The sequence below is a fragment of the Musca domestica genome, unplaced genomic scaffold, assembly GCF_030504385.1.
Source record: "Musca domestica strain aabys unplaced genomic scaffold, Musca_domestica.polishedcontigs.V.1.1 2, whole genome shotgun sequence".
NCBI lineage: Eukaryota > Metazoa > Arthropoda > Insecta > Diptera > Muscidae > Musca > Musca domestica.
This window is the reverse complement of record NW_026712249.1, coordinates 1,477,516-1,601,105: the sequence shown is the minus strand read 5'-3', so window position 1 is coordinate 1,601,105 and position 123,590 is coordinate 1,477,516. Positions and strand designations below refer to the sequence as shown.

Here is a 123,590-nt window from a genome sequence, read left to right as displayed (position 1 = left end):
GAATTTTTATTTCATTTTTGTCTCAACTTAAGTGGTTGTTGTTAAAACTTGATCACTTCAATATATAGCCAAAGCTGTTTCCTAATTTCTTTATCCGTACCACAATCTCAATCGAACGAATAATAATCATTATAGACATTAAGTTAGAGCATAACATATTTTTGAGGAAAATTCCATTAAATTTCAGATTATTTCATTTGTGAGTACAAGTCTCTGTCGTCAAGTAGTCATAAATCAATGTAATTAATTGCCAATGTTTTCAGATCATATCTATGGTTTCTACAGACAATCGCTTATGTACGAATTTGATAAAATTGAGAAACTATGATTTTTTTTTTTAAAAATTATTATTGTCAAACTTAGATCGAGTTCGAAGATGGGCAATATTGGTCCACTCCTTCTGGTACCTCCCACACAAAAAGTCAATATTTTCAAAAAAATATTGCACAGAACGAGAGAATGAATAATCTGATTTTGCTCTAACTTAGCAAATCCTTATATTAGCATTTGAACTAGGTCAGGTGGACAATATCGGTCCAATCCTTCTGGTACCTCCCCCACAAAGGGTCAACATTTTTTAATACCCATGAATCTCATAAAACGCGAGGTCAACATCCTATTCCATTCAGACTTGATACATCTCAATATTTCTATCAACACTAGATCTGTTATAAAGATGATAGACATCGGACCATCTTTCTGGTACCTCCTCTGCAAGGGTCAAAGTTTTGAATAAGCAAAACGATTATAAAATCTAATATAGGCATCCGATCCTCTTAATATTTCACACATCATTTTTACCAACACAAATTTTTAAATATCCTTGAAGTTCACAAAACGCGAAATTAACATCTGATTCCATTTAGACTTGGTACTTCTCAATCTTTCCATAAACACAAGATCTTTTATAAAGCTGGTAGAGATTAGAACATATCTTCTAGTACCTCCCCCACACAGGGTTCAAGATTTTGAAAAACAAAACGGTCAAAGAACGCGAAATAAGCATCCAACTCTCTTCAAATTTCACACAAACAAACATTTTTGCTAACACACCTTTCTGGTACCTTACCCGCGAAGGGTAACATTTTTCAATAATTTTATCTGGCAAAGACTTTACAACTTGCTCTATCTAAATATTTCTCTCAACCAAAAACCTGATATGAATATGGAATTTATGATTTCGCATAAAATTGGATATAAATGTTCGATTGTCTTGTAGTTTTGCCCAAACCCATATTTTAATCTGTATGGCCCAATTCACACGAGAGTAATTTTTAGTCCATACACAAATTTTATTTCCAAAACACACGAGACTAATGAAACTGTCTTCAATTGAAGCTGGGTGAAATTTTAGTCGAACCAAAAACGATTCTCCTCACCGAAGACGCCTACAAGCTTGCTTGGGCCCATTAGATGAAGTATGAAAATGAAATACTTCGGACGATTATATCTGGTACCTCATGCACGTTTTAACATTTTCTAAAAATTATCACATATCTCATATAAAATAAAGGAGTATAGTCTGAACCTGGCACGTTGCAATATTTATTTACATATTTAGGTCCGATACGAGATTGCCTATATTGATCCATTCCTTCGGAACCTACTTTATAGAGGGTCAACAATTTGAATAATCATACAGAAGTCAAAACTGAAAAAGTATTAAATATTGTATAGAAGTAAGACGGTCTTATTTGTGTACCTTTGGTATTGGATAGCTAACAGATCTAGAATTTTGTTTGATTGAGAGTTTTTTTTTTTTGGAAAATAGTACCCTAGCAATAGTGAATCAACATACCCCATAAACACGATTTTTGAAGAAAATTTTTGAAGAAAAAAAATTACAGGGTTGTCCATATTCGACGGACCCATCTGGCAACGCCATAACATTTGACAGATATGTCACATCGCTTAATGACATACCGCGTTTGAAGCGTCAGTCCAAGCAGACTTTTACCATGAACCAATACACGCCACGCGAAATGGTTGAAATTTACATTCAACAGAAGAAGTCAATTGTGAAAACTCAACGTGCTTTTAAAACATTAAAAAATGTGAGAAGTGCGCCTTCTAAGAACACCATTAAGCGTTTATACGAAAAATTTTCGACTGGTAAGGCTCTTTCTAATCCGAAGAGGCCATGTAAAAGTCGACCAAGGCGATCGGCCGAGAATATCGCTGCCGTACGAGCCAGTGTTTAGAGGTCCCCCAGAACATCCCAAAAACGCCGTTCTCAGCAGTTGGGCATGGCTCGGTCCACTTTACAACGGATTATTCGCATTGTTTTGCATTTGTTCCCGTACAAAATTCAATTGACGCAAAGAATGTTGCCTGCGGACAAGCCTCGTCGATTGGAATGGGCCCAAAGAGTCATGGGTCCGTCAAATATGGGCAACCCTGTAAACTGAAAAATTGTTATAAAGGGTCGTACAAAGTTTTGAAAATACCACGGCCTTCCTGCATTAAAATGACTTTTTTATTTACTTTCGTTGGCTGCAAACCCGTTTCGACTCCCAAAAGTACGCTCTATACTAATCCACTAAACTTTGAGTTACTAATCCAATATCGTTGTTTCAGCTTGACACAGTTCGGATAGCATTCACTCACATTTTTCTTTTAACTCAAATTCAATTTTCATTCTTTAGAATTCTAGCCACAACAAGAACACAATTTAGCACGATTATTTTTTAAGACGACTCCTCTCGTACGAGAAAAGCACCTTCTTCAATCTTAAAACTTTTTACGAATATATTTTGATAATGGCAATGGTGTATATTTGTTTAAAGTTCGATCACTTGGTGATTGTGGTTATTTTGACAAATTCGTTTCATGAAATGTATTTAATTATTATTTATTTTTAGTGACATTAAGTTCTAATTGTTCTCCGCAGAACAGACGTGAATTGCCGTTGATGAAACACACATTATTTCAACATTCCCTAAAAAATTCCCTCGTTGTGCACTCGATTCTAGCACTCCGCTTTCAATATTTCATATGGATTTGTCCGCTTTTGCCATCTGACGATGATGATGTTGATGAGGTTGTTCAAAATAATTACGTTTTATAATTATCGTGTTTTGATTTTGCAACAACAACAATAACCACAACAAACAGTAGCACGCTTTGTTTTAACTTCATATAATTAAATGTATTGTTGTTGTATTGTTTTTTTTTTTTTTTTTCATTTCGAATGCGTCATAGTATTAAGAGAGCAGAACTGAACATTTGTCCGATAGAATTAGAACCACGCGTTTACTTTCTTCTCTTGTTCTTCTTCGTCGTCGATTTTGGCCACACTCACCAAATTTGTGTGTGTGTGTGTGTTTTTTTTTTTTTGGTGTTACACACCGATTGTTAAGCGTTTCAAGGTTGTCTCCGAACCACAACAATACGCAACGGATGCAGATATACTCCCAACGGAGATGAGACATCCAATATTTAAGTCAGCCCTTCCCGTACTTTGCTCTATGCTGTCGATGCTGCTGTTTTTTCAAACACTTGTTGACATTTGGCCCACTCGACATGTCTGCGTTGTTGTACAATTTTTGCGAGCTCTCCCCGCTTTGGCACTGGACACAACATGTCGTCGTCCATATCTATATCAGCAACATGTAAATATGGGAGCACTCAAGTGTTTTTGTTTTTTTGCTGTTTCAGTTTCTTGGCCACAGATAATAAATAAGTCCACTACCGATAGTAATTTTTTTGTTTTGAATAAAATTTCAGGGCAAGGCGAATGTTAAACCAAAAAAAAAAGAAAGAAAGAAAGAACGCTCCCATGGCTGTTATCTATGGCGCAAAAAAATTCCCGGCATTTGTCAGTTTCTTACGGGACATGATTGATTGGCCATCACTCGAGGGGTTTCTCTTCGTATGTGTGTGTGTTCAAAGACAAACTTCACGGGTGTCTGATTGTGGCATTGGTTGGTGTTATGCATCATCACCATCACGACCTCCACCACCACCACCTCCTTGTGTGCGAACTTTATCAACTACCAGTAATTATTACTGGGTATTCTAATTATATTATTCATGATGGATTGAGTCAAAATCACAAGAATATATTTAGCGACATGGAAACAAACTCATGATCGGCAGGAAATGTTACGACAAAGGACAAAGAAAATTCGTTGCCTTTCGACATACTTGATTCGGTTCGAAAATTCCGACGATTTTCCGGTTTTCCTTTCTTTCGCACTAAAAATCACTGATCTTGTTCGCGTTCTCAGCTTCACTGATCGCTGTTTAAATGCAAGCTCACTAGCCGGCTATTACGGGTCAACAAAAACACAAACAACAACGACAATCACTTGTTGCCTGATTGGCCGATTGGCTATTTCTTAGTCGCAACGGTTATGACGTCGTTTTAAACTTTGAACGAAGCAAAACAAAAAAAAATGATGGAAAAAATAAGCCAAACCAAGTTCGCAGGCACACTCACTTCGCTCTCTACTCGAAATACAACCACCACGACTTGTCACTTTCGTTTACTACGACCGACTAATTGTTGTGAATTCGCGGCATAAATGAATTTTATGTTTGCCCAGTTCGAATCGAACCGAACGGAATTTGTTGATAACTAATAGTGATTATCAAAAAAAAAAAATTGTTAATTTTTTTCTCATCTTTTATTATTGTTTTTTTGCCGTTGTCGATTGTGGTGCGTTTAGACGAGCAGATTTTTGGCAAAATACCTTTTGGCATGTGACTGATGAAGACATTGAGGGAAAATTGAGTTTGTTTTTAATAGGGGTTTTCAAACGGTTTTTTTTTTTTTTTTTTGGTAAAGCCAACAAAATTAAAGGATAGCAAATATCTTCAATATAGTACTTCGATAAAATACAAATGGCGAAAAAGCGAATCTTTGGCTACAAATGCTGCAAGTAAACCAATATTATTGTACTGCTTATACATAAACTTGGTTAAGAAGCCCCTTTCGATGATGTGATCAAAGAATTATATATTCTTTATCAATCATAGGATTCTGTAACAGATTTGTTTCTAGGAAGGATGCAGAGTTTTAGCCAGAAAAAATGTAGCTGCAATCGCAGCCTGAAATCAAATTCATTTTGTTTTTTTATACCCTCCCCATATATAGTATAGAGGGTATATTAAGTTCGACATTCCGTTTGTAACTCATCGAAATAATAATTTAGACATAACGAAGTATATAAGTCTGTCCGTTGTAATCACGCTAGATTCAAAATGAATTAAGATACAAAGCTAAAATTTTGCACAGATCAGTTGTTGAAAATCCACAAAAGGAGTTCCTTCAGAGTACTTTGCCCCCTGGAAGAGTATTGTCTATATAGGTTCACGATATCGTATAGGCCCCATATGTCAGTACCTCCCAATATTCGGTATTTTAATGATTTTAGCTATATTTTTCAATGGAATTGTCTAAAAATCCATACTAGAATTTGTTTCTAAGCACTTTACCCCCTGGAGCCCACATACAACGGTACCCCCCTATATTCGATATTTTGACGATTTTAGGGATATTATTCATCGGAGTTTTTTAAAATTTCGTATTTAGAATTCGCAATGTAGTACCCATTGCGAATTCTAAAGCTATGACATTTCGTATACAGGCCCACGTCTTCGTATAGCCTCCATATAACGCTAACTCCCAATATTCGGTATTTTTATGATTTTGGCGACATTATTCAACGGAGTTGTTTTAAATTTCGTATTAAGAATTCGTAATGGGAACTACAGTATATGACAGAAAATTTTCTATGCAGGTCCAGGTCTTCATGTAAGCCCCATATTTCAGTACTTCCCTATATTCGGTATTTTGACGATATTAGGTACAATATTCACCCACATTGTTTGAAATTCCCATTTTGAAGTTCCTAATATTACTACAACCTGTGACAGATAGGTCGTACTTACTGTATTTATACTTGTTTTATTTTAGTTGCTCAAATTGTTATTCTTTAAACCAAAACTACTAAGTAACTCACTCAAATCTGCCCAGTTCATATTAAAACAAACGTATATTCTGTTGCTATTAGATCAATAAGTTCTTCCCACTGAAAAAAAAAAAATCAAAAATATTTTTTTTCTAAATTTGTTAATCTTAAAATTGTATACATATTCGAAAGTTGTGATGATTTATAAAACTAGACTTTTTGTTTGGATACCGTTTGGTTTGGATTGCATTCGATCGCAACCATTTTTGTTTGTTTTCTTTTTTTAGGTGCAATCATCCAATCATAAGCTACTATATTTTACCTAGGAAATTTGTCTTGTAAAAAGTTCTTAAAGTGATTAGCCGCCATTTTTAATTATTTTCTCTTAAGTGTGTATGCAATTTTTAATAAGCTTTTCGGGTGGAACTTAAATTTTTACTTCACTCAACAATTTTTTGGAATTTTCCATTCATTCGTATACCCACAAATTGGAGATTTCCAATCGGATAGTGTAAACTATGCCATTATATATTTGGAGAGCATTGTCGATTTTCGCCTATTTTTCACATGTGTTGCCGTCGCAGACACCCAACACGCCACGCCATAAGAACACAAGCACACGCACGCTTCTGCTTCTGAAATGTTGGGGCTGAATTTCATTATCTTTTCTTAATTATTGTCTGCTGGCATTTAAATAAAAAAACATACCTATTTGAAATTATATTCAAACATTTCACAGCGGAATGTTTTAAGGGACATCATGTCATGAAATGGTTTACTTTATTTAAATTTCGTTCTCTTTGTTTGTTTATTTGATTAACTATCACTACCTGTGTTTTTTTTTCTTTTTGTCGGTCGAATTTGTTTTTGTACAACAAGTGTTTGAATTTTAAATATTGTCTCATTGCCAATTCTGAGTCGTCACAAAATCGCCTCCAGCCAGCAGTCTCTAAGATGAAGCAACCCGACCAAAACAAAACGAAAATACCACAGACAACTTAACCAAAAAAAAAAAAAAAAAACAAAAACATGAACGTCGTGTGATCATAGAGATGTCATGAACATGTTTTAAGTAATATTAGCATGAATTTTTTTTAATAATTATTATTAAACATTTTTTTTTTTTTTCATTTTCAAACTACGCGCTGACATTCATTTCAGGCAATAAAAATACCTTCAAGTGGGGTGATAATTTTTTTGCCAAGCCAATTATGGCCTGTTATCAGCTCGCGTCTTGAAAGGAAATATACAACGTTTAAAGGTTATTTTTCGATATAAAGATATTGACCAGAAATTGATATTTGACAAGTGGTTAAACGACCACCGCTAACAACAAAGAGCGGAGTGGATAATAAAGTCCAAAGTGTAAAGTGGGTGTGTTCGCAAGCAATTTTCGACTCACGAAACAAAACGTCGTAGATAATGCAATGCGTATTTCTTGCATACGGTTTTAGGCAAGAAGTTCTTTTTCAAGTATACGCTGAATCATATCGAATAAATAACGACTGATTTGGCGACTGAGATGAGATTTGAAGAACAGGTGATTCGATTCCAATTATCGTTTCAAGAGAAGAGAAAAAGAGTCAGGTAAAATTAACTATATGGTGTCCTACACCAGAGATATTTTGTATGAAAGCAATTGAAAGATATAATGGAAGCTAAATCGAAAACTCCTGCATACTTTTTACCCAACCAAATGCCAAATATGACCATAGGAAGTGTATTGGGAACGAAGGTGATGTAATAACAATTCCTGAAATGGAAAACTTAAGCAATTGAATGATTAGTTTTCGAAATGCTTAACTGTCGGGCGGGGCCGACTATATGACACCCTACCTCACTATGCATATTTAGTAGAGCTCCCGGAACAAAAGAATTTATTTAAAGTAGATCATACCATCATTATAAACATTTGGCTTTAGAGCAGTTATAGTCTGGTTTCAGAAGGAACTAATATAAATTTGACGGAGACATTTTAATCTTTTATACCAAATAACATTGCTGTAGAGGGCATGATATCACTGCGAGAAGGATTATATCCAAAAAATATATATCGGAGTCGAGTTCCATAAAATGGAAATGTACATTCCGGAATTCACACCATTTGGGCTGATACAGGGTGAGATAAAAACTGCAACAAAGTCAAAGTCAATGTCGGAAAAAGCATCAAATTTTAAAATAAGTATAGATGTGTTCAAATTGGTCACCTTTGGCACGAATTTTGGGCGAAGCGCTTGCTTGATGTGATCGACACTTTGGTATTTTCTAGTGCCAACCTTGCTTTCCCAAATACTCCAGACACTATAGTCCAACGGATTGGTTTCCTGAGATTTTGGTGGCCATTGTGCCCTGGAAATGAAGCGAGGAATCTCATTTTGTAACCATTCTTGGGTGGTGCGTGCTCAGTGCGATGGTGCTCCTTTTGGAATGTCCAAGGTCTGCGGCCAAAATGTTTGTGTGTCCAAGGCTTTAATACATCCTCCAGAATATTTTCACGGTCGATTAATACGAGCGGAGAGCCACCATCGGCTGTTATGGGGGCCCACACCATCACCATGGCCGGCGCTTGAGTTCTGGTTGCTAACCGAAGGTGCACATTTTCAGCTGACCTCTTTGGCAAGTAAACATGATTATTTTGCTGCGATGGAACGAGACACAAAAGATTTATTCACATTGAAATGCTGGAGTGCTCTAACGATAGCCACTTGTGGTGTTCCAGCCAAATATAAAGAAATCACACTATCACGCTTGAATTCCATCACGAATAACTTTTTTTTCTTGAAAATTCTCACCAAAATGCTTTTGTACGCTTGTAAACAATATAATGATCTGTCGCCGGAATAATTTTAACAGCTGTCGGACGAGTGGCTTAGAAATGACAGCAGTCTGCATTTGGTTGCAGGTTTTTCATCTCACCCTGTAATATGGTTCGAGCAAAATGTTAGACATGTACGCCGATTCCTTCAACAATTGGAATGATTACCACAGACATATTCAAACAGCCCTTGATTTTTTTATACGCTCATATGGATTATATATTTTATCGGGATCAATAGCAAATCAGTGGTCTGTTATCGATACCCTTAGAATGTTAAGCATTTAACCGGGGAACAAACTCAAAACTTTAGGATTAGTCTATGACTTTTTTGATCGATATTTTCCATGATATTGGAATTTAATAACTTCATTTAAGATTAAAGTGGACAATGAAATTCGTAGGTACAAGCATATTTTCTAACACCAAGTCTTTACGTTCGATTAGGTAAGAGTAAGATAACACAGGGAATATATATTGCTTTATAACCATCATTAATATCCAATTATAATAAAACAACAACAACAACAACAATCATACACGCTGTGCGTGTGCCGTCCAAGTCGAAAAATTCTTTCGTTCCCAACCATAAGTACTTAAGTTTTCTTTGCTGTTGTTGTAGTTATTTCGCATGTCGGAACCGCCGAGTCCACATAAAGATAACGCACAAAAGTCAATAACATATGTTAAGAAAACATATCTGGATGAGACGGCCGATAACATTTATCGCCTCGAACAGCAATCTGTGCAAATTACGCTATTCAACTACATAGGATGTAATGTAACAACACATATGTGTCGATCATGGACAAAACCAATTAAACACAGCCGATAAGAAAACAAATATATATTTTGTTGTGGATATTTCGTAATTGGTACCCTAATCAGGAGGAAAGTCATGTTTTGCCATATTTTTAATCACGCCTCCAAAACGAAACAAACAGCAAACAGAGGAACCGGAAACGGCATAAGTCGGTTTCCCAGGCAATGGGGGTTGAGGAAAAAGATCACACACCCCCCGAGTAAAGCACACATACTGATGTGGCGGAAAGACGAAATTTAGAATCATATTTAACCCAGCAGTGCTTAGATCAAGTTACGAAAATAAATTCCTCATTCAATTGAAAATGAATAACGCCGTCCATGAACAAAGTGCATTTCTAACTTTTAAAGTGCCAAAACAATCTTGCCCCCATTAATAGATTAGGATTATTTGGCCAAAAAAAAGGCAATTCAACTTTCGGCTTGATAAGAAAACTGTTTTTTAAAACATTCATCCATTTCACATCTACTGAATAGAGTCAGTAAACTAATACGAAAACCACCTTCATTTTTCCTTTACATTTGTTGTAGCATACTTTTAGGAATATATATAGAAATATTATTTTCAATTGTTTATTTTCCGATAGATGGCGTCTGCAGAATTTGGAAAATATCTTCATCAGGTGTTGGAGAGTAAATTAATTTTGCCATTCCGTTTGCGCAACATCTTGAAATAAACATTTACAAGAAAGACCCTAGTTGAGTAAACCCTTGGTGGGTAAACAGTATTGTGAGCCCCCATACTATGATACAGATTTATTTCATGATATTAAAGGGTTTTCCATGGGACAAACAATATGCAAAATGTTGAACTGTAGCCGATATATCCAATCGTATTCAAAGTTTTTGATTTTGTGGAGGAGGTACCAGAAGGTGTGAGCCGGTATATCCAATTTCTCGACGTATATTGTAATGGTTTAAATGTTGAAATGTGCGAAATTTAAAGAAATATTTCACATTTTATGAGCGTTTAAGATATTCTAAATTTTGACCCTATGTGGGGAAGGTATTCAAAGGAGTGGTCCGATATATCCCATCTTCACATCAGATCTTGTTTTGGTGGAAATATTGAGATGTACGACGTTTGAAAATAATCAGATGCTTATTTCGCATTCTGTTAGCATTTTGGTTATTCAAAATTATGACCCTTTGACCAGAAGGAGTGGTCCGCTATACTCCATATTTAATCCCGACTTTATAATGGTTAAAATATCGGGATGTGCGAAATTTAAGGAAATTCTGATGCATAATTCGTATTTTATGAGTGTTTTAGATATTCCCAATTTGGACCCTTTGTAGGGGAGATAATAAAATAAGTAGTCCGATCTTACATCCAGTCTTGCGGTAATGCAAATATCACGATTCACAAAGTTTGCACAAAATCATATTATCCGTTCTCTTCCTATGCGGTAATTTTTTTTCTATGAAAGATAGGGGAGGTACCAGAAAGAGTGGACCGATATTGCCCATCTCCGATCTCGATCTAAGTTTAACAAAAATATTACGATGTACTAAGTTTGGACCAAATCGGATGCTCCCTTCGAGAGTTATCGTGCGCACCACCCAGCCAGACAGACAGACGGACATCGCTAAATCGACTCCAAATGTCCTGAAATGGATTTCGTCCAAAGAGACTTAGGGTCTAAAGCCATTATTTCGACTAGGAACGTTTTGGCCGTATCAAATGATACATACCCTCTATAGCCATATGGCTGAGGGTGTAAAAACGTACAACCTTCAAAGTCCTGCCTGGCATTGGACTTTCACCAAAGCAACATTCTTAATGAATATTGTTTGGCACTATTTGCTTATTTTTCTGGCGGCCACGAAACTACATTAAAATCTGTGTTAAAATAGTTAATTTCCGTTTTCAAATAGTAGACAAATGTAACATGTTGGCAGTAGTCTAAACAATTTCTAATTTCGTTCCTCTGTTTACAAATCGTGTCGATTTATTATGGCTAGTCTGAACACAGCTTACTAGACTGAGGAGATTTTATTTGAAATCCCGGAAACTATTTTCAAGTTCTTATTAACTGGCAGCATTGTTGAAAATCGATGTATTGGTAAAATTGACAGACTCACTGTTTCCAATATTCTCTTCTCTCTCAGCCATTAATAAATAAGAGAGAATAACAGAAAAAAAACTACCAAATGCAGGGAGAGAATAACAACAAAACATCCATTCATTGATGGGTATTTTTTCATAATTGTTTACGAACAATGTTGGTACGAACGATGTCAGTGCGTCTGTTTGTGGGTTTGTGTTGGCCGAATGGTTTGACGTGCACGCAGAGTCCGTCCATATGTTTGGCGGAAAATAAAATAAACGACCAGCTGGGTCTTTTCAAACAACATGCACACAACAGTAAATGTCTCTCCCAAACAGCCAGTGGAGGGCTGTGTGTGTGCGTGTGAGTGAGTGAGTGCGGGTTGTTTGGTATCTACATTTGCTCATTTGGCCATTTTCCTGACTGCATTTTCACATTTCGATACATTTATTGTCGGTTCTTATAGAACATTTTTGTTACTGCGAGTGTGTGTGTGTGTGTGTGTGTGTGTGTGTGTGTGTGTACGTGAGGATGTTAGGTTGTGTGTGTTTTCGGTAGTGGGTCTGTGTGTGTGTACGTGTACGTGAATCTATGTGTTCAAGTGTTTTAAAGTATTTTTTAGCACTCTTCTGCTTTTGTTTGGTGGTTACTTTTCAATTATTTTCAGTACAATTTTGCGCGTCGAAAGAGCTTAACAACAGGTGGTTGCTTGCCTGCTTCTTGTGGTGTTTCAATACTGTGTGTTCCTATTTTCAATTTTGTTCATGAATTAAATACATATAAAAATTTAAAAAAAAAACAACAAAATATCTTAGAGATTAGGTAAAAGTGGGCAGTATTAGGAAAGGTCCGAATATTGTTGTGCCAAGTGACCAAATTTTATAACGAAAGTACAAATTTAAGGTGCCTCCTGCAACAAGTACAAAGTATACCACAACAACAACAAAACCAAACCAGTTCTAGAAGTCAGCTGTTGGCTATTTTAGCAAACGAACCCACACACACACAGACAGACACATACTCATACGCTTACGAGGAAGGCAATCATTGACATTGATTTGTTGTCTGTCGTTGGTGCTACTAAAAATTTACTTGTGCGAAAGTGTATCCCAACACAGATAGTCGCCTGTGGACCTGGGTGAATTTGGCTGTTCCTACCAACGGGAAAAAAGAAGTTACTCTCGCGCGCTCTCCCTCTCTCTCTCTCTCTGTCTTCTGTTTACTTTCGGATGACTGCCTGGGTGTTCTCGCAGCCCCCTACTGCTGTCGCGCCGCTGCTGTTTACTAAATGTAAAGAAGTGTGAACGTGCGGATCGCCGCCATATCAGCTGGTTGTTTGCCTGGTTTGCTGAACTCACTCCGTCTGCAGTCTTGTTTGGAACCGTGACCATCGCGCACAATTTCACACTGGCACACGAAACGGGTTATAAACGAAATTTAAAGAACTGAAACAACAGACTGTGATGTAAAGAAGAACAAGTAAGAAAAGCAAACGTATAGCAGAATGTGCGAAAACGAGAACAAGTAATTTTCCAAATTGAAATAAGTGATAACAAAAAAAAAAAAAACAAGAATTTCAATTCCAAAAACCAAATGGCTGTTGAAACATTCATATGTAGGTAGGCCTATTTGAGAATTGAGACCTACAAATAAATTTGAAGCTATCAAAAAAAAGCAAAAAGCTCTACAAAGGAATCCTTTTGAAAAGCAACAAAGTGACATCATCGATCGATAGTTGCAGAAATTGCTCGCAAAAGCGTCGAAGTCTCAAAGCCAACGATGTCCAAATATGCAGTGCGGAAGTGACACACGTCTATCTCAACACCCAAATTCACAAAAGTAGAGTTAGCAAGAAAATCGAAAATCGATCGTTGTACAACTGTCTCCCAAACCGGAACACCGCCCGTAATCCCCACCACCGTTCGTCTGTCTCCGATTGTTACAAAATCCAAACAAATCCAATGAAAATGTAAATAAATGAAACACAACAAAAACATAAAATAAATACAAATACAAATGCCTACAAAAATAATGTGTATACCAAGCAGAACCAAGTGAAATTGTGTAAACGGCAATAGAACGTCGAACGACGACAACAAAAACAAAAGAAACAACACCGAGGAACAAAAGCCGATACTTTTTTCGATTTATTTTCAAAACAATTCTAATATCAGTTCAAGTGCGTGAGTGCGTCTGTGAATCGCGGCGTTGGTAGTGATAGTTCAATAAACAAATTAAAACAGTAACATCAACAACAAAAATAATAACGCCAACAATTATCATCGTCCAACAATGAAGCCACAATCTACAACGAAGAAGGTAGCCCCCGATGGCGGCTGGGGATGGGTAGCCTGTTTTGGCGTGAGTCTGGTCAATGTAAGTAGTCCTCCAACTAAGCCTCTTTGTGTTTGTTGCTAATCCAAGCGTCAACAACAAAGAACACCAACAGACGCTTTGTTTCATTTTATTGTCATTCATCTGCTACCGGTTCTGTCTCACGTAGTTGTTGTTACAGTAGTGAGCAGCAGCAGCTATGTTCTTCTTATCACATAACATATGCCTATGCATGTACCTGTCCATCCCGGGGTGGCGTAGTAGAACAAGGGATGTCTTCCACTTCCAGTTGTTAGGAAAGGGTGTAATTTCGTTTGAAGCCATCATGGTAATCACGCTCATAAAACGTGATTTTCAAAATCGAATGGAAAAATTCCATTTTGTGTTTTGCTTTGTTCTTTTATCCAAATTCATTTCAGTCTTTTGCTTCGTGTGTCCGTTGTATGAAGAAGCCCAAGAACCCAACACCATTTGTATCCGTCATACCATATGCACCCAGCGAAACATTTCGGGTGACACAGTCAAACATGGTTGTGTATTTGAACATCAATTTTCAGCGGTTGTTTGTTGGGTAGGTCAAACATTATGTACCAGTTTGTACTGTATTTGAAAGGAGAGACTTTTTTTCAAATATTTCGTAAAAAGTCTCTATGTGCCAACAGAAAATATTTATGTCTTCCCGCTGTTAGTTGGAATGTTCGCTGGGTTTGTTGATTGTGTGTGTGTGTGTGTGTGTGTGTGTGTGTGTGTGTGTGTACGAATGGAATATGCAATTAAATATCAAAGAGATCATGAAATCCCCACACAGAGGATGCACACACACACGAATACAACAATTGAAGAAATGTGCAACGTTCTGTCCTCAATTTCCTACACATTGTTGTTGCCAAAATGTATAAAAGAAACCAAGAGTAAAAATATGACTTCAGCTTTTGTTTCAACAAAGAATGCAAAACTGGAAATCACAAAATGTGTGCTCACGCAATCATATTTACACTTCCATACAAATCCTTTCAAGGACATTTGATAAACACGTTTTGCAATGCATGCCATGGAGCTCTTTCCAACGATTTAGCCGCTCTATGTCTTCCACTAATTGCCGAAACATTTACTACCTGCCTAACTTTGTGTGAAATTCTTATAGGCATTCGTCATTAGCGTTTAAATATTTAAATCCAAATTAGAGGCTAATGGAAAATAAATTGTAAATAGGAATTTTGCCCTACCTGGTATTCAATCTATTGTCATACAATTATAGAGAAAATACTCGATTCTAATCGGCCTTTTAAAGCGGCACCGACCGATTTTAAGTATTTTGAAAGTCCTTACCTCATTTTCTAACCGGAATAACCGGAATGTTTAATTATTTGTATTGGGCATGCCCTTATTTTTTTGTTTTTAATGAAGCATACTCCTCATGAGAGGCGAACGCACAATACATTTAAATAGTTAATTCCTTTCCAAATTAACCAGGTTAACCCGAAAAAATCTCTAAATTGTCGTGCTATAAGAATATACAGGGTAAGATAAAAACTGCAACAAAGTCAAACCCCATAATTTTTAATTTTTTTTTAAATTTTTTAAATGAAAGCAAAAAATGTAGAAAATAACATCAAATTTTACAATAGTTTTAGATTTGTTCGAATTCGTCACCTTTGGCACGAATTATGGCCTTCAAACGGCCAATGAAACCCTCACACGCTGCCCAAATACTGCTCTGCGGTATATTGGCCCTTCCTGGGCGAGGCGCTTGTTTGTGGTGATCGACATTTTGGTATTTTTTGGTGCCAACCTTGCTTTCAAATATACTCCAGACATTATAGTCCAACGAATTGGTATCCGGAGACTTCGGTGGCCATTGTGCGGGGTGGCTGAGTTCTGTTGGAATATTCAAGGTCTGCGGTCAAAATATTTGCGTTCAATACACCCTCCAGAATATTTTCGCGATAACATTCGGCATTTATTCTGATGCCACGGTCGATTAATACGAGCGGACAGCACCCATCGGCTATTATGGCGGCCCACACCATCACCATGGCCGGCGCTTGTTCTGGTGGCCAACAGAAGGTGCACATTTTCAGCAGACCTCTTTGGCAAGTAAACAGGATCATTTTGTTTGTTTACAAACTGCTGGACTACGAATGTTTTCTCATCGGAGAGAGCCAAAGCAACTCTTTAGCTCTTTTGAGTCTATTTTCTTTCTGTTGCGGTGTAAGTTCTTGCACTTTTTGGAATTTCAATGTCTTTACCCCGAACAAATTTCTCAATATTTGCCGAATGGAATATTGCGATATGTTCAGCTCACGAGCCATTTTTCGGCCACTGTGACGCGGGTTTCGATCAAGTCGCTTCTTTACTTTTCTAACCATTTCTGCTGATGTTGCTGTTTTCTCCTATCCACTTCCTTGACGTCGGGCTACGTATCACGGTAACGAGACACAAAAGATTTATTCACATTTAAATGCTGGAGTGCTCTAACGATAGCCACTTGTGGTTTTCCACCCAAATATAAAGAGATCACACTATCAAGCTTGAATTCCATCACCAATAACTTTTTTTCTGGAAAGTCCTCACCAAAATGCTCTTGTACGCTTGTAAACAATATAATAAGCTGTCACTGGAATAATTTTAACAGCTGTCGGGCGAGTGGCCTAGAAATGACAGCAGTTGGTTGCGGTTTTTTCATCTCACCCTGTATAGCAAAATATTTACAATCTCATATATCAATGAGGGGGTGTTAGTTAGACCGGTTATAACTCAAGAACGGCTGGACGGATTTAGACATTTTTCGTAAATTCGGAATGGGTCCGAAATGGGTAGAGTCAGAATTAAAGCCTACTGTTGTTTAAGATGTATATTTAGGGGTTCAAATGGACCAAATATTAAAACTTTCCTGATTTTGCAGTGGCTTTACAGGTCTCAATTAAAAACCAATCAATTCGGAATTTTACATGAGGTTAGGGTTTAGGACAGCGCAGAAGTGTAACATTTTGAGCGACCCTCGAACTATACTTAGCGGGTAAAATGGACCACAATATTGTGTGAAATTGTTTTGGATACCTATCAGCGCGACATAGAGTGTAAATATAAGGAAAATATGGCATTATTTCAAATAATAGACTATAAAGTGTTTTTGGACCTTAGGATGTTGTCTATTATATTATAGTGTTGTAGGGTATCACGTGGTCGGCCTCCACCAATATAGCCTTTGCTTACTTGTTTTAATCTTTACTCAATCGATTAGACAATAAATTAAATTCTTCCAATGGTGAATGACATAAAAAGATCGCTCTGTCAGACATAACTCCTTCGTGATTGCAAGCTTTAAATAAAAAAATTACCGAATGTGAGGTTGAAATTCATTTTAAGTACACGGCCCAGGTTCGCGTGTATTAATTCGGACGTTGGCGCCATACTTGGATTTTACAAATTTCGTTACCAGGTCCTAGGAAAAGATTTTGTGATAGAACGAGTATTTGCAATTTATTTCATCAGGTTGGTCTCCATGTATTGGTTATCTGTATTGCCATGAAAGTAATAATATTTTAATACCCAGTGTGGCAATTCAAATAGAATAAGCACTTATTTTAAATAAAATGTCAGTTCGACTGTAATTCTTCTTTAAACATAGGCAATGTTGACAGTTCTTCGTTTAACTATCTAATAAAAATATTAAAAAATATTGTTTTCAAAGAATGTGAATGAAAGTTTTCAATTAATTCCAATTCTTTATTGATCCACTTATAATGGCTTAATGTTCGGATTGAAATAATTTTCGGAAACATTCGCTTTATTTTATTCATATTGATTATTTTTTCAACACGTTTTTAATGGGTAAACATGATTTCATCATCGGTGTATGAATACAATCCATGATCACACTTAAAAAACGTGAGAATCAACCGATGAGGCAGCTGAACCGGTCTTTTAGGACAGCATGCTGGTGACTGTTACCCAGAACAAAAAAAAAAACAAAATTTCGAACGAAATTAAAAAAAAACCAGTAAAGAAAGTCCTAAAGTCGGGCGGGGCCGATTTTATGATACCCTACACCACTTTGCTAATTTAGTTGAGCTCCACTTAATAATTAAAAGTTTTTATGGGAGAATTCAATCATACACGCTATGATTATAATTATAATTTAAAGTTCAAAGGACTAAACATGCCGAAGCATTTGTATCTTTTAAATTCGGACTTGTATTGACCATTTGGTGCACAATTAATTTGAAATCGGATAAAAATATATATGGAAACTATATCCAAATCTGAACCGATCTTGATAAAATTTGGCAAAGATATTTCTGAGCTGTATTTGATATATTTCCCTGAATATCGTTGTTACGGAGTGCATATTACGGCTGTGGGTAACAAATATAACAAATCGGATGAACAGTATATATATGGGAGCTATAACTATATCTGAACCGATCTTCATCAAATTTGACATACTACCTTCTAGACTAAATTCGGTCGTATGTGCCAAATTCCATCCCATTTGGACAAATATTAGACGTTTGGTGCACAATAAATGGTAAATCGGACGAAGTTATATATGGGAGCTATATCCAAATCTGAACCGATCTCGATAAAATTTTGCAAATGTATTTCTGAGCTACATTTGATATATTTCCCCAAATATTGTTGTTACAGAGTGCATATTACGGCTGCGGAGGACAAAAATAACAAATCGGATGAACAATATATATGGGAGCTATAGCTATATCTGAACCGATTTCGATAAAATTTGGCATACTTATTTTCAGGCCTAATTTGGGAGTATATGCAAAATTCCATACAATTCGGGCTGATATTACACGTTTGGTGCACAATAAAAGGCAAATCGGGCGAAGATATATATGGGAGCTATATCTAAATTTTTACCGATTATCTCCAATTTCAATAGGGTTCGTCCTTGGGCCAAACAAATGATTTGTGCAAAATTTCATCTGGATAGGGCAATAAATGCGAACTGTACTTTGTTTACAAAAATACATGGACAGACGGACAGACGGACGGACATGCATAAATCGACTCAGAATGTGATTCTATGCAGATCATCAAAAGGAACTGTGGGTCTATCTCGTTTCCTTTTGCCTGTTACAAACAAATGCACAAAGACATAATACCCTGACCACCTAGTGGTGTAGGGTATAATATATGCAAGTGGAGAAATCTAACAATAACAATTAGCCCGAATGGATAGGAAGAACCCACTGGTTTTGTTCAAAATTATACGCAAATAAATATAAGGGTATGTAGAAAAAAAGTTATTTCGGTCTTACGACTTTTAAAAACGCCAAGATATCTAACTTTGAAAATATTAAAAGCCACATGGATGTAGTGTGTCAATATCATCCTCACAATGCAAAATTTAGTAATTCTTATTCAACACAAACAATACTAAATCTTGAGTATTCAAATTCATAATTTTGAGAAAATTTCCGATTTCTTACAGAAGTTGGTGTCACGTCCAACGTTTCACCAAAAGAACAGGTTAACCACCACAACGACTATCTGTGCAAATAAGTTAAAATCGGATGTTTTTGCCGCTCTTCGAAATGAATTTTGTCAGAAATCGACAATGGTACTACTTCAAAATAGGTTTCTAACAAATGCTTTATCTCTGAATGGAATATGTCGTTCAGAATACTTTTATGCACAAATCAGATTGTACGTAAATTCAATGTCAGTTCACTGAAGTGACTAGCTAATTCTGATACAATTGCTGATAGCCTGACATTTGTCAGCGTATTTTTTCTTTTTTCTGGGGATATTTTGATTATCTTTTTGAGCTAAAATAAAACATTTTATTGGGGTTTTTTGTACTGAAGGTCTGCACTCTTAGCAACCTGCGACAGTCGAAACCGATTAATTGACTCGTCGCAATAACCCAAATAGATTATTTGGGTTGTTAACAGAAAAAAAAGCCATAATAAACAGTAAAATATTGTTTTTAAATAAATTGTTTTATCTTTTTTTTTATTTTTAATACTTAACTGTTTTTACAAGAAACCCCACTGGTGATTAATTTTTAATTGGTGATACCGTATTTTCCATTGCGGGCACTGAACTTATTTGTGTATTCTCTGAATTGATATGCAATGCAGCACTGCCAGTGAATCCATTTAAGAGTCATTCCAAAGCTACACTTGGTAACAAAACTTGGGCAATGCAATGTTGACGATCTTAACGGTTAAGAGATGTTAGGATCATTTGATTGTTTTCTTAAAATTCAAAATAATTCGAGTACAATCCATCAATTAGCTTTTCATATTGTATGGAAATGTAAAATCAACGTCGCATCGTGTAAATTTGTTTCATTTTTCATTTCTGTTCTCCTTTTCATTTTTAAATTTCGTTCAAAATTCGCTTAAGTAAATGCTGACATTGAAATAACTGAGACCAAGTGAACAAAACAAAAAAAAAAAAAAATGAAATAAGAACAACAACCAACCGAAATTTTCAAACATAAATTGCGTCGTAAAATGAACCAAATTTGGATTCGATCGAAACGACCAACCCCACGAGAAAATTCATCTGTGGACAGAATTGCGGCCACAGTACATCCGAAACAATCCATTGCCAAAATTTGGTAACTGCGGCGAATGGCAAGTCTGCTGGCATTCATGACAGTCTGTCCGCCCGCCAACTGCATCCCAAGTAAATCAGTTTTTTTTTTTGTTTTATTCGTTGTTTTGCTTTGAAATGACTAACAGACATTGGTTGTTGCTTTCTTTGGATCTGCTTACACTTTGTTCAACCGAAACTCGTTGTTGTTTTCCAGGTATATGACAAAGCTTTCATATAACAGTGGGCGAAATAAATTACAAACTACTCAATTTCCAGAAAGCATCAAAACCATGTGTGAACCTTTTGTGGATATGACACCTTGCAATGCCAACAATAAAATTGCACTTTTAGTATATGCCCGAAGTGAAAACCTCACTCAAACGGCGACAATCTGCAATAGTCAAAAATACATTTCAGGGGTAACGGGGGTTGAAAATTACCTCTACCTCGCTAGAAAAATGTTTTGTGGGTTAGGCTTTAAGTTATATTTTCCTAACTATTTTTACATGCCGCAGGCACTCAAAATTGTGTACTTTAGTTTCCTTGTGGTGGTAACAACTCTTGGGTCTGTAATACAGGTGTATGCATTGGAAGCAAAACTAAAAATAAAATACTAAAAAATCTAACTTTGCTGTGAAAAAGATTTGCTAATAGAACTTAAGTCGAACTTGGAGGGTTTCTGGTGTTTAATTCGCATATTCTTAATCGTAATAAGTTCGAAGTGAATACTACTTTCCTGAGAACGACCCTTGTAAGCTATCATCCACACCAAATCACTTAACCGAACGGCGAAACGCGTTGCATAGTGGTGAGTGTGTGATAGTGTTTATCTGGCTTTCCTTTTCACTGCAAAGTTCAGATCATTAAGCTCGTCTTTTCATCTAACGAAAATTCTCAATTTCAATCCATTACAAAGTCATACGAATGCCCCCACTGTACAGCAGCGTATAGGGGGGCGTCCCTCGATAATTGTCTAGTGTAGGTAGCATTGTCTGGCGGCTGCCAGATTGTAGTGCACGTGTATTGTAGACACTGATACATATGTATTTATTTATTTACGCTCGGTCTGTCTGTTGTTATGTCTTCCTACCGACGTTCCTTATCATCCAACCCAACATTGGCTGAATTCATTTGTCTTTTTTTTTTTGTTTTCTGCCTTCTGGGGGTTTTTATGTCATTTCCATGAGACCATGTGGAACGAGGCGAAACCACTTTGCTAATATTTAACTTAGCAACATAACCAACCAATCAACCAACAACGGTCAGCAAATAAATACCACGATAATCTAATTTATGTCAATATTTTTGTTTCCTCACCTATTCCAGCTACTTAGCGAACACTGGCAGGCAGGCAGACAGGCACGCATGCAATGTACTCCAAAATACACCGAGAGAAATGTGCATGACCGCTTTCCTTTTATACCCTCCACCATTAGGTGGGGATTAGATTCGTTATATCGAACTTATAGCTCCAAGTACACGTCGGACACTCTGTTTAGTATGCGAGCTTCAAATTCCAAGTCCACTTAAGTAGTTTGACTGGTTCGTGTGGAAGTTTATTTCAATGTAGAACTTTAAAATTAGGTACAAAAGTTTGTATTGTGTGTAGGGTGGAAGGTATTGGAATGCGTAACGGATTTCGAATGTCCAATGTTTATATGAGCTTAATATTATTTTTTTTTTAGAAATTAGATATAAATAACAAAATATTCCAGCACAATAGTTTAAGATCCTAGTTAACGACATATATAGTCATACTTTCCATTTTTAAGTATTTCTAAATAGTTAACATTTTTCAAATAAACTATAAACGTCGTTTTCACTTAGACGGTTAATGTAAGTTAGTGTAATCGCAGACAAAAGAAATCGAATTAATTACCAATTGTTCCGCCGTACATTGACATTGAACCTCGGTCAACTTGCGGTGATAATCGGCGATAACAACATTAACAAAGTACACATTACATATGTAAGAGCTAAACACCAATGTTGTACTAATTTATTTTCTTGGGTGTATTGTTTGGTTAGTTGTTTTTTTTTTTTTTTTTGGCTCTGAGATTTGTTGAGGCATTGCCGCTTCCCCCGAATTCAGACAATTTCTAATTGAACTTTATTACGAAACCTAAATATTTATTTGCACATCTCGGTTTCCCTTATCAGTTTTGTTTTGTTTTTCCGTTTCTATTACTTGTTTTTTTTTTTTTTGTTATTTTTAATTGTTCAATTTTTGCCCCCAACCGCCAAATTAAGTTCTCAGCATGCCAAGAGATAGGCAGATAATTGAACATTTTGCAAACGAAAAACAAATCACGTGAATGGATTTTCAGAGCAAACTTACCTCGCTCATACATACATATATACGTACTGTCGATTTATTTTTATTAACCTTAAATCTAGCTACTGAGAATAGATTGCTATATAAATACACACATATGGACAATTGAATATGTATTCCAATTTTAAGTGTTGGCATAATAACTGTGCATTAAAGTTAAGAGCAAACACACAGGGCAAGTAAAAAGTACAGCTAGGTCTCGAATTTTCGTAAATGGATTGTAGTGCTTCTAAATATTTGGAACAAGCGATTGCTTCTGTTCGCAAAGTAATGATTTGTGTTGGTTATAGGAATTGTTATGTACTTCCATAACAAAAAAAATGGTTTCTTCAACATTGGTTTCTGCTTACACATCAACCTACTAACTCATAATCTTTACAAAAGCATGTCGTCCGGAACTAGAAATTATTCTTTGTGCAACATAAAGTTCTCTCTATAAATTAGAAAAAAAGCTTCTTATTTATTTTTACAATTTATATTCCATTTTACCTCAATCTTCTTTTTACACCCTTAACTTTGTCATTCCATTTATACCCTTAACTTTGTCATTCCATTTGTAACTCCTCGAAACACTTATGTCAGACCCAACAAAGTATATATTCTTGATCAGCGTAAAATTATGAGTCGTTTTAATCACGCCATTTTTCGAACGAATTGAGATAGAAGGGGATTTTTTTGACACATGCGTACTTGGCCCGTGGGCAGGTTAAGTTCGTAAATGAACCCTGTCGGTCCACGGTTTCCTACAGCCTCCAGACAATGGTGCCTCCCTATATTCGGTATTTTGATAAAAATAAAATTATTCACCTGAATTGTTTCAAATTTCGTATTGGCAGATCTTAGTGTGTAAACAACCTATAACGGAAAATTGTCTATGCAGGTCAACGTCTTCGTATAGCTCCCATATAACGTTACCACCCAATACTCGGTATTTTTGTGGCATTAGAGACATTATAGAACGCAATTGTTTCAAATTTCGTATTTAAAGATCGTAATGAGTACTATAGCCTCTGACTGAAGGTCCTCGTCTTCGTATGGCCACCAAACGAAATTTTTCCAGTTCCTTCCAAATGGTGTTGGGTATTGAAAGTTCGGCCCGGTCGAACCTGTTTTCTTTTTTAATTGTTTAATTCGTTCACTTCTGTTATTTAACATACAATCTTCGGTTTTGTAGTCGGACGCGCATACTATATTCCGACATTATTCATTACTTGGTAATGGGGAAGTAAAAACGTTGCTTTGTTTTCTGGGCAATGTAGTTCTGGCAGAGCAATCACGTTACTTTTTATACCCTCAGCCATATGGCGACAGAGGGTATATGTCATTTGATACGGGCTAAACGTAACAGTTTTATAGCCCACGTCTCCTTGGACCAAATCTATTTCAGAGCAATTGGAGTCGATTTAGGCATGTCCATCTGTCTGTCTGGCTGGCTGGTGTGTGTAACTCTCGAAGGGAGTATCCGATTTGGTCCAAATTTGATAGATCTTAATATTATTATTAAACTAAGATTAAGTTCGGAGATAAGCAATATCGGTCCACTCCTTCGGGTACCTCCCCATACAAAGGTCAACATTTTCTTAGAAAATAATTTAACTCAAAGAAAGAGAAAGGATCATGTGATTTTGTGTTATCTTTGCAAATTCCAGTGCAATATTTAGTTTTACGTAATATCAAGTACCTCCCCCATAAAGGGTCAAGATTTGCTATGAATACGACTCTTATCAAATGAGAAAGAAGAGCCCGATTGTCTTCAAATTGCATGCATATCTATCGGCCTACCGCTTCTGGTACCTCCCCCACAAAAGGCCACAATTTTCACTACTCATGTCTCTTATAACTTTTATATCTATACATTTCTCTCAATTGAATATGGAATTTCATTTTAATCAATTGTTGATCGCATAAAATTAGAAACCTTTTTTTGATTTTCTTTTTTTTAACATCCCAATATTTTTATTATTATTAGATGAATTGGAATTCTTTGACCCACTATATCTGGAACCTTACACAAATTTCAACATTTTCTAAAAATTATCGCACATCTCATATAATGTGATATTTATATCAGTCTTATGCCAAATCCAAATGAATGATATTGGCCCACTCCTTCGGTTCCTTCGGTAATTGTCAACATTTCGAATTATCATAGAACAGGTCACAATTTTTAACTTGTTTCTCAGCATCAAACAATGCGGGAAGAACCCAGCTAGGATTTGCTCAAAGGTTGATCTGCTTGGTATTCACAATTACAGCAAACTCGGCTTTCAAAATATTACTGTAAGTCGATCGAGGTCAATCTGTAATTGAAACACACACATGCATACATATATGGGAACATGTCTATGCAGTTGAGTACTAGTAATGAATGCATAATGATTGTCAATAATCCCCAGATGGAATTCCATTAATTTATTTTGTTTTTGTATTGGTTGTGTACAATTAGTAATGTTCCAAATTCGGCAATAATCTCTGTGAATTCATCGAAACGAATTTAAAAAAATATTGATTAATAGACTCTTCAATAATAAATACACTCTGCACCAAATATGGCGATCATGCAAGCCTTGCATGAGAAATGCTGACACTCGTCAATAAACGCTAGCTCCTCTCTGTCTCGCCTCTCTTTGGCCGAAATGATTTTGTTTTTATTTCCATTCTTTCCATTCCGATAAGATGGAATATCGAACACGGACTGTTGCATTTGTGGTCTTCGTAAGTGTTTTGTTTAGCAACAATTGAATGGTTGTGGGGTAATGATTCGAAGTTCAGCATTTAAGAGGTGGTGCTCCATGTTCCCATTTTCATTTCATTTCATTTCATTGCCCTTATCGTTCGGAGTATGCACCACCATATCTCGGGTAGAAGTCACTTTTCCATTGTTTGATTTATCGAATGAAGTACATATGTACATACATATGTACTACATGTGTATACAGCAAGAGTTCAACAACTCGTTTACTGGATGTTGCAATTGGAGTCACGAGACCATTTTATCTGCATACTGCCGTCTATGTAGCTGCACATACATGCATGCGTATGTGTATTACAACAATTGGAGAAGAATATTTTTGATGATTTGTATTAATTTAAGATCCGTTACACAATACTGCTGGTCTCTGCCGGCTGCACGCTAAGAAGTTCTAAATGTTGAAACTAATTGCAGTTATGAGCAAAACCTGGCAATGGTGGAATATTTTAATGGACATAATTAATTTGTGCATGGAAAAAGTGTCCAACCTTTCGTAGCGGTCATAAAAATGTGTAGAATCATGAGTAATATGTATGAGTGAAAATAAATTACACCTATTTAGGTTTCCCATCATTTTTCATAGCTACTTTTTCCACAAGGCAACTACTTTCGATCATAGTGTGAAAGCTAAAGCTAGTCGTGGCTTTAGATTCGTCAACACTTTCGTTATATTTTCTTGGAATGTGGGGTAGAATTTGGACAAACGATGGAATTTTACTTGAAAAAAATATTTCCATTTAGTCCTCCATTTTTTATTAAAAAAAATAAAAACTTTCAGCAACATTATTCATAATTTATATGTTTTGATGATCACGTGTCTCACAACTGAATCCAATTGACACTATGGACAACAGAGTGACAGTCACCATTCAAATGGATACACATGTTCCATTATAAATGAGCGCATTTTAATCGAAATTAATTAAAAATAATAATCGTAACTTTCCCACAATGGGCTGGCTGACAATGTATTCACAAAGTAATCAACATGTCCCTGTGCAATAGGGTGTAACACAAAAAGTCTAAAATTGTGTGAAACTCAGTATTTTTTGTTGATTCGCACAATGAAAGAAATATAGAATTTTTTTCAATATCTAGGTAACCGAACCTCGTTACACTCTCATATACAACGTATGCAGTGTTTCTCTTTTTTTCTCTCAGAACTTCACTTTGTTGTGGGCAAAATGGAGGAAATGTTTTAATTGATAGGGTAATAAAATTAATTTCAAAAACATATTGATATAGATTTTGCTAGAAAATTTTATATCCAAGACATTTTCAGATAGCGAACGCCAGTGGAATATGTGACAAAATAAAAAGACAACAATGATTTATGACCGCAAATATTTCCTATCTATTTCTTTGTTTGGGAGGATTACATCTACAAATAAATTATAATCTTCTGATGAAGTTATCTATTTTCAACCTATGAAATATTATCAGGCTCATATATTGAAATTCTATTAAAATTTAATAATAATGCAATTTGAATTAAGTAATATTAAAAATTCTTATTTTTATTTAAATGACTTGGAATATAATCGGATATCGTTTTGTTCCTTTCCCATTTTAATGGAGAGGCCAGAAAAAAGAGAAAGCAATCAAATATGAATGGGAAGCTATTAAAAATGTCAAACCTAATCTAGGTACTACTTATACTCGGTCACATTTGCGTTGTATTTATTAGAATTTTTTAAAATTTCCCAGAAATCTTTAAAATGTTAAGGATAGAGAAATGGTTTTTTTGTAAAGGGTTGCAAAACATCTGTATGTGTGGGTTGAGGGGAGGAAAAACTGAAATTATAGCTGAGTGTATTTTAGAGATAATGGTTGTACAGAGTGAGATGAAAAAACTGCGACCAACTTCAGACTGCTGTCATCTCCAAGCCACTCGTCCGACAGCTGTTAAATTTATTCCAGTGACAGCTCATTATATTGTTTACAAGTGTACACATGATGAGAAAACATTCGTTGTCCAGCAGTTCGTAAACAAACAAAATGATCGTGTTTACTTGCCAAAGAGGTCAGCTGAAAATGTGCACCTTCGGTTGACCACCAGAACTCAAGCACCGGCCTTGATGATGGTGTGAGCCGTCATAACTGCTCGTATTAATCGACCGTGGCATGAGAATAAATGACGAATATTATCGCGAAAATATTCTGGAGGGTGTACTAAAGCATTTTGCCGCAGACCTTGGACATTTCAACAGGACTCAGCGCCATCGCACTCAGCACGCGCAACCCAGGAAAGGTTACAAAATGAAGTTCCTCGCCTCATTTCCAGCGTCTGGAGTAATTTGGAAAGCAAGGTTGGCACTAAAAAATACCAAAGTGTCGATCACCTCAAGCAAGCGCTTCGCTTCGGGAATGGGCCAAAATACCACAGAGCAACATTCGGACAGCCTGCGAAGGTTTCATTGGCCGTTTGAAGGCCATAATTCGTGCCAAAGGTGACCATTTCGAACAAATCCAAACCTATTTTAAAATGTTATGCTCTTTCCGACATTTTTTGCCTTCATTCAATAAAATTAAAAAAAAATTGGCGTTTGATTTTATTGCAGTTTTTTTTTTATCTCACAGTGTATATTTTTTCAAAATTTACAGCCTGTTCCACGATCTCGAAAGAAAATTTGTGCGAACGAAGGCAACTCACTCACTTTCGCATAAGAATGCGTTCCACTAACTTTCGTTCTTTCTTTCGCATAGCCTTACGTGATTCAGTGTTGCAAAATATTTTTTGGCAAAATTAATCGCGAAATAAGGCAAAAAAAGCGCCAAATGTCTAATTTAAACGCGAAAAAGCAGCAGTGGCTCTGTCTCAACTGACAGTTCAGTTGTAAACAAACAAATTGTAAATAAACAAACAAAATAAAATTTCTAGTGATTGTGTTTAGATTATTTGTGTTCTTAAAAAAGAAAAAAAATGAATATTTCTGTAGCCCTATTTTTTATGGATGATGAGGAGGAGGTTCAAATTGTGCCACGGAGGCATTTAAGAGATGCTTCGAATTTATTTGAAGTACCTAACAACCAGTAAGTATGATTGTATTTTTACATTTTTGAAATAATAAAAAAATGATTTTTTCTAGGTTTGTGTCTTCCAGTGGTCTTCATGGGATTGCCTGCTGCTTCCAAAAATTGGCACTCCTCTGGCGAACTTAGGATTCTCCCCCATATACTCAACTAGTGCCCGCAGCTGTGTAGTTTTTTGGTGCTGGAATTGAGAAAATAAAAAAATATATATTTGTTGTTCACAGATTAAATTGCATTTATTATTTTTACTTACATTTTTCTTTCCATTTTCAATCAAGGAATGTTTATGTTACAACAATTTTCCTTAATTTTTATCATTCGACAGCAAACACACAAGTGACTGATTTTGACATTTGTGTTCGCATGCGTACGAAAGAAAAAAGATAGTGGAACGCAAAATTACACTGAAATGCTTACGTTTTCGTTCGCTTTGATTTTCGTGCAAATTTTCGTTCTGATGGATTTTAGTGGAACGGAAATCAGCTGTTTGTCGTGTAAAAGTTGTGCGAACGTGTTCTTTCGACATCGTGGAACAGGCTGTTAAATTCATAACTTTTGAAATTTTAATGTTTTATCATTACTCTTCGCAGGATTAATTCTTATTCAAATGCGCCCCTTTAAATTCACTTTAAATGTATTTTAGTTTGTTCGTAAAACATTATTTGTCATTATTAGATTATAATAATGATCCAGCTCCATAAATCACGTTTTCAAATCATCACTATCAGACAATCTTAAAAGTAAATAATCAATCAATCAAAATCATAACTATTTATTGTTAAATATACCTGTGTTGTGAATTTTGCCATTACTACTATAATTAGACTCATCATGTTGTTTTTTATTTTTTTTTTCTTATTTTTTTTTTTTTTGCAATTTTTTCTCCGGTACCAGATACATTCGCCCACTTAATTAGCATCAGTGTTTTGCTCTCTGCCTAGCGTCGGAGCTTTGTTTACAATATGTTAATTATTTAAATAAATTCAATTAGACTAGCGGTTTCATTTGCCGTCTCGCTCAGTGTCTCCGGCTGACGCTTTGATGTCGGCCTACCTCCCTCTCTCTCTCTCGCTCTCTGACCCCCTGTTTGTAAAGAAAGAAATAATATTAAATTCCAAATTAGCACTAAATCTATATTTTACAACATTCGATTTGTTTGCATTTTAATTTTCCATTGGCACTGCTAAATTAAATAACGGCATATGTCGCTGTCACAGTGGTTAAGACAAGAAATAGGAGATCTAAAAAATAAAGAAAATGGAACATAACTTTTAAAAATCTTGTAATTGGTCATTGTCATTGATCACAATCAGTCGCTTTATACAAAACGTATATAAAACCTACCGCAAGTTATAGAAAATCGAAAAGTCATGTGACACCCATACTAAAGGTCATTTGTTAAAGTGAACAATATCTGTAGACTCTTTGGCTGCCATATAAATGAGCTGGCCTTTTTTCTATGCTGAATGCACTGTCTATAGCTCACATGTGTATGCTGCTTGCATACATACTAATCAACATGTGCAAACATGTATATGCACATACATATGAGTATGAGTGAGTGGTGTGAAAATCATGTAGTAAATATTGATTATTATTCTAGACGTGTTTTTTTATATTTGTGTGTTTCAAACATAATTCCAAACAAGTAAATAAATGGACAATGAACGGTTTGTTTACTTCACACACGATACGTTAGAATGTTAAAATTAACATATTTTTTCATTTGATTAAAGCAGCCATTGGTAACAATTTCGGCATAGGGTCCAAGCAACTTAGGCTGCGATATTTACTTCTAACGTTGCACAGTGGGGTGAGATCTATAAAAAACGGAGATTAATTAAGGGAAGGATTATATTGCTTTGAAATTTTGCTCAGACATTTATATTACCCGTAGTATGTTTGGTTTAAAAAATTGGACGTATCAGTCCCCGTTTTGGTAAGCTTTACTTTCTGATTTTCGGTATTTTAAATGTTTTACCACAAATTTAAACCAAATCATGTGCGACTTGACATTTAGAGTTCTGAGTAGGTTTAATCTCTTCAAGCTAAAACATTTCAAGATTTCTCCAGTATTTGGTGTAGGCCCCATATTGCTGTACGGTATTTTTAAAGTTTCTCCACAATATCAAACCCAATCATGAGTAACTCGACATTTTGACAAAAACTCTCCCTGAAATATTTTTGTGCAGATAAATCCACCATTATGTAATGAACATATATAGCCAAATTTTAGGTATTTTGACAATCTTCCTGCAATTTTATGTATTTTTAGGGTGTCAGACAGAGTTTTTACAAACTTATTATTTGTTATTTTGTTTCTCAGTGGATAAAAAACTTCAAAAATTACCTATAGAAAAAACACATATAACCTTGGTCCCTGCAGGGCCTAATGGATTTGGATCCGCAAACTCATTTTTTTCTAATTTTCCTTAAGGTATGCAAAAAATAACAAAATTTGTCTTGAGCCAGGAAAATTAATTTATCCTTTGAAACCACTTTTTAAATCAGAAGACAAAAAGACTACATATTTTAATGAAATTTCAAACAATTCCGGTGAATAATGTCGCTTAACTCACCAAAATACCGTATACAGGGAGGTACCATTATATGGGGGCTATACCAAAACGTGGATCCACACGACCCATTTTCAATACCAAAAGTCCTACAGACATAATGCACAGCTGAGTAAAATTTTATCAACCTACTTTATTTCTTTCGGAAGCTATAGTGATTTCCGGAGACGGATAGACGGGCTGATCAAGAATATATATACTTTGTGGGGTCTAAAATGTATATTTCGAGGTGATACAAACGGAATGACAAACTTAATATACTCTCCATACTGTGGTGGAGGGTATAAAACTATGTTACTGATTTTTAAAAATCATCAGTCAAAACTCAAATTGATTTTTAAAGAGACTGGATTCTTCTTATATAGTTAAGATTTCCCATTAATTAATTAAAAAAAAAATAAAAATTTTAGGACCTTCCTTATATATTACTTTTTTCTACTCCATATACTTTTCAGATATGCCGAAAATATGGACATATTTTGCTTTGATTTTTAAAATATTTTTCCAGCACTGTTTTTAAGACTTTTTCATTCTAAAACATTAATAGCTACCTGTATTTGATGCTTCAATTTTAAAATTATAACATTTGATGCGAAAGAAAAAGAAATTATTAAAAATTATTACACTTCAAAAAACTAAAAACCACATTTTCCTTGTTCTTGGGAAAGTGAAAAATTTCTAAACTTTAGCATTGTGCAATTAGAAAACTGAACAACGTATGACTTTGAAATTTTCGGTACTGAAGTAGAATTTTGTGTTCAATAATTGTTTAAATACTTTTATGCCAAAAGACGAATTTCATTTTTTCAACTAATTTCTGGTTTTTTTTTTTTTTTTTTTTTTTTGTGATGTCAAGCCTCTGTGCGTTGCTCTGAAGAACTTATTTTTTTTTGTAATTTTATTTTTTTGCGGGTTTAACTGCCTGTAGGGAACGCGTGAAAACAGATCTTCGCACATAGCAACGAAATGCGTGCAAAGGTAACAATTTGGCATATTTATCGGTCCTAATGGAAACTAATTTATTCGCCCATTTAAATGATTGCACAAAACACACATCCCGTCACACTACCAGATTGCGATAATCAAACAATCAATTAACGCCTATAAAATGTTGATCATGCAATGGCTTCAATTAACCGGCGATAACTTTTTTTTTTTTGCTTTCTTTGTGCCCAATATACAACAAAAGCAGATGTTATGTTTTTTGGGGAGGGAGGGGGCTAATTATAGCCATAAAAGAATGAACGGTATAAAATAAAAATGATTTTTAAGCAAATAAAAATGTTATGTTTATATAATTCTGGTTTGATTGATCGAGGATAAGCGTGTAGAGATCGAACGAACCTTTTAACACCCCCAATTGTATATTTACACAAACAAGTTCGAACGTCCTTTAAATTTATTAATCTTATCAAACTTCTACACTGTTTTGAAACCGAACCAAATATGTTCAACAAGATTTCGTCTACCATTAACTTCAAATGTCACAAAAATAAAATAATTCAAATCGGTTGGTAACCAGCAAAATCCCAATCAAGGGTTTCCTAACCTATTTTTTGCACTGATAGTTACATACAAGTCAAACTACGTTATTTTCGCACGGTAATATCGACCAAAATAAGTAGTTATTTTTGGCAACTAAAAGCCGACAAATTAGTATATGAATTCGTTTTATTTTTATACCCTGCACCATTCTATGGAGGGTATATTAACTTTGACATTCCGTTTGTAACTCCTCGAAATATTTATAATAGACCCTACAAAGTATATATATTCTGGATCAGCGCAAAATTCTAACACAATCTAGCGAGGTCCGTCTGTCCGTTTGTTGTAATCTTTCCAACGAATTGAAATAGAAGGCTAAAATTTTGCATACATGCATTGTTTACCAGTAGGCAGGTTAAATGGGCCATGTCGGTCCATTTTTTCGTATATTCCCCATATAAAGGTACCTCCCGATATTCGATTTTTTCATGATTTCAGCGACATTTTTTACCGGAATTGTTTCAAATTTCGTATTTGAAGTTCGTAATAGGTGCTACAGCCTATGACAACAAATTTCGTAAGCAGGTCCACGTCTTCGTATAGTCCCAATATAACAGTTTTCATTTAAGTGGTAGTTTCCGGACGTTTTTTTTTTTTTTTTTTTTTGAAAAATTTCAAGTTCCTTCCAAATGGTGGAGGGTGTTAAAAGTTCGGCACAGCCGAACTTAGCAGTTTTTTACTTGTTTATGTTGGTATCTTTGTTGTAATAACAAATTAACTACATCGTGCTCTGCCAACGATAAATACCAGTTTTATCTCCATGTAGAACAAAAATACAGATTTCGTTGACATTTTTCGCTTAGCAACAGAGCAGAAAGCAAATACGAATTCGGACCTGAGATTTGTTTATTGGACTTTGCTGTTAACGGTTTGCGTTCATTTGTCACATGAATTGTCAATTGTTGTTTTCCAAACGGGTAAATATTTTCCGATTATTATTTATTCTGAAAATGATATATTTATTTATATACACACATTGTGTGTGGAAAATGTTTAAATTTCATGCAAACTTTAAATGAATTGAAACAATAAACCTTAGCGAAAAGGCAACCTGAAAGGCAACAATCGGCACAAATCTGAAAACACCTATAAAGTGTCAAACAATTGACACACGTTAGTTGCGAAAGAAAATGGCACATTTAATATTTTATTTTGTGAAATTCATAATTTCACTTGGATACTGTAGGCTTCAGATCGCTTGATATAAATGGAAAACAATGAGAAAAAGCGTTGATGCATCGAGAGAAAAAAAACCAAACGCTATTTCTAGAAATGAAATGTGTTGCTGTGCGGCAGTCTTGTAATAAATAAACATTTCTCTGCTTTGACGGATCGAATTAAATATAAAAACATTTTATAATAATAAGACAATAAAATATGCGATACTTAAAATCCGAAGCGTAATATGGAGAGCGATTTCTGCATGCGGTAACTGCTAAACACACATCAGGAAGCTTTTTTTATCAAACCCTCAGCCGTATGACTACATAGGGTATATATCATTTGATACGGCCAAAACGTGCTTCATCGAAATAAGGGTTTTCAAAATTAGTCCGTGTCCCATCAAAATAACGAATTTCGATCTTAGGCCCCTTTGGACCAAATCCCTTTAAGGACATTTGGAGTCGATCGAAGGGTGTCCGTCCGTCTGTCTATCGGGCTGGCTGCCTGGTGGGATTTGATCCAAATTTGGTAAATCGTAATATTATTATCAAACTGAGATCGAGTTCGAAGATGAGCAATATTGGTCCTCTTCTTCTGGTACCTCCCCCCCAAAAGGTCAACAATTTTACAGAAAATAATTTATCTTATAGAACAAGATAGAATCGTCCGATTTTGTTCAAATTTCCCAAATTCTGATGTGTGTCTGTGCTAGGTCAGGTGCGAAAATGAATCACTTAAACCCAGTAGCTCCCTCACAAAGGGTCAACAGTTTGAGTAATCATAGCTCTCATAAAATATGAAATAAGACTCCAATTGCCTTCAAATTTCACACATTCCAATATTTCTATCAACATAAGATCTGGTGCGAAATATCAGACTTAGGTCATTTACCAAATGAAAAACATTGGCCCAATCTTTCAGGACCTACTCCATAAATGGTCAACAGTTTGAGTGTTCATAAAATAAGACAAAACATATGTTTTAATAAGGATATACTGAGGATATACAGCTGTCGGCAAAACCGCCTTTATTGATTCTATTTAACTTTTCCTCATTTCCATTTTATGTATCTACTATGAAAGGTGTCCACAGTCTTGTAAAATTAGGTCTCTGTCAAATGTCCATCCATGTTCGACATATACATACTTGCATAAAATAACTCAAATTGCGAACAGTCAGTTATAACGTTTTGCTAAATTATTGGTGGAACGGCCAGCCACTTGAAGTGGTAACTGCCATTTTTATACAAAAAAGAAAAAAAACAATAACTCATCAATCAATCCGCTTTCTTGCAATATCGATCGAAAACGATCCATTTTTAATTTTTTGCTTTGAAGAGACATTCAAAAACATTAAAATTGTCAATCGAATTGGCTTGCTGGCTGACTGACTGTAGTCGTGGCTGTCTTGTTTGGCAAAGTTTAACCTTTGATTGCGCAATGGGCGTGTTTGTCAAAATTTATGACACGATTATAAATTAAGGCCAGTCGAAAGTTGTTTACAGTGCCTGAGCAATATTTTCAATATTTTCGCTACCTCGATTGTGTGTATTCTATCTGCAAACATTCGTACGTACATACAAGCGTCATCTATGGCAATCTGTCGGTATGTGGGCTCCTACTTATCACAACATTCATGATAAGAATTGTCAAATATGTTCACACTGTGCCGTGGAGGTGAAGTGTTTACTCATGTCTGGTTGGTTGATTGGTGTAATTCCAAGTATGTATGGGTGTATGGATGTGTCTGTGGTGGGTGTATGTGTGTGTGTGTGAATAAACATTTTTCGTGAAAACCCAATAGTCAGTACAGGCATTTCTCGACTCGGCAAAGGAATGGTCATTGTGACGTCATCGGTCGATGACATAGCCCCACAACGCGATGGCAGGGAGATAAGTAAATGCAAAACGAGCCATATTTTATTTTTCATAGTTTGATAAATTATAACAAATCCACGAAGTACTCGAAGAGTGTCATTAGTCGATAATGGATTGGGCCTTTTGAGTTGTTAATTTGAAATTGATATTTATTTAAATATTAATTAATTGAAAATGGGATATAATTGTAAGATTAGAAAAAAAGATTAACGCTATAAATGGCTTTAAAGGTTGATACCTATAAGTTATTCTTGCACCTAAAGGAACAAGGCTAGTGTAGTTATATATCTTAAAATAATGACCCATAATATCGATTTGATTTATACCTAACCACTTTCTGAGGCTAATAAAAATACCACAGCATACACATATTGATATCTATACTTACAGTTCCATAAATTGGATGCCACGATAAGTTTTTTCTTTTCTATCGTCATTGCAATTACTGATTTGAAATTTACTGTAGCAATCAAAGTTATTCAATCCGATCGCAATCCTATCGATGGTTGCAATAAAATCTTTATTTTCTGTTTTGTTTTTTTGCCCCGAAACACTTTATAATGGCAATAAGGACGGACGGTATCGGTCTCAAAATGATTATTTTATGGCAAAGCTTGCAATATAATTCGATTTGAAAATAATAAGTTACTGGGGGGAGCCTCAATAAATACCCAAACCCATTAAATTGTTTCTATTAGATATGTTAAACAAAAAAACTTCTTTTGTTTCTGTCTTTGCAGTTGGCCACGCGGTCTATAGAACCGTCATTTGGATTACTCTTTGGTGATTTATTGCGTGATCTCGATGTGGGCACCACTGGAGCTGCTGTCATCATCAGTACACTAGATGTGTGCATGAACTTTTCCGGCCTGTTTGTGGGGCCTTTGCTAAAGGAATTCTCATACCGGAAGGTTGCCATAGCTGGATCAATTTTATGTGCGTTGGGTTTGGCGTGTACCAGCCCTGCCTCCAGCATGGCCCACATCATTAGTACATATGGAGTCCTCAATGGTATTGGTGTGGGTTTGGCGACGTCAGCTGCCTTTGTTGCCCTCAATCACTACTTCAAACACAAACGAGGACAGGCTGTGGGCCTATCCATGGCTGGCACTGCAATGGGTATGCTGATCATGCCTCAATTAGTTCGTATCCTGCTTGAGGCATTTGGATTTAGAGGGGCTGTCCTGCTTTTGGCTGGTGTTGCTTTAAATGCCACAGTGGGTTCAGTGCTGTTGCAACCAGCCAAATGGCATATGAAGGAGGAGAAAGTGGACGAGGAAATGATGGTGATTGCTCCAATACCAGAGTTCAAAGTTATTCATGAGGATGGAACGGAGGAGGATGCATTGCCCGAAATGAATACTCTACTCTTCCACAAACATAACCAACTACAGAATTCGATGCGTAAAAACTATTCGGAAATAGCCATGAATACAATGAATGGTTCGCGCATGGGTCTACCGAAAAGACCTACCTTCCCACGAATCATGTCTTTGGCAGGCGTCCAGTCGGCTGAAAGTGCCTACATGTCCAATCACGACGTAAGCATGCAACTGAGGCATCGCAAACAGTCGGTAACATCAAACCTATCCTACATGGACTTCACCGGTTCCATCTTGCAAGTCCACATGAATGTGGGCGATGATGAATTCGAACAGAATGACCGCGAACTGAAGAGGGTCAGCACTGCAACAGGCACCATCACCAGCGGCCATCGGGACTCCTTTATAAAGATGAAACCCACGGAAATGGAAAAGGCTGCTGATAATGCTGCTGAAGAAGAGAAAAAACCTGGATTTTGGGTCAGATTCGCCGATCTGATGGACGTAGATTTGCTCAAGGACAAAATGTTCCTCAACATCCTGTTCGGTCTATCGATTTTCTATGTTGCCGAAATGAATTTCAAAATGGTGACACCTTTCTTTTTCGCCGATTTGGGTTACGACAAAAAGGATGTGGCCTTTTGTCTGTCCATAACCGCCATTACAGATATTGCTGCCCGTATCGTTTTGCCGCCCATCTTCGATCGCACCAACATTAAAAAACGTACCGTTTTCCTGGTGTCCATTATATTCGTTGCCATAACGCGGTCAAGTAAGTACCACCCACATCAATAGTTTAAAATTTGGTTGAAAAATAAATTGAAATTTTCCTATTGTGCTTTCTTGCAGTTATGGCCGAACAAAAGGACTGGACCCAACTGATGGTTTGGCTGTCGATTTGTGGCTTCTTTAGGGGTTCAGCACTCAGTAACTTTACTCTGACGGTTTCTGAGTACTGTTCTCTGGAGAAACTGCCGTCAGCCTTCGGTTGGCACTTGGTGGGCAAAGCCGTGTTCGTTATATGTTTTGGTCCTTTGATAGGTAAGAAACTTGATTGGATCGCCAACATCGAGCCGAGTACTAACATTTACTTAACACTTGCAGGTCTCATCCGTGATGTTACTCAAAGCTATCCCATTTGCATTCATGCCCAAAGTGTATGCATTTTCCTCTGCGGCATTGCCTGGTGCATAGAATACGTTATAGACTATTCACGTCGTAGGAAAGTTCAAAACGCCGCCAATGGTGACGTCACCGACGCTCTAACAACAGAAAACAAACAATAGTATGAGTGCTGGTGTAATATTAAGGATCCTAATAATTTCAAAACAAAATTTAGTTGTAACTTTAGAACAATTTATATTAGTGTGTGTGTGTGTGCCAAGCGTCAACACACAACTCAAAGACCAAATTGTCTCGATTTCGGCCAAATGAGTCACACACATGTATGTGTGTATTTTACAATAATTTCATTTGAAACATTAAACCTGTAATTCCATAAGTGCGAAATTTAAGCCGGTTTTCTGGAGATTCAAAAACTATTGATTTGGAAAATGACTCCGATTTAAAATTAGTGAGCTCGGAATAACAATCAAACTTGCATGAGAATGTTGCACACAATATTATTTCAAATTGTTGCAGTATTTTTATTAGTTAATGGACGACTTACTTATAAAAACAATAATAATAAGTTAAATACTATTGACTTGTATGTGATAGTTCAAAATATTATAATAGTAAGTGAATACAAACCAAACTCTCACCTTAAAGCATTCTATAAAATTGAAACGGATTAAAGAGTAAAAGAATAACCAAAATCACCTTATCTCTACTTTTAACACCCGATGGCGATTAACTTGGAGTTTTATATTTGAAAATAAGAATTAAATTAATTATTAAGACAGATTTGTATTTGGAGATGATATTAATGACTGTATTTGTTTTAACGTAGACTTCTACAATCCCCCAATTCGATTACCGATGTTCTAAATAATTATCATAACGTACGGACTCAATGTAGGAAACTGGACACAATTTTTGATTACCTCATGTTTAGTGTACGTACATGTCCACATATGTACATACAAAACTCACAGTCGCTGTCATCTTATTGCTTATACTTAATTGATTAATTAATTATTTCTTGGAAAGCATTACTCGATGCGGATTAATTTTATACATTCCCGTTAGTTTTTCAAATGTTAATTGATTTAAGGGCCTCCATGTTCAACACCCCAGAGAAGATGTGATGAGAATATTTTCATGACATAACACACACTCTGTTTACAATTCATGTTCTTCCACACAAAGTATTTTGAATCATCTCTCATTTGATTCTAAAAAAATATGTTCGAATTGTCTTTTCAGAGTTGAGGTTCAGTTGGCTTTCCGTTTATTGCATAACGTTCGCTCAGGGTGTGTTGCAAAAATCTTGATAAATACTCAATAAGTGGTAAAGCAACAACATACTTACTGAATATTGAATTGTTGAAGATGGAAAAATTAGGCCATAGTTCATAAAGCGTACTTTGTTAGCGTAATAGTATTTTTATTCAGTTGAGTATCAAATTGTTAAATATCTTCCACAACTCCTTGACAAAGACCAATTTACCCACAAAAAATTGTATAGTTTTAATAAGAGTAAACCTATTTATACATTTTTACCTATTTACTTATATATTACTTACATAAATTACATAGATTTTAAAATTAAACTTAAAAAATGCAAGTATGTACATATTTTAAGTATATACCTAGACGAAGCCCAACAAATACATGAAAGAAATAATGTCTTGATATGCAATTACAATATTTCAATGAAAAAAATGCCAGTACTTATTTTAAATTGTATGTTTAATTTAAAATGTATGTTCTATCTGTGCTTCACTTAACTGATTTCGAAATTCATTGGACAATATATGCATGGAACGCAATGTATGTGTCTTATAATTGTATGTGTAATATATGCAAATACATTTAGGAGGAAAATCATGCGATAAATATTTTTAGAAAGTGTAAATTTTATTAATTAAAAGAAAAATAACGTAACCAAAGTATATGTAATTATTTTTATTTATATCAATGAAAACATAGAAGGTTTCGTACTATCTTAATCTGTTCCACAAAAATTACTAAACCCCTTTCTTGGGTTGTCAATGTTTGTAATGAGAAGATCGACTAACTGAAACATAAAACATTCCAGCAAAGATGTGGTCAAAGAATAATGACATGTGATTCCGAATTACATCTAGACGCCTGAAACAAGTGGTGAATGTGACAAAGTTTTGGTAAGACTAAAATGCAGATCATGTTGCATCTTGTTCCATATTTAGTTACCGAAATACGTCGGTACAAGGTGTCCAGAATATAGAAGGAGTTGGCAAAATTGCATCAATTTTGGTACAAATACTTATTGTTGGCTTATTATGTCGAGGACCAAATGCTGGTAAGGTAGGTTTTATTTTTCGTATACCACCCATATAAATGTGCCTTTCAATATTCGGTATTTTTTCGATTTAAGCTACATTTTAAGCTACAAATTTAAATAGTCCCTATATGACGGTACCTGAATTCAGTATTTTAAAGATTTAAGGCACACTTTTAACGGATGTGTTTCAAACTAGTTTGTTGCAATAGATACCAAACACTGTAACAAACAAATTACCACATAGGTTCACCTTTGCTATGGCCCCCAACGGTACCCCTCGATATTCGGTATTCTTATTATTTAATCCTTTTTCTAACGAATTTGTTTAAAATTCTATATTTTTTTGTATTCTGTAATGGGATGCACGTGTGGTGACGGAATATTGTCCATATAGGTCCACGTTTTTCTATATCACCCATATAACGGTACTTCCCGATATCAGGAATTTTCATGATTTTTTGCCACATTTTCAACATAATTATTTCAAATTTGGTATTTTGAAGTTGGAGTAGAATAAGTATGTATAACATTCAAATTGACAGAATCTAAATCAAATGCACCGTACTGAGCTAATATTTAATGACGGTAACTACTGATAAGACAATATTTTTCACAATTTCACGAAATCTTATATAAGTTTTGTTTTCCCTTTATTGGTAATTCGCATTTCTATTCTGTCCGCAATAAATTTTGTGTTTTTATGACCTATTCCAAGCCGTTACTTTTACCCATTTCTACATGACATAATATTTTTTACTGAGTGGTCACTGAAAATTATAAATAACATGTTCGGCAGATAACCTCAGCAGCTGGGACCTTTATACGTTTAAAGTACTCACTTTTCTCAACTCAAACAACAAATAAAATAGATATACACATGGTACAATAAAATTTTAATTCAATTTAAAAATTTTATTTTCTTGGCTTAATATGTCAACTTTATTTGTTTATGTGTGTATATTCTTTTTAATAATAAAAAAATTGTTAAGAAAATACTCAAATTCGCGTGTTTTCCAAATGCTACAGTTTTTGTACCGAAACAAAACTGTAGAAATATATGTAACATGATTTTGAAAATAAATTTAGACTTTCATTCAGTTTTCGTGTTTTTCAATTATTTATTCAAAATCAATGCAACAAGTTGTTCGGTTTTTTTGATGGTTTTGATAGTAATTCAGACATTACAAGCCAAACAAATAGACATCTATCTATACTTCCAATTTTAGCCTACCTTGTCTTCATTGTACCATGGATATACACTTTTATACAAACATTTTCCTATTCCACTAATTTCAAAATTTGTTTTACAAAGCTGATAAAATAAGTACTACTTGTTAAGGTAAGTGTAGACACCATCGAATCAGTATTTACACGCAATATTACATCCCAAGAAAGCATACTAATTACATTTATAGCGATCTATGCTTTAAATGTTTAAATAGTTGATCACGACCGTGCGTTGTGCGTACAAAATATGTAAATGTTTGTAGTTGCAGAATATAACAATTATGTTAATTTGATAAATATTAAATTTTTACAACATTTCAATATATGAACCTTGCGTATTTGGGTAATACGGACATTTTACCATTGTGGGGACGTTGAATATTTTTGTACGCTACGTTGAATTTTGAGTAACGCTGTTACCAAAAAGTTTCAAAGTTGAACAAATTAAACATTGATAGAAATGGTGTTTTTATAACCTTGCTGCCAGCTGAAGTCGACCGGTAAAAATAGCCCCCCTCGTGAGACGCATATATAGATAATAATTCACCTAATTAATACGTCTAAAATTTACACACATCAGTGATTATCACGGCATCGTGGTTTTGTATCATTATCTGATGCTTGGTAATACCTTCAACTACTTTTTGGCTTCGATGCTCTGAGGAGGTATGGCTCCTTATTTATTTAAAGACTTTATATTTACACGTCTGTAGTGTAGTCTAGTTTATGGCTAGTTATAAAGTTGAAGTTGTCTTATCAATGTTATCTCTTGCCACCCGCCTGCCTCCCACTTCCAGTCCATTGAAATTGTGGTGAAAACTCCCATGATGAATGACAATTATTAGAGCTTGTCCAAATTGTGAAATGATTCTCGAAATCATTTGTACTTAGACGTTGATGCTGTTAGCAAAGGCCTTAGCATGAAGTCGGGAACACGCTTAGAAGCACCTGATGGCGGTTGGGGGATACTCGTTTGCATTGGCATGGCAATGCCTTTCGTATGTATTCTGTGTCTAATCCTTTTTTGAAATCTATTTGAGTGTTGTGTCTATTTAGGTGAGCGGTTTGGCAGCACTGCCATCCTTTGGTTTGGTGTTCGGAGATTTTCTCAAAAGTATTGGAGCCGAGACGAGTGCCATTGGATTTATAACTAGCGCTTTTTTCTTTTCGTTCAGTTTTGCGGGACTTTTTTCGGGGTCTCTGTTTAACCGTTTTGGATTAAGGACCGTGGGTCTTTGGGGAGGATTCCTGTATTTCGGCGGCTCGCTGCTACAAATTTTCGTCACATCAACTATTGGCTTGATTTTTGCCTTTAGTCTGATCCAGGGTGTTGGTTTTGGTCTCATTGTACCCACATCCTATACCACCTTCAACAACTATTTCGTCAAGAAGCGTATAATGTGGATGAGCTTTTCCCAATCGTTAATTGGATTGGGTTCTATGTTTTATCCAGTGCTCATGCAAAAATTTCTGGAGTGGTATGGATTTCGGGGATGCCTTATGGTTCTGGCAGCAATAAATTCTCACGCCATTCTAGGCATGCTTCTGATGCAACCTGTAGAATGGCATATGCGTGTTGTTCCTTGTACGAATGAAGAAATGCAAAATCTCAACCAAAATGAACCACTACCGGAGAAAACTCCCGAACAACCAAAGCCCTTAAGTGAAGTGAGTCACGATAAGAACCATTTATCTGTATCGACCTCCAATATAGGACCGCGAAAATTATCGATTCAAATGGAAAAAATATCAAGCCGTTGCTCCAGCATTGCCAGTTTAGGCAATTGGTCTGGCGCCATGGTTGTGAGTGACGCCTCACCTGAAATGCTCAACATCATAGGATCGCGACGAGCATCCACGGTTGTGTCAGCCCAAACGCACAGCAGCATAGATAAGAAGGAGACGAAAAAGTCTAAATGGCAAATCGTTGTTGATTTTCTGGATTTGACGTTGTTAAAGAAACCCATTTATGTCAATATCGTTTTGGGTATATCCTTCGCTTTATATTCGGATATTGCCTTTTTTACGCTGCAACCATTGTATATGTTCGAGTTGGGTTTCAATAAGGTCGGTATTTTTGTACTGTCGAAATGAAAATGTTGCTAAAGTACTTGGTATCCTTTACAGCCGGACACAGCAAGCATCATTGCAATCGGAGCGGCGGCAGATTTGGGTTCGAGAATATTTCTAGCATTTCTGGCCGTTTTCATACAAGTGCCGTCCAGGTATATATATTTGGCTGGGTCCTTCTTCACAGTGTTATCGCGTTTTGGTATGTATCAGAACGGAATTTTTTGTGTGTTGATGATAATATACAACGGTACAATATACTCCATCTCTCACATTCGAAAGTTTCCATGGATGTACGCATATCCATCTAGGGTTTAACAAAATGTATTGCAATTATTTCAGTAAAATTTTATAAAACCGAATTAATTTTGTAGTCAGGAACACGTTTTGCACAAACTTTTTTTTTTAATTTTCGTGGTGTTGTATTTACATTGTATTTGCAAAGACATAAATACCTAGAGCCTCAAAAATGTATTATAAGAAAATGGTTAGCGGCTATAATATGTAGAGGAACAGCACATGGCAGAGAAATACAATTAAGGGGTTAAAATCGAACCGAATTTACTATGGTAACGATGTGGTTATGATATCATATATAATATTTCACCTCTCTATTGTATCATCGTTATACTTCATGTCTTTGTTATTTGTCTCAAGCAACCTGAAACAAGTGATGTCAGAAGGAATTTAAGTTGTTCTCGAATAATAGAACGTCAAAATGTTAGTTACATTTAATTTTTTTAAAGAATTTTGAAAGGCTTTGCAATCCCATTTTATTTATCTGTAACATAATGGAAGGTGTGTACTAACTGATACACATGCAAATACCTATTGCAGATAAACAAATTCTGGTTTATTACCTCCTATTAAAAACGTCACAATTAATCGCCCGAACGGTTGTCGGTCATAAAATGTCTAAATAGATAACAGTTTCTCGCGTATTAGGCATATCCAGTGGTAAGTTTTATTTTTCTTTTGTCCCGCTTAAGATTCACTAATCGCAACCTCCTCGATACCAATGTGAGTTGCTAAGACTGCCACACTTAAGAGTTCTTATCTACGTTTGCGCAAGCGAAAGTTGTAAAAAGTTATAGCACAAATAAATATTAAAGTAATAGTTTTAGAATTCCATGAATCGTTCAAAACGAAATTTCAACCAATGAGTAATGATGTTAATGATGTTTGTAGATGTCGGAGATGAAAACAAAATTGTAAATCATACTGAGGTTTTCTGATTTGGTCTATGGTATATTTATTCTTGTTTTTAGTATTCCTCAATGTATCCAGCTTCAAGGGAATGGCCATAATTACAGCGGTTATGGGATTCCTTCGTACTTGGATTCATGTGCCACTGCCGTTGATTTTTGCCGAATATTTGCCCAAGGAAAGGTAAAAAAAAAATCAGTACTATCCCTATCAGTCTCCACTTTGCTAATTTCACAAAAAAAAAAAAAAAAAAAAAAAAAAAAACATCCATATTTTTCAGATTTGCAACTGGTTATGGACTATTCATGTTTATGCAAGGCAATGTTATGTTTGCCGTTGGCCCATTCGTTGGCTATTTGCGAGATATGACCAAGGACTATATTCTTACCTTCCACTGTCTGAACTTCTTTATGGGACTATGTGCATTTCCCTGGATTTTAGAAATTATATTTTTAAAGTTCCGCAGAAGAGAAAAGATCCAGACAAATGGTATCTGAGTATCTAGTTATTCTAGTTCTATCTAGATATAGTACATATCCAAAGATGTATAACAGCACTGACTAATGTTAACAGTATAATATACTGTAGAATTTTTAAAAACATGTATGCTGTAAGTGTATAAAATTGTGAATGCGAATTGATGTATAACAATATTTAAATATAAATAAAAAATGCGGTAGTAACACCAGAAATAATATTGTACAGATGTATACTGGATAATTTTTATATTAATCGCTCCTGAACTATATGCATTTACGACTGCTTTTCATCTATTCTGAGTTTAATTATTGACCGTGATCTGAAATAACAATAAGTTTGGCATAAATAAAAACAACTAATGAGAATTCAAATGTGGAAAATTGTTTTCGGAACCTTCTTTAATATATTCCTTCTCTTTTTAAGGGTTTTTCACAAAAATAAGCCCTATATTAAAAATAGTTTTTCGTCCTATAGTCCACAATTCAAAATTCTGAGAAAATTATTTATTTATATCAAACTTTTAAGAGTTTCTGTGTAACATGTCGAAAAATAGTTTTATTTCAAACTTGTATTACCGTTTGGTTCTTTACCATGATTTCCTAGCTATTTCTGGAAGTTATAAAAGGTAGTCACAGCTTGCGACTACACATTCACATAAATTTGTTAAATTTACTACTATAAAAATAATACAAAAAAAAATAAACTCCTATAAATATAATACATGATGAGTAAACTACTTCAACAAAAGGACATTTCAAAATATCCTTATTAGTATAATTAAGAAAAATGAGATCTATATAAATAGGTATTAAAAAAATATAAAAAGGTATTCATGAAGATTGATTCTGTAAGTGCACCCAGGATAATTACAAAAGAAAAATAAATATTCATTAAAAATCCAGTATTATACATCTATAAAGATGCCTTCAAAATATATAAACTATATAAATAATAATATAAAAATTTATTTTAAAGTCTTATGACAAAGTCTGAACGAAAATTGTTGAATGAAAGGTAAAAAAAATCTTTGGAGGAAAAACAATAATTGTTTTTATTATTATTATTATTATTATTATTATTATTATTATTATTATTATTATTATTATTATTATTATTATTATTATTATTATTATTATTATTATTATTATAATTTCATGTACTTTTGTACAAATTCCTATAAAAAAAATTTTTTTGAAAAAGGAACTATGTTATGAATTACGAATCGTGTGCCGTATGAACGGGTTAATTTTGAGAGCGAACAACGTGATTGAAATTGCAATGATAACATGCTTAAGTCGAAAAATTGACTATGAATAGTCGAGTACTCGGTTTCCACTCAAGTCCATAGTCGAGTTCGGAAAACGATAGTAGCAACTAGATCCGCGCTCTTTAGTGAAAATGTTCAATTTTCTCATGTCTCATTCGTAAACAACAGACAACAGAGTACCCGGGCGTTATGCATTACACTCATTCGTAAACAAGTCTTTGCTTTCTGTTTATTTTTTATCGGGTGTTCCTTTGTGGCCTTCATATTCGTTTCGTTGGAACGTTTTTCATTTTTAGTTTCCAACGCACTTGCGGCAGAGACGACAATCAGCTCCTCGAGGATGGTTTTCCAGCAAATAAAGATACTCTTTTTGAGTATTTTCGGTTTATTTAGAAGGGCACTATGTTGTTTCTCCCGGAAGAGGAAACCAAGCTATTCAGAGCCAATGAATAATGTTGTCGTCATTCAATCCAATTACGCTCCTCCACCAATTTCCACAAATATTTCGGTAAGAAAATATTTTTTTAAGATGGCATTTTATACTATTCTATTTTGGACTAGACGGCTCCTCCTGAACGTGATTGGAACTCATGGGACGACAGTCCTAGATCAGTTCAAGAGCATATTGAACAATACAGACAGCAAATTGCTAAGCCCCCAACCCCTCAGGCTGAAGTAAATGAACCTGACTTCTTTAAGGTATGTTGTGTTCATGCCTAGATTTTACATCTTGGAAAATAGTAATATTGGGGTATATTTAGGAATTAACTCCTGTTATAAGGCCACAGCCAAAATATTACCTGGCAGATGATACCCAAGACCAGCAAGATTTCTCGCGTTTGCAGGCGGCGAAAACAGATGTACCAATAGCTTTAAATGTAAGTAGCTGAAATCAATCATACATATTTCGTCTGTTCCGGAACTGCAAGAATGGAACAGAGTCCAACAGTCATATATTGGGCTTACTTAATTTGAGTTTGGAGACTATGCTTGGATTGACCTGAAAAAATTTTTATGTGAAGGTATTTTTGCAAGAATTTTTTTGTGGGGGAAATACCCGGTTATTCGGGCCTAAAGTTCGGATACAAAATACGTTGTCTTTTACAAAATGAAAAGCTTATGAAAATACCTATCCAACAAGTGGTCATATATATGATGTTGTTTGAGCCTGTTTCGCAGTAATATAAGAAAATTGGTATTTAAAACATTACATTAAAATCTACATACTACATTATAGCCTACACTCTTGCCTTTCCAAGATGGTGTATTGAATTGATATGTTTTGTAGTCTTTGTACGTCTTTCGAGATATTAGTGATAAAATCATAAAATAGAGATTTTCTCCACTAATAAAAGGTGTCCCAAATAGAGAGCAATTTTTAAATTTTGTGCCATAGGAAGTGTCATTGTTTGACATTTCAACAAATGTTGTAGAATGTACGAATGAGTTCGTTTATTGGGTATTGGCGAGACAACATGAAAATGTTGATTTTGCCGAAAAACATCTTCAGTGCCGAGGCCCATATCTATCTTGATGATTTCGTTAATAGCGCATTTGGGCTGGTCAAGCGCAAATAGTCAATAATGTTCGGCGAGATCATAACCAGTTTTTTCTTGTCTATAATTGAAGAAATTAATGTGGAGGGCATGTGGTTTCAATAAGAGGGCGCCACATGTCATACAGCCAACGAAAAAATTCTATTGGTACATCAGTCATTTCTCGGTCTTATTATTCCGCGTTTGAATACTAGTATTGGTAGCCTAGATATACCTTCCGATTTATTTTTCGTTGCGGTTTTTCTAAAGTCGATGGTTTAGGCCTTAAAATAAGAAATTGGACGTTGCAATAAGGAAATGCTGCAACATTTAACGAAAAGTTCATCAAAAGGTCGCGTGTGTGCCAGTTCAGTCGCGACAGCCATATCCACGATATCTTGATCCATAGATAACCTCATTCTATCTAATTTATAATACAATAACGTTTCACAATTCTTTAAAATATTCATCTTATTTAAAATTAAAAATTGCATTCTACTTGGGACGCCTTTATATATCTAACCTTTAAAACCTTGTAGTTCTGAGGATACTTACAAAAGTTAGTAAGTTTAGAAAAACTATAAACCGCGTAGCCGGTGTTGGACATACCCCCGAGAAGAAAATCTCAAGCCCCGGCCAAGGGCCGCCTACTTACAAAGGTTATAAAATGTAGAAAAACTATGAACCGCGTAGCCGGTGATGTACATACCCCCTACGAGAAAATCTAAAGCCCACACCGAATGCCGGCTACTTACAAAAGTTTAGAAAAACAACAACGCGTAGCCGATGTTGGACATACCCAGAGGACAAAATCTCCAGACCGGCCGAAGGCCAGCTACTTTTGGCACAATTTTGGAAAAGCAAGAGTGTAGGCTATAATGTAGAATGTTGATCTTAACAACCCATTATGGGTACATTTTCAACTTTTTAGGGGTTTTTCAAAAAGTACAGGTACAAAATATAAATTATCTTGTATTAATCCGGAACCGTTTCAAAGAAAATCATATTACCACTTGTTAGATAGGTATTTCTACAAGCTTTTAAATGGTATCACCTCCACGATAAAATTACTTGGCGTAATCAGTTCAAAAATACCTACCAGTTATAAAATTTTTTAAATTATCCGAGCATAAACTCAACTTGCTCAATATATTACTTGCCCAACTTGGGAGCCTCACTCGGATCGTTCTAAATTGTATTATAGCTATTTTCTGCAGTTCTGGTCTGTAATACCTTTTTCGAAATGCTTGTCATTTTAACACCTCAGACTATTTAAAAATGACATCGATGTCTTTAAAAGTAATTCGGAAAATGTAAATAATCATTGGGTACGCTTGGCTCAAATATTCGGCATTTTAAATAGCTCTGTCGTGAATAAATGAAAAATATAAAACACTGCCACTTATCCGCAGTGTTGGCAGTAACATAATTTATAAATAAAAACTGTTGCTACACCGTTCTGCGAACATTTTACCATCAATGAAATGAATTGGGTCCATCTTTTTAGAAAATGTTTTGCAAGTTATAACTCAAAGCAATGTTTTTGGCTTTCGACGAATTTACAAGCTTTGCTGTTCACAGGCACAACACGATGTTTTCTGATATGGCATTGACCGCAGCACACCAACAGTTCTAGTTTTGATTACCACAGCTGTGTTGTTAAATTGATCTCAGCACCCCACAACAGCATATTTTTGGTGCTATCATTCACTGTCAAAGAGATCATTTGATTTTTAAAAATAAAATGTGGATGGATATAACTAGTCTGCGCTCCGAACGATCCGAGTCGTTATATTGGATCTAAGGACATTTTTTCAAGTATTTTCTTTTTCGTAATGTAGGCAGATTTAGAAGACTGGGAAGATGAGGATACCGGTGATTGGGAGGAAATGGATAATGAACAGACAAAACAACTGATTCGAGAAAAAAGACGAGAGATGAGAAATATGCGCCAAAAGTCCCTTAAATACAAGCAAATGGCAAACAACATTCCTGCAAACGACCTCAATCCATCCAAGGTTGTTTCGTAGTATTGATTAAAATATGTATGCAATATTTATGTACCTTATTTGTTTTTTCATAATACCGTTTCCTTTAATATTTTTTATGTTTCCACATGTTTGTTCTACAACAACTTTTTATAGACTAAAGTTTGGAATTCGATTAGGAAATAAAGGATTTGAATGTTTAGAAGAACATATATTTACATACATATATGTATTCCAGTATATTTTTAAAGTTAATTTAAACATTAAAATATGGTATTTTAAGCCATGATACACAATACAATAAAATAATTGCTATATCTACTCCCAATGATTTAATTGCAGATAAGATTGGCGTTGTTTATCAGATTTCTATTAATGCCATTTTACCACATTAAAAGTTTTCATTACAACAGGTCGGTGGACTCCATCGTCGTCCCAGGAACACAAAAGAGAAACCGAAACAAACTATTACTCAATATAAAAAATGATTCCAAATTGAAAATCATACAAATTGCTAGTCAACGTTAATGACTTTATTGTTAAACTCCTTTGCATTTCCGCTTTGACCAGAAATTGTGGTTTGATCAAAAATTGTTTTTTCTTATTACGTTACGTTATGCTCTATGGAAAATCAATCGAAATGAAAAAGCTTTATATACGCCACAATTGCTATCATTTCAGTCAGTAAATTATACAAATGGGAAAGAGATGTTGATCGCAAAGGGATTTATTTTTGTGATTGTATACATTTCTATTGAAGTTGATTGCAGTATAACACCAAATGAAGATACAATCGATTGGGAAAAGATTAAACCTGGCGATCTTTTGTATTCCTTGGACACTTTTATTTCCGGGCAAAAGCAACCTTCTAATTTTAACAACAATAACTCGCAAATGAGCAAAGAAAAATCTAACGGACAAACAGTTCTAAATCGCAGCGCTGAAAGGAACATACCTCTACAAAGAAGAGCTGATGTTGTTTCGCCTGAAGTTCAGCCATATGACTACGATACTGCATATGAGTCATTTGTTCAGAAATATTTTGGAGATTCCACTAAAGCCAATTCAGACAGTACAAGCACAGAGAACTATGATAAGGACAGCAACGACAGTGGTGTGGAAAATCTCTCTGCAGAAGAAAGCGAAGAGGGAGGTGATGAAATTCCTCTTACCGAAGAATCGAAATTCTATAACAAAGACGAACGTTGTGAAAATGTTATAAAAAATCACAGCAATTGCAGAATTTGTACAAATAAAAATGGTGAAACATCGGAGAACTGTTCTTATAACAGACAGTCTGCACCTAAAAGTTTTGCAATAAAAATTGAAAATAAGTATCGCAAACAGCGTAAACTCTTGCCAAGCGAAAGTGTGGAGAATTCCTTTGAAAAGACATCAAGGTCGGATGATAGTGCTGTACCAACATGTACACAAAAACGCAGCCGAGAAAGTGTATGTTACCACTGTGAAACGTCGGTGGGCGAAAATACAATTCATTGCTATAGCGATACTACCCAACACAAAACAGATTCGATGAAAGAGGAAAATAAGGAAAACACCCATAAACGTATCTACAAGCGAACCGTAATGTATACATATGAAAATGTGACACGACCACCCTTATCGACTCCGTCGTCATCCATTGATGATAAGCATGATTTATTGGCATAAAGAGTCATGCGAACATAAATTATGTTGCAGTTTTTGTTTGAATTTATTTTTTATTGGTTTTTATAATCTTTATACAGAATACAGATACTTGTGGATTTTCTTTTCGATTTATTTTCTCTTATGACCTTTAAACTTATTTAAAATAAAATTAAAAAAAAAATAAAACTTAAATTATGTGGTGTCTTTTTTTTCTATACAACTCTTCGTGCCTCAAGGGGTTAAGCTTAGACATACGACAAAATTCGTTTATACCTATCTATATAGGTGGAGGGTAGTTTCTATTGCACATTCCACGCACTTGTGTAGTTGCACGCGTATAAAATGAATGCTTGTGTCTCTTGTAGTTTGCTCCACAATTACTTGATGGCACTGAGGCGGATTTTTGTATTTTTTCTGAAAATCAATGTGCGTATTGTAGAGCGCGCAAATTTCTTGTGCTAGATTTTTGTCTGAACTGTTAAGGAACTGAAAGACATGATGGCTGCAAGGTTTCTGCCAAAGCTTACAATTAAATAGAGAGATACAGACAGTCGTATAAAAATATATATTTATTTATTTCTCACATCTTAATAGCAAATGTGCCTACTCCTCCTCTTTGTATTTTTTTATGCACTGCTCTCATTGTTTGTTTATGCTTTTTATTTCTATAGCTTAACCTTTATTTATAAAATAAGGTTTTTTGAAACAAAAATATTTCTACGTAGAACGCAATCGAAATTCAACAAAATAAAAGATTTACTTTAAAATCATATCGGTACGTATTTTTATAATAGTAGTATATAAAAAGTAAGTCAAAACAAGCTTACAAATGACGTTGAAATTTAAGCTTAAAAGATTATCATTTAATTTCAACGGGTTACATTTGTACAAAAAATATACGTAAGTCTAAAAAAATATATATAAATACATAATTACTTAATTGGCGTGGTTTGTGTGTATGTGTATATGCTTCAGGAAGGTTATGGTCCTTTATGTGAATCGCTGCACAAAAAACGGCACTATGTTCCAATACTGCTTGATTCGAATCGTCATTTTAAAAGCTTCCTTATGCACAATACCCATCCCTTTTGTTATTTTCTTTTCAATTCACATTTTCTTTCTCTCATAAATCAATCAGTTTTTATCATAAATATTTGTTGTGGAGGTGGATTTATTCTCGATGTTTAGGTTGGTATGTTGTTGCATTTGGCATCTTGGCTTGTCATTTAATTGCTATTGTTAATGTTGTTTTGATTCTCAACACTATCCATGTTGGGGATATAATCCAAAGCCATCATGCAGGCGAACACGGTCATAACCATCTTGGGTTTAACTTCAGTGATGTCTTCTGGTAGAGCATAAACTCGTGCACCAATCTTGCGTGCCATAGAAATGGCATATTTAGCATTGGCCAAGTTATCCTAAAAGAAGATTTAAATGTTTATGAAAACTTGCTGCAAGTCTTATTTGGACTTTTAAGTAATTAAACATAAGAGTATGGAGCTGTTTTTATCTTTTGCTTCGCTTTCAATTTACCACAACAATATCTTGACTTGAAAAAAAAAAACCAACTCTTACTGTACGTTATTAACTACTCTCAGAATTATTTGCTAGGTATTATCGACCTCGAAAACATACCTCTTCTGTTCCACCGGTTCTCACCAAATCGTAATTAATACTGCCAGCCTTGATGGAATCAATGAGGTCAATAACAATTTTACCATCAGCAATGGCTGGATCATTGAAATTCTTGAGAGACGTTTCTTTGCCGGCCTCTGAAAGTTTACTGTTGACCCATTGTACAATCTCCTTTTCGACAATTGGGTTGCCAGAATTGGCCAATCGGGAGAGGATAGATAAAGTATAGGCTCGCATCAGTTGCCAAATGAGAGCTGACAGAAATAAAGTTGAATTATTTATTTTATATATAGTGGTTTAATTTACAGTTACTAACCTAGAGTTAAGGTTGCATTTCCATCATTCAAGTCCTGCCCAGCAATACCAACCAGGGAGAATTTAAGTTGCTTGCCCAACTCCACAGCATAATTACAATTCTCCAATTTTTCCATAAATTTGCGCAGCGGTGTAAAACGTTTGTGGACGCGATTCCAGTTGACAATGCCAGGCTTAATAATGTCGCACAATTGGAAGATTATCAAGCCATCAGCCAAATCCGAATACAACCAATTCACATGTGGGCTCACACCCATGGAGTTCATCCAATTACGGTAAGCTATAGATATAAAATTGTTAAGTTAAATAATTGAGGCAAATATGTATTAGGCTTACTTTTCTCTTCGCGCGTTTCCTCAATGGATTCAAGACCCTCAACTTGTTCCGGTTGGTCTAGGCCAGGATGATTATTGAATAGATTAGCAACAAAAGCCAAATTTAACTTGTAGACCCCATTGACAACGTCCTGTGGTGTCAAGAAGCTGCGGCAGTTCAATTTGGCTGCTTGTTGCAACATAATTTCGGCACGAGATACCAAATCTTTTTCATGCAAGGCATCCATATTGACATCGACATCGTTACCAGCAATTTGCTTGAGCAAATGCGTATAGATTTCCGAATCAACAATATCCGATTGGAAGTTGGTACAACGGCGGGAAATGCCAGCACGCTCCAAGTGATGATTGACCCAACGTAGCAAAATAGCTTCTGGTGACATTTTCATTAAATCTTCCAAACGTTCATTGTCGAACAAAAGCCCTGCCAATCCCGGGCAGCTATCCAAGGTTATGTGACTAAAGAGACCAATGCGAATGATTTGCCATAGCAAACCCAAAACCAAGTGAGGTTTGCCCTTGGCCAAATCGTGGGCATCAATATTGACAATATTACAACCAATAGCTTGCGACGAAACCAAAGCCAATGTCAAGTTCTCAAACTCACGATAGACAGTGAGATTTTTCTTGTTAATGGCTCTCTCATCAATGGTATCGGGGCAGGAGTGATTAATAATTTTGCACAACAAAATACCATCCTTAATTGATTGGTACAAGCGTTTGCCCTCAGCATCTATGGGAAGTAGATGTTTCAGATCTTGGTCGTGGCCCAAATTGGAGTTGATCCAATCGGAGAAAGCCAATTGCTCTTCCAAGCGCACCGAGTGTGTTGTACCTTCCGATGAGATGCTCGACATACCACCCAAGGTTTCAAGATTTTCCTTCTTTGAGACGACGGTCTTGAATGTGCTGGCAACATCCTTTGACTTGAGATCCAAACACAAATTTTCAAACTCCTCCAAATTAAGTTTGCCCTGATGGGCTGTGCGCTGTTTATTTTGGAATTCATCAATCATCTCACGCACTTGATAGCCAGGCAATTTGAAGCCAACTTGATCCAAAGCAGATTTAAGCTCGCTAAGATCAATGAAGCCATCTTTGTTGGCATCAATCTGAAATCGATAAAGTAAATATATTAACAACTATATTCCAAATTGTATCTTGTATCTCGCTATGAATAAATATATTATACTGCATTCATAATACATAGGTGTGAGTCATCCATTACAAGAGTTCCTCAATGGCGAGTGACTAATTCCAGTTCAGATTCATTCATTGTTTTTTTTTTACGAAACCAAAGCGCTGACTGTCTATTTACAGTTTTAACATTGAAAGTAATTGGTAGCGGGTGACACACCGGTCTATTCGCATTTAATCATCATCGACAAAATGAAACCTGTTTTCTGAGCTTATACGCTCAAAACACTACCTACGTTTGTTTCTTATTCCAATTTCTCTAACACTTAACATTTGAATTTGAATAAACACACAGACGCTTAGCGGAATGACATACTATAGATAGATAAATATATATATATATATATATATATATGTATGTAGAATAGGGACAGAGGCATAAAGATATGCGGCGACTGTAACAGTAAATGCCAATACTATTTCGTATCAGTTGTACGTCTTCTGCTTAAATTATTATTACTTCATATAGGTATGTATGTATGTATGTATGTTATTATTCTAGAATTCATTGCCACATTCGATTTAATTTCCAATGAATTGCTAATCAGCAATTTGAAAAAATTCTTCTTTTGCACGCAGTTGCAGATAAGATAAAACAATGGTGCTGTGTTGGTGCACCAATAAATGTTCTTCACACTCTTCTGCTGAACATTAAAACTTGTGAAAATATTGTTTGTCATTTTTTTGGAAATCTATAGGATGGGGTCATTGGCAGAGGAAGTTCTGCTGTAACGAAACATACAGTTGGCAAAATTTCCTCAAGATTTTGTTTGTACTCCTCCAAAATTTGATGATGTTCCAAATCCAAAATATCGGCCATGTTGTTGTTTTTGCTTTAATATATTACTTTACAACAATTGATAGAAATTCCAATTCACACAAATCACTGACAATCCTTTTTCGAAGTGCGATGTGGCCTAACGCGACGAAATGCAAAAGTCGACTGATTGCCGCGGGGTGTTCGATTGAAAGCACCAATATTTGGGCGAAAAATATTTAGAAATCAGTCAGTCAGGTGTGAATCGCACCCAGATATGCTTTTATCAATACCCACACAGGTAAAAATAGTTTTCCTTATCGCTTGACGTTCGAATCTAACAATTCCTCCATTGCACAGTGAACTTTATGCCGTTCAGCAATGGTCATACAATTAAAAATTAGTACAAATATAGAAATACTCAAATATGTATACAAATATAGCATTTATTCTTCACATCCATAGTCGCAAGGCGATGCATCAATTGTAACCAAAATGAATTTGTTGTTATTATAACAATATACAGTAATCCACATGGTCTTCAGTAATAAATTATTATCATAGATGCCTTCCTAATTAATTAAAAAAAAATAAGTGTTTTTTGAGAGTGTTCATTTATTGTACAAGGAAGTCATTTTGGACCGGTATTTTTTACTCTATATAAGTATATAAGTTTATGCCATCTGTTCTGATAAAATTGAATAAGTGCAAAAACAATATATTCTCTTTGCACAGAGAGTTTTTCATTAGAATAGTAATTTTAGCTTTACCAACTCACACCATAATGGCATTTAACATCTTTTTTCTATGGTACCGTAGAAATGTGTACAAATAACATAATAAAGTCTAAAATAATTATGGTTTTAAATGAATGAATGAATATGAAGGAAAAAATGTAGTTGGTATTTCAATGCCTACTAATTTTTTCTATGGTAAGATTCCTCACATAAAATGGAGGTCGCCCCGCGATCCATTAGGGTAAGAACAAATGGAGCTAAGAATGTTCGAAAAAGTTCATTATTTCTGCGAAATTTCACAATTTTTTTATTTATTTATTTATTTATTTTTTTTTTTTTTTTGCATACTTGTCTTCTAATGATGTAAATTGTTTTATTGCGAATTAAATGTCTTTGCCATGCTCAATAATGTTCAGTGTAATTTGGTATTACGACTTAATGCAACAAACACACTGTGCAAAATATCCACCATAAATAACGTCAGAGTTCTTTCCCTTGTTCTCATATCGAACATCCAAGAAATACCGCTGCAACAGAATCGTATGGCCGTAATTATTTCCTAACTATGCGTATTTCATACTGATGATTGGAATATTAGATACACGGCACAATATTGCATCGTTATACACATCATCGCATACACTGATGTTTTGCGTTTGGCACCTAATTAAAATCATAAAACATGATTTATTGTGCCATTGGCAATCACGGTGCGAGCTATGGGTTTTTCATATTACAAATAGGGGGCTGTTGTTATTGATAAGATTTTAGAACCCTTGAGGCAAAGACGAAATGAGTTAATTTATTAAAGACATTTTTTTACATTGCTGACTTCAAAAAGATCATCAAAAACAACTAGTAGCTTAGAAGTCATACAAAGCCATTTATTTTTTGTTTTTCTCAATTTACAACCTTGATTATATCAGCGAATTAATTATTCCAACACTTGTTAGGAATGTGCCCATCATTGAAGGCAAGCCATTTTTTTACATGACAGTCAAATGTCAACGACATCCAAGACAACCGTAAAACAAACAATCCCACATTAAGAGTGGGCATAAGTGTGTGCGTGTAAAGATAATACAAGGTAAATGTCTTTGGTGACACCACTAACAATTGTGGGTCAACACGACAAAAGCAATGTCTTTTTTATGATTTAACGCATGACCAAATTTGCATGTCGTTGTCCAACTACAAGAACAACACAATAAACGAAATATGTATAATAACCCACGAACTACCAAATGCATGAAGCGGATAGACCCCATTTCTATTTTAAAAAGCTAAACGTTTGACCACCAATTTTTGGTGGGGAAATTTGTTGTATACGGAAACTCCAATAAAAGCAAACTGTAAACATAATATGCCAATAGAATACAATAACAACAACAATGGCTGTGGACGCTTGAATCGAAAAAATACACTATTCAAGTCAACAGACAAATATCTTTGCCCGAAGAAGGTTAGAAAGTTAGAAAGAAACTAAGCGAAACGCCACACGAATCATTGCTAGTGCTATTGGCGTTGATGTTGGTGGCGAAAGAGTTCGATTTGTCATCATCGATGTAAGAAAATAAGAAACGATTTGATTGCCGCATTCAAAAGGCTAGTTAGCACAATGACAAAAATGTGATGCTAAAAACTGTCATATTATTCAAATTCAATTCATCAAAATCAAAGAGACGACCTCATAGTTTAGAATACTCCGGCAAAGTAAATTAAAAAAGCCGTATAGATAAGTGCATATTCTTTAACCTTTTATTCACTTAATCTGCCTATTACTATTGCCACAGGTAGCTCGCAAAAACATCGCAGTTGTGAATTCATTCTTCACTTTTATCAAATATAAAAACAAATTGCAATCGAATGACATAATAGTGTGTGTAGTTGTTGCTGAAATGTGAAGTGAAATGCCGGTACACTTGCCAGAACGACTGTGACAATGTTCGTGTAGACACCATGTTTTCGTTAACTATCTACACTAGCTAACAATGGCTATATATTTGGATATGGGGGCAGGTAATGAATGTTAAAAAGTAGTTTGCTTTATTTTATTGTTGCCACTTAAAACAAGTCTTTATATAACACTTAAATTTAGTTTACTACAAAATTAAAAGCAAATTTAAGTGTAATTATATGTAATAACGCAAGCACATAATTTATTGTCTCTAAGGAGTTCTAAGTGACATTTAAATAACTTCGTGATGTATGCGAAAATATTGAAAGTCTCAGAACATACATGAATATAAGAAAATTATTTGATTGAACCTTTGTTTCTTTTCTCTTTGAGTGGTTCAAATTGACGATGTGAATACGTACAATATATTTCTATACTACAGGCAAACATTATCAATACGAATTGCAAAGATAAAACTATTGCAGTACATGCACAGACGAAGGGGAAACCTTTTTAATTACTGTTCAATAATCGTGTTAAAACAAGTGTTAAGGCATCATTCGGCGGCAACGTACCAAAATAATTACGAGAACTAATTGAATATCTAGTAGATAGAAACAAAATTGCTCAACTCAAAAATGGGTTATAAATTATAGCCATGGCACAGGAAACATGCTTCCAAACTTCCAATGTCAACATTGATAACCTAAAAACTGCAATATTTCAAATATATGAATATGGGTCCCACAATAAAATAAAAACAGCACTACAATAGTACTACTAACCCTAATACCAATTGATTGGTGAACTGTTACTGGTACAGCAATAGTCTCAAAATATTACTACGAAGTTGTTGGTGTTTCTTTTTTAACTTACTAATATCTAAATTGCAGATAATATGCACAATTTCCCGATCAGAAATGCAGCGATTCACAGACTAAATAAAATGTAACAACGTTTCCCAATATAGCATAGTTAATTTGGAAATTGCAATGGAAATGTGTTTCTTTGACAATATATTTTAAATGGTTTCTTTCATCTAAAATAGAATGAATGTATTATGCAATGTAATCAACTAATTGAAAATTCAACGCACATCGATCCAGCTTAGCGTTATATCTGTGCCAAAAAAAGCTTTGCTCTCATACTGCCATCGGACTATTTCATCGAAGCTATGTACTACAGTCGCTATTTGTTGAAGTGAGAAGACTGTCAACTAGCCTCTTGTCTAAACGTGTATCGATGTTTAATTACTGTGGTATGTATGTCTGGGTTAACAAATGCAAAAAATTATTTAATCAAAACAAAGCTAAGTGTGATGAAATGAAATTGAAACCACAACACAAGAAATTCAACACCCAGAAGAAAAAAAGGAAAGAGGAAGAATTCAACCCACAACAGTGACACGAAGTACATTTCGGATTAATAAAATGGAAGAAATAAGTATAAATCTGAATACTGAATGGTTCTTGTCGACAGAAATAAATGTAACTTTATGTATAGGAAATATACACAAATATGCCACCACCATCAACATCAAGTGATAAGCAATTTGACTTGACTAAGCTGACGCGTGTATTATCAGCTAGGACAACTGGGACCAACAATAATTCCCAGCCAACATGCTCGAATACAAACATAGGCATAGACATGGTGAGGTCTGTTATGAAGTCATGTCCATAGTATGACTTTGCAATTGCTTGTTTGTTTTCTGGCCGTGTGTTAAATTTGTTAACTTTGTGCATTATCGTAACAAAAGGTGTGTCACGATTGAATGCCATTCATTTTGCCCGCATTTCGGATATGTTTACATGGTGTTGAAATATATGAACGAAACATTCATCGTTTGAAACAAATAATTAGGCTTTTTTAACAAGAGAACATTATGTTAATTTAAGGTCTTTAGCGAAATATAAATATCATATTTAATATTTTAATTTATCTTAATCAATTCTTGTTTATAATAAGGACAACAGCATACAATAATGTAATTGGATTGGAAGCTAATAAGAAACACTCTTTTTCTCTCAAGTCATATTACTTTGTTATTGTTACTCATGAATCAGAATTAATTTGCTATTATTACTTTGCGTATAAAATGATTAACGAACTGTGTGTACATTAGTATGACAAAATGCTAACAATCAGGGAATTCCAAAAACATAAATTGCATTACTTATTTTTATGTTTGGGAAGGGAGACGCTTTCAAGTTGCGATTTGTTTGCCATTGAGTAACATACGAATACTCTTGTACTGGATCGGCATGTCATAACATTGCCATTTATTAAAGCTCTTTCATTTTCTTTTATATATTGATGTGATTTTATTATCCCAAATACATTTGCGCGCACATTGCAATAAACGATAAGGAATGGTTTGTATGCATTCAAACAAGTATAGGTGGGCATTCATATGGGTTCGTCGCTTGTATAACTATAGCAACAGACATACTTTGTCATTCGTGCTGAAAGTGATCTTTTATAAAGTTGTTTTTGTAATTCCCGTCACTGTAATTAACTTGACACTGCATCAAAGTGATGTCATGATGTCGTCGTCGCCACTGTTGTCTTCTTATATATGCATACGAATGTATGATTTACTAGAACACTACACACAATGTGCTATTCCATCAACAATCATCCAATCATAGTCCATTTAGGTCACTACAATAACACAAAAAGAATGCACATCGGTCTGAAAAGTAAACAAAAACTAAATAGGTATGCAGGTGTTCTATTAGAAACGTGGACATTTTCAGAGGAAGGTTTTTTTAATGATGCACTTTATTTTTAAATAGAAATTCTATTTCACTTTGTGCTTTTATAAGTTCAATACCAATGAGACATATATTATTTTTGAACTACCTATGCATTTATGTTTTAGCAATTTCTAGAGACCAATGTTTGATAACAAAGTAGTTCTTTCAAATTCTGTAAGATTTCCTACAACAAATAGGTTTTAGTTATAGAGTCTTTAATTAAAGACAGAGATGACACTTTAACTGATATTGACGTAGGAAAGTATTTCTTATTTTTTGCAAATTTATAATAGGTGTGTCGGGTAACAATTGTCGTGTGTTAACCCGAAAGTTCTGCAAAAGAGAGCGGTTGGAGAGAGAAATTTTTACAGTTCTTTCAGTGAGAGTTTGCAAATTCTTGCTGGACAAATTACTTCATGCAATCACTTGCAACTCTTCTTCTTCTCATTCATCGACATTCAATCAGATGTTTTCTATTGTTTATTTATTTCTCTTTGCGCTTTCAATATGAAAATATTTCTGGAATTAGCAAAACTAATTGTTTTTGGAGAACAACTTTACAAAATGTGAAAAACGTAAATATTATTAATATGTAATAATAAAAAAAGACCATTTCCAACATTTTTAGACAAACGCCATTAGCAACACGTTTAAAGGATTCCGGGGAACACATCAAATCTATCTTTATTTTACTGCTCATCTTTTTATTTTATTACTAACTTCTTTTTCATTTAAACAAAAAACTAGTAAAATTAATGTTGCTTCGTTTCCTTTAATTCTTTTAATGGGGGACAAATTGGTTTGTTTTGAAAAATCAGCTGAATAGTTGCAAGCTTCTGCAGGAATACCGTCTGTTTACTTTTCGCATTTTCCTTTCCATTTAAAACTACTCTTACTCTCTCAGAAAGAAGTTGCTGGACAATTCCTGCTGGAAAAGTAACCAGACACACCTAATCATATTATTTTATGACGAATAAATTTGTGTGAAATTACTTAGGGATTGCTATCCAATGATTCATGAAATCCACGTCAAAATACTACATAGCACAATATTTATTTTAGACGACACATTTGGTAAAAAAACGCTCTTAATGGGTATAGTCCAACAGTATTTTTGATAAATTAATTTTAGACGTTTTTCTTTGCTTGACATTATATTTAAATTAGTTATTTTATATCTCACTACCTAAGCAAAACCATGATTTGATTAAACAATCTCATGACTTTGTGATAAAGATAAAGAAATGTTGCCATTTTCTCCAGTTCATTTCCTACGTTTGAAGCATTCTTAAGGTAAATATATTTATAGCGTGTCGCCGACATTGCACTGCGTACAATCTGAATATCCCCCGCAAAGGCTTATTACGAGTATTTATCAGTCAACGTCACCCTCCTCGAAAACGAGCAAGCAAAACGAATATAGTTGCAGTCAATCAGTCTGAGAATAATCGTTAGTAAATATATGCAATGTTCATATGAATACATGGGGATGTGGACGGACTTGTATTTCTTCTTCCGTCATGTCGAATGACTTTCTCCATATTCTGATGCTGCGCCTGCTTAGTTTATGCGAAAAGCAAACATATGCCGGCAACACCCATGTACCCATGTGGCCAGCCATGTTGGCTGATTGAATGCATTGGTTTTTGTGGTTGTTGGCAGAAATTTATTTGTATAATTTCTGTTATTGTGTTGTTGCTTTCCTCCAATTCATCCTCCCCACACACAGACACGAGCTCACAGAGAAACAGGCATACACACCCCTTCGCAATGTAACCAGTCTGTCGTACGCAACGTGGGGAGGACTGCATATTGGGCCTTGAATTGAGCAAGCAAACAAAGGAATCATCCTCGAATTAGGGTTGAATATTGTAAACACATGTAATTTATTCATGGAAGTCCCCCATGGACGGGCATCGTGGTATTAGTATTCCTATACGGCGGTGTGTACGGTCAGAGCAGATAGCACAAATAAATCTATTTGTACTCGAGTAATTAATTTCTTTGCCCTTCACCCACCTATCTCTGGTACTACGCCACAACCACTTTCCTTTGAGTTATGAACTTTATTTGCTTATATGTGACTTAAATGACTCATCCTAAAGGCATTCAACGTTGTTTTCTGTTTCTTTAAGCCATATACTTTAATTATTCATCATAGGGGGCATACGAATACTTTTTACATCTTACCTCTGTGAATTTCTCCTGAATCTCTGCTTTTTCGTCCGCAGAAAGGCCTTTTGTGAATTTGTTTATCGACATTGTTTGGTGTGTATGATTGTGTTGTAGATGTTATTGTTTCTTTTTTGTAATAAAAATTGGTTTGTTCTTGGGTGGATAAAAATCCTCGTTGGTTCCTTTTCTCTTTGAGGACAAACAAATATTCTTTTGTATTCTTATTTACACAATTTTATATCTCAACTCTTTGTACTTGCATTGAGATTTTACTCAATCTCACTAACACTTTCGCTTGGTTTGGCTTCTTTGTGACGTTTGACTTTCTCGGTTTCAATAGTATTACTTTTTATTTTGATATTTGCATTTGTTTTTCTCTTGCTTTTTACGTTTGAAGACTAATAAACCAAATTTAAATAAATAAGTTACTAATAGATTGTTAACCGCTTAACACGCAAAGAAAAATCGAAACGTCTACGATAAAAGAAGAAATATGTATGGCTCAGCTCAAATGTAGTCTCAGATAGAGATGCGTAAGCCTTTCGATTAGTTAACTAGAATCGATTTCGCAAAATCGAATAAGCAGTTATCGACTTTTTGGTCGACTATGCACTCTGCTGTTTGTTTTTTTTTTTCTAAAAGGGTTGCCACTCACCGGGATTCTCATGTAACTTGTTGCAATAGAAATTTATTACCTTTTAAGTGGTAAACATGTCACCTAACAGTGGTCTTTTAACGCCAAAGCCGAATGGGTGCGTTAATCGATTTCACGCCGTCAATAATGTCGATAAAAAAGAAGCACAGTAGCGCGTTTAAAATGTAAAAACCCTTTATTGTCTAATTAGCATAAACCCTTTGTTGTACAACCGTTTATTGACAATCATATAAAGCAAGTTCCCATCTCTGGATCTTGATAAACGAAACATTTGAAAACACTATGTTAATATTATAGCTGGACAAATAACTCCACAAATGGTAATGGCATGGTAGAATTAAGAAGGTACAGTCATATCAAATAAGCATGTCCATCTTTGCATTTCCTGTAATTTACCTGGTCAATATTTACAATGAATTTATAAGTATACATTAAGACAATGGAGTACATGACTTCACCTTCTTAATTCTACCTTGTTTCAAAATAATGTCCTACCCTTTATGGAAATCTGACTCAGTTGACCTCTATAATTTTACTTCGTCATGCTATAATGGAAACCTACTTATGAACCTCATCTTAAACTTTTTCTTCTTTGATAATCGCATCTTCGTTCATTCAACGAACACACTCATTTTGAATACTGTGACTCATGGTATAATTATTACAGCTGATTTGACTCTGTAGTAATACTAGTGTCAACTTCGATATGACGTGTTATAATTTAATTATTATTTTTTTTTTTTTTTGATATAAAATTTCACTGCCGTTCGATGTGAATATTAATTCTTGCCTAAGAATAGAAAAAAAGCTGTTATACTTTACAAAGGATAAAGGAACAGCGGCACCCCATTAAATATTATAAATGTATGTTTCCTATTTCCTGAGATCGCAAAATGTAGAATAATTTATGTAAATATGCTGTATGTTTTTAATTTGAGAGGGATGTTACTTTTCCGCTATTTTCTAGCGATTGCTTGAGTGATGAGCGATTTGGATATACAACTTACAACCATGGTAGAAGAATACAGGTAAATGCATCAACGCTTAGGAGCATTGATATGTAAAACAATTTAATTTTTCTAAAAAAATGAGTACATTTGTATATGTTTTACTATGAAAAAAATGTTATCCATTTTTTTTAGCAATTTTTACAATTTAAATAATTTTTCATTCAAAAATTTCAATTCTAAAATTGGTTTGACAATTAATTGTCGCAATTAGGCATTAAAATTAAATAATTTAATTTTTCTGCATTCTAAATTTAATAATCCAGAATCTAAAAATGTATATTTTAGAAATTAAAATACATAATTTGTTTGTACTCACAATCAGTAATGCATTTTGCAATCACAACAATGTATTTTGACATTTCGTTTGCTAGTCAGCTGGTTTGCAAGGCGAGCCTAATATTTGGACGACGACTGGGACAGAAGGATATTCTTCATTCGTTTTTTCTCTTTCCCAAGTAAACAAACAGCTGTTGCCTCTTCCACTTTCTACACCTTCTTACATTCTGCTTATTCGTCTTTTTGCATTTCTCTTCTCCCGCAAAACTCTGTGTTTGTACAGAGTACACAGAAAGCACAGCGCGTCGCCGCCGAAAAATCGTACCACTTCGTTGTCTGCTTTTGATTGAATTATTTCGGAATAAAACAAAATAATGAAAGAGACTCCCCTTTCCACGTGCGAAAAGAATTTTATAATTCAAGCAATTAAACAAAATCAGGTAGGTAGAGACCGAGCCTGGTAATTCCGTGCTTATTACTTATAACATTTTTCACTTTATTTTGCAGCGTTTAGATGGTAGGAAGAACGATGAGTTTCGAAATATTAAAATAAACTACGGTGCCGAATGGGGAAGTGTACTGGTTGCGTTGGGTGAGACCAAAGTACTCGCACAAGTGTCTAGCGAACTTGGTGAACCCAAAGCCACACGTCCCAATGAGGGCATCTTCCATATAAACGTCGAATTGGGTCCCATGGCTGCCCCACATTTTGAGGCTGGTCGTAATTGCGAATTAACTGTACAGCTTAACAGAACCTTGGAGAGAACATTCAAGGACTCAAAGTGCCTCGACTTGGAATCTTTGTGTATAACTGCCGAAGAACGCGTCTGGATTTTACGGGTAGATTTGAACGTACTTAATCATGAGGGAAATTTAATTGACTGTTGCTCTATTGCCACTCTTTGTGCTCTAATGCATTTTAGAAGACCAGAAGTCAGTATAGTTGAAGACGATGTAATTATACACACTGCGGCCGAGAAGGAACCGCAACCTATGGTTATGCATCATTATCCAGTTTGCGTTAGTTACTGCACATTCGACGATGGCTCGATAGCTGTGGCAGATCCTACCGTTATGGAGGAACGCACTAGTGAATCACAAATGATATTTGGAATTAACTCCTTCAGAGAACTATGCTGTCTAAATTTGGGTGGTTCTTCATTGACCAGCTCAGCGTTGTTACTGCAATGCTCAAAAAGAGCGGCAAAACATGCAAAGTATGTTGTAGAACTGGTGAAAAAGACACTAGAAAACGATTTGTCAGCTAGAGAGGATCGCTCAAATGTAGGTTTTACAGAATGCCTTAAACAAAATTCCATAACCAGTCTGGCTGAAGATCGATTGGTTTTAAAATTGAGACACTTTACATTCGAAGATGGGGATAAAAAATCAATGATAGAGGAAGAAAAATTTAATGAGAAGGACATTGAAAATGAAGAAAAAGAAGTTGGTGAGTTTTCTAAAAATTACTAGTTATTGAATACTGTTTTAATATCTGTAAACAATGTAGCTACAAATATAGATCCCAAAAACGACCTTCAGACTACAACAACCGACAAATGGTCCGTAGAAGAACAAGACGATTCTAATATGGAAAGTGAAGAAGTCGAGTCATCACAAGAAGATTGTACGAAAAATAATAAGGGTGTTCGACCAAAAAAGGACCAAAGGGGAAATCTAAGTGAGAAACTTGCCAAAACACTTGAGTATTAATATAATAATGACTATTTTCTCATTTTTGCAGAATCACAAAGCGATTCAGAGGAGGATGAAAAAATTACTATATGATTTTTTTTGTTGAAAATAAAATAATGTTAATATGGCATTGTTCGACCCTACTTCCGTTTTTACAAATTTAAATTGAAGACATCGAAAGGAAAATTTACCCATTTAATAAAGTACAAAAATCATACAAATCGTATAAGCAAAATGCCTTCAATAGTAGTCTGCATTACCCACTATAGGATATACGTTTAACGTATAATTCGCTGAATGAAAATGTTATGGTAAACAGTTTTTAGCTACACGCTAGAATTAGGACACAAGCGATTATATCAACAAAGTAAAATTGGGACCCATCAGGATTGGCTATTTTAGCTACAAGAAGAATAATAGGGAACGAGGGTGCTTTTGAGTATTTTTCAAACTTAATGCTGTCATTGTAGCAGATTTAAGTACATACTATTTTCATTTATGGTTCAATATCAAAAATCAATGCAAACTTGCGGGAATCATTGAAAAAATTAGTGTCTGGTTTCAATGAATATGTCTATTAGTTTAACAAAATTATTTGCAAGGTCGTAGCCCAAAATTGATGCGGTCAATGTTTGTCATTAGTTCCAAATTAGAGTACAGCAAGAAACGTCATACTCAAGCAACCAAAAATTAAGAAACATGGCTTTTAATGGATTTAGGCATTTTGTGTATTTTTACCAAATGCAGTTTTTACTAATGTTATGTATTTAATAAAATTAATTTAGGTGTTTAAATATATATGTATTGTTTAAAAAAAATATTACACAAATGTGAGTGACTTAAACGGTAACAATTGCTTAAAATCTACAGCTAATAGAAATAGTTTTAAATTTAATGCGAATGGAGCACCAGCACACTTACGATGTACGCCCGAACTCCTCTGTCTATTCAAGTGGTGTCGTTACTAATACCATTTTTAGGATCTAGTTTGTTGGAATTTGATTTCACCATGTACACGAAGTAGGTAATTATTTCTTTCTCTTTAACATTTATCGTCTTAAAGTGCTTCATAATGGTCTGCAAAGAGAAAATTCATAGAATTTAAGATTTAGTTGAAGAAAAAAAAAAATATTGGGATTTGATTATGACTCCAAAACTGCTGGTTGTTGTGGCATAAAATGGATTGAGATTATTGCACCGCTACAGTACAAGAATTTAAACAAGTTACTACCTTTTTTATGGTATGAAAAAAAATGTAAAACTATTAGGCTCTTGCAGGTTCTGGAACAAAGCATAGGTATTTCTAAATACCATACTCGACTGTCAAAGCTCAATTACTCTTGACATTACAAGTTTGCGTATTAAAAAATCTAATTGATTCTAAAATATGCATTCGGACGCATGTACGGGCTCTGGATGTGGCATTGTAAATTAATATTTCGGATCGAATGTGGCCTTTGGATCCTTTTCTTAAAAATAAAGCTGTTACTTTCTACCAATACATTTGTATGAAAATTTGAACATTATGAATAATTACATATCTATAGTTAGCCTTATTTGTAATCCGTTGACTTTTCTTTTTTTAAACGTTTTGGTAAGCACAATATGCTTTTGGATGTGCCCTTGGGATACGATCCTTATCTTACTAATGAAGGTATTTATGATTTCGCAAAAAGTCCTCATTACCAGAAAATTTCCTTTATCTGCTCATTTCGGTATGAATGCTAAAGCATTTAACATACAGTGTCGACTAATTCTAAACTCTTAATTGTAACTATCATGGATTATGTAATAAGTTTTGAAGGCATAATCAAAACCAATTGCGTTTCACTTTTTTTTAATAATACTTACATCTGCTAACTGGGCTCTTTTCATTCCTGGTCGTGTTTGCAATTTATAGTGCCTCTTGTATCGCTTCAATGTGTTCATCTGCAGCTGATAAAGATCTGGCACTTCTGGTAGGTCAATGTCTGTATCATTACTATCGTCTTCGGATTCTTTTCGTCGTCTTTTGGAGCGAGCGGATTGAATTCGGTCTTTGTGATAGTCGCATATGTAAATGTGCTGAGATGTAGGATCGCTGCTCAATTTAAGACGTTTGTCTTTCACCTGAACGCAGAAAAAGTATTTTCCGATAATAACAAACCACAAACAAAAACGAATAGAAGACACGCTTTACTTACCGTCTTTTGTATACGTTTACTGTAGCTCGCGTTTCCAGCGGTGTTTCTGCATCTTTCATTTTCATCTATCAAACAACATGTTTGGTCAGCATGCCCACCTCTTGAATCCTCTTCCGTACTAAAACCGTTGTTCATTGTCCTCGATAATTATGTCGTGCTATTGAAAATATGTGTATATTTTGTATTAGAATGTAACATCTAGAGCTTGGGGCTTAGATGCTTTTTGCGGATGAGTATTGGCTCCTTATTTCCTAACTTGGTTTCACAACAACGACCGTCGTTAATAGCCGCAATTTGTTCACTTTTCCTTAATTGTAATTCCTGTTTTCTTCGAAATTGAGTAGATTTTTTTATTTTGCTTCAATTTGCCGGTGATTTGTGTATTATCTGTATTTTATTCCTGCCCTTCTTTCTACGTAGTATTTACTTTTTAAATCAATAATACAGCAAAGCAAATCTTTTTCTTTATCTCACCGTAGGAATAGTCGACACTCGTCTAATCAACTAATCGATTTTTGGCATTACTACCGATTACTGCTTGAGTAATCGATTAATTGCTTTTCTTTGTCGACTTTCTCACCGATACAATTGTATTTACAAGGTGACTCAGTGTGCTATCAAATACCGTTGTTTTAATACTAAATATATCTGTTCTGGCGAATAAATCAGTTTACAACGTTTAAATTATTATTGGGTATGTATTTGATGGAAATGTATGGTAGAAGAATATAGGTAGGTTTTTAAAATGTTTTATCAAAAATAAGTACACTTTTAAATGTTTTCTTATACGACTCAAATCGGTGGTTTTACAAATTTCAATAATTTTTCATTCAACATTTTCAATTCCTAAATCGGTTTGACAGTTCATTGTCCCAGCAGCTGTGTCGATGCGACTACCTGTATTCTACCATGATGGAAATGCTTTTTTAGCCAGACAGCAAGAGAAAAGTAAAGGCGCAAATACACATGAAAACTTTATACTGGCTTAAGTATTTTTAAGAGTAGTCATTAATAGAAGTTTTTGTAACCGTAAATCAATTGTTAATTTTATTCATTTTTTTTTTTGTTAATTTGTTTAATGCTTTATTTTAAATAAGACTTTTAAGAATATTATAATTAATTTAGAGCAGTCATATAAAGAAGTTTTTAAAACAGTCCATGGCCCTATGGGATAGGTTACTGTCATGGTACAATAAAAAGGAAAGGTAGAGCTACCAGCTGATTACAATTTTTTTCTAAGTGTGCCCGACTTCTGTCAATTTTGTGTATGTATCATGGTAGAAGAATATAGGTAGACGCATCGACACAGCTGCTGGGACAATGAACTGTCAAACCAATTTTGGAATTGAAAATGTTGAATGAAAAATTATTTAAATTTGTAAAAATTGTTTAAATACACGAATTATAATAACCTCCAAATGACGTTGTATAAGAAACATTTAAAAATCTACTTATATTTGAAAAAAACATTTACATTTTTTGACATATCAATGCTCCCAAGCTTTGATGCATCTACCTGTATTCTTCTGCCATGGTATGTATTAATTGTTTTGAACATGGTAGAAGAATATAGGTAGACGCGTCGACACAGCTGCTTGGACAATGAACTGTCAAACCAATTTTAGAATTGAAAATGTTGAATGAAAAATTATTTAAATTTGTAAAAATTGTTGAAAAGCGCGAATTATAATAGCCTCCGAATGACGTAGTATAAGAAAGTATATAAAAATCTACTAATATTTGAAACACCCATTTAAATTTTTTTGACATATCAATGCTCCCAAGCGTTGATGTATCTACCTGTATTCTTCTGCCATGGTTTTGAAAAATAAAAACAAAATATTTCCAAAATCAATTATAGGAAGAAACATAAATAGCGGAACGCGCATTAATGATATTAAACAATTAATGATATTAAACATTTAGGATCATATTTTTGAGAGAACATCCAGGCATTTCATTCATCTTTCGCGCTATTTGATGCATTAGAAAAATAACCAAAAAGTATCAAATAAATGAGAACAACTTGTTGGATGTATTTCTGTAGTTTTACGAAGCTGTTCTACCTCCTTATTGTACCATGGTTACTGTACAAATTGAAAATAAATAAAAAAAAAAATAAATTAGTCATCGGCTGGATTTTTTGTAGGTGAGTACAGAGTTTTAGGTTGAAATATGCTCTTCATCTGTTCCAGAACTGCAAATCGATAACTGATTGTTTACTTTATTGATCCAAAAAAAAAAAACAAAGTATCCCAATATTATAGACGATAAAAAAACAAAAAAGGTGAGAGTCAAGTCATCGGCTGTCATCTTTGGAAAAGAACAAAGGAGCGTAAGGCCAAAATCGAACTAAGTCAACCTAAAGGTGAGAATACATTAAGCGCTTATCTGGCTGGCTTAATTCATCGGCTGGCTTCTTCGGAAATGAATAAAAGGGCCTAGGGCCAAAATCGAACTAAAACTGTATTGTTCTTCTACGAAGAAGCCAGCCTAAGATGTGTTATTGTATGTAACTCTTCCTTCGAGGCACAACTTTTTAAAAGTACCAACACTTAAGGTGATAATGTATAAAACAAATTATTACGAATTTTATTGCCATACCTCTGAAAAAATGCGTATATTTTAAAGCACAGTTGTAATAAGGAGAACCGGATAATGCGAATTTTATCCTTCACTTTTGAAAAATGAAAAATGCATATAATAACAAATAAAAAAGCTGTAAGTTCGGCCAGGCCGCACTTTGAATACCCACCACCATTTGGAAAGAATTTGGCATTTCATTTTTTATATTAGGGTCTATACGACGACATGAAACTGCGTAGGAAACATTTGTCATAAGCTATTACAATATTCAAATGCGAAACTTAAAAAAATGTCGATAAAATCAAAATACCTAATATCGGGAGGTACTGTTATATGGGGGCTCTACGAAGACGTGGACCTGCACAGACAATTTTCTGTCTTAGGCTGTAGTATCCATTACGAACTTCAAATACCATATTTTAATCTATTCCGGTGAAAAATGTCGCAAAAATCATCAAAATACCGAATATCGGGAGGTACAGTTATATGGGGGCTATACCAAAACGTGGACCTACATGGCCCATTTTCAATACCGAATATCCTGCAGACATAACATACATTTGACACATACATACATTTTATCAATCTACTTCAATTCGTTCGGATTCTTTTTAAGTTTCGAATTTGAATATTGTAATAGCTTACAACAAATGTTACCTACGCAGGTTCATGTCGTCGTATAGACCCTAATATAATAGCTACATTCGGTATTTTTAAGATTTTAACAGAAGTTTTAACGGATTTTATTGTTTTTGAGAATTGCCAAATTTGTTCCAAATGGTGGAGGGTATTCAAAGTTCGGCCCGGCCGAACCTACAGCTTTTTTACTTGTTGTTATTTGGCTAGTGAATATTTAGTTTCTCAGTAATTAAATAATGTAATATATTAAAGATGACGAAGACAACGATTATGGAATGTGGTCCATCATTGGAGACAATCTAGATGCAGTACCTCTGTAGTTAAAAAAGAAAAAACAAATAAACCAAACTACTAAAAAGTAAAGCAAAACCGTTTCGATTGAACGAAACATGAAATAAAACTTTGTACTGTTCACCCAGAAAGAGTATTCGATGAGGAGTACATACATATCAAATTTAATTGACCTCCCACCCACAGATTTCTTGTTGGCCTTTCTTTTGACGATGTGGCCATTTATTTAGCAGTTGCCGTTCAATTTCGAAAGCTCACATGCACCCGTTAGTAAGCGTCGATAGGAAGCGTGCATGTGTGAGAAGGTAATGTGAATTGGCTTTCCAGACACCCTACTTGCACGCTATGCCTGTATGCACGCATGTAAATACGTTATGTTTGTATTTTGTTATGTTCTTGTTTTAGCGTGTAAATATGTGTATGTGTACTCATGTACATACATAGGTATACATACATGTATGTGTGTGTGTGTTTATAATAGTTTTTCTTCAATAATACAACCAGCTAACATCCTCCCACTCATCCGAGCAAGTCTCTAAGAGAAACTAAAATTCATGAAAAACAAACAAAATAACTTTAAACCGAAAATTCAAATGAGAGCAAAGCTCCCACAACTGGCGGTGAGCCGATTCTCTGCCAGTGATAGAATTTTGAAAGGAACGTATTCATTGTCGATTTGTGCCTACATGTTTCTAAAAATAGTTCGTGTGCGGAGATCCGTTTGTTTTGTTTAAAAGAGTATTGCAGCAACAACAACGAAACCATCTAAAATGGAACGAATGATTCGAACGTATTGAATATTTAGCACATATTTCCAAATAAATTATTGGTCTATTGTTCTGCCGTTTTTAAACTTGGAACATTTCTTTACAGTTTTCTTGGGAAAGAGATCCCCTTTTATTTGAGGAATGCAACAGCTAATTTTTTGATTACGATCTAACTTGTGAGGAGAGGAAGGCAACTCTAGTACTGCTGTTAGAATACGAAAGATAAATATTAGCTAATGATCTGATTCGATGAAAATCCATTGCATGACAGAGCGAGGAAAGTATGAACATTCCACTAGTTTCAACACAATTAAAATGGTGTTATTCATTAACCAGAGCTACATATCTCAAGGTTGGTATAGTGACGATGGCGACATTTGAAAACAAGTAAAAAAAACATAAAGTTCGGCCGGACCGAACTTTTAATACCCTCCATTTTCTTAAAAAAAAACATCTGAATTAAAACGTGTTCAACTTTAAACTGCAAATACCTGTAAGACCGTTTGGATAATGCTGTTAGACTTTTAAAGTTTCAACGGGGACCTTTTCTATAGAAAATTTTATACTTCAGGGATTTTCATCTACCAAATCTGCTAAAATATCACATTTGATTTGAAGAGTTTTGTGGGTAAATATGACTAGGATTAAATACCGAATTTCGGTGGGTAACGTTTCATGTGCGCTATAGGAAAACGTAGACCAAACTATCCAATGTTCTGCCAACGGAGCTAGAACACATTATGAACTACAGACCATTTTTTAGACAAATCAAATACACATTTTATGACAAATCCGTTAAAAAATGTGGCGAAAATCATCAAAATACCGAATATCTGGAGAACCCTTATAAGGGGGATATACGAAAACGTGGACGTAGATATATATAATTTTAGATACTTGATACAATACAAATTGTTTTGCCAAATGTTGAAGCTCTACATCAAATAATGTGGACTGTATTGCGATTAAAACATCGTTAAATCGATTTAGAATTTTATGCTGATCATTTTATGTGGTCTACGACTAATATTTAGGAAGGTTACAAACAGAATGACAAAGTTAATATACCCTAACACTCTCAAAAAGGTTTTTTTCGAAAAATAATGAATGTTTTGTTTTTCAAATTTTGATCAGATGCAAAGATTTTTTATGAATATTTTTCGAGAATGTTTAAGAAATGGTTTGAGCTATGATTGATTCTGCGCGATTTGAATAAATTAATTTACCAGTTTTAACATACTCATGTTAAGTGCGTTATGACACACATCCACTTGTTAAATATGGAAGTCGATACTATATTCCATGCTACTGGCAGATTGCACGATTTTTTGATCAAAATTGATAAATTACTAAAAATTAAAAATAAAATATTTATTTGCAGAATGAATGACTAAAGCTCTGTTCCATAACGTATAAGAATCTACTACGTTTTTTATTTTTTTTTTCGATATTATAAAAGGAAAGTCGGCTATTGCAGTAAAAAACTTCACATTCTTGCTGTTCTGGAACAGACCATTAATTAGTGACGAAATGCTAATCCACATATTCTTTTATATCATAAACAATTGTCATGTTTACTGAGTTTAAACAAATATGTACACTAGGCAATTATTATTAGCACAATTGTAAGTTTTTTGGTACCAGGAGTCGACTAAATTTTGCACTTGCAGTAACAAACATTGTCAATTACATATCAGTAACGGAATTTTGTAACTCATTTTGGGGTTAGCGACTAAAATCGTTAAAATGAAAACGCGAATGAACGAAAAGCTCAAATACAATTGACAACACTATTGCTATCGGTAGAGCTCAGCGACTAATTTAGTTTAGTTGTTCACATACGAAATTGTGAGCAATTTTCATAAATAATCTGGCAGCAGTTATATTAGCCAGGCCAAAGCCAACCCATTAATACATGGCAAAATAATCGAGCCAATGAACCGTCACACGCTGCCCGAATGTTGCTCTGCGGTATTTTGGCCCATTCCCGGCGAAACGCTTGCTTGAGGTGATCGACACTTTGGTATTTTTTAGTGCCAACCTTGCTTTCCAAAATACTCCAGTCACAATTCTGATGCCACGGTCGATTAATACGACCGGAGAGCGACCGCTCAAGTAAAACGATTATTTTGTTCGTTTACAAACTTCTGGTCGAATGTTTTCTCATCGGAAAAACCAAATTCGGCAGTTCACCACTTTCGGCCAAGCGAAGCAACTCTTTAGCTCTTTTGAGTCTATTTTCTTTCCATAGCGGTGTAAGTTTTTGCACTTTTTGGAATTTCGATGGCTCATTCCGAGCTCATTTTTCAATATTTGAGCAATTTTTCGGCTACTGCGACGCGGATTTCGGTCAAGTCGCTTCTTTACTTTTCTAACCATTTCTGCTGATTTTGCTGTTTTCTTCCGTCCTCTTCCTTGATGTCGGGCTACGCTACCAGTACCACGGTAACGAGCGATGGTACGAGACACAAAAGATTTAAATGCTGGAGTACTCTAATGATAGCCACTTGTGGTTTTCCAGCCAAATATAAAGAAATCACACCATCACGCCAGAATTCGATCACAATTTCTCACCAATATTCTTTTGTACGCTTGTAAACAATATAATGAGCTGTCACTGGAATAATTTTAACAGATGTCGGACGAGTGGCTTTAAAATTACAGCAGTCTGAAGTTGGTTGCAGTTCTTTCATCTTACCCTGTATATATAATCAGTTATTTTCGGCATTCCTAGGCATGTAAAAACAGTTATATGTTGCAAATCTTAGGAAGACGAATTTTAAATTTATCTTTACTAGGGGTTAAACATATGAAAAGATAGATTTTAAACTCTTCATCTTAAGGAAACATTCTTGTTGCTGATAGTTGTAGTTCTCGAATAACGTTCTATTTTAAGTCAGTCTAAGGATCAAAGGCTCAGAATAACCGGGCAGAAATATTACCGAGATCTTCACAATGCTTGCTATCATGGCAAAACAATAGAGGTAGACTCAAGGTAGATGTACTAGGTAATCGCATCAGCCCAGCTGACGGCACCATTAAATGTCAAAACAAATTGTTGTAATGAAGAATTCGCCCTAAATGAATGCAACAACAAATCTGTTTATAGGTGTGTCTGGTTACCCTAAAATTTGTAACAATTGTTACAAATTGTTACTGGAAGTCGTCTGTTAACTCGAAAGTTCTGCAAAAGAGAGAAATTTTGACAGTTCTTTCAGTGAGAGTTTCAAATTCTTGCTGGACAAATTTCTTCTTGCAATCACTTGTAACTCTTCTTCTTCTCATTTATCGACATTCAATCAGATGTTTTCTATTGTTTGTTTATTTATTTTTGTGCTTTTAATTTGAAAATATTTTTTTGGAATTTTAAAGACTAATTGTTTTTGGAGAACAACTTTAAAAAATGTGGAAAACGTAAATATTAATATGTAATAAGGAAATAAAAGACTATTTCCAACATTTTTATTTAAAAAACTTGTAGAATTAGTATTGCTTCCTTTGTTTTAATTCTCCTTATGGGGGACAAATTGGTTTGTTTTGAAAATTCAGCTGATTAGTTGCAAGCTTCTGCAGGAATACCGTCTGTTTACTTTTCGCATTTTCCTTGCAAAAGAGAATAAAACTACCTTTTCTCTCAGAAAGAAAATTCCTGCTGGAAAAGTAACCAGACACACCTTATGTTGTCTTCCCTAAAAGTGCATTTTTATAATATATCAAATAATAGCAAGTTAAGAGTGAAACCAGTAAAAAAAAATTAAAAGAAAATGAAGGAAGGAGGTTAGAATGGAGTGCAGCTTTAAGAATTAAGTTAGCCTCAACATCTAAGATTCCCAAAGCACATCACGGGAAGTAGTGCAAGAATTCGACTCTTGTCATTTGCAGTTCCGGAAAACTTTCGGTTTAAACCAGTAAAATATAGTCATTATAAGTTTCTTGGTTTAAAAATATTGCAATACTACAATTAATACTTATTTTACTCTCATTTGTTTTACAATAAAAACTTTTATTGCGACGTTCGTTTACGACGAGAGGCACACAAAATAAAATGTAAACAAACACCTCGTTTCTGATTGGTTGAAACAAATTTGCCGCAACCTTTAAATGTCATGGCGAATCTATGTTTTTCGCCTTAGATGCATATTTTGACATTTGAGGGGACCACAAAAGTTACTTTGTTGTAGCAATTCGCCGATGCGGTTACCTGTTAGATCTACCTTGGGTAGACTCATGGTACAATAAGAAGGTAGAACAGTTTCGTAAAACTACAGAAATACAGCCCTGAGGCTATGCCCGCTTTCTGTCAGACTCATTCAAAATTGTTGTTGTTTTAATTTTTTCATTTTTTCCTAATTTTTAAATTGAGTTAAATATCACAAAAAAATGCCTGAATTTTCTCCCAAAAACATGATCCAATCTGTTCAATTTCATGGCTAAACGGGTTAATAGCTTTAATGCGCGAGCTACAATGTACGTGTCTTCCAATCATTGGTTTTGAAAATATTTTGTTTTGATTTTTCAAAACAATAAATACATCCACAAAATTGGCAGAAGTCGGGCACAATTAGAAGAAAATTGTAATCAGCTGTTAGATGTACCTTACCTTTTTATTATACCATGGGTAGACTTATTTGCTTAATCGAATATGGCAACCTTTTCCTGAAGTACTTTATCTTGTCATTTTTCAAATACAATTTAATTTTATATCTGAAGGATTTACGTATGACGAGTGGCATATTTTATAAAAATATCTTAGAAAAAGGAATATTATTTATATTATCTTAAGTTTAAACATATAAAAATAGAGGTTTTAAACACTTCGTCCTAAGGAAACATTCTCGGTGCTGATAGTTGTAAAAAACACTGTATACTAAAATTTCATAGGTATTTCTTAAAAATCGTAAATGGCTCTTATTAGCTTTAGAGGAATCGCCATAACATATTATTTTCTTTAAAATTTTAGTTTATTGGATACGCTTCTATTCTCAATCGGAAGATGGATTTAAATGATTATCGGTTCAGTTCGTCAAATTTAGTAGAAATCGAACAAGAGTAGGATGCACTCCCATATTAAAGTTATTTTGGGCTTTAAATTACATCTGCTTTAAAGTCATAAAAGGCATTCAAAATCGATAATATATTATGGGTAGCTCTACTAAATATGCAAATTGGTGCAGGTTACCATAAAGTCGGCCGGCCTTGTATTATTGTACGGTACATTATCGTTGTGTACCACTCCACCCCGGTCCGTTACAGAACCATAATGTTTATTTTTGGAAGCTGATTCCAATTCCTTAATACATATGACTTATAACAATAATGTGCATTCTATGTGAATGATGAAGGGGTCACCCGATTCGGATCACAATTTAAATCTCGTGATATTGCTATCAAATCACTAAAAATGCTAAAGATAAATGTTGAAAATGTCACTTTAAATATGTCTTTAATATGTGTTCCTTTTTTTCAAAAGATAGACAAGAAATTACTGTCGAATAATTTTCCAAAATTTTATATTTGAAAACGGGTAAACACAACCAAATACTCGCATCCGAAAATGTATGCAAGAGATATTGACATGTTTGGTCAATTATGTACCAAAAGCTGATTCGAAGTCTTAGAACGAAAACGAAAGCTTTATTTTACAGTTTGGAAACTGTTACGAGTTTTTAAGAATTCGAGAATTGATTATGTGTTTCTGAATACCTTACAATCTCAGATTTACGCTAAGAAATATTACAATTTCAATTCAGATTGTATATTGTGAGATTCGTCATACTACAAAAACTGGCATCAGTTGTTCTCAAACGTCGACAACTACTAATTTTTATTTACTCTTCATTTGACAATGAATAAACAAATATGAAAGTTGAAAAAAATGGTCTGTTCCAGAGCCTGGAAGAATCTAATAGTTTTGCAATTTTTTCTCGGCACCATAAAGGAAGAATCTGTTATGGTAGTAAAAAGTTTTACATTCTCGTAATTCTGGAAAACAGTAATTTTTCTACCATGAGGAGTTGCATCTTTAAAATATTTCTGCAAATATTTTATAAAAAATTAAGCAATTTCTGAAATTCGCCAGATTACAAAATATCATGAATTATTTAATTTGTATTCCTATTTTAGGAACGCATTTCTTTATTATAGATTTGTTAATACTGAATAAGAATTTTTATAAAAGCCAAAACATATTTTGTTTACATACAGACATATCTATACAGAGGAGAGGAAAATAATTCGGGCAACAAAAGAAACAAGAACTAAATAAAATAAAATGAAAATGATATAAATATCAAGAATATACATATATGAAACATCTGAAACAAATAGACAGGCGTACAGACCGACATACATATGTGTTTTGGTTGCTAAAAGTATGTGGACTCTCTCTCTGCCGATGTGCCAGTGTGAGATCACACATACACATAGACTGCCACACTGACACATTCGCATGTGTTATGTACAGGGGCATACTTACATATTTAATATGAAAACAATGAGTAGAACAAAAATAAATCTGGAGAATAAATGCTGTCCCCCACCCACCGTCTCTGTGCACCCACAGCGATGACCCTAATGCAGGAACTTTTTGCGGTGACGTTCCATCTTGTGGGTGGAAATGGAAATTTTTGTAAGAGAAGGAATGGAAATGAGGGGTGGTGAAGCTGGATGTAGGTCTAGTTCAAAGGCTAAGAAAGGTCCATTGGTTTCTATACTTCTTTCTCATATCTCGCTGACAAACCAATGCAAAGTTCTGTGTTTGTAAGTCTGAAAGGAAGTCAATAAATGCATGCAAATTTCCGTTGGCCCAGTGCCCATTGATAAATATTTGTTTGGCATGTTTGTTGTTGCCGAAAACGTTGTTGTAATTATGTATATATGTATATATGCGTGCCAACGATCACAAAGTGAAGGTGGTTGTAGAAAGTATGAGGCAACAATGGGACACCGAATTCGTGGCAATGATCGCCAACGTCATTACGCCAAGTGGGTAGAATTTTGTTGAAGCAAGTCCATATAAATATGTATATTCCAAAGTAGAGAGGATGGAATGAAATGGAATGGGGAATGTGTTGGTGAACATAGCGAGCATTCGATGGACAAATTGAGTTAATCGTGTTAAACGATACTTGGCCATATTTGAAACGGACAACAACAAATTGGAATAACATTAACATTAAAAATTGTTGTCGTCACATGAACAGCACTGGGAAGAAAACGACTCAGCAAACGAATCTCTCTCTTGTTCATCCACCCACGATCGATATTCATCACCTACAATGAAAATATTCAAAACAGTTCAGGTATAGATCATGATTATATATATAAATATGCATAAATACACCAACAAATGTATACGCACACACCCACAAAAGTCTGTCTGTGTAGATGTGTGTGTGTGTGAAAGTTTCTATTTCAAAAATATGCTATGAGCTTTAATAACGAAATGAGATGTTTATGATAGAATCTTCTAACTTGCGCACACACACACACACCAAACATATATATCACACGATCAGTTCAAAACGCAAGCCAAATGAATGTTCTCCCCCTCCCTTCATCCCCCCTACAACCTGTGTAGGTGCCATTCTTTTGCTCGATATCTCTTTTCACCTTGCATTCTTTCTCCTTGTCTGGCACGAAAGGAAAGCATAGAGGAGCATTCAAAGCATAACGTCAGACAACGACTCTCCCTAGGATGTCTGTCGGAGATAGAACACAAGTACAAGTACTCTCGGCTAACCTCGTATATACACAAGAAAAAGCGATGCAAGAGCATGCAGCCTCCATTTGTTTGCTTCGTTGGAAAATTCTCTGCTGTCGGTGTAGTGGTGATGAAAAACTGAACATTCTATTTTCCGAAAAAAATCTTTAACATAGCGTGTTGTTTCTTGGTAGATCGTCAGTCTGTTTAGTCGAACCGCAGCATTCGCTCCAACGACGTCAGCTGCTCGGACAACAGTAGAGAGTTTAATTTGTTTCTTTTCCCGAAGTAAGTTCTGACCAAAAAAAAAAAAAAAACATCAAAATTAAAAAGTAAAATTAATAAAGAAAAATATGGAAAAAGACTTTATTAAAAATTTATGAAAGTGATAATCCTTAAATTAAAATTCTAACTACAAATCGGATGGAACCCAACTGGGCGAGGAGCTATTTAAACACAACTTTCTGTGTCAATGTAAAACGAAAGGAGTTATATAATATTGGAACACATCAACTTATCAATAAAATTAATAAACTAAAGTGAATATAAATGTAATTTAGAAAAACTATTTCGAAATGCAATCCGTAATTGAGTGAAATATTTGAAAATTGAATTCGAGTGTTAAATATATTCGCCATCCTGTACTATTTTCAACGAATCGTTTCGAATCGTTTTTCTACGCGTTCTAAAAATAGGACATTCTATTAGAACTGGCAACCTCAAAGTGTTACATGATATATTTGTTACCGACTGCTCTCGGCTGGCAGCGCATATTTGCTTCCTATCGCACCAGCAGCAGCCGAGACAAGAACGAAAACAGAAAACAAATGAAACGAAATAAAATAAAATAAAGAAATTTCCAATTGTCCCGGTGGCCCACGAAAATTAAGAATAGAGTCTGCTGCCTGGGACGGACAATGAGAAAAGTAGACTTGAAAAAATAATAAAAGCTGTGTGCATGTGTAAAAGTGTAATAAGCCGAAGTACTGATGCATGGATAGCTCATAAGCAGATCAACTTTTTGGAATAAGCCAAGCTATGTCTGGAAATATGAAGTATTATATAAATAGCTTTAACACGAATACACACTATACACTCATTTGAAAAAGATACACACTTACACATGCACACAAAGCCATAGACACAGCCCCTAATTTTTTTTAATAATTTAATTAGTAGATATAGATATATAAAATATAATTCAATTATCAATGGGAAATATTTGGTCACCGCCCACATATTGCTTCATCTCCGAATCCATTTATAATACCTGCAAAGAAGAACTATTTTACGAATACAACACGCACACGAAAGGTAGTGAAATAATATTTTTGCTATTTTTTGTGCCAAGGTAAAAAGTCTCTTCTGTTGCTCCTTAGCTTGCTCGATCGAAAGAGACTAAAGAGCTCTCATGGAAATTCAATACGATCTATTTTTAAATTTATATATATATATTGAGCCAGTACACTGTACGATGAAATAGTATGGTCACTTTCTCTCACTCATTCTCTCTCACACACACAGGCACTCTCTCTAACACGTATATTCCACATATGTATACATAGCAAATATTAGTGCCTAGATGCAGATCATCTATTGTATATATACTAAAGAGCGATACAAGAAAATATGCGGGCGAGCATACATACACACACAAGCATATTTTCATTTTTCAGAAAATTATGACATACACAAATACATTTGTATGTTTGATACTCCTTGAGATATATTCTATATTCATAAAGTAATACACGAACACACACACACACATGCATGGGTGTGTATGTACATGTATATATTCGCTATTGGACACGTGAATATATGAGTATATTTGTGTGTGTGTGAGTGTACTTGTGTATGCCCAGCATGTTATGTGCTGCTGTCTATAAAGCAGGATCTAATTTTAGAATCTGTCTGATGCGTAATCTCACTAAAAATTGTTTACGTTTAGTATTTGGTAAAATAAATGATGTGTATTAGCTTTGATTATGAATTCGATTGGCATTAAATAGACGAATTGAAAGTAATCGTAGGTGTTATTTCTGCCTTTGGAGTTGAAAACGCTTAGAGAAATCTAAGATATTCTTCAATTGATTTGTGCTGCATTGTTTACAAACGTACCGAACATTATTTTTTAGTCTCAAAGGTTAGAGGTCAAACCTGTTAACAACCTAAATAATTTGCACAACGATTTTAGAGCCACTATCGAATTTTGCTTTGAAAACAGAACGGAATTTTGGAATCTGCATACACATCTACGAATTATTATTGATAGTAATAGGACATTCCGGTTTTGAATTTGATTTCATTTTTTTCTGAAATATGAATAGTGCATGTTTGACATATTTAGATGTTTTTTTCGAATAACAACACTTTTGTAACACATTTCTTTTATTTGTTTTCTTTCAGGTTTTTTTAATCCCTAACCATAACCATGTCCGACGATGAGGAGTACACGTAAGTATTAACTGCAAAGCGACTAAATCCACATTAGAAAACAAACAAAGACATTCCAGAACGACACAACGAAGTATTGCCCCAAAAAGTTGCAGAGTTTCGCGGGGCATTACATCGTTAAATTCGGTTCGAGCAATTTTTTAAATAAAAAAAAAAACAAAAACATTACAAATTACTTGATTCATCACTACAGACATTGTCTGTCTGTCTGTAAAAATAAATAACAACTAAAAAAATACCACAATTCAAACATTTGAACAAATAAATACATACACACATACCGCCTCCAATACAATTACATCAAATGGAAATGTCCTTGTATCCTTCGTGTATGTATATTAAGAATGTAAAAATAAACATTTCATGTAGATATTAGCATTCGAATTTGTATATGTAATTTGTATATATTGAATATATATTGCTATAAGCGTCTCCTGGAAATTGGGGAATAAATTGTCTTTGTATAGAGTTTTTATTGTGTTCCTCGTCTGGTTTCGTTATTTAAAGTCATTCTGTTTTCTCTTTCATACGTTTTCCCCTCCATACCATTACACCTGTCTGTTACCCGATCTCTATCCTGAACTATACACATACTATATACAAACAACACATATTGACGAATACCACCTGTGTCTGAATCTGTATCTGTATCCAAATGCCCGCCCATACCATGGTTTGTTCGTTATCGGTTCCCACATGTGTTAATGTTTTGTGTGAAAATGTTTCCCGTATTGAAAACATTTCTTTACCTAAAGCAGTTCCGAAGAGGAGGAGGAGGTTGTCGAGGAGGTCAAAGAGTAAGTACACTGCCATATCTGAAAATTAAATTGCATTAACATTCCTCACTCCAAATATATAATAATCTACTGTGTAAAAAGAGAAAACATCTAAATTCCTCAAAGAAAAAGTGCTAGTCTCTATCTCTATCTTTTCGAATTTGTTTGTAATTGGCCAACAACAGAAGAAATTAAATTGGATTACTATTCTCCCCTACCCCAACTCTTTACTTTATTGGTGTTCTATTAAAAAGAAAACAAAAAAAAAAAAAACATTTCAAATAACTTTCATCCTGGCTTGAACTAAACGTTGTCGTCTACCTTGCCAAAACATGAAAACAAATTTTATTTTACCTTCATTTCTTTATTTAATTTCAGGAAGTAAGTTATTGAAATTCTGAATTCAAAGCCTTTTCGTTACTTTGGCCGTTAATGAAAAAAAAAAACAAATTATAAAAATCAAAATGACTTCATCTCATCTTTCTTTGAAGATCTAAGCAAAAATTTCATAAAATTTTCCAAAAAAAAAAACTATCTATCTTTCGTTCAAATCATTTGTATAAATCTCATTCAAGGTTTCTCTCCTTTTTCAATTGCTTTGTGCACAATGATTTTTTGCTTAGATTCGTTCATGTTCTTTTATTTCTATTTTTGAAGATGGACCTTATTTTTAATGTTTGATTTCCTTCTTTTCTTTTTTCTTTCCTATTTCAATGACCAAAAAAAAAAAAAACAAACACTTTTTGTTGTAAATGTTGTTTTTGTTTCCTGTTTTGTTTGAAACGAAACGTATTCAATTGTAACGAATCGAACATTTTGTCGATACTTTTATTTTTTGTGCTCGCAATCATCATCACGACCGGCGGCCACATCCACACATATGCTAAACTATAAAACAAAATAAATATTTTTTGTTCGTTGCTATCTATACAAAACAAACAAACAACCAAACAAACAACACTCTAAACAAATCAAATATCATCATTACCAAATAAAATTATTAAATATTCGATTGCGTGTACAGAAAACCACCTCAGACACCAGCCGAGTAAGTGATTTGTTTTAAGCATTGTTGTAAAAGTGAACAGTAATCACACAAATGTCATAGTTGTTTTTGTTGTTGTTGTTGCTATTGTACATATCGTAACTATGTTGCCTGTTAACTAATTGCGGGCCTAGAGTAAATAACCTCAAGCTCTAGCAAATTCTCGAAATTTTTACTATTTCCCCATCCAAGCCATATATGTTCCATATTTAAGATTCCTCATTCCAAAGCTCAACAACACAAACACGCAACCATTTTCCAAACCCCAAAAGAAACGATTACAGTAAACTGTAATTTTAGGTTTTATTTTTCCATACACCCCATGACAAAATTTTGTTGGCGTGTTTGTGTCGACATCCCTTGAAAACAATCCTCACTTATTCTCCTTTAAACTATCAAAATTGCAAAAAAAAAAACAACATTTTTACTGTTCGAGCCCTTTTTTGTAGTTATCACCCACTTGTCAACCCATAACAAAACTGAATGTTCAATTTTTGGCCACAAACACTCTCATACATTGAAACAAACACAGAACACCACGACCACCAAACACTTTGCTTTTTGTGCGTGAACATTACAATAAAAACAATAGTAATAAGTAATAATAGAAACAATGAAAGCAGTAATAACAATAATAATCGTCATAACATTACGATAACAAGTAAATAAAAACGTGTCATATGATTTATACATTGTATTCTAACATCAAAACCACCCACCAAGCTACCAAGCCACCAGCGCCATACTCCAGATACTCGGTCTCAAGTACGGTTTCATTTGTTTGACGTATACGTAATATTCCCCCCTCAACAATAATAAAATCACTGATACGCACTGGGTCACGTTGAGAGCAAGCCATCATTTATTCCAAAACACACATTCACACGGACATTCTGCAGGCACTTTCGGTTCGGTTAGAGTTTTATTTTCTCCCACTCTCAAGTTCCCTCTCTCTATCTCTCGCGCGCTTCCTAAGAACAGTGCCATTACCATGTTGGACGGACATTAACATGTTTCGGCAGGGACGAAACACCTTGTTGTTGCTGTTTTAGTTGGTGTAAGTGCGTATGTGCACATGTGAAATTGAGCGTCACAAAGAGATGGCGACAATATCAACAGGCTGCCAACATCTGTTTACGCTTCGACACATATTGAATTTCAATACTATTTATGATTTCAATATCGAAATCAATGGCTTGAGATTAATTGAGTACTGGAGGTGTCAACAGAAGCACTCTCTCGCTCATCGTCTGATTGAGTGTTGGCACTTCGCGTGCCACTTGTTCGGCTAATGACGTGGCAAAGAAGTGCTGTTTCAAATTAGTTCTCAACGTGTGAGAGCTGCCTTGATTAGTGGTGTTTGAAATTCCATTACCCACACCCCATCCACTTTCTACCCACCCCCTTCACCAATACATATGTTATTGATTTGCTTTTTGTTACAAAAAAAAAAAATGAAGGAATATTTTGTTATTTTTGCCTTCAGCAAATAAATATAGATAGAATATTTTACTAAGTGTTTTGTGTGTACGTGTGTGTGTGCGTGTGTTGTATATGTTGTAAATATGTAACTATGCGTTGTATCACGTAGCCAAAATGTGTTCTGCCAAGCATATGTAGAGTAGTGCTACTCATGTATGTATGTTTGTGGTTTTTGGAATTGCATCGTTTCGATATATATTTTTTTGTATCCAATGCCCAAAATTTACCTCAGAATCGAATTGTTCCATACTCATATATACATACATACTAGTACACGCATACATACATGCATATGTATACTACTTACATAATATATACCAATAGAAACTTTTTTGTGAACAGCTTTGCTCGGTTTTTGATTTTTGCAAAGACACATAACTAACATTTCGTTTTCTCTGCCTATCTTTCGCGCTACAGAGGTGAGGGTGATCCAGAGTTCATCAAACGCCAGGACCAAAAGCGTTCCGACCTCGATGAACAATTGAAGGAATACATCACCGAATGGCGCAAACAGAGAGCCAAGGAAGAAGATGAGTTGAAGAAACTCAAGGAGAAGCAAGCCAAGCGCAAGATCTCTCGCGCCGAAGAAGAGCAAAAGATGGCTCAACGCAAGAAGGAAGAAGAGGAACGCCGCGTTCGCGAAGTTGAAGAAAAGAAACAACGCGAAATCGAAGAGAAGCGTCAACGCCTCGAAGAAGCCGAGAAGAAGCGCCAAGCCATGCTCCAAGCCATGAAGGACAAGGACAAGAAGGGCCCCAACTTCACCATCGCCAAGAAGGACACAGGCGTGGTAATTATTTCAATCTACTGCATTGCTGTATACTTATGTGGCTTTCTTTTCTCTCTTTTAATATTTTTTCTTCCTCAACTTTGCCACTTCCTATCGGTCCCAACAAATCAAATATTCTGTAAAATATTCAAATTACTGTTCACCCATCTACCTACTACCTACTACCAACCTACCTACCGCCTACTACTACGCCTATGCCTACAATAATTTGTTTTCTACACCAACAACTACAACAACAATTCTAAACACTTGTTACTCTTTATTTTTTCTCTTTCGCCACCTTTAAATCACACATACAAATCGATATGTGACACACACATATGTTTCTTGTATCTGTCGTTTGTTTGTCCGTCTGTCGGTCTTTCTGTCTGTCTGTCTCTTTGTGTAAATGTCCTCTTGTTTGTGTGCGTGTCTGTCTCTGTATGTTTGTGTGTGTGTGTATGATTGTGTGATCTGTATGAACGTGATGGCACAATATAGTTGGGTCTCTCCTCCGCTGCCATGGAGCGTAACAAGACTAAGGAACAACTCGAGGAAGAGAAGAAGATCTCCCTGTCGTTCCGTATCAAGCCTCTTGCCATCGAAGGCTTGAGCGAGGATAAATTGCGCGAGAAGGCCCAAGAATTGTGGGAACTCATCGTCAAATTGGAAACTGAGAAGTATGACTTGGAAGAAAGGCAGAAACGTCAGGATTACGATGTAAGTATACCGTTGAGTTTTACCCCATGCCAAACAGTGTCATGACTCCGATTTCTCTCACCCGTTCTCCCTCTAGTTGAAAGAATTGAAGGAAAGACAGAAACAACAGCTCAGGCACAAAGCCTTGAAGAAGGGTCTCGACCCCGAAGCTTTGACTGGCAAATACCCGCCCAAGATTCAAGTTGCCTCCAAATACGAAAGACGTGTAGATACCCGCTCTTACGACGACAAGAAGAAGCTCTTCGAAGGTGTAAGTATTCATCCAATTCATTTTCTATTTTTGATTACCATAACTCTGTGATTCAATGCAATGGGTTCTTAAAATGTGGACGAAAATCTCCACCCTCAACATAATAATATCTATGTAATCGTTTCTTTGCCATTTCAAAGGGTTACGACACGCTCTATAAGGAAACTTTAGAGAAAGTCTGGCAAGAAAGACAAGAGCGGTTCACACAACGATCAAAATGTAAGCTATAGCATAGCTACTTAGCTGCTCTAAGTTGTGAAGTGATGTTCGTTTACATGTCCATATGTTGCGTTTTGTTTTACACGCGGAGCAGGTCCAATCAACATATTTCTGCTACTGCTCCGGTTGTGTTGAAATGTGTTTTAATGTTCAATTAACCATCCAACGAATTCAAACCCAACAATTACAGCAACACAACTTCCGCACACTGTCAGAACACCCTGTTCCCCTCTCAGAAGTCACAGTTCATGAAAGATCTCCCGAAATGGAATGGGAGGACTATTGCATCAATCACAACATATATTTATACTCTTACGCTCTCTCTCCCCACAGCTACACTCAATACAGTTACACAACAATTACATGTATCTCTCTCTCTTTCTTTTCTACTCTTGTCTATTTTTATGATGACGTTGATTTAACCTTTACATGTTAACTGTTACCCATCTATCTGTCTATGTGTGTGTGTGCATCTTGTTGTCTCATATGCTAATAACCCTCATTAGGGCTGGGAAGAACTCGGCAAGGAGGTCAATGAAAAGATCTGGAACGAAAAGAAGGATCAATATACCGGCCGTCAAAAGTGTATGTATTTAAGTGTATCTCTCTCTCACACTGTCTCTCTACTAATCGAATGGATACTCTGGTTCATACGCATTTGTCCTGACCAATTTTGATTTTTGTTGGAAATGCGTTCTAATGTTTTTTGTCCAACACCAAATGCTTTATATATTCTGGATTTTTCTAATTGAGCTTTTCTTTCTCCCAAAATAGCCAAATTGCCCAAGTGGTTCGGCGAAAGACCCGGCAAGAAGGCTGGCGAGCCCGAAACACCCGAAGGCGAGGAAGATGCCAAGGCTGATGATGAAATCGCTGAGGAAGATGAAGAAGTCGAGGAGGAGGTCGTCGAAGAGGAGGAAGAAGAAGAGGAGGAGGAAGAAGAGGAGGAGGAAGAAGAAGAGGAGGAAGAAGAAGAAGAGGAGGAAGAAGAAGAGGAGGAAGAGGAAGAAGAGGAGGAGGAAGAAGAGGAAGAATAAATTAATTTAACTACATTTAATAAAAATAAAAACCACCAAAACAATATAGTTATTATTAGCTTATTCTACCGCTATCTACCGATAACAGCCACAAAAACCAAAGATTTTTTAATACCAACAATTTATAGAAAAAGAAAATAAAAAATGAATGAAACCACAAGAACATTTCTCCAAATAAACATGAAAACATATATCGTATGAAAACAAACAACAACATCTTTTCATAATCACGATTCTATGTAAGGCGTTTTCAATCGCGCACTCTCTCTCTCTCTCTCTCTCACTCACACTCTTTATATATCTTTCTCGTGTTTACATACATGCCCACACGCGCTCTCTCTCTCCCCTGTTTATATCTTAAAAAAGAACTAAATCTGCCTATATTCTTAGTATCAAATTACGCATTACTCACCCAAAACTCATACGCACACATGCCCACCTAGCACACACATACTCTCTCTCTCTCGTTTCGTATTTGAATTATGTAAACTTTTATTTGTAATTTTAAATAAAAAAAAAACAAATTTTTACTACGAACATCATTGAAAACTCGTATATCGTATAAAATCTGGATATTCCATAATCAGAATGGTCCACAAAAACACACGTCGTCCACGAACACGACCACCAACAGCATCGCCAGATACACTCTCACTCTCGTCCGATTTATATTCCCATTTTATTTAAGATTGATTTAGTTTCGTTATTTACAATTAAATGATGAGTTTAATTTTGCTTGAATTACAAAAATATTTGAATAAAACAAAGAGACTTTTGAAACGATGAGCGATTTTCAAAGCATAAATGTGCGATTGTGAGAAGGATGGAGTTTTGTGTTTTCAGGTCGGTAGATGAGTATGAACAGTACTGCAAGTTAAAGCAAGTGCCGGAGAGACATCGAAGGCAAAGAGTTATACTTGAATACTTGAATTTGCAACTGCTAGAGAAATGAAAACACACATCACGACATAAAACGGATAGAAAACGGTATTGTCTTGAAGGTAGGTGCATTGGAAAAATTCTAAATCGAAAATACTTAAAAAGGGTTCTAATTCCTTTTTTCCCCAAATGGGTTTCTTTGCTCTGCCGATATGCCAACTTTGAATATGATTAATATCAGACTTCATTTCGTTATACGTTTTATGTATTTTTGGGCCTTATATCATAACTTATCTCATATTTAAAGCCAAACAAGGCCATTTCCACCAGTTGTGCTGACAATATGTAACTATGAACTATGTAAGGTAACTATGAAGTATGTTAATATTTGTATGTGTATTTGACTTTTTGTCCATCTGTGGGCACGACAACTCTGGAAAAACAATTATGTCGCTGTTTGGTCAGGGCGAAACGACAACATCGACTCCTACAGGATTATTTTTCACATTAACTTGTTACATACAATTCGACGCACTCAGTCGACGTTGTTCTCCATACAGACAAAACACATGTACAGGGTGAGAAAAAAAAACTGCAACAAAGTCAAGCGCCATATTTTTTACATTTTTTTAAATTATTAAATGAAACAAAAATTGTCGGAAATAGTATCAAATTTTAAAATAAGTTTAAATTTGTTCGATTTGGTCACCTTTGGCACGAACTGTGGCCTTCAAACGGCCAATGAAACCGTCACGCGCTGCCGGAATATTGCTCTGCGGTATTTTGGCCCATTCCCGGCGAAGTGTTTGCTTGAGGTAAAAGAGGCTTTGGTATTTTTATTTGCTAACCTTGCTTTCCAAAATACTCCAAACACAATAGTCCAACGGATTGTTATCCGAAGATTTTGGTGGCCATTGTGCGCTGGAAATGAAACGAGGAAACCCATTCTGTAACCATTCTTGGGTGGCGCATGCTGAGTGCGATGATGCTGAGTCCTGTTGGTATGTCCAAGGTCTACGGCCAAAATGTTTGCGTGCCCAAGGCATTAATACACCCTCCAGAATATTTTCGCTATAATATTCGGCATTTAGTCTAATGCCACAGTCGATTAATACGAGCGGAGAGCGACCATCGGCTGTTATGGCGGCCCACACTATCATTATGACCTGCGCTTGAGTTCTGGTGACCAACCGAAGGTGCACATTTTCAGCTGACCTCTTTAGCAAGTAAACACGATCATTTTGTTTGTTTACAAACTGCTGGACAACGAATGTTTTCTCATCGGAGCAAACCAAATTCGGCAGTTTACCACTTTCGGCCAAACGAAGCAACTCTTTAGCTCCTTTGAGTCTATTTTCTTTCTGTTGCGGTGTAAATTCTTGCACTTTTTGGAATTTCAATGGCTTCGATCAAGTCACTTCTTTACTTTCCGAAACATTTCTGCTGATGTTGCTGTTTTCATCGTCCACTTCCTTGACGTCGGGCTACGCTACCAGTATCACGGTAAAGAGCAATGGTAGGAGACACAAAAGATTTATTCACATTTAAATTCTGGAGTGCTCTAACGATAACCACTTGTTGTTTTCCAGCCAAATACAAAGAAAACACACTATCACGCTTGAATTCCATCACAAATAACTTTTTTTTGGAAAATTCTTACCAAAGTGCTTTTGGATGTTTTTAAAGAATGTAATCAAAGACCTAAAATGGTAAAGACTGGACAAAATGCATTTTGGAAGAATAGTTGATGTGAAAAATATATAGGGGCGCTCCTCACAACAGTTAGAAGTTAGCATAAAAATCATATTTTCAGAGCAATTTTACGAATAACATTTCTGTAAACCAAAAAATTGGTCTCAAAATTGCATTCCTTTGACGTTTTCAATTAATTGAAAATTGCATTTGCTGTTAAAACAACCTAACATTGGTAACTATGTTGTTACGATATCGTAACAACAGAGCTATTTACACCTGGTGACAATATTTTGACTCTGCCTTGTCCCATCTTTATACTTCTATGTCTTTGATGTAATGTGCTGCCACTAGAATAATTTTAATATAGCATTTTCAGATTAAATGAAACCTTTTGCAATTCAAATTAAACTTTTTGCAGCGGGAATGAAACCTTTTGCAGTGGAATTGAAACCTTTTGCAGTGGAAATGAAACCTTTTGCAGCGGGAATGAAACCTTTTGCAACCGAAATGAAACTTTTTGCAAATCAAATGAAACTTTTAGATTTTTAGAAGGAAAAATAACAAAACATTTTTATTTTTAGTAGGTTTAAAATGAAATCAACTAATTATAAGTAATATATAGTTAAAGAGGAATTTTTATTGATTATTAATAACTATGTTTTTATAAAATTTTTTCTTAAAGCTTCCATAAAACACAAGTGTAGATGCAGAAAGATTGAAAAAAGTTTTTCAAGGTATTATTTTGAAAGGACCCGAATTAGGTACCTTTTTATAATCTCCTCCATGGAAAGGAGGATATATTAAATTTGTCATTCGGTTTGTAACACCTCTAAATATTCGTCGTAGACCCCATAAAGTATATACAATCATGATCATAGTTGATTTAATGATTTCCACTTATCCGTCTATTGAAATCACGACTGCTCTATTTCCATAATCAATAATGCTGCGAAGCGGGAATCCTTTATTAGGTAAGATTAATAGTATACTATAACTATAAAAAATTGTGGTAAAGCTTAATTTCACATTTCAGTCCTGGCTATACCTATAAAGGCCAAAATTTGTTTAAATTTCTCTTTTTAGTGTTAAGTATTTGGAATTTAATAATATGGAAACATTTTATATCAAATCAATAAAGAACCATTTGTTATTACAATAATTGAAAATTTAAGAAATAATATAAATAAAGAAATAATATAAATAAAGAAATAATATAAATAATCAATAAAAAATCCTCTTTGTCAATATATTAGTTATAATTAATTTATTTAATTTAAAAACTACTAAAAATAAAAATGTTTTGTTATTTTTCCTTCTAAAAATCTAAAAGTTTCATTTCGGTTGCAAATGGTTTCATTCCGGTTGCAAAAGGTTTCATTTCCGCTTCAAAAGGTTTCATTTCCACTGCAAAAGGTTTAATTTCCACTGCAAAAGGTTTCAATTCCACTGCAAAAGGTTTCATTTTCGCTCTAAAAAGTTTCATTTGAATTGCAAAAGGTTTCATTTAATCTGAAAATGCTATATAGGTCGGACGAGTGGCTTAGAAATGACTGCAGTCTGAAGTTGATTAGCTTTCATATAAATGCAGGGTGAGATTAACCTTGCAACTATATGAAAGCTATCCAAATACTTCGAACGTACGAAATTTAAATGTTGAACAATTTCAACATTGTCAATTAAAAAAAAATTGGATTTTGTTCTTTTCTTTTTCGAATTTTAAAAATTATCAGTTTTTACAACGTTAATAGTTGCTTGATTGTAAGATATGGACCTGGCGACGTTCAAAACATTTTACTATATTTGAGAAAATTGTTTACGTTTCAGAAGTTTTCCATTTTTTGCTATTTTAATTTTGTAAAACCCTTGGACACAATGTATTTTCTGGATAAGTTATATTTTCTCCATATTTATTACTTTTGATTGGATGGTCTGCTTTAAGATTTAGGCTTAAGGACATCCTTTTAGATTTTTCAGCAAATTAAATTGAATTAAAGACATCAAATGCAATATCCATGAAGCCATTTATTTTGGCAATGGTTCTGCTCGCATCCCTTGTCATTCCATGGCTTTTGTTCCTGCTGCTTGGTTGGCAATGCTGTTACTGTCTTTGAAGTTACCTCCTTGTGTTGGGCTATTGTATGTTTCGTACTATCTTAAATTAAAATCTTGGTAACTTGCTTACGTACATAATTTAACACTTTCAAACACACATGCACACGCAAACACACACACACACCAATTTACACACCTAAATGCGTGGATATGTGTATGAAAGTTAGGAATATTGTCCATGCACAGTCTAACAAATGGTAAACGGAAATAACCTGGTTTATTTCATTTATGGTTGTATGGGTGCTCAAATGTCTGAAACTATGCACATGTGTATGTGTTTTGCGAGTAAGATTGACATCTAGGATGGTGAAATGTGCGTTTTACTAAATTCTGCAGTTGTGTGTATGTGTGTCTGTGTTCCTATGTGTATGCGTGTGTTATCTTTGGAGAGGAAGAAACAAAAAGAGGAGAGGATGATGACGACAGCATCACCCGGCACGCAGCTCGGCACGTAGAACAATTTTCTTGACATGTCCTCACCACTTAAGCCAAAAGTCTACTCTATGTGGTGCATGTAAACAACTAAACTTAACAACAAATAAATTATTTTAGTTGAGGTCTGGCTACAGTGCCTGGCGTAAATGTGCAACAGTAGGGAATGCGTCTGTGTGTGTGTGTGTGTGCACATTAAACGAGGCCATGATTCGTAAAGTAAAATGCAAGCTATTCCTGTCGAAGAAGTAGACAATTTTTAAAGGAACCTGTTTTATTATTCCATAGACCACTATACGTTTGTTTTGGCTCAGCAGTTCGTTACACCTCAATATGAGCCCACATTTTCGTATATGTCCACCAGCCTTTTTTGCATGGAGGACGTGGTATAAGGGAAAAACACATTTTTGGTGGTGATCGCATGTGGTTGTCATTACTAGTGATGCTGAAAGTAACACATGCGTACCCTCTGCATTACTTATATATGAAAGTAATGACAACTACATACCCTCCACATTACCAGTATGCTAAATAAATTATGAATTATACCAAAAAATGTAGAAGGCAATATGAACTGTATTTATCATCTCAAATAATAAGTAGCGGCGTTACTGATCAAAATCTGACGAATTAATGTCAGTGACTGAGTGCATTTTGTACCCAACCTCCAATTAGAAAATCAGTCAGTTCAACTCCACCCATAGGAAAATCAAAAATGAGGTTTGGTGAAATTAAATGGTTACAGTTTTTACCTCCTATCATAAAATGAGGGATTTGGCTAAATAAGAAGTTACTTGTGCCAAAATATAGGAAATAAGTCCATTATTTGGACGCCGAAAGAAATTACGACCCACTTTAAGCCACAAATTCATATCTGTGTGTATGTATGTACGTGTCCGCATCTGTGTATGTGCGTATGTGAGTTGGTATTCAATTTCTTCAGCAGGCGAAGTGCGGAGACATGGTAAGCACATATACTTAGTAGAAATGTATGCATCTTTGAACATCACAACAAACATTATTCCGACAAAAATTGAACCCTATTTACTCCACAAACTCCTTTCAACCAACCACAACCATAGAAAAGTGGCAGTCCTGACAAAAAAAATAAATATTCAGTACAAGGAAGTACTTCAGCCGTAACAAACATTCACCATTCTGCAGTACAGCTGTGTCATATGACATAAAACATGAAATAGAATCGGAGACTCGTGACCATGCACACACAAAGAGAGGACCCTCGGCTTGGTGCGTTTTTTTTGTTTGCTGTTTGCTTGTTTATCTACGACTGTGTCCTTCGTTACTTGTTACTCCTAAACAGGACGTGTAAATGTCGTAACATAATCGAACAATACGTTCACACGTAATTTATTATGGAATTTATGTTCAATATGTTCTTTTCGCAATCCATCAAAGCGACATATTTGTGAGTGAATTGCATACTAAGGAGACTGGTAGGAAGGCCGCTCTAAAAGCACCACATAAAAAATATTGTATCCTTGAAGCCATGTAATTCAATGTTATGGGTGTGGATACACACTCGACCTATATATGAACAACTATAAAAACAGTTAGGCAGTGAAATACATACACAACTATACATATTAATTACATTGTTTACTGTTGAACAAAATATTATACTTTTGGTTACTCACAACTCGATAGCGCATTCGCTACATTTGAAAAGTCTAAAACGAAGCTACACAAGACGGAACTTAACTTTTTGTTCCGTATAGTTTGTGTACAATTTGTACACGACCCCTAACTAATTACACGAAATGTAAATACTCAAATTAATTTTTTTCATATGCCCAAAAATTAGTTTCAGGACATTTGACCGACTGTATTGCAATTGTAATATCTCACGGAAACTTAAATCAAGTTCGAATATAAAGATAAAGGATAATACCGCTCAGCAAAGGACTCATTATTTTAAATACAATTTGGGACCAGAAACTACTTACAAAGTTATAGGAAGTAAATACAAAGTTAACAAGTTAAAAAGTATCAGTCGGTATATATATAGACAATTCTCTGTCAGAGGGTAAAGTACTCAAAATTAACTCTTTGTCTAGAATTTCAGAAAATTCCATTGAAAAATGTGCCTAAAATCATCAAAATATCGAATATGGTGGGGGGGTACCGTTGTATGGGGACTGTACGATATGGTGGACCAATATAGCCATCTTCGAACTTGACCTGCCTGCAGACAAAAGGCATATCTGTGCAAAATTTTACCTTCCTATCTTAATTCGATTTGACTGTAGCGTGATTACAACCGACGGACAAACTGACGGACAGGACTAAATCATCTTAGAAATTATTTTATATTCGGTTTTAGCGACATTGTTCACCGGAATCGTTTCCAATTTCATAATGATAATTCGCAATGGGTACTACAGTCTGTGACAGAAAATTGGTTATGTAGGTCCAGGTCTTTGTATAGCCCCAATATATCAGTACCTCACTATACAAATTTCGTATGTGAAGTTTCTATGCTAAAAAATGTTTTATGCAGGTCCATGACTTCGTATAGCCCTCATATAGCAGTACCTCCACATATTCGTTATTTTGCTGATTTCAGCGACATTATTCACCGTATTGTTTTAAATTTCGAATTTAAAGTTCTAAATAGGTACACCAATTTATAATAGAAAATTGTCTATGCAGGTCCAGGTCTCCGAATAGCCCCTATATGTGGATACTTCCCAATATTCGGTATTTTGATGATGTCACTGTAACATTATTGTCCAGAATTGTTCTAAATTTCGTATTTGGACTTCCTAATGGGTACTATAGTCTATGACAAAAAATTGTCTATGCATGTCCATGTCTATGTATAGCCCCTATATATCGGTACCTCTCTATATTCAGTACTTTGATGTTTTTGTTACATTATTCACCGGAAAATTATATGCAGTTCAACGTCTTCGAATAGACCCCAATATGACGGTAACTTCCTATATTCGGTATCTTTAAGATTTTAACGGAATTTTTAACGAATTTTACTTTTTATTAAATTTTTATTTTAAATTTAGGTAGGCTCGGCCGAACTTACTGTTTTTTTTACCTGTTTATCTTTAAATTAAAATATTTCGCAAATTATTATTAAAGTATTGCCTCATCTTTTTTTTTCTTGAAGACCAGGTTTTTCTTCCAAAAAGAAAAAAAAATATTAATTTGCGTAAGCTAAACAGTCTGGCCTTACGAATGATAAATTGAAGCAAAGATAAAAAGTATTTTGAAATTTTAATTAACATTTTAATCATTAAGGGACAAATACAGGCATATATTGAAAGGTTAAAATTAAACTTGTTATAAATATGTTCACACTGTACTGGCGTAAGACAAGTATTCGTTACTTTGCGCCTCAATTACAGGGACAATCGAAACTCCCGGCATCGATTTTGAATTACAGAATTCAAACCATTTCGATTCGATTTTGTGAATATGCGTCGTGCATACAATGTTCCAGTAAAACCAGTAATGTCTCTGACCAACGTCTTTCTTTGAATAAAAATTTGAATCGTTTACAAATCATTTGCTAACATGTCACTGCTATTCGTTATTTGCACTTAATCGTATACATATATCTTATATGAGTCCCATGTTCTATGTTGCCTTTATTCAAGTATATAGGTCTGTGTGTGAAATGTGATTATATCAACTGTGTAACAGATTTCCCTCCCCGAAAAAGAAACTATTCATGAATTATTGCCACATAGTTTATCTAATACAATGATGATTTGCCAAATTCTTGCTTAAACATATCTGTGTGTGTGTTTAAAAATATAGATATATATTTGTAATTCTTGATCCATATTTAGTTTGGCATTCATTTTCTGGGTGGGGACCGTTGTTTGGTTGGGGAAAAGTCAATAGTGATTCATAGCTGCATTTGTGGCAGGAAAACATTGCGAAGATAATATGACAAGTCATGAATGTACCAACTGTATCGTCCTTCAACATAAATTTGTGCTTTTGTCATAATCCTGTGAACGATGATGACGACGACATCAATGATGATGAATGAGGGTGTCCTCGTTAGAGTACAGCGGAATGAGGCTATAACGAATGTGTCGAAGCCAACATGTTCGGCCACTGCAGCCAGCTCTTAATCAAATGGACGGTTTCTTTTTGAATTTGATCAACCTAATTTATTCAATGGCAATACTGACCGTTAAACAGTGCTTCACTGTACCAACTCTATGTTGTGGCTAGAAAAACGTACGTATACACTTACATACATATATACTTACATATTTATTCATAAATATCGACAAGTTATTGCTTCGTACGTTCGCATTCCATAACTCCAAGTTGTAGTTTTGTGGAGAGAATTAAGTGATTGCAAAGGGCTCGTTGTCAACGATAGGCCACTTCAATGTCGGCGGCTTTAAGGATGCTCCACACCAAATTAATGCGGAAAATAAATGCAATGTCGCATTAAGGGATTGATGACTGAGTCGATGATAATGATATGGAAAGAAAAGTGGAGACTATTTTGAGCATAAGCACAGTGAAGAGACACATGTATGTCATGCATGTTCACAATTATATGTCATTGCCTGTGGTTAGTGGCTATTAACGATTTAAGAATAATTAAATCTGTAATTGATTTCAACTTCTTTTTCACACGAATGGATATTTATACTAACCGAATTTGTTAATGGAGAACCGATGTTAAGTAACACTTTGCAACAATTTCATGGTGTTCACTCAGTTGAGCTAAAGCTAATTCTGTTTTGAATTATGAAGTACACTGGCCCTTATTATATAAGGTCATCCAAAGAGGAAGTGTTGTCAATATTTTGAGCACAAAATCGCTATTTTTGTATAAAAGTTTGAACATTTAGTAGACATTTTCATTAATTCTAAAATCATTGACATTAATCAGTGATATTGGGCGATTTACGTTATATATTAGTATGATAAGAACAAAATGTGTCTCTTTGAGATAACGGTTAAAGACCGCATGTCTTTTTGGGGTAAATCCGTTTCAGGATATTTGGACTCACACACGATAAGTTTCGAAATGAGAATCTAAATTTGGCACATCGTAATTTTTCTTGTAATCATTTAGACTTATCTGGGGCGAAGATCGATGATGTATCTGTGCATTCTTTCTCGTACCTCTCCGAAAAGGTCAACATTTGAAAACCCATAAGTTCACTAAAATCTAAGCCATAATATTCTAATTCAACATTCAATTCAAACGTTTAACATCGCGATATAAGCAAACTAAGGTCGATCCAAATATTGAAGTTATACTTCTTCAGAAGACCAAATGTTACTTTTTAACTTAATATACCCCCAGCCATAAGGCTAGTGAGGGTATATATCATTTAATACGCCCAAAACATTCCTCATCGAAATAATGGTTTTTGACCCTAGGTCTCTTTAGACCAAACCCATTTCAGGACATTTGGAGTTGATCCAGCTATGCTCTTCCGTCCTTCTGAGGATAACTCTCGAAAGGAGTATCCGATTTGATACAAACTTGGTACATCGTAATATTATTGTCAAACATAGATCGAGTTAGGAGATGGGCAATATAGGTCCATACTTTCTGGCACCTCCAACACAAAATGTCAACATTTTCAGAGAAATTTATTTACTGCACTGAAAGTGGGGAGATAATCCGATCCAACTTTTCAAATCCTAATATTTGCATCAGTACTAGGTCAGGTGCGAAAATGGACAACATGGGTCCACTCCATCAAGTACTTCACCCAGAAAGGTCAACATTTAGAAAATTATAACTCTTATAAAATGTCATATAATTACACACATCACAATATGTTTATTAACCATGGTGTGAGGATGAAAGATATCCGTCCACTCCTTCTGGGTCCTCTCCCACAAAAGAGCCAAAACTTTCAATATCCTCTCCGCAAAGGGTCAAAGGTTTGAATAACCAAAACGATCATAAAATCTGAAATACACTTCTGGTTCTCTTCATGTATCACACATCCCATTATTTCTATTAAAACAAGATCAGCTGTGAAGATGGGGTATATCGGTCCACTTCTTCTAGTACCTCCAACCCAAAGGGTCTAAATTTTGAATATCCATGAAGCTCGTGTAACTCGAAATTAAAATCCGATTTTACTCAGTCTTGGAACATCGCAATATTTCCATAAACACAAGATATGTTAGAAAGATGATATAGATCGGATCATTTCTTCTGATACCTCCCCCACGCAGAGTTCAAGATTTTGAAAAACAAAACGCTCAAAGAAAGCGAAATAAGCAACCAACTCTCTTCAAATTTCACACATACAAACATTTTGTATATATCTGCGAATCCCGTCTGGTACCTCAGAAATACCTCACAATTCTCAATACTTGTATCTGTCATAACTTGCGAAACAAGTCATCGATTCTTTACAACAAAATATTTCTCTCAACCAGAAACCTGAGATGAATATGGAATTTCTGATTTCGCATAAAATGGGATATAAATATTTGGTTTTCTTGTAATTTTGCCCATACCAATATTTTTATCTGTATTATATGAAGTATGAAAATGGAATACTTCGGTCGACTATATCTCGTACATCACGTAAATTTTTACATTTTCTAAAAATTATCACATATCTCATATAAAGTAAAAATAGTCCAAACCTGGCACGTCACAATATTTATATCATATTTATTTAGGTCCGACACAAAATAGACAATATTGACCCCTTCCTTCGAAACCCACTCCATAGAGGGTCAACATTTTGAAAAGCCATAACAGAAGTCAACATATATTTAAAAAAACGAACATTGGCTGACAGTATACATCTGCCAGCAAATCCGACTGCTACTTTTAAACTTCTTTTTCAGTAGAATTTTATAAAAAAAAAAATTGTTTCACATAAACTCTGTGCATAAAATCTCGGTTTTATCTTTCGCCAAAAGACACAAAAAAAAATTAATTCGCATGTAATACATATATTCATATTGAATTACATATATTCAAATTTGGTTAGTTGCATTCCAATTTGGTGGCAATGTTGTAATTGAAACGTTGTCATAATTATAATAAGCTTTTCGAACGTAGCGTCCAAGGAAATTGAATATCACGTTTCCACTCGCAACGAAGGCTAAGAATTCCTGGCATTTACTTATCGACCGACCAAGTTGCTCCATTTTATTCCCGTTGAAGTTAAATGAAGTGTGACGATAAGCCACGAAACACGAGCAGATATTCCGGTCGCAAATGCGTCGAAGATGCTGTGACTATTGAAATTCATGGCATTCGTTCGTGCCCTCGGAAGGTGTTGCTTACGTGCTTTGCACCTTTAAATGCAATTGCTTTTATGGAAAATCTAACCATTCACTCTGAAAGCAACAGCTTCACAGAGTGAAGTGCCACCAGACTACCAACAAGCCAAAGTTAACGAATTAGAGCAAAATGGTGGTAGGTCATGTTTCGAATTTCAGAACTCTCTTCCATACTTTCGATAGAAATAGAAGTGACAACGTTTGAATTCTCTTTTCATCTTACCCAGCTTAATGTGCGAGCATGTGATGTTTATTTACGAGCACTAAATTGTGGTGAGACATAAAAGATGGGCGCTAATCGTTCTCAAGTACACAATTTCACGTTCATGTGGAAATGGCTGATGTTGTCCTGCTGATCTTTTTTATGGTGTGTGTGAGTGTGTGTATGCGGGGAATTCCGGCCAATGGAAGTTATGTGCATCTTCAATGGCAAACGTATTGATTTTATTGCGTTAAATGGACCAAAACAGTATTTATTGGCAAGGCAATAAACAACGGGAAATTTGAGCAAAGTTTGTCTGTGTGTGTGTGTGTGTGTGTTGACGCAATAAAATAGACAGTGTAAATATTTGTGTTTTGTCTAAATACGAGCATGTTGAGACAAGTCTCTTTATTATTTGATTTATTTTCTATCAACCCTCAAATCAAGTAAATATTCCCACATGCGGTCCTCAACAATAATTATAATTTTTGTAGATCCTAATTCTCGACGAAAAATTTAGATGTCATTAATTCGGTTTGCGTAAAGAATATTTTATGAAATACTGAAATAATTAAAGCTCAACATTTACAAAAAAAAAACAGTATTTAGTAGAGCTCCCGTAACAAAAAGTACCAAATAACATTGCTGTAAAGTGCTTGACTTCGATAAAGATTATATTAAAAACCAAGTTTCATCAAATGGTAAAATTCTGTTGAATATGAAAAAATGGTGAGCAATAAAAAAAATCGGATGAAGATGTATATCGAAGGTATATACAAATCTGAACCAATCTCGATAAAATTTGGCAGCGGTATTTTGGAGCTATATCTTATGTCCGGTATCAAATATCATGGTTGTGGAGTGCATATTACGAATGTGAGGGACTTAAGCATCAAATAAATATAAATATTTGGGAGCTATAAAATAAATATATGGGAGCTATATCCAAATCTGATCCAATCTTTATAACAGATGTATCTCGGAGCTGTATCTGATATCTGGTACCAAATATCATTCTTTTGGAGTGCATATTACGAATGTAAGGGACTTGAACACCAAATCGGATGAAACCTATATATGAGAGTATTTGATGTACTACCTTCTAGACTGAATTCGGTCTATATGCCGAAATTCAGTTATTTGAATTGATATTGGTCATTTGGTGCATAATATACCCGAAATTAATTGAAGATATTTACGGGATCTATATCTAAAGTTGAACCGATTCTCACCAATTTCAATGGGGTACGTCCTTGAGTCAAACAAAAAATTTCATTTCAATCGTATAATAAATGCGACCTGAATTTTGTTCACAAAAATACATGGACATACGGACAGACGGACTGACATGCTTAATCGACTCAGAAAATGATCCTATGTAGATTTCCAAAAGTAACTATGGGTCTATTTCGTTTCCTTCTCCCTGTAATACCATTACCACGATCCAATTGAAAAATATAATATTTGAATACCCCTCACACAACAGTAAAATTTTATAATTTAGGCCAGCCATGGCAGAACTAAAAAGGGGAATCTCATGCTGAAAATAAAAAGGAGTAACATAAAATAATATGTGCTGTAATTGGAACACCTTAAACTTGGAAGAAATTTGTATTTTTTAAAAGCGTTTGGTTTTGTTGCCATGTCCTTGAGTATTTGGATAATGCAGGCGTACAAAACATTTAACTACTTTGGGAAAGAAGTTATTTTTCTACGGCACGTTGGGCTTTAGGTAGGTTTTTAATTAATTCAAAGACGCGTGGGACATTTTTTTTTGTAAAGTTAATAAAAAACACCATCTGCAAATTTGTCGTAATTGAATGGAATAATTCCTGGTTCCATATGTATGAGCCTACTGACATAAATACACTTACAACATCTGATCAGGTCACTTTATCGGCAAAAGTAAAATGTTAGTTTCCTCTATTCCGTGATCCATATTGTTCTCGCTTTATATTACTTTGTGTCACAATTTGTTTTCATAGCATTTAGATGTCACGAACTTCAAATAGTAAACACTATTTTATTTCTTTGCCACGGAGAACAAGTCGCGCGTACATTTCGAAGAAGGATATTTTCGTTTTTAATAAATGAATTATTTCAATGAAATATTTTGTTAAAATCCTAGTATATGTTATCTTTGAAAGTAATCTGGCTCAAGGGATTTGAAGTTGCAGTTGGATGGTACTCACAAGTATCCGATTTCGTCCAAATTTGGTACATCGTTATAATCTAGAATAAATATGTAGGTTATATAGGTTTACGGTTCTACTCCTTAACGAAGGTATACATGTTTAATGCAAATTTTGACATATAATTTTCAGAATGGTTTTTTTTTATTATAATTTTGGCCAGACTAAATATTTGCATAAAACCATATTTACATATTATTTAAACATCCTTGGTTTTAAGATATTTTTCTGTGGTTTGCCTATCCAATTGGCATTATATTTAGATCTGACGTTTCTTCTAAGTTTGGATCTTGTGAGAGGCCCTCTCCCCCACACCCACACTCATTGGACTAAATAAATTTCCACTTTGCAACACAGCATAGATAAACACCTGCCTTCACAATTTTTGCCATTACACCTATCGATGATGGTTTATTGTGGCGTATGCCGTATGTCGTTACCGCACACAGTTCATACCACGTATACGCAACCCAATACTATTCTAACTGCTCTGAAATGACAAGAGCCATTCTGAGCGTTGTTTTCAAATTGATAGGGACAATAAATTTCATCAAACACAACGCCCTTATGCGATTGATAGGCGAGCCAACAGCCACCATTCGAACGGTGCGTTTATGACGCAATTTGGTTCGGAGACGTTACGTTTTCATGGGGCGCCTTCACATCCCCAAAAACAACGGGAGTCGCAATTGAATTATTAAAGACCACATGGATTCCGACAAACTGACGACACACTTAAAAGACGTGATGAAGTCATTCTGCCAACAATAACAATGCCTCTTACATTCATGCTTTCAGTTTTAATTTAATGCTTGCCTGCATCTATGAAGTGGTGTCCTCGCAACTGGCGTGATGGTTGTCGCTGTTGTCCCATCCCGTGTGCAAGTACATCCAACAGGCATGCCAGTGCATGTGAGCACGGGTCTGTCCCATCCGATTGTGGTCTTCCACAAAACATTGGTGTTTGCATTTGGACAGTTGTAGTTGGCAGTGGGCGTGGGCCAGCTGGCTGGCTGACTGTCTGGATGGCTCTCCGGCCACTTGTTATTGTGAATTCCATTAGCTTAATTTCATTCGAAGATGCTCTTAGAAGTTTACATTCCGTTTTGTTTATTTTGGTGTTTGTATTCCTGGGCATTTGAGATTGTCGTTTGGCCTAACGGTCTGATAAACCATGAGGCTGCCAGTGGAGGCACGAGGAGACGACGATGACAATTGCTAAGCAAAGAGAATACATTTGGCCTTTGGAAAAGTATCGTTTGGAAATAATTTAAAACCTGAAGCTGCCTTTTGGAACGAACATTCATATGGGTTGGCCAAGCGTGTCTGGCCCTCCGCCTCAAATGCCCCTCCGGTTCTTGTGTTTTGTTTCAGTTTTTCTTATGCAGTTGTAATGTTGCATTATCAATCTATGATTTTGTACACTCTCACAAGGAACACATTCAAACTCACACACTCACACAGAAGCATGCTGGAACTTCTGGTTGGTGTATATTTTGTGAAGTTTGTGTCACTGATGGATGGCTGCTGAATTGCAGTCATGTTCATGGATTTGTTTACCATGTTTTGTGACTTAAGAAGTAAATATTTTACTTTGCAAGTTCGGAGTGCATAATTGCTAATGTGTATGTGTGTGCGTGCGTGCGTGAGTGTGTTTGGATTTGTTAGTAAATATGCTAGTCTATATTTCGTGTTGAGCTGTAAGTGTGAGTGATCCCGTGCGTGTGTGTGTGTGTGCATACGTATATCAATTAAATAACGATTTATATTGTTGTCGTTTTTGCTCCTTGGATTTAATGAAATTTGTAAAACTTCATTTTTGGTTTTCCATTGCTGATGTAGATGTGTTTGCATGTGTGTGTGATTGTAAGTGTATTTCCTGTTTGTAAAGATAAATGGTCCAAGTTTATTTTCTCCAAAAAATCACTTTTAAATCGTATTAAGTGGTAAAACATGTTTAATTAAGTTCAACTTAAAAGTATGAGTTGCAACAGTTTTTTGTTGTACACAATTGCCAATAAAAGCAACAACATTGTTGAATACATTGAAGAGTTATAAAATATTGAAAAGTAGTAAATTGTTTGTAAAATTAATTGAGATTCAAGTGCAAAAATGTCGACCTTCTGACTCTGTTTACATTTAGAAACTAAATGAACATGTCAAAACTACAACAATAACAACAGGAACAAACAGTAAAATTTTTTAGGTATGTCGAAAGAAATGCATCAATGCAAGAAAAAAAAAACGGTTTGCAGTGAGAACGACTATCGTATAAATATCTTCGTTTTCATCTAAAAATAGTAACTTGGGAAACACTCAAACCTTGTCACGTGTAAACAGTACTGCAAAAAAATAATTCAGTTTTTACAAAACATAATTTAACAACAAACTATTTATACCCTACACCACAAGGTGGTCGGGGTATTATGTCTTTGTGCATTTGTTTGTAACATGGAGAAGGAAGCGAGATAGACCTATAGTTACTTTTGAGGATCTCCACAGAATCATTTTCGGAGTTGATTTATGCATGTCAGTCCGTCTGTCCATGTATTGTTGTGAACAAAATGCAGGTCGCATTTATTGTCCGATTGAGATGAAATTTTCCAAACAACATTTGTTTGGCCCAAGGACGAACCCTATTGAAATTGGAGATAATCGTTTAAAACTTTTGTCCGATTTGCCTTTTATTGTGCACCAAACGTGTAATATCAGCACGAATAGTATGGAATTTGGCACATACGACCGAATTGAGTCTAGAAGGTAGTATGCCAAATTTGGTGACGATTGGTTTAGATATAGCTATAGCTCCCATATATATTGTTCATCCGATTTGTTGTATTTGTTACCCATAGCCGTAATATGCAATCTGTAACAACAATATTTTGGGAAATATATCAAATACAGCTCAGAAATATATTTGCCAAATTTTATCGAGTTCGGTTCAGATTTGGATATAGCTCCCATATATATCTTTATCTGACAAGTCCGAATTTAACAGATACAAATGCTTCGGCATATTTAGTCCTTGAACTTTAAATTATAATTATAATCATAGCGTGTATGATTTAATTCGCCCATAAAAACTTTTAATTGTTATGTGGAGTTCGACTAAATTAGCAAAGTTGTGTAGGGTATCATAAAATCGGCCCCGCCCGACTTTAGGACTTTCTTTACTGGTTTTTGTTGTCTTAACATAAACCTACATCAACATTTTAGACATTAGTGACGAGGAAACTTTCTGAATCACGGTGCGATTATGGTTGTTCATTTGGTCCTTAGACTTGCTCTCATTGGAATATGTAGGTGTATTGATATCATTATCATCATCTGTGAATACCCTTAGTATAACACGCCTCAATCAATTACAACTCAGCGAAAACTCCCATTACCAAATTATAAGTTTCCTACCGGACTAACTTATTTTTGGACACTTAATCTAAACCTAACTTGTTGGAATTTACTTTTGAACTTTTTACCTCTGGCGGTATTGAACTCGGATTCTTGAAGTTAAGTTGGTTGTCAACAAAATGTTTACATCTTCCTCAACAAATCATTGTGTTTTATTATTATTTTTGTTTTACCTTTGGTGTCGGTAAAACAAAAAATTCGTATTCACAACCATCGATTCTACGCACACACTCTATGCATTACTCGGTAATGTGAAATATAAGTTCTTTGCTTTGACATTTTTGAAGCAATAACCCATTTTTTTCAACTTACTCTCTATACAGAATGTAATTGGTTCGAATTAGCCGAATTAAAAAGGCTCACACAGCCCACATTTTTGCTAAGAAAATGTGGAACCCCTTACACTTTAGGTCTTGAGATTTCTTGTTGTCGCCGCTTTTCACCAACCATAGGTGTTGTATAAAACGTTGTGGACTAAAAATAACATTTTCTCTGTTTATGTCCAGCGTTTGCAAATATCAGATCCCGATTCTTAGGGAAAGACTCCATACCAGACCTAAATCAGATCATGGTGAATGAAATAAAACAGTAAAGAAATTTTGTGAGGGAATAAATAACAGACTGTAAACTGCCCGCCTTCTTTTAAAATCATCTTAGGCTAGAGCGAACAACAGCACCATACTGGCTTAAGTGTATGTCCTCCAAGGCATTTGGTGATCGTTTTCGCCCCTCTTTTAAACCTAACTTAACCTAAAAATAATATTTGTATATTCTCTACATACATACCTTTAATAACCAAGACCAATACTTCTTCTATCAAAATTCACCATTTGTTTTAAGTGTGTAGGCAAATCTAAGTTTTCTCTTGCACAAAATCTTCACTACTTCAGGGACAGCTAAGTTAAGATTGGCAAAAATAAAATTGAAATAAAAATACAAGGGTAATCCTTTCATGCAATTCCACTTTGACCCAGGCACAATGACTAACTACTCCATCTATCTAATCCAGATGGAAATGTGGCTTCAAGCACAAACATCTATTTATAAATTGCAATAAACTTATGATGAAGCCCCTCATGTATTTTATGATAATCACTCTCCCAACACCATTCAGCTAACCCTCTCTTACCCCCCGGACTCTTGCAAAAGCGCAGCCATTCCATGGCGAAATAAAATGAAATGCGAGAAGTGCATGTAATGTGGGATTGAATCAAACGACTGCAGTAACCACTCACAGGAGTGGGCTCCGCTCTCGGTGTTGGCTGGACTGGACGTGCGTCCCCCTTCCCCCATCAATGCTTTGTGTAGGTGAGTGCATGAGCGTATGTTTATGTTTATGATGATTATGTGGCTGTTTGAAGTGGTGCTTGAGAAACTGTTGCCAGTGGAAAATGTTGTGGTGCTCATCAATAGGAGTAACCTTGGTACTCGACCGCAATTGTTGCGGGGCTGGTGTACTTTGTTGGCACAGTTCGGTGTGGATCTGAGAGCAAATGTAAAAAAGTAATGTCGTCAATAACGGGTGCTTTGATGTGTGTGGGTGTGAGTGCGTGTTTGGGTACAGGTGGATGCTCGTTCTAGGTTGAAGCATCCTTGAGGAGAGAAATGTATTTTTGAGGAAGTAGTTTGCATTTTATTTAGCACGATGCTGTTGTGGTTTTTCTTCCTACTAAAAGTCCAACACTGACAGAAGAGAAATCAAGATTAACGTTCCCTTTCGCTATAGTTGGTGTTGGCAATATATAAATTGAATTTAGAGAGAAAAACTAAGCGAATAAATCATACCAATACAGTAAAGCACCAATACTTTTTTTAAAGTTGATTTTTTATTTCAATTCACTAAGCTAGAAAAACCAAAATTGTTTTTGGTGTAATAAAATGTTAATTTTAAATTTAAAGGGCTTAACAGAAAGAGTTTTTTTTTTTTTTTTTTTGATTTCTAATTTTGTTTTGCACATCCTACACACACGTTGAAAGGTGGATTTATTCTTTGCAATCTAAGTAAAATTATGCATCGTTAAGCAGACGAAATAGAAATGAGAATCTATATTAAATTTTTATGAAGGGGATGTCTAATACAAATTGACTGAGTTTCATAAATACACTAAATTGTGTCAAGTCCCACACAGATCAGCCAGGAAGCGATTTAGTGCAGAATATAGCTCTTTCTTTTAAGTAAAACCAGTAAAGAAAGTCTTAAAGTTGGGCGGGGCCGACTTTATGATACCCTACACCACTTTGCTAATTTAGTAGAGTTCCGCATAACGATTAAAATTTTTAATTATAATTTAAGTTCAAAGGACTAAATAAATAAATAAACGCTTCGAGTTTGTATCTTCTAAATTCGGACTTGTATTGCCCATTTGGTGCACAATGAATTTGAAATCGGATAAAGATATATATGGGAGCTATGTCCAAATCGGAACCGATCTCGATAAAATTTGGCAAAGATATTTCTGAGCTGCATTTGATATATTTCCCTGAATATCGTTGTTACAGAGTGCATATTACGGCATATTACGGCCTTCTGCCTGTTACAAACAAATGCACAAAGACATAATACCCTGACCACCTTGTGGTGTAGGGTATAAATAGACTGTAACACAGCATGGGGTTTAACATTTGCTATATCTAAATATTTAGGCCCGATACGAAATGGACAACATTGACCCATTCCTTCGGATCCACTCCATAGAGGGTCAACAATTTGAATAATCATAACAGAAGTCAAAATATATTTAAATAATTGAACCTTGGCAGAGGGTACATATCTGTCTAGTTTTTTTCTTATTCGGTTTTAATAAAGTCTGTGCGCAATATGTTTTCCATTGTTTCATAAACATGAAATAACGTGAAAGGAGTCCACAACTAAGTCTTAACTTTGCATGTTATAAGAATTTTATAAAACCGATATTCACACCGAACTAACCACAAATGGTTAAAATTTCCGGTCCACTTCTACTGATTCTAATTTTTGCGGCCATTTTGAATAATAGCACAGTCTTATTTCTGCTCTAATAAGTCCCAAAAATAGTCCAAATTCTGAACAATAACGTATTTAATAAAAGGGAAAGGGAGTGTGTAGATCCATTGCGTAGGTGGGATATATCGGTATCCACGTTGGGAGCGTGCATTCAGTATATATTACCGATTTCATTCGAAAAAATATGCAGTCAGATGAGGAACAACAACGAAAGTATGAAAAAAAATAAAACTAAAAATTATTCCCATGTTAGTATATTTATGGATATTAGTTACAAGCTGTCGATTGGTACATGTTAACTGGTTCATATAGTACCTGGAGTTTTATACTCAGCTAATAGATAGTGTTAAAAAAAACGTTTTTGACATGCAATTAAAATATCTACTTCTGTATGTGACGCTCTGGTGAAATGAAGTGGCAGGTCGTTTATCGTCGAACAGTAGAAATGATTAAATAAATCGTCCAAAAACTGCTCCAGGCTTTGCGAATGTTAAAAATTTATTGTCTGGGAGTGATTTTATTTTAATTTTAAATGTGTAGGTGGGTGCGTGTATGTGTACCATGCAATCTATAATTTTTACGACCAAGAGACACAAAAAATGGGTCATTTGTGTAAAGCTTGGAGCTGGTATTGAATGGAGAGGGGTGGAACTAGATTCGTATTTAATTTGAAAATATATGCATGGGAACATATCAATAGCCTGCGGTCACTGCACACATGTTATCCCCGGACTTGGTCTGCTCATGAGTGCACAATGGGTGTGTGTATCTATGTGTGTGTAAGTATGGTTTTGTTCGGCAGGAGTGTGGTATTGAGCAGAGAACAGTATTGTATGGTAGGCACCAAATGACCAGAAAACTGAAAAATGCAATTCAATTGGTTTTTGTGGGTTTAGAAATACGCTTGTATCAGATACAAGGACGTGATGTTTCCTTGCTTGTTCATAAATGGCTATCAGCTATGGGTGGGTTGGCTGACATACATATGTATGTATGTATGCAGACACACACACACACAAATGCACAATGTGAAACTGTATTCTAAGCCCACATGGTGGCTGCTGACATTTTCAATGTAATTAAAGCGATTAAGTGCTTGGGGCTAGTGTCATCTCCAAGCGTGTTGGTGTGGACACTTGCATCGTTTTCGCAATGAGCAACAGATGCTTTAAGGTCCTCGAACAATGGACTGCTATGCAAACATACCTACATTCTACTAAATATTGGGGCACTTGTATTTGTTGTACTTCATTTCATTTGATTTAAAAAATCGAGTGTTTTTTCTTTTAGATGGAGTTTCAATTAAGTGAGTGAAGAGTGGATTGATGGAAAAAAAGAAAATATTGCCATGACATTTGATCGAGTAATTCCCTCCAAGTTAGTCTATACAAAATGTTGCAAGTATTACTACTACTATTTCTTTCGGAACTTGAATTCACATAAATAGTTAAAAAAATCAATGTTTTTAATAACTAGTTTGGATTTAAACAAATTTATTTCGACCTTCAGATTGAATTCGGTGCAATGTCATGTGAATTTGCCAGGCGCACTTTTAGATACATTTTCTAACTTCATTCCATTGGATTTTCCGACAACAATATTGTGTGTGTGTGTGTTCATGATTAAACATGTGTTTCGTTGTTTTGAAAAATGCTCTGTTGGCAATTAAAACGCACAAATCTTTTTACAACTTCGTCAACGGCAAAGGGCTTGTTTAGCCACGCCAAATATTTGCATTAGTCTTTCTATTTGTGTTTGTTTAAATTATAAACTAATTCTGATTAAGTCACTTTTGGACAACGGACCTTCTCCGCCCGTCCGTCCAGTTAGAGATCCTGCCATCCGTCGGAACATTGCTTGGATGTTGAAATCCATCAAAATGACAACATTTTTACATGTGACGACAACAATAATAATTGTATGTACAGTATATTTTCAAAATATATACAGTGGTATATTAGGATGGTCATCTAGCAAAGCCATATTTGGAATTGCGATTTCCTTTGCAACTGTTATTGAAAAGAAACTGCGCAATCGACGACGAGAAGGAACATTTGAAACTGCCCGCTTAAAAAATTATTTAATTATTAATTATTATTATAATCTATACAATTTAAAATTGGTTGGGAACACAAGATAGAATATGGTTTTGAGCCTATTTTATTTCACCATATTGTTGAGATTACAGCCCTTAATGCTATGCATGACTGAATTATTCTCTTATAGATTTTCATAGAATTTGTCAGAAGTGTCTCACATTCGGAAGTTGAGTTACATTCGCTCGAAATTTGTTGCATGAATAATTTACAATTCACTTTCTTATTTCTCTGAGTCACTTAAAGAAAATGCAATCCAAACATTAAATTTCTTTTAAGAATGGCTATTCTGCCTCTATAACATTCCAGTATCGCGATCGTATCCACCCTAGTGTAAAAAACACATCTTTGTCAAAGGCAAACGCAAAGCGAGATACAATCATAACACTATATCGCTGTTAAAAATAGATAGAGGGTAAAGGAGTTACACGGACAGAGGGGAACTGGAATTTGCAATGATGTTTTGTTTTTATCACTTCTGAATGTATGACCGACCGCATGAATAAACATTACTCTCTCCCTGTTTTCAGGGCTACATACATACATATGTTCATACATGGGAGTTGGGAGGAGAGATTCCACACACTCACTGGATGACAGTTAAACAAACCCACAAAATGTCATAAAAAACCACAAAGATATAAATATTCTCATTGAGGCAGAACGCCGTTATACTCGTATTTGTCTGCACAAACACACACATACACACACACAGAAATACATACAGGCGAGTTGTGTGCGAATATTCACAAGAGTCTACCTATCCGACAGACAAACGAGTGGGTGCAACCACATGTATTTGTATATTTCCCCACCTAGGTACAGGAACAGGGACAACTGCATGGTTTGTTATGTACATATTTATATTTAGCGAATACTCACACATAAATATATTTACCAACATAAATCGTAGGAAAAAATGTCCGTTTCACTCGTTACTTACCCAGAAGATGGTTAAACAATGCTTGTCGATGTCAGGAAGCATTAAAGAGTCCGTTTTCAAGTAACAGATATTGGATGACAGGTATGGGAATGTTGATAAATAAACGTTTGTATTGGAATCTGTCAAAACTTTTTTTCAACGATTTCCAACAAAAATACTCATTACAAATCGGCAACCAACTCATTATTTTTGCAACGACATGTCGCCGCAAATAAGCAGTTATTTTCTGGCCCCCGAAAATGTCACATAACATCTGAGACCATCTGCAATTGTGGACGAGATCAAGAAAATATTGGGTCTGTGTTGCGGTTTATGAAAGAAAATGAATATCAAGTGTTGCTGTACAATCATTTGAAAAAACAACCACATGGAAACAGGGGAACAATGCTAAGATCACCTGAATAATCTTTCAAGACGAGCTCTTTTAAGAAGTACTTAGCCTTGAATTAAATACCTAATACCATATGTCAACTATTCCTTAGCTTTGGGAGCAAGTTTCATTCAGAAAACCGACAGGTTTTTAATTTTTTAAATTTGATTAAATTCCATTGGCAATTTGTAGTTTTTGGTAACAAAATTTACACTTATTCCGGCACAATTACTTATTCTGAAGTACCGATATTCTTCATACTTTTTTTTAATTAAAATTACATTGAAAATCATTGTTTGCGTTATATTTGACTCAACAGTTCTTTATAGCTTTTATTTCGAATGTTAATTTTTTTTTATAATTTTTGCAATTTCATTTTTATACCCTACACCATATAATGTCTTTGTGCATTTGTTTGTAACATGGAGAAGGAAGCGAGATAGATAACTAGTTACTTCAGAAGTGTATTTTGTTGACCAATGTTGAGATTATTCAAGATGGGTCTATTGGGCTTTTATGGTCAGGTTAATTAAATGAAAATAAACGAATTTAATTAACTTGACCATAAAATCCCAGTAAACCCATATTGATAAATAGTTACTTTTGAGGGTCTTAATAGAATCACTTTCTGAGTCGATTTATGCATGTCAGTCCGTCTGTCCATGTGGTTTTCATGGTGCCATATATATCTTCAAGCGAATGGCCAAAATTTTGGCTCATCCGACCGAATTCATTCTAGAAGCAAGTACATCAAATTTGGTGGAAATCGGTTTAGATATAGCTTTAGCTCGCATATATATGTTTCATCCGATTTGGTTTCTAAGTCCCTCACATTCGTTATATACTTTGAACAACAATGATATTTGGTACCAGATATCTTGTAGAGTTTGAAAATACCTTTGCAAATTTTATCAAGATCGGCTCTTTATCAGGTTCTTTGTGCAAATAATGGGTAATATCAGGCCAAATGGAGTGAATTTCGGGACGTACATTTCCCTTTTGTGGAACTTGGCTCCGATATATATATTTTTTAATATAATCCATCTCAAAGTGATATCTATAGAAACCTTATTTGGTATAAAATATAACAATGTCTCCGTCAAATTTAGAGAAAATCGGTTCAGAATTGGATATGCCTCCCTCTGAAAGCAAACTATACTGCTCTAAAACCAAACTTAATAGGTGGTACGATATACTTTAAATAAATTATTTTGTTACGGGAGCTCTACAAAATATGCATAGTGGTGTAGGGTATCATATAGCCGGACACTACCGACTTTTTACTTTTGCATACTGTTTACCTTTATGAATCTTTGTTTTACCTCAAAAACGATTATTTAACAAATTTGCAAAAAAATATATAAAAATCTGATATTCACACATCGTAATATTTAGATGAGACTTTGGTCATTTATCGCTCTAAATATTATCCTACGACCATCCATGGTAGGCTGCTCTCAAAAATTCCAAAATTCAGTTGGTTTAATTGTGACCTGTAGTGCAAGTGCAAAATAAAACAAGTCTATTTCTGTTCTTTTCAACTACTTAACACAATAGGTTTCTATTCTGTCCTTAACCCCTATCCTATGCAATATTTCGCAACTTTTTCGTGATTGCGAGCTGTAGCGTGTTAGCTAGTTCGACCCAGCTCTTTGATATAGGAAAATCGGTATATAACATCTTGGGTCAGGGACCAATATATCAAATCTTTACAAACTCGTTGGCCCATTCAAATTAGTAATACCCCAACAAATAGTGTTAATTGGTATGAAAGTACTTTTTAAGTATTTATTTCTACTTATTTGGTCTAAAAATAACTCATTATTTAGGGAAAGCAGCTATGACTGCCGTAATTTGGCTAGGAACCCAATTGGCACTTATATAGTTCCAACGCGAGTTTCACTTTCAGATTACACGCCATATCACGTCAGGCCAACGCTTGCCCAACGAATGATACGCTTATGTGCCATTATTGCGGAATACTTCTGCATTCGAAGTGGCCTTTGACAGGCTGATGGACAGCCAACAGAAAAGAACAAAATCGTTGACCGAACTGAGATGAATGGTTGGTTATTGGCAGAATGCACCTGCGATATGGGCGATGCAAAGTTCAGCTATGGCCAACATTTCCACACATTTTACTCTTTACTGACCAAATTGGTGCAAAAGATTCTGTTGAGTACTCACACACGTACACACGCACCTACATTCACATTTTATGAGCGCATACATATCGCTGGGATTTTCGGCATGAATAACTATCAGTCATGGAGTCCTCCCAACCTACTTGTAGTCGTAGTTGTTTGTCTGGTACTCTTGTTTGAATGTACGCCAGAGTTCCAGCAGATGCCATTCGCCATCTGTTCCTGGCATGGCATGCCGTGCAAATATGCGGAATGATATATGAGGAAGTGCTACAGGAATTGCGAACCATAATTGTCAAATTTAAGCAATTTACCCCCACAAACTAAAGGTAAAAACTATTTGCTCGAACAAGATATTTGTTCTCTGGGGGAGCTGTTCGAACGAAGCGAGTGTGTGTTGTGTTGGTGTGCATGCGTGTGTGTGTGTGTTAGAGCAAATGTGCATAAATTGCATAAAATTCTTTGGGTTTTTCCTAGACAGCTTCCTCTTAAGGTGTTGTTGATGCAGAGTTAAGTCAACAACACTCCACAGGGTTAAGTCAACAGCACTCTGACAACGACGAGCGTTTGCGAAACATGGAAAACTGTTAATTTTATAAAACTTCTTAAATTGAACAATGTGCCTCACATAAGCCCGGAGAAATATGAGTTATAGTTAGTTATGTGCGGGTTTAAGTTTTCAGAGTTCTTGGGTTGGAACATTGGTATGTGTTCAGCTGTTGCCGACATTCAGGGCGCTGCCTGTGTTGGGAGTCTTCTAAACATCCATGCGAAATAAATATTTAGCCAAGTTCAAAAAAAAAAATATTTTCCGAGACAATGCACTTCAGCTGTTGATACATCATCGAACGGGAATTCGGTTAAGAGTTTTAAAGTATTACAAAAGAATCGATTTATGATCGTATTTTATGGGACACAAACATCAGGGCTCCAGAAATGAGATGTGTTTTTGCTGTACGATTTCGAATATCATACAATGACGTTCAATTAAATAAAGGTAGTGGTAGGGTAAGTGCGCCTAAGTTCGGCATGCCCCAGTAGTCGGCAGTTTTGAAATTTAAACTTAAATAATTAAGAATAGAATTGATTAAATTATGAAATAATTGCGAAAAACGTCAACAGTGTTCTCTGCTCTCTTTCTGTAAAAAAACAATGAGCTTCGATCATTTACTACGAGAGAATAACGGTTTTCGTCAGTGAGTGTCTTCCAACTCGTGCGATAGTGCTTGTTTGTAAAGAAAAATTTAGTGGTGGCGTCAACTTAATAATCGATTTAAGTAAATTAAATTTAATACTTTTGGAATCAGAAATAGTTTATAATAGTAAATAACAGCCTACAGATCATTTTACAAGTTAATAAAAATACAAATTAAGCATTTTTCTGTTATATTATTTAATGCCGACATTAGGAATAGAAAAAAAAGAGATTTGCCAGTAGTCGGCAGAGGGTGCCGATTACTAGAAAAAATTTCACCAAAACTTGAGAAAAGTATTAAAAAATAATCCAAAAAGTACTCAAATAAAAATAGGCAGTTGCTTTTATTTGTGTTTTTTGACCAACTTTTCTAAATTAAGCAGGTTTTTTTTTTGAAAAAAAGAAAATGTTGGCTATCTAAAGGAAAAAGATCAATTCACAAATTCCAAAGATAAAAAAGTTTCTTTTTCTTTTTTATTTAATCTAATTTTTATTTTAGTTGAAAATCCATACGTTTCTGAAGGTAACCATACTATTCTTGATTTTCTACATATATTTGGTTTAGAATGATAATTAAATAAAACACTATTTAGAAACGAAATTAATTTCAAATTTTGGATTAAACTGTGAATTAGTAATATAGAATTGTTTTATACTATTAGAAATGAAAAAATATACAAAATAATATTTTTTTTACTGAAATACCTTTATTGGCAAATAAACATGCCGAGCATTGGAAAATGGTAGTAAAGTTGCAAATTTTGCTTATTTAATAAAAACAAATTCAATTGTTGTTTATTATTTCGAAAACTAAAAAAAATTGGAATCTGAACATTTTTCTGCAATTGAAAGATTTCACTCAGAATGTTGAAAGATTGAAAATCCTAAAAGTGACGATTACTGGTCAACTTTTCTATATGGGATGAAGTGTGGGTAAATACACTTGAAGAATTTATAGTATTTATAACCTGCAATTTGAATTTTCCAACCCGCAGAGTTTCCGGTTGCTCTGTAATTAATTGCAATGTGAAACCAAAAAAAAAAAAAAAAAAAAAAAAAAATAAATAAATAAATAAAAAACGTCGATTTTAAAAATGATTTTATCTCTTACTATTTTATCTTCACATCAACCTTATCTCATAATAACCTATATTGTACGTCTTCCGTGGAAGAAACATTTTGTATTCAAATATTTTCCAAAGAATTTCGATAAAAGAAAAATTACGAGTATATTTACATAGAGACATATATTTTTAATATATTCATGGCATAATTTTCGCAAAAAAACCCTCAGAGGCTATGAAGAAATTGATGAATAAATAAAGCGTCCGACAACGCCAACGACATCGCATCAAATCAAAATCAACCAACGTTCCCGCCAAGATGCTATATGGCTGTCAGTGTGTCTCGAATGTAAAATCTCATTTTAAAACATCGCCTTAATGTAAACGTTCGTTTTTTGTCGTTCGAAAGTGTTCGGATGTGTGTCAATAGTTTTGAGCAACGTTGCAAAATTAAAATCAGTCAGGATTTGCAAGTTGAATGGTTTCCGTTTGAAATTATGTCGAAGAAGGAGTATTGACGATAGGTGTGTGTACGTATGTTTAAAATTCCAGCAGTGTTGGACAAAAAAATATGAATGGCAGCAGAAAATCATAACAAAACTTAAAAACGTGAAGCATTTAAAAAAATGAGATTGACATTTTTTTAATTTTTTAAATAGTAGTAGTATTTAGTAGGCTGCAGTGATGTCACTGTATATCCTACCTTCGTAAGCGAAGTTTGAAAAAGTGGGTTATTAATATCGCATTTTCATGATCATACGCAACATACCTAAGATTCCTACAAGTGTTAAAAAAAGCAAAGTTTGGAAAATATACCTTAACTTTATAATAAATTATGGATTTTTCCATATTTGGTCATTACATCCCAACTTAACACTAGATCTGGTGTTGGTAGAATTAATCAGACATATATAGTTCATAGAATATTGGTTTATAATTCTACATATTACCTCCTTTATGAGGGAAGGGCGACGACATTGTCCATTTTATTCAACGCTTCGCTTTCTATATGAGTTGTACACTTATCAGAATGAGTTGGACGTTTATCCAGCGAAAAATTAGAAAAATTATCTCTTTCCACTCAAATTTCTCTTTGCTTATTTAAATCAAGAACGAAACAGTGTTAAGCCATTATTTATATAAATACTTTCTATCCATTTGTTTTATAAATTATTTTGGCAAACATTCATGTTTAAAAACAATTAAATGGAATCGTAAAATATAAAAAAAAAAAAACAGAATTTTAATTTTCTATTAAATTATCTCTTTTTTCGGTTCATGTTCCAGAACACGGTTTTGAGCAGGGCTGGTTTATCCCATGCTAACACTGGATCTAATGGTAGTAGAGATTTTGAAATGTACGGACTTTAATGAAAATATACGATTCATTTTATATTCGCCGATGTTGTCCATTTTTGGTAGGGAGATAAGATTTGCACAAAAGATTACGATGAGCGAGATATATGATTTTTTAAAAATTTGAGGAGATGGATTGATGATGATTGACACATTACAATGCTCAAAATCTAAACCACATCGGATGTATCCATCACGACGTTTGCATCGGCCGGATAAACACAGTAAAACATGAGGCCAGAAACCGTTATTACGGAGGGACCTACTTTTTGGCCGCAGAGAATGATATTTGTCATATTTGTTTCTTAAGTTACATATGTGGAGCTGCATCTATGTTGGGAACGATGTTGTACTTAAAAATGAGCAAAAATTTCAGTTGTTTTGGTCCAGTTCACATCCTGTTCAGAGCGTTTCAACGCATTGGTCCATCCCAATCAACTTGGATGTGTCCTCTTGTGACCATACGTACACTCATACATCCATATGTGTATTGCATTCGATGTGCACATACATCCAATCCGAACTGTTACTGTTGCTCTATCAGTTTCAGTGGCAGGAGATGAAACGATTTAAAGTTTTGCAAAATATTTTCTTTTGCTCTGCCAAAAGTAGAAGAGAAAAAGTAGCAAACAACAACAACAACAAAATGAACCAGAAAGCAACACAAAACTCAAATGAAAAATTCTTTTGTTAACCTTTAAAAAGTTCGGATATTTTTCATAAATTTGTTCAGGACGAGCAGAGCAGAAACAGTGGCAGCAGAAAACTTTTTCCATTCAAATTTGATATTTTTCGGAGCATTCATGGCATGCAGCGACCCTCCCGCTAGTTGACTAAGCCAAGCCGCAACGACCCATCTCCATCAGCTGTAGCCAATTTATTTCGTTTGCCTCCGGGGCAATTGACCAACCCGGCCACTTTGGAGTTCAACAATCAAAGTGTCTATATTTTAAGTGGCAATTTAAGACTTGTTTAATGTCCTTTTGCCACAATCAATAAAACTACGAATTTCTTTTCATTTTTACGTTTCGACGGTTTTTTTTCTTGTTTCGCAGTCTTCCTCCTCGGCCTCCTTTGGTCTTTCCTCGAAGCTATGTATGAAAATAGCGGATATGTCTTCGTTTGGCACACATGAAAGTCAAACCAGGAACCCAACCAGGGGGGCAGCAATGGATTGGGGTTCGGTTTATCCTTGGTTTCAAGAATGCGAAATAAATTATGTGCCTACGTGAATGAATGTTGATGAGAGGGGGTGAGCAGCAGCAGCAGTGGCACGCAGTAGGCATGTGAGTGGAGAAGGGGGTTATGACTATTATTTGTGTCGTAACCTGGACAAGACATTATTTGTTGGGTAAGTTTGTTTGCCAGCAGGATAAGTACATAATACCCCAGGATCTAGTGGGTCTGAACGAACGGCAAATTGAGTTAACAATCCAGGCACAGTTGTTGATTTCGGGAAGCCACAACATCTCTTAGCCTTAGTCTCCCTGTACAATTGGTTTGGTGTGGGTCATAAGTCGACTGACTGGCACCGAGTTATTTAATCATTTCCTCTTTTACAACTTGTGCCACAAAAGAATGGAAGAGAATGTAACAACAAAACAAGCTTGACATTGGCTCCAAAATAGACTAGAGCGGGAGAACATATTGTTTTTATTTCTTCTTTACTCACATAATGCTGATGTGTCCGCCCAAAAGGATTTGTCAGATTTGTTATTTCCTCGGCAGAGGCAAATGTGAGGACGAAGTTGATGTTCAAAGACAATGAAATGCAAAACATGTCTTTACATGCCATTTAATATTAACTTCGTTATGTGCAAGCACAAGTTGGTTTGAATGCAAATTGACCGGGAGAGGCAAGAGTGTGCCGAAAACACACACACACACTCACACAGCTAGACGACCAGCAGATGACAGTTTTCTCTTCTTAAATTAAATCACATCAACTTGTCAGTTTGCCTTTGACAGACACACGCACCCCCGCACTCCAATCGGATGTATGTATTTTAGACAACAACGACAGAACCGAACATGCCAAGCGGACACTGATGAATAATGACGCAATGCCACTTGGATTTTGTTGCCAGTTCCGGGCCAACACCTGTTACCGGTTACAGGCGACATCACAAAACATCCGAGTGCGAGAGTGCACAGAAGTCGTCGTCGGCACTGAACAATGTTAAGTTGTAATCTTGAACAACAATAACAAAGAGAGCAATAGCAAGAACAAGAACTTCGGTATAATTTCATGAGTTGCCTCATGCATAACAATGACTGTTGACTTTTGAATTCTAAAGCAAATAACTTTCGAATTATTTTCCTCAGCTCAGCTCTGCTTGGCTCGGTTCTTGTTGACTTGGCTTCCATTCACTGGGACAACTTTTGAAATGCGTTTTCATTGTAACAATAGCATTTATTTTACAAGTTCATCTGCTGAAAGCTCGACATACATACATGCGTGTGAACATGTATGTAGCATAAGTAATAGAAGGAGTACAGGTATGCACATACATACGCAAACTCAAATTGTTGAGAGGAAAATGCCCTTTTTGGGGGGCTGTGAATAGACCGGAATACGTACATATTCGGAGGCAGCTTTCTGACATACTTTCTTATGATTCCCCTGGTCGTAAATCCATCTCCACATTTAATTACATTTTTAGAAAAAATGGTTTGTTTGCACAATTCCAAGTTGATTTTTTTTTGTCTAGAGGTGGTTTATTGCGCCAACATCTTATCAGTAATCGGATTTATTTGCAGATGTTTTTAAAACAATTTTTTATGATTTTCGTAAAAATGCAATTATGATAATTTCAAAATTGGTGAATATGCATTTACATTTTCGTGTGGTTTGAAAGCAGATACCTATCCCGCCAGAAGAAAAGAGTTGTTTCATAAATTATATATGTTTAAT

The 123,590-nt window shown here is 35.0% G+C and overlaps 8 protein-coding genes and 2 long non-coding RNA genes across 29 annotated transcripts; 6 read left to right on the top strand and 4 right to left on the bottom strand.

The window, feature by feature from the left end:
- Positions 1–3,634: 3,634 nt before the first annotated feature.
- Positions 3,635–4,498, bottom strand: LOC131802146 (uncharacterized). The gene is made up of 2 exons (XR_009342053.1): positions 4,442–4,498; positions 3,635–4,371 (listed from the first exon to the last, which is right to left on the bottom strand). It is a non-coding gene; the product is annotated as an uncharacterized LOC131802146 (long non-coding RNA).
- Positions 4,499–12,264: 7,766 nt separating this feature from the next.
- Positions 12,265–40,167, top strand: LOC101893655 (Major Facilitator Superfamily protein). Its single transcript, XM_005186832.4, has 4 exons — positions 12,265–13,979; positions 36,530–37,883; positions 37,961–38,152; positions 38,216–40,167. Exons 1-4 carry the CDS (start codon positions 13,896–13,898, stop codon positions 38,395–38,397), a joined length of 1,812 nt encoding a protein of 603 aa, XP_005186889.1. The 5' UTR covers positions 12,265–13,895; the 3' UTR covers positions 38,398–40,167.
- Positions 28,586–29,167, bottom strand: LOC131802147 (uncharacterized). Its single transcript, XR_009342054.1, has 2 exons — positions 28,881–29,167; positions 28,586–28,808 (listed from the first exon to the last, which is right to left on the bottom strand). It is a non-coding gene; the product is annotated as an uncharacterized LOC131802147 (long non-coding RNA).
- A 1,319-nt stretch (positions 40,168–41,486) lies between the features above and the next one.
- On the top strand, positions 41,487–46,172 carry LOC101893820 (monocarboxylate transporter 9). The gene is made up of 5 exons (XM_005186833.4): positions 41,487–42,763; positions 42,822–43,832; positions 43,893–44,037; positions 45,104–45,224; positions 45,322–46,172. The coding sequence occupies exons 1-5, from the start codon at positions 42,686–42,688 to the stop codon at positions 45,536–45,538; spliced, it is 1,572 nt and encodes a 523-aa protein (XP_005186890.2). The 5' UTR covers positions 41,487–42,685; the 3' UTR covers positions 45,539–46,172.
- A 900-nt stretch (positions 46,173–47,072) lies between these two features.
- LOC131802138 (receptor-binding cancer antigen expressed on SiSo cells-like) lies at positions 47,073–50,632 on the top strand. The gene is made up of 4 exons (XM_059121596.1): positions 47,073–47,296; positions 47,350–47,487; positions 47,550–47,666; positions 50,165–50,632. Exons 1-4 carry the CDS (start codon positions 47,129–47,131, stop codon positions 50,351–50,353), a joined length of 612 nt encoding a protein of 203 aa, XP_058977579.1. The 5' UTR covers positions 47,073–47,128; the 3' UTR covers positions 50,354–50,632.
- A 138-nt stretch (positions 50,633–50,770) lies between these two features.
- LOC105262039 (uncharacterized) lies at positions 50,771–51,997 on the top strand. The gene has a single exon (XM_011295603.3). It carries the CDS (start codon positions 51,020–51,022, stop codon positions 51,980–51,982), a length of 963 nt encoding a protein of 320 aa, XP_011293905.2. The 5' UTR covers positions 50,771–51,019; the 3' UTR covers positions 51,983–51,997.
- A 518-nt stretch (positions 51,998–52,515) lies between these two features.
- On the bottom strand, positions 52,516–64,285 carry LOC101893994 (plastin-3). Of its 3 annotated transcripts, none has more exons than XM_005186835.4 (5): positions 63,787–64,285; positions 54,251–55,361; positions 53,916–54,194; positions 53,600–53,853; positions 52,516–53,382 (listed from the first exon to the last, which is right to left on the bottom strand). In XM_005186835.4, the coding sequence occupies exons 1-5, from the start codon at positions 63,856–63,858 to the stop codon at positions 53,188–53,190; spliced, it is 1,911 nt and encodes a 636-aa protein (XP_005186892.1). In that variant the 5' UTR covers positions 63,859–64,285; the 3' UTR covers positions 52,516–53,187. The 3 variants fall into 3 exon arrangements, with proteins under 3 accessions (XP_005186892.1, XP_005186891.1, XP_058977577.1); XM_005186834.4 differs by lacking the exon at positions 63,787–64,285 and adding an exon at positions 56,189–56,399; XM_059121594.1 differs by lacking the exon at positions 63,787–64,285 and adding an exon at positions 55,456–55,485.
- Positions 64,286–65,338: 1,053 nt separating this feature from the next.
- LOC101894278 (exosome complex component RRP45) lies at positions 65,339–67,550 on the top strand. Of its 2 annotated transcripts, XM_059121595.1 has the most exons (5): positions 65,339–65,454; positions 65,996–66,152; positions 66,220–67,162; positions 67,223–67,393; positions 67,457–67,550. In XM_059121595.1, exons 2-5 carry the CDS (start codon positions 66,087–66,089, stop codon positions 67,498–67,500), a joined length of 1,224 nt encoding a protein of 407 aa, XP_058977578.1. In that variant the 5' UTR covers positions 65,339–65,454; positions 65,996–66,086; the 3' UTR covers positions 67,501–67,550. The 2 variants fall into 2 exon arrangements, with proteins under 2 accessions (XP_058977578.1, XP_005186893.2); XM_005186836.4 differs by lacking the exon at positions 65,339–65,454 and having other exon boundaries at positions 65,767–66,152.
- A 561-nt stretch (positions 67,551–68,111) lies between these two features.
- On the bottom strand, positions 68,112–70,090 carry LOC101894443 (histone deacetylase complex subunit SAP30 homolog). Its single transcript, XM_005186837.4, has 3 exons — positions 69,591–70,090; positions 69,259–69,516; positions 68,112–68,484 (listed from the first exon to the last, which is right to left on the bottom strand). The coding sequence occupies exons 1-3, from the start codon at positions 69,723–69,725 to the stop codon at positions 68,356–68,358; spliced, it is 522 nt and encodes a 173-aa protein (XP_005186894.1). The 5' UTR covers positions 69,726–70,090; the 3' UTR covers positions 68,112–68,355.
- Positions 70,091–81,715: 11,625 nt separating this feature from the next.
- Positions 81,716–91,113, top strand: LOC131802136 (troponin T, skeletal muscle). 17 transcript variants are annotated; one of them, XM_059121582.1, is made up of 9 exons: positions 81,716–81,863; positions 83,985–84,032; positions 84,791–84,829; positions 85,833–85,856; positions 87,753–88,122; positions 88,606–88,824; positions 88,901–89,074; positions 89,800–89,878; positions 90,068–91,113. In XM_059121582.1, the coding sequence occupies exons 2-9, from the start codon at positions 84,010–84,012 to the stop codon at positions 90,328–90,330; spliced, it is 1,191 nt and encodes a 396-aa protein (XP_058977565.1). In that variant the 5' UTR covers positions 81,716–81,863; positions 83,985–84,009; the 3' UTR covers positions 90,331–91,113. The 17 variants fall into 17 exon arrangements, with proteins under 17 accessions (XP_058977565.1, XP_058977564.1, XP_058977563.1 ...); XM_059121581.1 differs by having other exon boundaries at positions 84,788–84,829; XM_059121580.1 differs by lacking the exon at positions 89,800–89,878 and adding an exon at positions 89,215–89,293 and having other exon boundaries at positions 84,788–84,829.
- Positions 91,114–123,590: the final 32,477 nt, after the last annotated feature.

Coding starts and splice junctions, on each gene's coding strand:
- LOC101893655 (XM_005186832.4), top strand. CDS start 13,896: ATGAAGCCACAATCTACAACGAAGAAGGTAGCCCCCGATGGCGGCTGG. Junction 37,884..37,960: donor CGTTGCCATAACGCGGTCAA/GTAAGTACCACC, acceptor GCTTTCTTGCAG/TTATGGCCGAACAAAAGGAC. Junction 38,153..38,215: donor ATGTTTTGGTCCTTTGATAG/GTAAGAAACTTG, acceptor TAACACTTGCAG/GTCTCATCCGTGATGTTACT.
- LOC101893820 (XM_005186833.4), top strand. CDS start 42,686: ATGAAGTCGGGAACACGCTTAGAAGCACCTGATGGCGGTTGGGGGATA. Junction 43,833..43,892: donor TCGAGTTGGGTTTCAATAAG/GTCGGTATTTTT, acceptor TATCCTTTACAG/CCGGACACAGCAAGCATCAT. Junction 44,038..45,103: donor CACAGTGTTATCGCGTTTTG/GTATGTATCAGA, acceptor TCTTGTTTTTAG/TATTCCTCAATGTATCCAGC.
- LOC131802138 (XM_059121596.1), top strand. CDS start 47,129: ATGGTTTTCCAGCAAATAAAGATACTCTTTTTGAGTATTTTCGGTTTA. Junction 47,488..47,549: donor ATGAACCTGACTTCTTTAAG/GTATGTTGTGTT, acceptor GGGTATATTTAG/GAATTAACTCCTGTTATAAG. Junction 47,667..50,164: donor ATGTACCAATAGCTTTAAAT/GTAAGTAGCTGA, acceptor TTCGTAATGTAG/GCAGATTTAGAAGACTGGGA.
- LOC105262039 (XM_011295603.3), top strand. CDS start 51,020: ATGTTGATCGCAAAGGGATTTATTTTTGTGATTGTATACATTTCTATT.
- LOC101893994 (XM_005186834.4), bottom strand. CDS start 56,266: ATGGCCGATATTTTGGATTTGGAACATCATCAAATTTTGGAGGAGTAC. Junction 54,195..54,250: donor GGAAACGCGCGAAGAGAAAA/GTAAGCCTAATA, acceptor TTATATCTATAG/CTTACCGTAATTGGATGAAC. Junction 53,854..53,915: donor AAATGCAACCTTAACTCTAG/GTTAGTAACTGT, acceptor TATTTCTGTCAG/CTCTCATTTGGCAACTGATG.
- LOC101894278 (XM_059121595.1), top strand. CDS start 66,087: ATGAAAGAGACTCCCCTTTCCACGTGCGAAAAGAATTTTATAATTCAA. Junction 67,163..67,222: donor AAATGAAGAAAAAGAAGTTG/GTGAGTTTTCTA, acceptor TAAACAATGTAG/CTACAAATATAGATCCCAAA. Junction 67,394..67,456: donor GGACCAAAGGGGAAATCTAA/GTGAGAAACTTG, acceptor TCATTTTTGCAG/AATCACAAAGCGATTCAGAG.
- LOC101894443 (XM_005186837.4), bottom strand. CDS start 69,725: ATGAACAACGGTTTTAGTACGGAAGAGGATTCAAGAGGTGGGCATGCT. Junction 69,517..69,590: donor GTAAACGTATACAAAAGACG/GTAAGTAAAGCG, acceptor TTCTGCGTTCAG/GTGAAAGACAAACGTCTTAA. Junction 68,485..69,258: donor AAAGAGCCCAGTTAGCAGAT/GTAAGTATTATT, acceptor TTCTCTTTGCAG/ACCATTATGAAGCACTTTAA.
- LOC131802136 (XM_059121577.1), top strand. CDS start 84,010: ATGTCCGACGATGAGGAGTACAC. Junction 84,033..84,787: donor TCCGACGATGAGGAGTACAC/GTAAGTATTAAC, acceptor CTTTACCTAAAG/CAGTTCCGAAGAGGAGGAGG. Junction 85,857..87,752: donor CCACCTCAGACACCAGCCGA/GTAAGTGATTTG, acceptor TTCGCGCTACAG/AGGTGAGGGTGATCCAGAGT.